The sequence below is a fragment of the Arachis hypogaea genome, chromosome 6, assembly GCF_003086295.3.
Source record: "Arachis hypogaea cultivar Tifrunner chromosome 6, arahy.Tifrunner.gnm2.J5K5, whole genome shotgun sequence".
Lineage (NCBI taxonomy): Eukaryota > Viridiplantae > Streptophyta > Magnoliopsida > Fabales > Fabaceae > Arachis > Arachis hypogaea.
In genome coordinates this window covers 113,006,940-113,141,370 of record NC_092041.1, presented here as the reverse complement: position 1 = coordinate 113,141,370, position 134,431 = coordinate 113,006,940, and the positions used below count along the sequence as shown (strand labels likewise).

Genomic DNA, 134,431 nt, shown 5'->3' with positions numbered 1-134,431 from the left:
CTAATTTCATAAACTTATCATATTAGCCATCAATTAGGACTATTAGGTGTGTATTGTGGTGTCAATTAACGTGTCACATTAACAAACTTTGACGTTATTAGCAACAAAAGTGACGAAATGACTAAAATGATTAATTTAAAATTTTTGAAGGACAAATTTGATTAAAAAAATCTTTCGAAGACTAATTTGAAGAATGAGTGATCTTTTAGGAACTAATTTGACCATTTATTCATAAAAAAAATCCTTTTCGCTCTTGATTTTTACTCTTATGAGACTGATTAGTCACTCTGACAATATTTTCTCTTTGTATCAACGAAATATGTCTACATGATATATTAAACTGTTAATTTATTCGTTAAGAGTAAACTAAGATTGATAAATTTTTTTTGTTGAGAGTCTCGTTGTCTTTTAAGGATAATGGTCTGGGTCGTTTAATTTTTTTAATATTTTTTTGTTACTTTTTTTTTTAAATATGTTAGTTAAATTTACGGTATAAAACTAAGAAATATTAGTAATTTGTAAATTGTTTTTACTTATAAACATAAATAGAAGATATATTAGTTAAATATCAAGGGCCAAAATGAGTATTTTGTTTATTGGGTCCTCTTAGTTCTTCGAAAAAATTATCAAAAACCAAAATGGACTCATAATAATAAATTTTACTAATTCTTTAATATTTTTTTAGCTGTTATAATGCTTTTTTTTATCTAAATTAATTTTTATTTGATCTATTAATTGAATTCTAGTATTACATTAGAATTGGAATTGAATAAATATAATTTATTTTTAAAATTAATTTAAAAAATAAGAAATGTATTATATTCCTAAATTATTTGTAGATTATACTCTTTAAGAATATAAAACTTGCAATAAAATAAAACAAATTAAATAGTATGCAATTTTTTTTATCGAGTTAGTCCAACTTGTAATTTGCGCCATTCTCTCAAAGTAACGAGTAACTACTAACTAGTAATTAGCCATATAAATGGATGAGTTGGGGTTGAAACTAAGTATATTTTTGTTCTTAATATTTATTTATGTTTGGTTTTAATTTTGATAGTTCTAATTTATTTAAGAAAACTAGAAAAGCAATTGAAAATTTGTTCTAACTTTTTTCTAATAGACTTAATACATTTATAAAAACTTTAAGCAGATATACATTATATTAAAAAAAATTCATAAGACACAATAAGACAAGATCATGCAGATATGGATTAAGAAAAAAAATGTGACACAATGTTTTTTTAAAAATATTAGTATACTAAAATTACTCACTAATATATTTATATATAAATATATGTATGATTTAATTTATTTTCAATATATATTTATATTTTATATGTTAGTTTCATTTTCTGTTTCATTATCATGGTATTTTAATTTTTGTCAAATAAAGATTTCTTTCTATTTTTACAAAAAGACAATATAACTATATAAAAAAAATATTATTTTAATTTCTGATCTTATTTTTTGTGAGACAATGCAATTCGTTTGTCATTTTCACCGTCTAACTCGTAACAACAAAAATATATTCTCCATGTAGATTTGTTTTTGTCAGTATTGAAATAGGATTGAAAGTCCAAGAGAAGAACAAAGTAAATATAAATAGCATAGGATAATGTAGCTCCTCTCATTCTCTTTGAGGAGTTTCACTAAATTTGAAAATGGACAATCCAAAACAAAAAAATCAAAAGTATATTCTCCATATAGATTATTAAAACTTGAAAATATTTTTGCTTCAGAGCAGCAACAATAAAATGTGGTGGTTAAGGCCATGTCCAGTAGATGCACAATATAATAATGCTTTGCACACTTTTATTTTATATTCCATAACTTTTTACTATTCATTATTGAGTTGAGATGAAATATTTGATGTGAATTCATTATTTAGTTTCTCATGTTTCTATTCATTTTACAAAACTCTCACCCCTATTTTTAGTTTTAATTTTAGTTTTATACTATCCACGTCTTTATTCTTATATTTTTATTCATAAGATGTATGTGCGAATTAAATATGTTTGCTAGTAGAATAAATAGTTAAATTTGTCTCCGAAAGATTACTCGTTTTTTAAATTGGTCTCCGAACAATTTTTTTAATAATCAAATTCGTCTTTCAAATATTTTAAATTAACCGCGTTAGTCTTTTAGTCATTTTCTTTGTTAACGGTACCAAAATTTATTAATATGACACGTTAAGTGATACTACAATACACATGTAAGAGTCTTAATTGACTATTAACATAATAAGTTTATAAAATTAGATCAAATCAAAACCTAATTGAGAGAAGAACTTGAGGTATTGGAATCTCTCAATTTGAATTTTTTTTATCTAATTTCATAAACTTATCATATTAGCCACCAATTAGGACTACTAGGTGTGTATTGTGGTATCAATCAACGTGTCACATTAACAAACTTTGACGTTATTAGCAACAAAAGTGACGAAATGACTAAAATGACTAATTTAAAATCTTTGAAGGACGAATTTGATTAAAAAAAATCTTTCAGAAACTAATTGGAAGAATGGGTGATCTTTTGGGACTAATTTGACCATTTATTCATAAAAAAATATCTTTTTCGCTCTTGATTTTTACTCTTATGAGACTGGTTAGTCACTTTGTCAATATTTTCTCTTTGTATCAACGAAATATGTCTACATGATATGTTAAACTGTTGATTTATACGTTAAGAATCAACTAAGATTAACAATTTTTTTTTGTTGAGAGTCTCGTTGTCTTTTAAAGGTAATAATCAAGATCGTTTAGCTTTTTTAATATTTTTTTGTTATTTTTTTTAAATATGTTGACTAAATGTACGGTATAAAACTAAGAAATATTAGTAATTTGTAAATTATTTTTACTTATAAACATAAATAAAAGATATATTAGTTAAATATCAAGGGCTAAACTGAGTATTTTTTTTATTGGGTCCTCGTAGTCTTTCGAAAAAATATATCAAAGACCAAAATAGACTCATAATAATAAGTTCTACTGACTCTTTAATATTTTTTTAGTTGTTATAATGCTTTTTGTTTCAAATTAATTTTTATTTGATCTATTAATTGAATTCTAGTATTACATTAGAATTAGAATTGGAATTGAATAAATATAATTTATTTTTAAAATTAATTTAAAAAATGAGAAATGTATTATATTCCTAAATTATTTATAGATTATACTCTTTAAAAATATAAAACTTGCAATAAAATAAAATAAATTAAATAGTATGCAATTTTTTTTTTTATCGAGTTTGCTCAACTTACAACTTGCGCCATTCTCTCCAAGTAACGAGTAACTAGTAATTAGCCATATAAATGGATGAGTATCGGGTTGAAACTAAGTATATTTTTGTTCTTAATATTTATTTATGTTTGGTTTTAATTTTGATAGTTCTAATTTATTTAAGAAAACTAGAAAAGCAATTGAAAATTTGTTCTAACTTTTTTTAATAGACTTAATACATTTATAAAAACTTTAAGCAGATATACATTATATTCAAAAAAATTTCATAAGACACAATAAGACACAATCATGCAGATATGGATTAAGAAAAAAAATGTGATACAATGTTTTTTTAAAAATACTAGTATACTAAAATTAGTCACTAATACATTTATGTATAAATATATGTATGATTTAATTTATTTTTAATGTGTATTTATATTTTATATGTTAGTTTCACTTTCTGTTCCTTTATCATGGTATTTTAATTTTTGTCAAATAAAGATTTCTTTCTATTTTTACAAAAAGACAATATAACTATATAAAAAATATTATTTTAGTTTCTGATCTTATTTTTTGTGAGACAATGCAATTCATTTATCATTTTCACCGTCTAACTCGTAACAACAAAAATATATTCTCCATGTAGATTTGTTTTTGTCAGTATTGAAATAGGATTGAAAGTCCAAGAGAAGAACAAAGTAAATATAAATAGCATAGAATAATGTAGCTCCTCTCATTATCTTTGAGGAGTATCACTAAATTTGAAAATGGACAATCCAAAACAAAAAAAAAATCAAAAGTATATTCCCCATATAGATTATTGAAACTTGAAAATATTTTTGCTTCAGAGCAGCAACAATAAAATGTGATAGGTTTGTTTAGATTTCACGTCTATCTAGAGACCTATATATAAGGAGGTGCTCACCCATGTGGTATCAGAGCCTCAGGTTAATAAGAGGAAGAAGAAGGTATTACTAGTAAAAGCAAGTAAGAGAGAATCATTAAACATAATCATGAATCTCACAGACTCATTAAGTTCTTCACAACCTATACATCACTCTACCTCTCTAAGCATAGACCGATTACCCTCCAGTTTAAAGAAAACTCTTGGAAATAAGATTGATCAGTTGGTAGAATTCACTCATGTTCCAGAAGACTCTCGAACCCCGGCCACTGAATACCCTCTCATAAGTCCTTACTCTTTCTACCACAGACAAAAAAAATCAACCCTCACTTCTATTCGCCATCTCATCCATAGAAACCCTTCTCCTCCTCCCAAAGAAGTCATCCAGTCCTCTAATCTCTAATAGTGTGGTTTAAAAGCCACTACTGCTGAACAATACATAACCTTAGAAATCCCACAAGAACTCATCCAAAACTACCAAAACCAAGGCTACACTCATATGCATCTAGGGGCTGTCAAGCTCATTCTTACCCTTCATGGAAGGAGATCTCTTCCGGTAACAGCCAAAGTTGCTCTTTTAGATACTACTTTCAAAGAATATCAATATGCCTTGATCGGAGCATTAGTAACAACACTCTCAAATGGAAGTGTCATTCTTACTATAGCTCCTAATTTCACTATGAGATTATCAGATCCTACGATAAGTCAAAGGCTGAAAATCCAAATACAATTGGTAGGAGTAATTCAAGACTCTAATGCTGAACAGGCCACCTTACATCACCAAGTTCTCTACAGAATCCAAGATCATGCTCTTGATCTTAATCTCCCAAACACCACTGGAGAGGCATTATTCATGTTTACAGACAGTGCTGGAGGACCTGCAATCGTAAACATTCCAAGGATGATCACTACTGAAGAACTTTCTTCTATTATTCCATTGGAATGGATTACTGATTATGAGAAAGCCTTCCCAAAAGAACAGGTTGATGTTCATACTACAGCACCTCCAACTATTACTCATAATAGTGATGGTACGGTGACGACTGTTTTCCAGAAACCTGGAATGACCAAACAAATTTCACTGCGAAGATCATCCTTCAGAAGGATCAATATGATCTCTCCTGTTCAGGTACAAACAACTCATGATCAAAATGATCCACCAGTGCACTTCTATGAGAACGGAAAATCTGTTTACGTCTCCCACATAAATGGCCACTTCATTTGGGATGTTGATCCCTCTATGTGCGATTCTGACTGCGACTGTGCTGATCAATGGAGTGACACTGATGATGAAGATTATGCTAGAAGACAGAGGAACAAGAAAAAGAAGAAGAAGTTGTTACAAGCCCCATGCTCTTTTAAAAGACCTGAGCCTCCTAATGATGCTGAATCAGCTCCAATGCTCAGAAAGAAACCAATGCTAAAAAAGACAAAAGTGTCTCGAAAAAGCTCAGTGAATTATCCTCATCAGCCAGTTGATACGATCCCGTGTATCGCCACTCTCAGATCTTATGAGGAAGAATTTCCATCTTTAGTGACCCAAACTGATGAAAAGAAAATCACTAGAAGACCTTATGTGATACCTCAAGGAATCACTCCACATGGACACCAAGCAACAACTCCTCAAGAGGAAGTGCTCAATTGGCATACAGATAATGCAGTCAGCCAAAATAAAGTACTGCTCCGGATAGATCACACTCTTGATACCCTTGTAGAAAAGACTGAGGGTCTCTCAGTATAATTAAGTTCTGTGGCAGAACAAGTGGCTGAACTCAGAGATCGACTCTCTGCACAAGCTTTTCAACTTGATCAAGAACTCAAAGCCTACATTGACAATCACTACTTTGGCCCAGAATTCCAAAAAAAGAACAGAGAATTGAATCAAGTCAAGGCTCAACTTCGACAAATTGAGATGGACAAAAGAAAAACAACTGTACCCCAAACGTTGTCCATAGACCCATTATCCATGTATGCCAAACCATATCCCTCATATTCACCTATCTTATTTCCTTCCACATATTCACCACCAGAAACCCCAGATTATGACTCCATCTTCAAATCCACCTACCATTTGGCCAGGCAAGCAAACATTAAAAGATCTATTTCTCCCCAAGGACGGCATCATTCGTCCTTGCCTAGGCCACAACAACCTCAGCCATCCCTCCAATCTAGACCTCATCCTCCTTGGAAACCAGGAAATTTTTTTAGAGACGAAACATCTTCCAATGTCCCTATGAAAGATAAGGGCATCAAAGAAGGGTCGCCTGCTCCAGGACGATCAATTTATACCCTTACTCTGGATACTCAATCACCCAGTGAAGAGATTACTGAAGAATCAGATGATGAGACTACTGAGACCAGTGAACAAGAAGATGAGGAGTCTGAAGGAGATTATGAAGTAGATCTTTCAGCAATAGCCATGGTCAACCCTGTAGAAGAAGAGGAGGAAGAGATAACTTCTGAAAGGGATGAACCAGAAACTTCAGCTAATCACGATCATATAAGCCCAATTGAAGTTAAAACTCCCAACAAATGGTTCACTTTTGATGATATCCCACCAGCAAGGTACAGAGAAAGGTTGAATGAATTTAGTGCTTGGATTCAGACCAACATGGCCAACCCAAATCTCACAAGCAGACAAGTCCTTGCAGATTTCATAAATCGGATGACTGGCAATCTCCAAGAATGGGCAACTAACCTTTCTGAGTATGAAAGACTCCAGCTCATCAATGGTACCTCTTCACAGTTTCTAGGAATAATACATCAAGAATTTCTAGGAGACATTGCAATTATCCAAAAAAGAAATTCTCAAGAATATTTTGAGATGAAGTGCTGTTCACTCAACAGAAAGGACTTGGAGAAACACTACAAGAAGATGGCTGCTAAATATTATCCTCTTGGAGGAAATAATAATCCGCCACTCAAACAAGTCTTTATAGCATCCTTGCCAGATGAGCTTCAGCCAGAAATACAGCGAATGATGATGACTCTTCGCAAAGAAGTGGACACCACAACCATTGGAGAAATATACCAGTTGGCCCTAGCCGCCTTGGACAAGTTGTGCGAACAACAACAAATGTTCAAACAACTTAACAAAAACTCAGGCAAACTCAAAGGAGCATGCAGCAAATCCCATCTGAAAATTAAGTGTAAAGAGCCAAGTATGTGTGAATGCAAGCCAAAGAAAAAGACGCATTGGCGATCACCAGCCAAGACATTTCATCAGAAAGCATTCAGAAGGAGAAGAAGCAAGCAAAAGTATTGTTACTTCAAAAGGAGGAAACCCCATACCAAGTCGAACAAATGCTTCATTTGTGGAAAACAAGGACACTTTGCTAAGTCATGTCCTCACAAGACAAAAAAGGAAATAAAAATGCTCCAGTCTTTAATGGATGCTGCCTCCATTGGTGATGAGGAAGATCTAGAGTCAGTACTTTAGGAACAAAGAAACAAAGATGATGAAACTGAATATGTTTTCCAGGACTCTGACTCAGAAGAGAATAGTTCAGAAGAAGACCTCCCACCAAAAAGGTCTATCTTTACTATATCATCCATTGCTTCCATCACTACAAGAATTCCTAAAGGATCTAGTATGCCTGAAGAAGAACTTGGATACCTTGGATCTTTAGGAGTAAAACAGATTGATGGTACTCCTCGACCTCATTTCGATTTAAAGGTCAAGACATCTATCTATGATAAGCCAATAAAGGCCGTTGCACTAATGGACACCGGATCTTGTGCTACTGTCCTGAAACCACATGTCTTACCTAAAGAAATGTGGGCACCTTTTTCCAAGAAATTTGCAGCAGCTAACAGTGAAGTCTTCACCATTAATCTCATCTCCAAAAAACCAGTTGGATTGGAGATATTTGCAGGCCAGACCACTTGGCTCAGAGTACTGGGAAGTTATCTCCCAGACAAAGATGTTTTGTTCGGGTTTGATGCTTTCTTCCGAACTCATGGGCTACATATCAAACCCACTGGTCTGAGTTACAAAGGGCAGTTTTTGCCTTTTACAGGGATACAAAGTATCCTCGAAATCCAAGAAGCTCCAGAAGAATATAAGGAGATCCAACAGCTACTCCTCAGTGCTTGCTGTGATAGTCATGATCAATTCAACCACCCTGCTCCTTTATGGAAGAATCCAGAATTTTATGTTCGACTCCCCTTCAAAAAGAATGAAGACATCAACCCTACAAAGGCCACGCATTCAGGGATGAACCCTGAAGATCTTAAATTGGCAAGAGCTGAATGTGCAGCCCTTCTTGTTCAAGGACTCATTGAACCAACCAACTCTAACTGGGCATGTCAAGCATTCTATGTTGAAAAAAGAGCCGAGCAAAATAGAGGAAAAAAGAGGCTTGTCATTGATTATAAGCCACTTAATGTCTTCTTACAAGATGATAAATTTCCTCTACCAAGAATCTCAGTTATTACACAGAGATTAAGTGGAGCAAAGATATTCAGCAAGTTTGACTTAAAAGCTGGATTTTGGCAAATTGGGCTCCATCCTGAGGATAGGTACAAAACAGCATTCTGTATACCTGAAGCCCAATACCAATGGACAGTAATGTCATTTGGACTCAAAGTAGCCCCATCTCTTTTCCAAAAGGCAATGACCAAAATCTTTGAGCCCATATTACACTCCACGCTCATCTACATTGATGATATCTTACTGTTCTCAAAAGACAGTGAAGCCCACAAAGCACTCCTGGCCCAATTTACTCAAATCATCAAAGATCAAGGAATCATGCTATCTTCAAAAAAGAGTTCTATTGCTAGGACAAAAATTGAATTCCTTGGGATGGTTTTCGAGGATGGATTTTTCCAACCAGGAGAACATATTGCCAAAGAGTTGCTCAACTTCCCAGATGAGAACATGACAGTCAAACAAGTCCAACAATTCTTGGGAATCGTCAACTACATCAGAGACTTTATCCCAGATGTGACTAAACACACCAGCCAGCTGTCAAAGCTCTTGAAAAAGAAGCCCCCCACCATGGGGACCAGAGCAAACTACAGCTATCAAAATCCTGAAGAAGATAGCACATGACCCCCCTCCTTTAAAGATTCCCAGCACAGGAAAAAGAATATTACAGACAGATGCTAGTGATGAATTCTGGGGAGCTGTGCTACTTGAAGAGATTGATGGGACGAGACACTACTGTGCGCATGCTAGCGGAAAATTCAAAGAATCTGAAAGACACTACCATGCCACTTACAAAGAGATTCTTGCTGTCAAAAGAGGGATAGAAAAATTCAATTTCCACCTCAGTTCTTATCATTTCACTGTGGAAATGGATAACACCTCTTTCCCATCAATGTTGGAAATCAAGAAAAAAATCCTGCCAGACTCTCAATTGCTAAGATGGAAGGACTGGTTCTCTCGCTATAAATTCGAGGTAAGACACATTAAAGGACACCAAAACACACTTGCAGATTTCCTATCCAGGCCAACCAAAGAACCACCCCCCAAACCAGTAGAATCACTCCCCAAACCAATCCATTACATTTGCACCATGAGCACCTACAACCCTTCATACACCATTCCATTTCCTGATTGTCCACTTCACAATAACCCATACAAAAAAAAATTGGTCCTTTTCCCTTCAAAGCAAGACCCCAGACAGTATTTCAAATAGTCTGTCTAGCCAGGCAAACTTTGTTCTACTGGCTACACCAGCTCCTTACCATAACCCAAATACATCCAAATCCGAAGTACTTTGACGTGGATACCCCTTTTTGCACTATACCAATAATCCAAGGACCTATACCAGAGGAAATGATGTGGTATATCTGGGCTCTGTCTTCCCTATATCATAATACCACTCTTCCCTGTATATCACATTATGTGTAACCGCACTGAAGCCCAGTCTCATCTAGTCAGGTTATTTGCTATGTATGCACCACTTGGGGCATGGAGGGGAATGTTATATAACATGATTGAGCAGCACCAATTATGGGATAAACCCTCCAAGACAAAGCGGAAATTCTGTTTTTTTGTCACCCTACAGAGAGATTATTTTACTAGATGTAAAGCACATACTGTGAATGCACATACCATGAACAGGGTCGATATTGTTGGATATTCTACCATATGGCCCACAGATGAAAAGACAGTCCTAAATGCCTTGGCCAAATACCTTTCTCAACTTTGGCAGCCTGGACTATATGGAGAAAAAGATGTAGTTGAAGGACTCCCATTTCAATCAGATGTTCCACCGATAACTCTCCAAGAGTTTCAGTCCAGATTTATAACTTCAGGGATAATCAACCAATTTGGACAATACTCCTTTTATACTCCAAGAGACCAGCCCAGTACGTCCACACAGGTTCCAAGCAGAAATTCTGAAGAAGATCTGAATTCTGAAGATCCAGGTGGAAGAGTGTATGCCTTACCACCAAGCCCAACTAGAATTGATGCAGGAATACCCGATGATGCTGAAGGCCCAAAATCAGACCCATATGACCCATACCTGCAAGATGCCCAAGATCCAAATGAAGGATACACTGAAGATCCGTTTCTCTACCTACAAGACCCGGATACAGATTTCAGAGCTGTCAATTTAGCTTCTGACTCATCCTTCTCAGATGGTGATGGGACCCTTCTAGAAGACTATTTCAAACCGTCTCTTTATTAGGACACTGTTGTTCCTACTATGTATAATTATGAGTGTGCTGAAATAAAGTGACCTTAGTCACATGCTTAGAAAACGCCAAAAAAGATAAGGCTTATCCTTATCCTCCAGTTGGCAATGTATGATAGGTTTGTTTAAATTTCACGTCTATCTAGAGACCTCTATATAAGGAGGTGCTCACCCCAGTTGTAATCAGATCTCAAGAAACATTGTAATATATCCACTTTTCCTATCTCTCAAAATGTTCTGAATTCTCTTTCTCTCTCTGAAAGCTTAGCTAGTGTTATTTCCTTCTTCCTCAATCCAGTGCCATAAAAGTATGCTCTGAGCTTGCCTCTTTAAGAGGATCCTGCTCATCAGAAAATGGCATGGATCAGATCCACGAAAATTTCTCATAGTGAAAAAGGGACTCAATGTTATAATGCTAAGTTTTGCTCGGACCCTTTGATCTCACTCGTTATAATAGTTGGAAAGAGTGATTGGGATAAGCAAACGATGCATTGTCTCGTTGTCATCCTGAAGTACTGGAGATCCACCCCTGTAGTATCAGAGCATCTTAGGGTGCGTTTGGAAACTCCAAAAGCTATTTTTTTTTAGTTTTTGACTTATAAAAAGTTATATTAATAGTATTTGGTACAATTTTTTAGATAAATTTTTAATTTTTCGAAAAGTTATTTAAGAGCTTTTGAAGAAATTAAAAAATGTGACTTCTCCTATTTTCAAAAGCTATTTTATCACTCCTATTTAATGCACAGCTTTAAAACAAGGACTTCTATAATAACTTTCCAAATACAAAATAACTTATTTAAAAGTTGTTATTAATAAAAATTCTTATATTTTAAACTTTTTTTTTCAAAAAAAAAATATTTAAAAAATTTAGCTAAACTAACCCTTATTCCTATCATATTTACCAAAAATTAAAAATAAATAAAATAAGTGTTCTCTACCCTTATTCTAAGAGTGTGTTTGAAAAAGATTAAGGTGAAAAAAAAATTATTTCTGTAAAAAAATAAATTTTAAATCTATTTTAAATTTAAATTCATAATTTAGAATAATTGATTGTATGAATGAAATAAATTTTATGTTCTTTACTATTTTATCCTTGTTATTTTTTTATTTGTCTTCTTTTATTTGTTTATCAAAAATAATTTTGATATTTTAATTTTTAATAAGAATAAAATTACAAATTAAACCTCTTTTGATTTGATTTAGTTTAAATATTAATATGAAAATTAAAATTCTTTTAAAAATTAAAAATTATATTTTTATTGTATTCTAAACTTAAAAAAAATAATTCGTAAGAATTCTATTTTTAAGATGGTCCAAACACACCCTAAGAAAGGTCTAATATGTTACCTGAGATTCCAAGCTAAGCATCACAGAAAGATGCTAACTTATAAATATCTCATATTATATTAATCTTCTTCCGCTACCATCTCAGACTTTACCGACCAATAAAGTCCGAGGATGATTTAATTGGTACACTTGATTTTTCTTAAGCAACAATTGGGGTGGGAAATTCGATGAGCTCTGTTTATCTAAGGCTTGTAATTTTTATTTGATACATTTTTACATTTTTTAATTTAGATATGAAAGAGAGAATAGTATAAGATGAAGTTATACAGTGTATAAATGTTTAGCGCAGGTGTAATGATTTGTGTTTAAAATATTAAAAAAATTTAGAATACACAAATTTAAATTTTTTAATTTGTATTTAAAAAATAAAAAAAATTGAAATACACAAATAAAAAGATCCAATTTATGTACCTCTTATAATTTTAAAAAATACTAAAAATTATAATATTAAAATATATTACTCATCCCATTTTTATATCTACATTTTTATTATACATTTTAATATAAAGGGTTAATAAAAAGACAAACCCGTTTTTAGCATCAAAGTGGTACCTCCAGATACCCAAAGGTCAAAAGATAAGATTGAAAAACAATTGAAAAAGAAAATACAAACACAATTGTCAATTAGTCTTTAAAAGCTTCTGTAATAATAAAAATTCTTTGACAACCAATTTTAGGTGTTTACTCTTTTTATATTTAATACTGAAAAAAAAAACAAATTATCATATCAATTCGCTTATCAGGTTTAAAATTTTGCATTAGTTAATAATGATTACTATAATAAACAAAAATATAATAAGCCAATGCAAAAGTTTTGGTTTATATTATTTTTTCAATTACAATTGAAAAATCAGTAATAATAAATTAAAATCCAGAGAAAAAATTATCTTATATTCTTATTGACTAAAAATATATCCAAAAACGAAAAAGAAAAGAGAACTAATTTTTATAACTAAATTTATCCATTCACTCCAACGATCTCATCTGCAGACTTATGGTGATTCACCTTGGCTAACCCATTCCCACGCGCCACCGCAGCCATCGACGGTGAGTGTACCGACTCCACTACCGTCGCAGCCCCCAATTCCATCTGGCAAACCCTAACAGCGCCAATCAACCTCTCCGGCAGCTCCTCCTCCTCCTGCGCCTCCACAACAAAACCCATATCGATCGTAACGCTCGTCACGCACCCCAACGCGATTCTCAAAATCGCGTTCGCAATCGCACTGCTCCCAATATCAACGTCGACTTCCAAGTAGTTACTCCCTCTGTGGTAGTTACACGTAACCGCTTTCCCTAACAAACACGCGCTGTGGTTTCCAACGGCTTTTCTAACGATCCACGGTCCCTTCACGATACGGTTCACAAGCTTAAACCGCTCGTTCCTGAACCGGTCATCTCCGTTAACGAATCGGTCCAATAACGAACCGGACCGAATCGGTTCTTCCGTTGCGAAGTAGAACACGGCACTGTGGTGGTCCTTACCGTAGGGAATTTGAAGGTTCACCGCGAAAACGAAGCTCTTGAGGGAGCGACCTAAGGTTTGTGATTTTCTGAGCGCGTGCGACACGCGATTGTCAGAGCGTGAGAGGACGTTGTCGATTCTTGTGGTGGATTTGAGCCAGTCCATGCCGGCCGGCGAGAGGAGGTAGTCACCGGCGGGGGATTTTTGTTGTTTTGTGAAGTAGTTGACGGAGCGGAGGGAGAAGACGTCGCCGGGAGGTGAGGCCCAGCCGTTGGATCCAGTGTGGAGGTCCACGTGGCGGAGTGATCCTCCGTTGATTGATTCGGAGATCCATTCCGGTGTTCTGCCGCTGTTGGTGGTCGTGTTGCCGGAGCTCCGGCGAATGTTCCTCTTTTGGCACATAATAACTGATTATTATGATTGAATCTGTTCTGTGATGCGCAACACTGTGCAGCACTGAAACGGAACGTGCTTTTATACGGAGAGTGCGGAAGGGTTGAAATGTAAAATTAAATAATTGAAATGGCGCCCTGAAATTTTTTGAATTTACGAGGGAGACCCTTTTGATTTTTGAATACGAGCCAGCTACCGAAGGCATAAAACACCCTGGCTTAGTAGTTAGCGCTTTTCTCCTTTCCCAGTCTTTATATATGTAATCATATACATGTACAAGTTGGTATAGTACATATTTTAACGAGTAAGAAATGTTTATTTCTTGACATAAAAGAAAAGAAATGCTAATTTGTTCGTTTATGGAAATACTACGCTTTAAGAATTAGAAATAAATATATAAATAAAAGTTACTGATATAACATATAAGACTTAAATTTGGTATTATTACTAGTGATTTCTAATATGATTATATTATAATATAAGATTGTTATACATTTAAGTATTTTTTTATTTAAGTTTATCTAAGTAGGTTCAATACCAATAAAAATCACTCTCACTAAAAGAGAGTAATTATACGCGCATCTTTTTCATTGAGCTTCTTTTCACGCTCGTTTACGCACGGAGCGTTTTCTTCTTTTTCGTCGTCTTTTTCTTCGCGTTCCTCTTCCTCCTCCTCATCCTTTTTCGCATTCATTCTTCTTCACGTGTTTTCTCCTTATCGTCATCCTTTTGTTGTTTTTGCTGCTATATTTTTTTTCTTTTCCTCCTTCTCTCCCTAACGAAGAAGCAATAGAAGATGAAGAGGAAGAATTTTGAATTATGCAGAACAGAAATGAACCGAAATTATATTCAAAATGAACCGAAAATTAAATTCAGAATGTAAATTCGTTTCAAAACAAGTATAGACAGAATTGAATCATGAACAAAAACACATCCAAATCCATCAAGTGATTTTGTGCATTATGTGTTTCTTCTTCTTTATTTGATTAGATGAACAAGACAAGAAAGAACATGATGAGAAGTTTTGAGTAAATTCTTCTTCTTCTTCTTCTCTTTCGTTATCGTAATCATCAACAACACCAACATTTTGAATTGAATTTGAATTTATATAATGGACAATGTTCAGTTCATATAGTATTATACATTGGTTTCGCTTTGATAATATTTTCGGTTCATTCCAGACGCAGGTGTTTCCGAATTCGAATTTATATAATGGACAAATGTTCGGTTCATTTGGTATTATACAATGGTTTCATTTTAATAATATTTTTGGTTCATTTACAGTCCAGGTGTGTTGTCGATGAATAATTTGTCCCAATAGTTGGAATGGTTTTCAAGACAAATTGAATAGAATGGAATGAAATCTAATACAATTGAATAAAGTGATAATAAATAATTTCATTCTTTTTTGCTAAAAAAAAATTCAATTATTAACAAAAATACATCAAAATTATTTAAAGAATAAAAAATTTGGTCAATACTTATTAGCAGCTTCAAGTGAATTTCAATTAACACACAAATAAATCGAAATAAATTAAGAAATGAACCGAAATTACTTAATGATGATAGCAGAGAAAATCAGAACTAATAAAGATATTCGCAAAATGTTGATATTATTGATGATGACGATAACGAAAAAGAGGAGGAGGAGGAGGAGGAGGAGGAGAAGGAGGAGGAGAAGGAGATGGAGCGTCTGATTTGAAAAGTTGTTATAACAACTTGGTTAGACTTGATTAAGTATTTTGTTTAAATATAAAGCTTTATTCTTATAATAATTATAATGATTATGCAAGTATTATTGAAACTAAAATTATATTTTTTTATAGTGTAGTAATATTTTTTTAAATAACACTTTTTAAAAAGCATTGTTTAATTATAAAATAATATTACTTTAATTTTAATAATATTTTTTAAAATACTATAATCATCCTAATTACTGTAACATACTCTTACTAAAATGACCTTTATTACTGATGGCTCTTTGAAAGTATTTCACTCACTAAAATTGTCTAGAGAAAAAATCACGCTAACTCTTGTTCTTTTTTAAAAAACCAAATAAGAATAGTTATCTTGTACTCTTCATAACTTGAAGCAATCCACCTGTGATATTTTTTTTAGAAGTATCATTTTCGGAAAAATATGTGCATGAAATTTGGCAATGAAAAGATTATAAAAATACAAAAATACTACTTATACACTAAAATCAGTCATTATATATTTATATATAAATATATATATTATTTAACTCATTTTTAATATATATTTTATATTTTAATTTATATTTTATATTAATGACTAATTTTAATGCATAGATAACTTTATTCTTAAAAGAATAAGGTATTGCAACTTGAATATATTCCGTAAACATATTTATAGAAAATGTTTAAGTACAGATATATATAGAGAAAACTTAATTATTTCAAACTGTTCTATATCTTTCGCGGTCTTAATTATGTATTAATATGATAGTGAAATGGGTTTCAACTTAATTACTTAAAATTGATGTTCAATTATAAGTGTGAAAAAAGTTTTAATTTGTGGGAAAATTTTGATAATTATATAAATAAATTTGATTATTCACATATTTGTCATAATTGTATTAAAATAATCCAATGTAAATGCAAAAAACTAAAATTTGATTATTTTAATGAAAAATTGGAGTATTTGGATGCCGGGCAATCCTATTATAAATAAAAAAAATATATGGAATGAATATGAAAAGTGGAGTATTATGTTTGATTTGATTTGGCTTACTCAATTAAATGTCTAAAATCGACAACTCACAATCTATTTTGTGCTCCATAATATTAAGTTTAGTGTAAAGCTTTTACTTTTCAAAAGTAGCTTATAAAAATTAACTTTTAAAAGATGGCTTTTTAAAAGTTGTAGTATTTATATTTGATAAATGATAAATCAAATTAAAAATAGCTTTTAATAAACATAAGCTGTTTGATAAAATAGCTTTTAAAATTTAAAAATACTATAATAGATATAAATCTAAGTATTAAATTTAAAAATTAGTTAATATATGAGGTTATATTAGACTTTTAAATTTTGAAAAACACAATCCAATTTTGAAAAGTTATATCCTCAGTGCGTTCAAAAATACCCTAATTTTTTAAAAACTACAAGTACAAGTACATAATATTTTTGATTTACCAAACATAAAATAAGGAACTTAAACATTTAAAAAGTACAAACACCTCTTAAAAAAATTTTGCCAAACCAAATCTTAGTTGCCCTCACTGCCATCGAATCAAACTGAGACAAAGGAACAGCTAAGCATATCGTCATTACAGAAAAGCCTTCTTGTTAGGGTTCTTTTCCTTTGTTTATTTTCCATAACTACTCATAATCATAATAGCAACAGATAAGAAGACTTATTTTTAACAAAACACACGTGGAACAACACAACGTAGAAAAGATGATTATGAAACGTCGGAAAGACGATTTTAAAATAGTCCAAAAATTAACGACGCTTTTAAAAATTGTGTGGAACATTTGGGACTTTTTTATAATAAAATATGGATGAGGATGATTTTGATTTTTCAGGCAAATTTTGGAGATCAAAATAGTATTTTGGATTTTTCTAATCCTGGGAGACTAAGCTAATAAACTCTCTCTCTTATGGCAAAATATATTTTATTAACTAAACTATCATTACTCAAAGTTCACTACACACCTAGTAGTATGAGTATGATTCACATTGATCTAATATATTTTCCCAAAACTATTTTTTTCACGATTTACAATATTTTAACAAAAAAATCGTACTTGGAAAGATTGATACCAATTCAATTAAACCCAACCAATATTAAATTATTAATAACTAACGAAGAGAATAAGGGAAACGAGAACAATTACATTGCATAGTATACACCCTCCTGGATTACATAATGAGATGTTATCTCTAACTTGTTCCAAATTTTTATTATAAAATATACATCCGCTAAACACATTTTAAACTTCAATGAGGCAATGAATATCACATCTAATCTAACCACAGCAAATGCAACAAGCAAGATACTCAACTTTATAATTAAGTGAATGACAAAAAAATGTCATGCAAATATCTATAATCTAGAATTAGGGCACCTAGAGCTTGCTGCCCAAGCCTAAAATTTTAAAATGCAACAATGATAAATGCTGTCAATGCAAGAAAAAATGAAAACTAAGACAACAAAATTTTGTTGTGAGAATCATATATCGAAACTAAATTCCCAGGATGTTGGTTGTGAACGAATGTTATAAAGAATGTTTCACTACAGACATTCAATTCATCAAACACCTGTATTTAAAGCCTTTCAGATGAAACTTAGTACAACAACATGCACATCACTGCAACTAACTATTTAGGCTATATTACACCTTCATTTTAACACTTTAGTACAAATAAAGATCTCATTCTCATAGCTCTATCATATTCTTGTGACATATTTGTTAAGCTAAATGATCAAGCTACCTTACACCATGCAAGAGTGCCACTGCAAACTTCCATCATTTCCTAATCTGAAACATCTACCGTAGCCCTTTATTCCTATATGGCATTGTCATTCTTTGGTACATCCTTTGATAACAAATCACAAAAAATCAAGGGAATTTCATGCTATGATTTGATTTTGATAAAATTGACACAAAAGAAAACTATACTTGCTTGGTGATTGTGTGGAAGGAAGCAACATTGACTGATGCTTTAAGTTAAACTGCTTAAAATTCAAAACAAATGTTAATCATGACATGTTAGTTATTACCATCTGCAACACAAACATGAATGCAGTGCAAAATGAAGAGAAAAAACAAATCAGAACAACACATAAAACATATGAAATGAAACCTTGTTCATAATAGCATACTGGAAACAGAACATCTACACTTGGTCAATGATCTCTTTCAAATATAAATGAACAAAACGGAACTGTTGAAACAAAAATCTAGATCAAATTGCCTTCTAGAAAGCATGGTTTCAATTCGAAACACAAGTAGGCATCATTTGATGCATGATAATTGCTTGCTCCTCTCAGAGGCAAAAGGCTTCTATTGTTGTTTAAGCAGTTAGCCAGATACAATTTGAATCATGTTACAGTGTTACACCACTGTGATGCTACAACTTTTAACAATAACATCAACTCTGGTTTCTAGTGCTGTAGTTTATTTTCGAGTTAACAATATGATCGTATTCTCGAATTGACAATATTGGCAGAAATTCCTGTTGAATTACAACGATATATTGAAAGAATAGTTTCTAGTTTAATTCTATATTTAACACAAATTATCAACACACTTTTAACTATTCCATACAATCTTCTTTAAGTGCAAAAAAAGACAAAAATTACAGAAAGGATAACAAATTAACAACTCAGTCCCTTTCTCACATGAGCTGGTCATTTTTTGAAACTTTTAACTATTTCGAAATTTTGCAACTATAAATCAGCAATTAATTAGGACTCAGGGGTGTAAGTGCAGTGTAATAATACCCCATACATAACATCACACGAACTATGTAAGTAAAAGATATAAAAATATTTAAAAAGAAAAAAAAGAACAAGCGTACACAAACATACTTTACAAATCAGGCCTTGAGAAGTTCGAAATTGCAGAATGGTGGCAAATGCAAGCAAGGTTTTGTTGATTCTCAGTGAGCCTTTCGTCTCTGGATGTCGCCGAGTTGCTGCTGCAGCTGCTGCTGCTGCTGCTGCTGTATGGGGCGGGGCTTATTCTCAGTGGCCAATCTGTAAATCCAATATACCTAAGGGGGTCACGAGAGCAAATAAGCCAAAAACAACATCACTAGGGTTTGTTCCTGTAAATAAAGAAAATGAATGTTCCAGAGATAAATTGACAAGAAAAAAAGAGAGGATAGAATTAGTACCAAGGCGAAGACGTGAGCTGCGATGAGAATAACGACTAAAAGAGGCAGTGCGTTGAGGATCCATGGATGCTCAAGCGACTTCACCATTGCGAGAGAGAGAGAGAGAGAGATTAGGATCTGGGGCCTTGATACGGTGTCGTTTTGTTGTTAGATTTGTTGAAGGTGATTTAGTCGTTTTAGTTTATCGGCAAACGGAGATCTCTCTGGAGAAGACAGGCTCTGCCACTACGGTTAACTTACTTTACTGTACAATCGTACAATTTTTTGAAAGTAGTGTTAGGAGACCAGTTAATACTGTGAGATGATATTTAATGGTGTAGGATTAATTATTTTTTTTTGATGATTAAGTACTGACCAGATTTTAACAAAAATACTAACTCTCTGGATTTTCTCATTTTTTTAAAGCAACCCCAAATATGTTCACAAGAATATTAGGGCTAACAGGTTTTCTCATTTTTTTAAAGCAACCCCAAATATGTTCACAAGAATATTAGGGCTAACAGGTTTTGTTTTTGTAGTTATGTTAGTTATTATTAATATTTTTAATAGTATAAAATTTTATTTAATAGGATAGAATTATTCATTTTTCTTTTATTGATTAAGTGTTGACCAAATTTTAATAAATATGCTGACTTTTTAGATTTTTTTATATATTTAATTAAGAATAATTTTTTACATACAAGCGTTTTTTTATACAAGTCATTCATATTAACGCGTTTCGAACTGTTCTTCTTCCTCTTCCTCCTCTTCTTCTTCTTTTCTTTCGTCTTGCCTTCTTCTTCTTCTTCTTCTTCTTCTTCTTCTTCCTCTTCCTCTTCTTCTTCTTTTCTTTCGTTTCTTACCTTCTCTTTCTCTTTCTTCTTCTTCTTGCTGCACGTTCTTCTTCCTCTTCCTCTTCTTCTTCATTTACGTGCTTTTCTCTCTATTTTCTTTCTTCGTTATTCTCGATTTCTATTGTTTTTTGACATCAAGCTCTGAAATCGTTTTTGAAGAAGAAGCAGCAGAAGATGAGGAGGAGAAAGAGAAAGAGTTCTGAATTATGCATAAGGTGTACTTCACCGAATTTTGGATGTATTTCTTAAATCCTTTAGGTGTAGTTTTGTAATCCTTTTGGTGTATTTCTATAATCGTTTGGGTGAATTCCTGTAACTGTTTGGGTGTATTTCTGTAATCCTTTGGGTATATTTCTGTAATCGTTTGAGTGTATTTCTGAAGTTCCATTATCTTCAAATTTGCCAAAAAATCGTTTTCATGGAGGAAGAAGAAGAGTCGTTCATAATGCATGGTGAGTAGCGCGCTTTGGAAATAGGAAGTGGTTGAATAACGTGCGTTTATTTACTCTTGAATGTGGGAGTGTAATACGTGTGTGTTATTGAACTTGTGCCAACTTGTAAGACTTGTAAGCCAAAAAGATTTGTATGTGTAGCAGGCATCTTTAATTAAATCCAAATTTGGCTTTAATATTTTTATTAGATTTATTTTGAAAAATCGAATCTAATTTTAAATTAATTTAAAATAAATTATGTTAAATTATATCGATCTATATATAATTAATATACAAAGTAAACCACTAAAAATATATTCTAATTATCTTTGTATTGATAAAAATGCTTTTAAATTTATTATTGATAAAAATATTTTAAATTATTTGAAAATGTGACAAAATTATAAACTTATAAATTGAAACATTTTATGTTAATGAGAAATGATGATGTGTAGAATAAATTTTTTTATGTAGCAAGTGAGATTTTAATATGAGTAAGTGAGTCAAGTCACAATTTTTTGTTAGTAGAGTATTTTTTACATATTTTTTTTATTATTTAAAAATATTTTTATTAATAACAAAATTTGAAATTATTTTTGTGGGTAGCAAAATAATTCGAATGTATTTTTGTGATTTAACCAAATATATATAACTTTATAAACTTTTTTACAACCAAAAATTAAATTTAATAATTGTTACGTAATATTTATTTTAAAATAAATTATTTTAAAATAAAAAAATTATATAATATAAAATTTTAATTAAATTATATAAATACTTTATTATTTAACTTTAGAAATGATAAGAATCTTTAAGGTATGGGCAGGAGCGAGGCTACATACATAAAAAGGGGGTAATGGCCCCTAATTTTAATTTTTTACATGTAAATTATATGTAAATTTTAGTTTAGCCCCTTCTTTAAAATTTTATTTTATTCTTATTTCATTGTGTAAAATATTTTTGACCCCTTCTAATATTTCATCTAGTTCCGCCCCTGTATGGGATCTCTGCCGGACTATTCTGAACAAGGATATGTATATAAAAAAATTTTTTTTGACAGGAATAGAAATGGAAGCAAAATTTTTACGGATATCCCAATGGATCTCAAATTTATGTGAATTACCTTAGTTGTTCTTAACGGCTTATTTCTACTATAGGTTTGTTTTAGAATAAATCTATATATACAAATTAATTAACCAAACAAGTCCAATAAGTCATTTACATTCACGCGCACAGGTTATTTTTTGTGTCCCTGTCTGCACATGTTATTCTTCTTCTTCGTCACTCCTGATACTTCGTCTTCTTCTTCTTCTTCTTCTCCTTCTTTTTTATTATTTTTCTGTTTCGTTATCGTCGTCACCAACATCACCTCCTTCTCTATCTCCTCCTCCTCCTCCTCCTTCTTTTTTCATTAGATTTTTTTTCTCCCTTCTTCTTCACCATCTTCGTCATCATGATCATCATTATTATAGTCATCGTGGTCTTCTTCTTACACATATTGTCATTATTATTGTTATCGTAGAATTTCTGTCATATTAATGCCGTTGCCTGATCCAAAATTAATTTGGATGTGTTTTTGTTGATAATTCAGTCATTTTTGTGTGATACTTTTAAACTCAGTTTGTGTGTCGTAATCATTAAAGAAAATACTTATGTGTATTTGTAGCAAAATTTCGGTGTAAAAATTAAGAAATTTATGTGTTATTGTTAAGAAATTTAAGTATATTTTTATTTTGATAATTTTTGCATAATTCAAAACTCTTCCTCTTCATCATCCTCATCTTTTGTCGCTTCTTCTTCTTCTTTTTCATCACCATCCTTTTTTTCTTATTCATCTTTTTCTTCTTGTTTTACCTTCTCAAGTTTCTTCTTGTTTTACTCTCTTAACAATAATAAAAACAAAAAAATCAAATAAAGAAGAAGAAACATATAATGCTGCAAAATTACTTGAAAGGGGATGAACCTACATTCATTCAATTAAAAAAAAGAAAGAAATAAGAAAAAAAGAAAAAAATATACATTGAAGAAAATATTTTTATGTAGTTGTAGAAAATTTTTAGTGTAGGAGTTCTGAATCTGAATTATTGTTGTGATGAATCTATTTCATTCTCGTTTTGGTGTATTTTGAAAAATTTTTGGTGTATTTTGAAAATCTTTTGGTGTATTTTGAAAAATTTTCGGCATATTTGTATTATGATAAGTTCTTATTTTACTCTCTTAATAAGAATAAAAACAAAAAAAAAATCAAATAAAGAAGAAGAAGAAGAAGAAATACAAAATGCTGCAAAATTACTTGAAAGCGAATGAACCTACATTTATTCAACTAAAAGAAAAAATAAATAAGGAAAAAAGAAAAAGAAGAAAATGCATTAAAGAAAACATTTTTGTACATTTGTAGCAAAATTTTGGTGTAGGGTTCTGAATCTGAATTATTATTGTGATGAATCTGTTCCATTTTTGTTTCAGTGTGTTTTGAAAATTTTTCGATGTATTTGTATTTTGATAAATTTTGTATAATTCAAAACTCTTCCTCTTCTTCCTCCTCATTTTTAGTTTCTGCTTCTTCTTCATTTGCTTATTTTATTTTTTTATAATTCTTCTTAAGAAGAAAAAATCAATCAAAGAAAAAAAAATACATGATGTTACAAAATAAATAGAAAGAGGAAGAGGAAAAAAATGCAGTAACAATAATAACAATAAAAATAAGGATGATGAGGATGAAACACGCAAAAAAAAAAAAGGAACGCGAAAAAAAAGGAAGAGAACACACAAAAAAAAAAAGAGAAAAAGAAGAAGGAGGAGGAGGAGGAGGAGGAAGAAGACGAGAAGAAACGTGAGATACAAACATTAAAAAATGAATACGAAGAAAAACGGCTTAATTTCACATGCGCATTATGTGAGTGAGTTTTGTTCGCTGAAAATTAACTTATTTACCAAAAAGATTTAGACAAATTCTACTATATAGATTTGTGGTGGCAGCTTGTGGTTATAACAAATGATAGAGGAGGAGATAGGATGTAAAGTTTGAAAAAAAGCTGCACAAAAAGTTGAATTTAACCATGCGAGGAGGTTATTACTAGTTTACTATTATGCCGAACTATTTTGGGATTTCATACACTTATCATATCATCATTCATATGTAGAAAATTGATATTGAAATAATAATAATAATAATAATAATTAAAAATAAGTTTAAGCAACATTTAATTGAATCTGTATATGTTATATAGAATAATTTATAATTTTTTTAGTTATATTAATTTAATTAATCATTTTAAATTAAAATAAAATTCTATAATAATAAATCAAATAATAAAATTTGATTTGTTTTATATTTATCTGAATATATAAAAAGACTTAAGTATATAACACTTATAAAAAATGATTTTTCTCTTATAGAATTACAAATTATTTATATTATTAAATATTAATTGAACACAGTTGTTATTTACCCACAAATCAGTTTGTCACTGAATGAAAGTAAATATGAGCTAGGCCTTTTAAATAATGACGTTGTTGACGAAGATGACTTAGGAAAGGCTGAATGAGTTTGTGGGGGTAAACAACGATTAAGACTTAGGAATAGGTTTAATTTACTGAATAACGAGTCAAATATTTCTCTTTTTTTTGGCTTATACTATGTGTATAACAATGTGTTCGAATAATATTTAATAATATAAACAATTTACAATTTTATAAGAGAAGAATCAATTTTTTTGCAAGTATTATATACTTGAGTCTTTTTATATATTTAGATAAATATAAAACAAATTAAATTTTATTATTTGATTTACTATTATAGAATTTTTATTTTGATTTAAAATGATTTATTAAATTAATATAACTAAAAAAAACTATAAATTATTCTATATAATACATGCAGGTTCAATTAAATGTTGTTTAAAATTATTTCTAATTATTATTATTATTATTATTAATTTTCTACATATAGATAATGATGAGTGTATGAACCCCAAAATGGTTCCCTTTAGTAGTAGACTAGTAGTTGCAGTGATGTTTTTTAATTTTTTTTTTTATTTTGGTGATTCTAGTTGCAGTAATTTTTTAGTTTGTTGGGTATTGAGTACCAATGATGTTCACTTATGAAAACTGGGCACGTAAAAAATGAAAAAAATGGAGATAACGATAAATATTTTTCCACGGCAGAAATTAAAAGTAGAAATAAAAAGAAGATTTGGGCTTGCAGATGGAGAACATACTACAGAGTAGGGTGTGTATGGGTCAGGTGAAACCGGGTTTGATGTGACTCAGACCTGACCCGACCCGAAATATATACTAGGACTATTTGTTAGATCCGAACCCAATTCTAAACTCGATAAAATTTATACACTTTCGGGTCACGATTATACCGGGTAAAAATTGGGTGAAAATCGGGCCGTTAACATTATATTACCTTGATACCTTCTTGTAAGTTAGCATGTAAAAATATCCAAATTTCCAAGACTCCAACCATTATTTGACATGGTAAAATTCATTTAGAAAAATATAATAAGAACTAACTCTTCTCTAAAATTAAAGTATAACCACAATCAATACTAATATTGCCTAATAACACCAAATAATTTAATCAATACAAATAACATAAGATTATGCATTAGTCTAAAGTCTTATGCATTTTAAACATAAAACATTAACTTATAGTCTGATATATAATGACTAATAATACAAAATATTAAGGTTTACAATACTTAAATTTCACATAACAATAGCAATCATCCATCACTAATAACACAAAATATTAATTGTGTATGATGACCGGACCACCGGACCGATTTCGAGTGACCAGAGCTATGACACGGACCCGACCCAAAATAATGACCGGGTCTACTTTTGAGACACATACCCGGCCCTAGACCCGATGAAATCACATCAAATTAGTCTCTAAAATGTTCGGAACCGGGCCGAATCTTCGGACCGGGCCGGACCATGCACACCCCTACTACAGAGAGACATCTCCCATCCCTGTCCTACCCTACTAATATAATATCTCTAACCTAATGTACTCAAAGCACAACATAAATTTTACCCGAAATTAAATTGAATAAAAATGACAGAACCAAACCAAAGAAAATATACTTTGCATTCAAATCAGGTTGACTAATTCTTTAAATGCAAACCACCAACCATCAACAAAGTTGCTTCTCATGGATTTTTCTGTGTGACTATGTGAATGACTAACAAATTACATTTTATATAGAAGCATAAAACTTTACTAATTTTCACAATTTACATATACGTAAAAAAATAAATATATACCCAAAATATTTTTAAGACATTTACGTAAAATGATTTTCTAAATAATTTAAATCTGTTAATTACTCTCGTATTTATGTGTGTTAGTGTATAATAACTATAAACTAGTTTATATTAATGGTCAATCATTTTGATGAATGAGTATAAAAGATTAATTTTATTAACTGCTTTCATTTTCTTTTCGTACATGTTTATGATAATTCTTTTCCTAACAAGATCATTCACCTTTTTATGTAGGCTTTTTTAAGCTCTAGGTGAATAAAACACATTAGTGACATACATACGTAATAATAACTGTAGCTTGAAGCACAAGGGTAAGCTATATCATCTATATTATTGACAAAGAAAATAATTTGTTGCCATCATTAATGTAGACCTTGATCAATATTTTGGCAAGTATGAACAAGTTGCTAGATATTTAGACCAAGAAAAAAAAAGTTATACGCGTCTCCAAAAAATCTGTGATGTTTTGATTTTGTCTGAAGTCATTTAATGCAAGGCTTAAAGCTAATTGGCAGATATACCATTTTTTAAAACAAGAGAAATGTTCCGTAAGTAGAGAAAATTAGGTAAAAACAGCTGTAACTTACTTTATTTAGTATTTATTAATTATTGCGACAATTAATGAATGTTAAATAAGGTAAGTTCTAACTTTTTTTTGCCTTATTCGTACATTAAAATCATCTATTAAAATTAACTATTAATGTATTTATGTATAATATATGTGTGGTTTGGTTTATTTTTAATATGTATTTATATTATATTTTATATTAATAACTGATTTTGGTGATGCCAATTAGTTATAACTCAAATGGCATAGTTTTCCCATACTCATCTAATATGTAATTCTTTCTAATATTATGCATGACTACTGATTTTGTAACATACTAGGAGTGGCAATACCATCCGAACCCGCGGGTACCCACCCCGCCCCTATCTGTTCGTGGCGGATAATTACCCGTCCTGCACCGGGACGGGTTTTTAGCGGGGCGGGGTCGGGTTTAGGTAATACCTGCCCCTACCCGCCCCGCTATATATATAATATATATCATTTTAATATATAATATGTATAATATATGTAAAATAATTAGGTAAAATAATTATGATGCCAATGAGTAATAGCTCAAATGGCATAGACTCCCCATACTCAATTAAGAGGTTGCGGGTTCGAGTCTCCTATCTTTGGTAAGAAAAAAAAAATAATTAGTAAATGATTAATAATATTGTATCATATTTAAATTTTTACTTTAATTTATGTAATATATGGGATGATGATTATATAAATTTTGAAATTTAATTTTATTTATTGAATTTTAATAATTATAGGGACGGGACGGGTACCCGCGGATTAAGGTTCAGCATTTTACTACCCGCGGATAGAAGCAGAGCGGGTTCTGTGCGAGTTGTTGTACGGCGGAGCGGGGTCGGGTAGAGAAAAAATCGGCCCTACCCGCTCCGTTGCCACCCCTAAACATACGTATTATGCAAGATTGAAAGTTGAATTTTCATTTTAAGTTTTCTTTTTTTGCCTTTAACGGTTATAGTGTAATTTCCTTGCATATGCAATGCAAGATTGCAAGGTGAATCATTGCTTTTGAGGATATAATTTATAATGAGTTAAAATTAGGTAGAAACTTCCTGAAATTGTTTTCATGTAAAGTTGATATTTTAAGATAAATATCGTTAAATAATTTAATAAATTTGACTAAATCATCTAAGGACAATTCTTAACTATTAATTTCACATAAAAATAACCATATGAGTTTTTACCTTAAAATTATATTAGAAAAATGTTCAGCAAAGATATGGCATGAGAGTAGGAATAAGATTTTTTCAGTCATTCATTCTCTGATACTTAGGGGGTAAGATTTAGCTTAGTGATAAAATAAAAATAAGGAGTTGTAAACAATTATTGAAGGTGGCTTAGAACCATTAATTAAGATGAGAAGAATTGAAGAGTGAAAAGGACATAGCGTTTGTGTTCACATGGACTTGTCGTGGAAGAAGTACTAATTCTAATTAATGAGTGAGATACTTGACCCAGTAAGAGATACTTCCATTACTTTGACTGAAGCCACTCAAATTTGACCAGAATTGAAGCTTCCTCATCCCATCTCTTGGAACTCTTATCAGTATATAAAAAGAGAGCATATGGTGTTAATTGTATCTTGAGAGAAAAATTAAAGTATTATGATGATGGTGTCCATTCGCCTACCCTTTGAAAAGAAGAGATTGATGGTGCCAAAAGGGTACTTTGCAGTGTATGTAGGAGTTGAAAAGAAGAGATTTGTGATACCACTCTCATTCTTGAATCAGCCTTCGTTTCAACAACTGCTGAGTATGGCCGAAGAAGAATTTGGCTTCACACATCCAATGGGTGGCCTCACAATTCCTTGCACTCAAGACACTTTCATTCATCTCACTTCTCTCTTACAATGAGCACAACTCTCAACTATATCTATTCTTTTATTCTTTTTTTTTGGTGACTTAAAAGAAAAAAAAAAAACAAAAACTAAGAAAGAAAAAAAAACAAGAAACTGCTTAAAAAAGGCAGTTCCGCTGAATACTACTCTCAAACTCCTTCCAAGGCAATGGAAGCTTATTCTTTTATTCTTTTAAACTTACTTGATGTATATTCACATAGTTCTTTGTAATTTCAACTATTATTGTTACGTTGTACCAACTCATGTAACGTGCAATCAAAATGCGCCGCGGCCCAATTTAAATTTCTTGTTTAAATTGCTCTTGCAATCGTAGCAAGATACAAAATTTCTAGTTAAAATTTTTTTCATATATACTTAACACACTACCACATACTAATTAAAACAAATGCAACCCAGTGCATTTGTGCAACTGAGATCAGCTCTAAGTGGTGACTTCAGAGTCATATCTGTTTTGAATCCTTCAACAGCTATATAATTTTTCATTAATTACAAACCTAGCCTTAATTTGAGCTTCATCCTTAATTTAGTTTTGGTTTCCACGTATCCCCAACTCAATAGGTCAATGACTAGTTTGTAGCTGCATACCGAAGATATGAAGACTCGAACCCGCAACCTCTTAATTGAGTATGGGAAGACTATGCCATTTGAACTATTGCTTTTTTAGCCGTTCAACTTCCTCTTTATATGCATATATACATTCATATGTATATATGTTACAAGTTCACTTTTATTCAACGGAGTAAAAAGATGAACGAGAGAGAGAAAATTTATGGAACAACTTCGACCTTGGCTAATTTCAAAATAAAAATTTCTATAAAAGTTCTAAATAAATTAAAATGTTTCTTTCATCTTTTTCTTTAATCTCATACCAATTTTTTAAAGGAATTTGAAGTAGGATTATCGCTTATTTTCTCTTTTTCTTAATAGTTTTAGTTCTGAAATAATGTACGGGAAAAAACTTGATTTTATTTCTTAATTGTTTTAATTGAAAACTAGGTAAGAAATTGATATTAGAAGTTTAAAAAAAAAAATCGAGTTTGAACCTAAAAAAAGGTAAGGGTTTGTTTAATTAAATTAACTTGTGTGAATTATATTTTGGATATATAATTTATGAATTTGATGTTTAATGATTGAAATTTATGTTAAGAGATTAATAGTCAAATTAGTCCTTGAAAGATAAGGCATTCTTCAAATTCGTCAATGAAAGATTTTTTCAATTAAATTAGTCATTCAAAGATTATAAATTAATCATATTTGTCCTTCAGTTATTCCACTCACAATTTTCGTCAATGATTAATGATGTGAAATGTTAACTAATAGCATACATGACACATAACATGTTGAATCAGACGTTGACTAAATATATTTACGAAAATCTATCAATTTAGTTACTAGATCATATTAGGAATATGATTTTTGTAATTGGAAAAAATGACTAAATTAATACATTTTCATAAATATATTTAGTCAATATCCAATTAGATATATCAGGTATTATATATATTATCAATTAACATTTTACAACATCAATCTTTGAAAAAAATTGTTAATAGAGTGACTGAAAAACAAATATGATTAATTCGCAATTTTTGAAAGACCAATTTGATTGAAAGAATATCTTATCTTTTGGAACTAATTTTACTATTGACCCTTATGTTAAGTGTTTGTTTGAAATTGATTATCTGTTGCATAAGTCTGAGAAATTAATATCTTTTTAGAATGTTTTATTCAAGTCTTAAATGCCTTTGACAGAGGTTGTAATAAATTTATCTTAATAATGTTCATGAGATAAAACTGAAGGTTAAAATAGGAAGATTGAATGATTAAAAATTAAAAAAAAATATTTTTAAAAAAAAGGGACACTAAGGAATAAAAGTTTAAAATTAAAAAAAATTAAAGTCTAAGATTTAAGATTTAGGGTTTAAAGTTTAAAATTAAGATTTTAAAGAATTAAAGTTTAAGATTTTAGGATTAAGGTTTAAAGAATTAAGAAAAACGTTTAAAGGTTTAAGGAATAAATATTAAGAGAAAGATTGAGGAATATTGAATTATTGAAATTAAAGAATTTGATTTTAAGCACGATCTCATAAGGAAGACAAAATGTAAGCTTAATTGAGATATCGTACATGAGACTTAGTGGGGACAGTGATATGTAATGCTCACTTGAGACTCGAATAATGAGATTTAGTGGGGATGACGATATATAACGCCCACTTGAGACCCGAAGGATAAGATTCAGTGGGGATGGTGATACATATTTTTCACTTGAGACTGAAAGGATGATTTCTCTATGAGGATGGCGGTACGTAACGCCAATCTTAAAAATATTGTCAGGCTACAGGCAATCAACTAACACATGAACTCATGACTTGTATAGGAATATACATGCATTATATTTATTTGCTGCATAACTTCTTTGATGATACTGCTATGTGTGTATTATGTTTGTTTGAGATTTTCTGAAATTTCATAATATGTCTGGGATGGATGATTTTGAATGTGTTTTTCTTTGGACTAAGAAGAAATGAATTGTTAATTTCAAAGAAGGTAAAACGAATATTATTGTGTGAAATTCTTACTAAGAACCCCCAAATTTTTACCCCTTTTCACCCCTTCAAATGGAGACGAGCGTAATATTTTATGAACTAGACCCTCCGTATATCTACGAAGATTCGATATTCGAGAGCTACTATGTTTTGGACACGGAATCTCGTATTCGTTTGTACGTACTCCGCAATAGACCCTTCTCACACCCTATAGATAGTCCTGAATTTGATCCGGATCAACCATACAACTTTTCTCTCTATTGACTACATCATGACAGTCATGGTCATCTGTTTCCTGGTCCACTGATTCATGCTCAACCTCAACATCAGGCGGCACCTGAGTCTGATGCAGGTGAAGGATACCTTTCAAATCCACCTCCGAATGCTGTCATACCTCTGATACCTCTGACACCACTATCCCCATCCGAGCACCTATAGGCACAGTTCGACCCACTAGGTAAAACTTTAGCAGGGTATACGCCAATGGACCTATATTGGAAGACAGGAGTAGCAATTCATCTGGTGGAGTACCTATTCCAGAGGAGTCAGAGGAAGAAGACCCAGAAGAGAATCTAGAAGAGGAGCTACCACAGTTTGGAGGTGATGTATCTATGGACGGATCGTAGAAAGGCCTATCGAATAACAATATTTGAGTTTAGTTTAGAAAACGTTAGATGATATTCTTTTTGCGATATTCTTGCTTAGTATTATTTAGTTTAATCTCTCTTTTTGTTGGTATACAGAAAAAAGTAGAAAAATCTAAGAGTACTAAACTAGTTTGGGCACCGATTAGGTGGCTTTTTGTATGGCTAGAGTCTGAAATGTTATATGTTCATATATGTATATATTTATCCTATGAGATGTATATTGACAGGGTCGTTAAATACTATACTAACGAATGAAAATATGCATATATATTTCCATTTATATTCATGTATGTATTGTTATTGACTTCTGTACGCTTGTGATGACAAATTGTTTAACAATTTTTTAAAAAAAAAAAATTACTTGTAAAATGTTAATACATTAACAACGAATTAGACTTATATAATAAATGTTAGTTAATAAATAGTAGGGTGATTCAGTAACGCTTAACTCTTTGTATGACCATAACATATTAAAAGTTGGATTGTTAAAGTGTCAGTCCGTGCATCATAGGAGGTAAAAGACTACCCGAGTGTAGCTGTGAATTTGTACTAGGTTTCGTTTTTAATTAATGAAAAAAAAAATGCATCAAGACATCAAGAGAAATTTTGTGTCTTTTTTTTTTTGACAACTAAAGAGCATATTCATTGGACAGTACAGTATTACTAGAGCCCCTGAATAGCATAACCCAAACACCAACAAATAGCCCACTAGAGAAACTACTAGAACAAAAACATAAAACAACCACAAGACCCACAAATCATAAGAAGACCAAGAAAGTCTTACCCTAAAAAAGAAGCATTGATACGCAACTATCTATCATCATAAGCTTGAAGCTTCATCGCCGACCCCTCAGATTTGTCTAGAATTCTTCCATTTCCTTCTTTATTCTAATTTAGATAATTACTTTTTACATAGTGCCAATTATGGTATATCTTACTTAATGGTTGGCAACACTACCACCACACTCTATTCAATAACTAAGGAATACTAATTCTTTTCTTCTATATATTAATCAATTGGATTGGATTTAATTTTTATATATTATTAATTCAATAACAATATTAATTCAATTGTTTCTTTATTAAAAATTTTATAAACACAGTTATTTAATTGGATGAAAATATAATTGCGAAAGTACCAATTTAACTCAATATGATCATTATTATATGAATGGATTACTGACTTACTGAGTCGGTTTCTCTTTTTCATTTTTCTTTTAATTCTTTTCTTCTTCTTTTTCTTTTTCCTTTTCTTTTTTTTATTTGTTTTTCTTTAATATGAAAAAGCAAAAGCATAGAAGCAATTTCATTTGGGTCTTCCCTTTCAGACTTGAGTTGTGATTATTTTTTTCAGATAAAGCAAAGCAATCTTTTGATAGATAGAAGCATGTTTTGTTCTTATGTTGTTACATCATAATTTATCATTTATCATCTTCCCTTACATGAACACTTTAACTACAAGTATTAATCAACATTAGAGTTTTTTTTTTCCCATTTTTTTTGGGGTCAGATTTTTTTCCCATCATCTTCATTCATTCTTTTCCGATCACATCATTCAGAGGCACCATAACAAACGCTTCAGTTTCTGCAACAACAACCACCTTAATTCTTGTCTTTTTCTGTTAGTCAATTCATTTTAACCTTTTCAAATCCATAAACGTTATGTTCCAAAGAAACCCTCCTTCTTCTTCTGCTTCTTCTTCATACACAAACCCACAACCTTGTCAGCACCTTGCTGATTACAAGTTCAAGCATGGCTTCAATGGCTACAAAGCCATTCAGAAGCTCCTTGTAACAACCCCAATTGGGAAAACCACTGTGAAGAAACCAAACACAAAAGTACCAAGATGCAGCTATGGTTACTGCAAAAATGCCTCTGAGGGAAGGTTCTATTTGTGCTTGATTTGTTCTTCATTCACTTGTTTGGATCACACCCCTTTGCACCCTCAATCTAATTCTGGTCATGATTTGTTTGTGGACATTGAAAGGGCTGAACTTTATTGTGGGGTGTGTAGTGATCAGATTTATGACCCTGATTTCGATCAAGTTGTTATGTCAACGCACTCATTTCCAAAAGGTTTTGTTGTTACTGAGAATGAGAGCATTGGCCAGAGATTGATCAAGAGGAGGAGAATGCTTCCTGAGGTTGTTTTTGGATTGGATTTGCAAAGAACAAAATTGAGGGATCTGAGGGAAAAATCATGTTATCCAATGGGTTTGAGGGGTTTGAACAATTTGGGTAGCACATGCTTCATGAATTCTGTGCTGCAGGCTTTGCTACATGCTCCTCCTTTTAGGGACTATTTCTTGAGTGGTGGACACCATTCCGAGACTTGTTCGAGAAGAACAACAATGGCTGATCGGATTTGTTTGATTTGTGATGTCAATGATATCTTTTCAGCTGTGTTTTCGGGAGATCGAAATCCGTATAGCCCTGCTCAGTTTCTATACAGGTCTGAAAGTTGTTATACATGTCACATATGTTCTTTTCCTCTTTAACCTTGTGTCGCCTTTATAAGTGGTTGAGGCAAAAAGAACTGTGATTTGGTCACAATCACAATATTGATATCTAAATATGTCTTTATTTGCAATTTAGTTTTTACTCTCAATAATAATGCACATCAATTGTCGTTATAAAAAACTTTTTTGATTAGAAAAGCTAACATCTTTTGCTTTCATTCTTAAATTACACTAGGCAAAGTGTGACTTTTAATTTCTAGTGAAGATAATTGTTGAGTGACATTTTTGAAGGATTTAATCTGTGCCTCAGCTTTATGTCTTTTGGTGCTTTTAGTTTTTAGAGTAAGCTATCAATTTAACATATGAAAGTTTGCAACATTAATCATTTGGCTCCCAAAATCCACTTAACAAACCCATGGTACCCAAAATAATGCACTCTGGTTGAAAAATTACCCTAAACTCACATAGGCACCGCTGTTAGAAGAAACAAAATCAAGATGAAATTTGCGGTGAATTTGTCAAGCAGTTTATACCTTTCAAGTATCATAATATTTCTTCACTTGTGAATGACTTAAGTTTGAAGATTTTGATTTGAGATGAATTTGTTTGATTAAGACATGAAGTGACAAAAGTAGCAAGTTCGACAGTGAAGGCATCTTTGACAAAAGCGAGCCTTTTTTTTATCACCTCTGACGAATGCTGTCAGCTCTAAACTTGATGCTTTTCATAGTAATAAGTTCGAAGTTAATGATGTGTTTATGTGAATCCTTTTGTAAAGTTTGTGGGAGCAACTTATACTCAAATTCAAAAATTTTATGATAACTTTGGTGCTCATATTCTTGTTTTCTTTCGAATGGTGAAACTTTTTGTTTTTGTTTCAAGCTGGTGGCAGCATTCAGCAAATTTAGCAAGTTATGAACAGCAAGATGCTCATGAGTTTTTCATTTCATTGTTAGACGCACTCCATGAGACTGGGGGAAAAACAAAGAATGGAAGCAGAGGTACTTTTACTGCATGTTTATGGAAACAAAGAATACAGTTCTGCACAATGTGAACTTGTGTGTTAATAACTGCAGTTATGTACATACTGATGTATTTTTGTCTGAAGAGCATGATTCATTTGTCATTGATTTTTGAAAATGAGTATGTTGGCCCTTGAGATTGCACTCTGATGGTCATTTTAGTCCCTCTATTATGAATCAACCAAGATATCACGTGCCCTGACCATTGGGCATGGGCATGTCACATGGCAATGCTAGCACATGTAACAAATCAGTGGATCTGTATATTGGAACTAAAATAATTGAGTGTGTGCAATCTCAAGTACCAAAATGCTAATTTTGAAATGTCAAGGATTAAAGTGAACTATGCTTAAAAGATAAAAAACCAGAGTGAAACTTTCCTGGTATACAGTGTGGATATATCTAAAGGTTTTCATATAAGTAGTACAGAGAAATAATAACAAAATGCAATCTTGTCTGATATCTCTGTCAGTTGTTATTTTTCGCCGAATATCACTATGTATGATTATTGTTTCTCACAGGTCATGGAGACTGCGAATGTATTGCTCATAGGGTATTTTCGGGGCTATTGAGATCAGATGTGACCTGTATGGCCTGTGGATTCACCTCAACAACCTTTGACCCTTGTATGGATATTTCCCTTGATTTGGACACTAATTTCTCTTTAGCTGAAAAGGGTAAAAAGCTGATCAAACAGAATGAGGAAGGCAGTATGTCTACGCTTTTTGGTTGTTTAGATTTGTTCACTCGACTCGAGAAGTTGGGGTCCGACCAGAAACTCTACTGCCAGAATTGTAAGGAAAGGCAGGATTCGTTGAAGCAAATGTCTATTGGCAAGCTTCCATTGGTACTTAGTCTACACGTGAAACGTTTCGAGCACTCCTTTGTTAAAAGGTCGTCAAGAAAAATAGATCAGTACCTACATTTTCCTTTTTCATTGGACATGACCCCATACTTGTCCTCCTCAATCCTCAGAGCCAGACACGGAAACAGAATTTTCACTTTTGGGGGCAATGAATCAGATATGTTTTCCAAGTATGAGATCTTTGCAGTTGTGACACATTCAGGGACGCTCGAGTCCGGTCATTATGTTTCCTTCGTGCGGTTAAGGAGGCGGTGGTACCGGTGTGACGATGCTTGGATTACCGAGGTTGATGAAGCGACAGTCAGAGCCTCGCAGTGTTATATGATTTTTTATGTGCAGAAAACACTCTACAGTAAAGCCGGCGAAGATCTTAGTCATGTGCCAAAGTCCCCTGAAAGAGATCTCTTTCTTCCTATTGTGGGGTGTTGCTAGAGAGACATTAAAGGGAGTTTCATCTTTCATGGCATCAGTTGATAGATTATAATGTGCATCTTCTGTACACTGAAGACAGCTTTATGCTCACTTGCTCATTGAAAGAACTCATTGTCTTCAGCAAGATGGATTCACAAATTCCATTGAGCATGTTAAAAATTTCAGATGATTAAAAGTATCCATGGAAGGAAATCGAATAGCTGCGTCGTGCGGAAATCTCATTTTGCAGTTTTGAAACTAAGATTAAGGAGACAGAACAGCAGAAACTCAACCCCCTTTAAATTTTTTAACAGCTATTCATGTTTTGCTTACTCAAATTCTTTGATTGCAGTTTAGTCATGTGCATTAACCAAACATACCCCAACTGGGAGACAAAGATTGAGAGAGATAGAGAAGAAGGGGGGGGGGGGGGGGCGGAGTTTATATTGATAATTAACAACATTAATGAATTGCAACAGTGATGTGCTTTGTGCTTGAACACATTGCCATTGTTTGCATCTCCCTTTTGATGTGAGTGTGCAAATTATTCAAAAAGGTAGCATCTCTTAGTGCAAATGATACAGGGCTATTGTTGAATTATATTTGCTCCAATCTGAAGCCTTGGTGGTTAGTGATTGTGCGCTGCCAAGTTGTTCTCTCTTAAACTGGTTTCTGCCATTGAGTTTATAGTTTCATATGATTATTTTCTTGTATGTAACATTTGAGTTTCAAGTCCTTGTTTTCTATTTGCACCCCCTTGTCAAATACCATTTAGGAATAATTCCTAATTGTTATTTTTCCTAATATAAAATCATGTTAAAATTTGTATTATTGAATTGTCTCGTGAAAATTGAAAGGTGTAACATATCTGTGTCTGAGGATGTATAATCCTGACTTGACAAGTCAATTGCTAGCCGCCATGGCAAACAAGAAATTGAAAAATATGCTTAACAATTTCTTATTGTTAATACACCAAATGATAATTAATAAAACATGAGTTAAAATAATAAATATTTTAATCTTGTTAATAATTTCGGATATAAATTTTAAAACCGAAAGAGTTCTTTCATTTTTATTATGAGTGAGATTAAAAAGAAGAATTGAAATATGCTCAAATCCATGTATATAAGAACTAAAAGAAAAACGGGAATGAATCCTCTCCATTTTTTTTAACAATTGAGGGAGTAAAGTATGATTTTTCATCATTAATTTTATAAGTGGGATCAAGAATAAATATGAGAGAGGGAGCAATAAAGGGTTAGAAATCACACTTTACATTGTCAATTTTTTTTAACAATTGAGAGGATCCATTCCCAAGAAAAACGTAGATTCTTGTTTTTCCTACCTTCTTGGACGGAAAAAGAAAAACCGAAAACATCTATCAATACTAATTATTTTAGGTGCACATAACAAATCAATTACAACACATATTTATATACAAATACATAATAATTTTTTGGTATGCATATAATATTTTTTATTGCTTATTTACATCATTATATCATATATGTATTCCACTTTTTCCTTGCACAATTTTCACCTTAAATAAAAATTTAAACAAAGTCAACAGAACCTTGGAAGAATTAAGATATATGACACATTTTGACAATGAAAATGATGGAGCAAAGGGAAGGAAGAAGAAAAATTCTTAATATGAGCATTATGAAATTTACTATAATTTATCTGATTCTTCAAACATGGGAATAAAAAAAAGACCTTTTTGTTTTCTTAGAAGGTTACTAGTTACTACTTGTCTTGAATCTTATTATCGTTGTCCTTTTAGTTGCTTCAATATTTCACAAAAATAGTAGCCAATGGTACCCTTTTTGGCATTTTCCTTTCAATTGATACAAGTTGCTTCATTTAGTTCAAGTTTTGTTCCTTTTCTTTACTTTTCTTTTTCAACTACCTCTTGGTCCAGCCTATTGTTTACTTTTCAAAATTCCCCATTTTTCTTTGTTTTACGTGTAAAGTGATTCAAAACTGAAATCTAGGAAAGAGGAAGGAGAAAAAAAGTTCACCTAACACTTGCTAGATTGATAGATTGATAGCTTGATATAGAAAGTTCAATTTTTATTTGAGGGTTTTGTTTAGTTTCATGTTTCAAGTTTGGTAGTTGAGTCTATAACACAAAGGGTGCGTGATAATGCAAGAGGAGGAAACTAAGGAAGAAGAACCCTTTGCTGAATCTACAGAGGAAAATGAACAATTTCACCCAACAGAGGGTATTATTTGGGATTGGGTTTGCATTCCAATCAATTGGTTTAGAATGCTTTCAAGGGAAATGCATTGGAGCTTTGTGTTTGGTGTGGTTGTTGTTTATGGAATAAGCCAAGGACTTGGTGGTTCTCTTGCTGGTGTTGGAACAAAGTATTACATGAAAGATGTTCAGAAGGTGCAGCCATCTGAGGCACAGGTTTATGCTGGAATCACATCCATTCCTTGGATTGTTAAGCCTCTTTGGGGACTTCTCACTGATGTTATCCCCATTTTCGGCTACCGGAGGCGACCTTATTTCATTTTTGCTGGTATGTAATACATTGTGCAGATCTTTTCTTGATGATGTTTTCATAACTAGATATTATGACATTGTCTGACCTTCTAGTAGGATAAAACTTAGTTGTTGCTGTTGTTGTGTGTATACATATATATTTATCTTCTTTAGTTCAGATACATAATATTAGTTATGTGTTCAGCTGAATTCACGCTTTAAATATGAAGTTTAGATTGATTGTTCACTCTAGTATAGCTTTACTTAATTACTTCTTTTGTTGTTTTTATGTTTTTCCTGAATCTTGATCATTTTAAATGAACTTAATTGAATGCTAAATGTGTGCATGTTGTGACTTTTAATCAGTGTACATAGTTGAAGCTCGGTAGTAATAGATGAGGAGAACAGTAAATTAGATTTAGATGTTATGGGAGATTGAATCTTGGTAAAGCCATTTAGTTGTGGCACTTCTCAATTCTTTTGAATAATTTGATTTCAAGGAAAGGAAGTGGATTATGATCTTCATTTTTCTTCACAGTACGATAGTGCTATTGGGGATGGCATACCTTATTTCTGAAAAGTTAATCAGATAGTATCTCATAAGTCTTAATTGGGGACACTGAAATATTGGGCAGTGGCTCAGTGTGCTTCCGAGTTCTGAACCCGATCACCAGGAATCCAACTAGTTTGGCTTGAGGAACTTTTGTTGCCTCTCCCAGAATTGGTTTGTCCCATCATTGGGGATGAGCTTGCCTACCACTCAACCAACCCATAGTTGGTTTTAACTTTATAATATATAGTATTAGTATCAGTGGATAAACTTCTTATTATAGGAACCCATTAAGGACCATTTGGTATTACTAAAGAAAAGTTTGGGAGAAAATGCTAACTAAATTACCATTCTACCACAATGTAACCCGCCTACTACAAGGAATGTTTCCAATCATCTAATTAATCATAACCACCTACCTAATTGAACCAACCCAAAGTAATATGTATTTTGTAACTGACTGAATTGATCTTAGTTATCCTAACTATACTTTAACAAACTCTGATCTTCTTTTTGAGAACAACCTGGATGGGAAGATGAAGTAGTATATGAGGAACTAAGCAGTTTAGATACATGTTCATGTGCATACATTTTCATACTCTATTTAACTACAGAAAATGAATCACAACATTCTAGTCCTGTGAGTTGCAATGATATCATTTGAAGTATTTACCTTTCTCTGGTGAAATGAATTGTTGACATATTATATCCTTAGGAGTGGTATGATGCTGCCTCTAAGTTGGAATTTTACCACTAGCCTTAGTACAAGTTAGTTTCTCTTGTGACAACTTTAGAAGGGTTTACAACCATGAAATTTGCATCATGTGATTCTATTAACATGGTGCTTTACAGATATAAATGCTTCTTGCAAGGATTGGTGAAGAGACTGAGAATTTGGTTCATTACAATACATAACAATGTGATTTTCTGCTCCTCTCTGATTGCAGGTTTCTTAGGAGTAATTGCAATGCTTTTGTTGTCCTTGCATGAAAACCTGCATCTTGTGTTGGCACTTTTGTCATTAACAGCTGGAAGTGCTGGGGCGGCAATAGCAGATGTGACGATTGACGCCTGCGTGGCGCAGAACAGTATCGCTCATCCTTTACTTGCTGCTGATATGCAGAGTTTATGTGCCTTCAGTTCTTCTGTTGGAGCACTATTAGGATTCTCCATTAGTGGTATCTTTGTTCACCTTATAGGCCCTATGGTTAGCTCTTGCAACCTTTCATTTTTTAAAAATCAAATCCACAGTTTCTTCTTGTCTTTTGTGCACTTCATGACTTGTATTGTATTATGATCTTTCTTCATAGGGAGTGTTTGGTTTGATGACTATCCCATCTGGACTTCTAATCTTGCTTGGTTTTCTACTTGACGAGCCCCATATGCATGACTTTTCCTACAGACAGGTATAACATATCTCTATGTCTAAACTTCATTGCAAAAGTAATTTTGAGTATTTATGTCGTTCCATGGATAACATGGATAATCTGATTTCCCATGTTGTGTATAGGTGAACCAAAAGTTTATTGATGCTGGCAAGGCAATGTGGTCTACTTTGAAGAGCGAAAGTGTTTGGAGGCCTTGCTTATACATGTATTTATCACTTGCACTGAGTTTGAATATCCTTGAAGGAATGTTCTATTGGTATACAGATTCAAAGGGTGGACCAGCTTTCTCTGAGGTATTGTCATGACTACTCTTCCTATATGAAAAAAGTGATGCAATATCATTTTAAAAATCGACCTAATTAGTAAATAAAGAACAAAGTAGATATAATATATGTCTTGGAATCTTACAAAGTAATCAAATCTTTTTCTATTTAGTAATTAAGAGAAAGTTAAGGATGACAGCTTAGGAGGATAAATCATTTATGATAGGAAGAATTTCCACAAACATCACTAGTATTAAGTGAGAATTGTCTCCATCACTAGTATTAACTTAATAGGATAATTGAGAGATTAGATCCTTGTGCTCATTTATAGCTTCATTCTACCTAGTTTAATTAAAGTATCTTATTCCTGATATAATTCATTGCTTCTTGCTTGCTTGCCACTAATCTTTTCCTTTCATTTCCTATGCAGGAAAGTGTTGGTTTTATATTCTCCATCAGTTCAGTGGGATCCCTTTTGGGTGCAATACTTTACCAATATGCTCTAAAGGATTATGCATTCCGAGACGTTCTCTTCTGGACTCAGTTGCTGTACGGTCTATCGGGTATGCTTGATCTGGTTCTGGTCCTGAGATGGAACCTCAACTTTGGTATACCTGACTATTTCTTTGTTGTGATAGTCGAAAGCATAGCTCAAATGACAAGTAGGCTCAAATGGATGCCTATGCTTGTGCTTAGCTCAAAGCTTTGTCCCTCAGGTATTGAAGGCACCTTCTTTGCCTTGCTTATGTCTATTGATAATGTTGGAGTTCTATCATCATCATGGGCTGGAGGATTTGTGCTCCATATATTTAAGATCACAAGAACACGGTTCGAAAACCTTTGGTTAGCTATTTTGATACGGAATGTTCTGAGACTCAGTCCTCTTTGCATGCTGTTTTTGGTGCCTAGAGCTGATCGGAATGCTCTGATTCTTCCACATGAAAGCTTAGACTCCAAGGTAGCTATTGACCACTCTTTAGAATCCAAGAATGTTGAACTAGTGTCTCTAGTAAGCAGTGTTGAAGGTAAATAGACCAAGTACTCTTACCTTCTCTCAGTTAGTTAGATTCTCGCATTAGGATACATGAAAATACCAAGCTATTGATGCTTGAAATTGTGGAGAGATTGTGGCATGAGATTGACAAAAGGTTAAAATGTCTCTGTTGTTCGAGTTTAATTATTTTTAAATATTTTTCTGTCATATAACTTGTGCCACAGATTTATAACCAAATTAACAAAAGCAATTTAAGTTTCACGTGAAATATTTTATTTCTGCTTAGAAAATAGACAATATTGTATAGCCACTTGAAAATTTCATCCTTAAATCAAAGGGACTTGCTATAAAACATAGCTCTCACTAACCCATAAAACTTGCTTTACCAAATTGATTAATTAAATTTCTTTTACATAAAACTAACGTCCATCATTGACAAGGCTATTTGTGATGGGTGATGATTGAGAAGAATTTCTAAAATTCTCCATGGTTGGTTGAAGAGGATGATCATGCATATCATGTGGAAGTGCAGGTAGCGGCGATTCAAGCTGAAGAACCTTGATCACTTGTGCTGCTTTCGGCCTTTCCTTGGCATTCGGGTTGGTACACCATAGTCCTACTATAAGCAAGCATGTCATTTGAAGTTCATCAAAATTCTTGTTCAATCCTTCATCAGCAACATTCAGAATATTCCCTTCCACATAGAGTTGCCATACCCACTTTACTAGAGGAATATGATATTCTCCATCTTGGTAAGTCTTCCTTCCACATGCAATTTCCAAAGCTACAATCCCAAAACTATATATGTCTGATTCTTTGCTAGCCCTTCCTCCATTGAGATATTCTGGTGCCAAGTACCCATATGTCCCTACAACTCCTGTCCTTTGAGTCTTCAATCTTGGGTCTACCAATTTTGCCATGCCAAAATCACAAAGCTTGGTGCTAAAATCTGTGTCCAATAGAATGTTAGCAGACTTAATATCTCTATGAAGAACACATTGTTCTGCATCTTCATGAAGATAATGAAGTGCCGTGGCCACACCTAAAGCTATCTTATACCTTGCATCCCAAGGCAAAGCTCTTCTATTTCCAAAGAGATGAGTGTCTAGGCTTCCATTAGGCATGTACTCAAAAACTAGGAAGAACTCTTGTTTGTTGTGGCACCACCCTATGAATTGCACCAAGTTTCTGTGTATAAGACGGCTTATTATCTTCACTTCATTGATGAATATTTTCTCGCCTCCTTGAATATCAGCGAAAATCCTCTTAACTGCGACCGCACGTCCTGAGTGACTTAGAAAACCTTTGTAAACTTGACTTGATCCTCCACTTCCAAGCTTTCTATCATTTGAGAACTCATTGGTAGCTTGAGCTAATTCCTTGTACTCGAATCTTCTAGGTAGTGATGCTTCGTCCAAGTCATTGGCGACTACTTTGTATCTGCTGTTGCCATCATCATGTAGAAGCTTGGCAATTCTTTTCTTGATAAGACAAACACATACCATAAGCACCAAGACAATTATTGAGCAAGTCATTGCAACAATTTCTATGATCCTTTTTTGCCTCTTCTTTCTGTTTACCTCAGAATCGGTGGAATCCAAAGTTGAGTTGAATTCCCAAGAATGAATGTTGTGTTGTGTTTTCGAGCGGCGGCCAGTTGCAGCTGAGAATCCAACTGTCACATACTCTGGTAGGATTTCAGAGAGGTCAATCTCACAAGACAGAGTATGGGTGCTAGCTCCATCGAAAGACCAAGACACAAGAAGGTTTTTGGTAGAAGAATTATAGGTAATTAAAGCATGACCTTGTTTCCCATTGTTTCCTTCAATATCAAACTTAGTATAATTGATGGATTTGAGGGAATTTTTGTTGATCCCAACATGTTGCTCTAGATCTAGAGGATCATAATCTTTATTTTGGTATGTGTCAAATTCCACCATAAACATTTGATTTTGGGGTATGCCAAAATGTGTGGAAAGGTTGAATAGTCCAAAATTGCCACCGGCTGAGTTGGGTGGAGTTGTGAAACTCAAAGGAGCCATGTGGAAGGCAAAGCCATCAGCAAGTACACTACTATTGGATTCTGATCCGTGAATAGTGAATGTAAAAGAGGTTGTGAAGTCTGTGAGAACCTTAGTGGATGAATCCCAAAGGTGGAAAGGCTGGCCATAAATGGTTCTTCCAGTTCGATAGAAGTCATAACTGGTGAGCTCTATGAACCCGTTGTTGGCAACTTTAGCATCACCTTCATATGCCATATCTTTTCTTGCATTCTCAACAGAACTGAAATTTATTATATTGAAATGTAATGGGTCAACATTTGAAGGGAAAATGGTAAGAAGAAGCAGAAGCAGAGAAGAAACCATTGTGCAGTTATGTAAGTGGAAACAGACTAAAGTAGCTAACATGTTTGATCATAATTTGGAAACAGTGTTGATCTGTAATATCCATAAGCAATGGATGATTTATAAGCTTTTGGGTAAGGAAATGCAAAAAATAGAAAAGCAGATACAAAGCATCCAAGTGGAAGATTAATATGCTAATAAGCCAAAACTAGATGCCAACAAGGTTGAGACAAAAATGCTTTCATGGGGAAGACTTTAAGATAGTCAATGATAAATCCCAAATATATTATTAATCATTGATGTGTCCTTTTTTTCTCCTTTAGATTAACACAGGTCAACAGAATATGGAGTATGTAATAGAGAAAAGATTAAAGTTTCAGTGTTTAAAGGTTCGATAACCTTTGGTTAGCTATTTTGATTCGGAATATTCTGAGACTCAGTCTGCTTTGCTTGCTGTTTTTGCTGCCTAGAGCTGATCCGAATGGTCTGATTCATCCAAGGGAAAGCTTAGACTCCAAGGTAGCTATTGATCACTCTCTAGAATCCAAGAATGTTGAATTAGTGTCTCTAGTAAGCAGTGTTGAAGGTAAATAGACCGAGCACTCTTACCTTCTCTTAGTTAGTTAGATTCTCACATTAGGATACATGAAAATACCAAGCTATTGATGCTTGAAATTGTGGAGAGATTGTGGTATGAAATTGACAAAAGGTTAAAACGTCTCTGTTATTGGAGTTTTTAATTATTTTTAAATATTTTTTTATCATATAACTTGTGCCACGGATTTATAACCACATTAGCAAAAGCAATTTCATTTTCAAGTGAAATATCTTATCTCGTCTTAGAAAAATAGACAATATTGTATAGCCACTTGAAAACTAGCTGCACCAAATTGATTAATTCAATTTCTTTTACATGAAACTAACGTCCATCATTGACAAGGCTATTTGTGATGGGTGATGATTGAGAAGAATTTCTAAAATTCTCCATGGTTGGTCGAAGGCGATGATCATGCATATCATGTGGAAGTGCAGGTAGTGGTGATTCAAGCTGAAGAACCTTGATCACTTGTGCTGCTTTTGGCCTTTCCTTGTCATTTGGGTTGGTACACCATAGTCCCACTATAAGCAAGCATGTCATTTGAAGTTCATCAAAATTCTTGTTCAATCCTTCATCAGCAACATTCAGAATATTCCCTTCCACATAGAGTTGCCATACCCACTTTACTAGAGGAATATGATATTCTCCATCTTGGTAAGTCTTCCTTCCACATGCAATTTCCAAAGCTACAATCCCAAAACTATATATATCTGATTCTTTGCTAGCCCTTCCTCCATTGAGATATTCTGGTGCCAAGTACCCATATGTCCCTACAACTCCTGTCCTTTGAGTCTTCAATGTCGGGTCTACTAACTTCGCCATCCCAAAGTCGCCAAGCTTAGTGCTGAAATCTGTGTCCAACAAAACATTAGCTGACTTAATATCTCTATGCAGTACACATTGTTCTGCATCCTCATGAAGGTAATGAAGTGCTGTGGCAATGCCTAGTGCCATCTTGTACCTTACATCCCAAGCCAAAGTTCTTCTACTGCCAAAGAGGTGCGTATCGAGGCTTCCATTAGGCATGTACTCGAAAACTAATAAGAACTCTTGTTGCTCATGACACCACCCTATGAATTGTACCAGATTTCTATGTATAAGGCGACTTATAATCTTCACCTCATTGATGAATATTTTCTCAGAGTTTTGAAAGTCAGCGAAAATCTTTTTCACAGCGACAAAACGTCCTAAATCTTTTAGGAATCCTTTGTAAACTTCACCAGAGCCTCCTCTTCCAAGCCTTTTATCTTTTGAGAAACCATCAGTGGCTGCAGCTAATTCTCTGTAATCAAATCTTCTAGGTATAGATGCTTTGCCAAGATCTGAAGTCACCAATGTGCCTCCAAGATCATCATCTCGAACTTGCTTGGTTCTTCTCTTCTTGATGATTATGGTCAACCAATAGACACTACCTATCACCAGCACTAAAAAAATTGAAGCAGCTACTGCAACTATAACCATTTTTTGCTTCTTCTTCTTCTTCTTTTTGTTTACCTCAGAATCCATGGACTCCAAAGTTGACATGAAATTCCAAGAATGAATAACATTTCGCTCAAACTCTAAAGGGCCAGTTGCAGCTGAAAATCCAACCGTCACATACTCTGGTAAGATTCCCCTAAGGTCAATCTCATAGGACAATGTGTTGGTGCTAGTAGCATTGAAAAACCAAGACACATTAAGGATCTTGGTGGAAGAATTATAAGTAATCAAAGCATGAGTTTTCTTGCCAATGTTGTCTTCAAAATCATACCAAGCATAGGTTAAGGATTTGAGAGAGTTGCTGTTGATCCCAACATGACGTTCACCGGGATCATACTCAGGATTTATAAATGTGTCAAATTCCACCATAAAAACATGATTTTGTACTACACCATATTGTGTTGTTGAGTTGAAGAGTCCAAGAGCGCCACCATATGAGTTGGGTGGAATTTGGTAGCCAAGAGGTGCCATGTAGAAGGCAAAGCCGTCGGCGGTTTTGTTAGTTGGCTGAGAAATGGTGAATGAGAAAGCGGTTGAGAAGTCGGTGAGAGCCTTGGTTGATGAGTCCCAAAGGTGCAAAGGTTCGTTATAGACTGCGTGTCCAACTCGATTGATGTCATTTATGTTCAGCTCTATGGACCCTTCAAAAGGTATGGCATCACCTTCATATGATACCATATTGTCCTTTTCATTGAAGCTATCTATATTAAAGTGTAGTGAGTGAACTATTGAAGGGGAAAGGGTGAAAAGAAGAAGAAAAACAATGTTATGGGAGTGGAAACAGACTAAAGTAGCTAACATGTTTGATCATAACCTGGAAACAGGGTTGATCTGTAATATCCATATGCATTGGCTGATTTATAAGCTTATTGGTAAGGAAATGCAAAAATTAGAAAAGCAGGTACAGCATCCAAGTGGAAGATTAATAAGCTAATAAGCCAAAAACTAGATGCCAACAAGGTTGTTACAAAAATGTTTTCATGGGAAAGACTTTAAGGTAGTCAATGATAAATCTCCATTATTATATTATTAATCATTGATGTGTCCCTTTTTTTTTTCCTTATATAAACACAGGTCAACCAAAATATAGAGTATGCAATCGAGAAAAAGGTTATAGTGTCACTGTTATTGGAGTTTTTATTTATTTATTATATTTAAATATAAGTTGTACCACCGATTTATATTAACCAAAGCAATTTCATTTCAAGTGAAATATCTTATCTCTGCTTAGACACTAACGTCCATCAATAACAAGGCTATTGCTGATGGATGATGATTGAAAAGAAGTTCTAAACTTCACCATGGTTGGTTGAAGAGGATGATCATGCATATCATGTTGAAGCTCAGGTAGCGGCGATTCAAGTTGAAGAACCTTGATCACTTGTGCTGCTTTCGGCCTTTCCTTGTCATTCGGGTTGGTACACCATAGTCCCACAATTAGCAAGCATGTCATTTGAAGTTCATCAAAATTATTGTTCAATCCTTCATCAGCAACATTCAGAATATTCCCTTCCACATAGAGTTGCCATACCCACTTCACTAGAGGAATATGATATTCTCCATCTTGGTAAGTCTTCCTTCCACATGCAATTTCCAAAGCTACAATCCCAAAACTATATATGTCTGATTCTTTGCTAGCCCTTCCTCCATTGAGATATTCTGGTGCCAAGTACCCATATGTCCCTACAACTCCTGTCCTTTGAGTCTTCAATCTTGGGTCTACCAATTTTGCCATGCCAAAATCACAAAGCTTGGTGCTAAAATCTGTGTCCAATAGAATGTTAGCAGACTTAATATCTCTATGAAGCACACATTGTTCTGCATCTTCATGAAGATAATGAAGCGCCGTGGCCACACCTAAAGCTATCTTGTACCTTGCATCCCAAGGCAGAGCTCTTCTTGTTCCAAAGAGATAAGTGTCTAGGCTTCCATTAGGCATGTACTCGAAAACTAGGAAGAACTCTTGTTTGTTGTGGCACCACCCTATGAATTGCACCAAGTTTCTGTGTATAAGACGGCTTATTATCTTCACTTCATTGATGAATATTTTCTCACCTCCTTGAATATCAGCGAAAATCCTCTTCACTGCGACTGCACGTCCTGAGTGACTTAGAAAACCTTTGTAAACTTGACTTGATCCTCCACTTCCAAGCTTTCTATCATTTGAGAACTCATTGGTGGCTTGAACTAGTTCCTTGTACTTGAATCTTCTAGGTAGTGATGCTTCGTCCAAGTCATTGGCGACTGATACTTGATCATCATGTAGAAGCTTGGCAATTCTTTTCTTGATAAGACAAACACATACCATAAGCACCAATACAATTATTGAGCAAGTCAGTGCAACAATTTCTATGATCCTTTTTTGCCTCTTCTTTCTGTTTACCTCAGAATCGGTGGAATCCAAAGTTGAATTGAATTCCCAAGAATGAATGTTGTGTTGTGTGTTCGAGCGGTGGCCAGTTGCAGCTGAGAATCCAACTGTCACATACTCTGGTAGGATTTTGGAGAGGTCAATCTCACAAGACAGAGTATGAGTGCTAGCTCCATTGAAAGACCAAGACACAACAAGGTTCTTGGTAGAAGAATTATAGGTAATTAAAGCATGACCTTGTTTCCCAATGTTTCCTTCAATATCAAACTTAGTATACTTGATGGATTTGACAGAATTTTCGTTGATCCCAACATGGTGCTCTAGCTCTAGAGGATCATAATCTTTATTTTGGAATGTGTCAAATTCCACCATAAACATTTGATTTTGGGGTATGCCAAAATGTGTGGAAAGGTTGAATAGTCCAAAATTGCCACCAGCTGAGTTGGGTGGAGTTGTGAAATTCAAAGGAGCCATGTGGAAGGCAAATCCATCAGCAAGTACATTATAATCACTGCTATTGGATTCTGGTCCTTGAATAGTGAATCTAAAGGAGGTTGTGAAGTCTGTGAGAATCTTAGAGGATGAATCCCAAAGGTGCAAAGGCTGGCTGTAAACGGCTCGGCCGGTTCGATAGTAGTCATACCTGTTGAGCTCTATGAACCCGTTGGCAACTTTGGCATCACCTTCATATGCCATATCTTTGCTTGCACTCTCAACATCACTGAAATCTGTTATATTGAAATGTAATGGGTGAACATTTGAAGGGAAAAGGGTAAGAAGAAGCAAAAGCAGAGAAGAAACCATTGTGCAATCAATAATATTGAAGAGTGGAAACAGGCTTTGTGGATAACATGGCAGATTAGAACTTTAAAACATGGTGGATCATTCATTGATGTACATTGTAACAATCACAAGATGCAATTAACAATTATATCAAAATCAACCACTCATATAGAATATATATTGAAAATAAGTTAAACGAAACGTATATTTATATATGAATACTTTATGATTGGTTTTTTTTACGTGCATGTAGCACTTTTGTGAAACTAAAGCCAAAGTTTAAAACAAGAAGTGGATATAATACTTTCTAACATAGTGAAGCAAATCGATGAAAACTAAGGTTGACTAATAATTAATGATTGGTCTCATTTTTCTTTTTATTTTATGGTACATAATAAAAGATTAATCACAACGAACCAACAAAGTTGCGATTGGACTTAGGCTGTTTTCCCTTTTATAGAAATTGTCATCCCTTTTAATTTGACACATTATTCTGCATAAATAACCAAAGCACAACCTTACCTTGTTTTGCAATGTTGCCTTCAATAACAAACAACATATTTGATTGACATGAGGGAGTTGATGATCCCAACATGTTTAGATATACCATATGTTATGAGTATCGCAGGATCAACACCTAAAAAAAAAAATCTTATAAGACTTTGGACTCTTCTATCATATAAACTAGTTTTTACGGTGATAATTCTCCTAAAGTCTGCCCATTACACTATACTCTTGGTTTTTTTTTGGTGACTAAATAGAAAAAAAAAAAAAAAAAGAGACAACCAAATTAATTGGCTAGGGTCATATCTAAATCTATTAGATGTTGAAGCTCACTCCATGGTTGGCTCCAATTCGAGTGAATGTCCGCGACAGAAGCAGCTGCTTTAGCCATACAATCTGCAACACTATTTGCAATCCTCTGAATTAAAAGAATAGAGACTCTCCAATTCCAATTCATAACCTCCTGTATATGCTTTGCCAAATCCCATTCTGGAATATCCTTACCAAGCATTCTTTGGTTTACCAAGAAAAGAGCTTCTAAACAGTCTGTTTCACAAATAACCTCACGAAATCCACTCTCCCAAGCAAGAAGTAAGCCTCTCCAAATTGCATACAATTCAGCAAAAAGAACACTGCACACTTCGACTTTCCCAGTGCAACCTTTCAACCAACATCCATCAGGATTACGAATGATACAACCAAAACCAGCATAGCCAGAAGGAGGAAACCAACTAGCATCACAATTCAATTTAACAGAATAAACTGGAGGTGGAACCCAATGCAAACAAAGTGAAGGAGGAGACAGAGATTGATGCATAGCAAAAATAGTGTGAAACTCCCTTACTGAACTACGAATCAAACTCACCACTTTACTAGCACTCCATGAATCATCTATATTAAATAAGTCATGATTCCTGCTTCTCCAAATCCACCAGATGGTCGAAAAGAAAAGAAAAATATTTTCACTCCTTGCACCTCTATAGAGCCAATCATGTAAATTCGAGTTATCTGAATACAGGCCTAAAAGGTTGCAGACCTCCTTGGCACTAGGGCACTCCCGAAGACAATGAAGAATTTATTCAGAACCATTCTGACATCGATGATAGGTGCTAGATAAAGCTAAACCACGACCCAAACGAAACTCTGTCGTAGGAATAGCATTATGAAGACTGAGCCAAATCAAGAACTTGTACTTCTCAGGAATATGCAGTTGCCATACCCACAACCAATTATCATGCTCATTCCAGTCAAACTTTCTTTTGGCTAGCCAACTGTACCCACTCCTAGCTGAGTAAAGTCTAGAAGATGCCACACCCCACGACCAACCCGAACTCTCTCCAGCATTCAAATCCGGATTATAAGCATTCAAACGTTGTTTGACATCTTCTAGAATGATAGAGAAAATATCATGGAGATTCCATTGACCATCTTTCCAAACGTCTCTAATAGTTAAATCAGAGTCAGATATATGTACAAAAGGGACATCTTGAGCAATTGGACCCTCAATACTCCAATTGTCAAACCAAAAAGATTGATCAAGTGACCCAACGCACCAAGAGAAGGCATCCTTAAGAGCACCAAAAGCCTTTGAGATACTCTTCCAAACATGAGAAGCATTGCAAGGGACAGGGCCATCTAAAACTCCCTCATTCCTCATATACTTCGCCCTCAATAGAGCAACCCAAGGCTTGTCCTGACAATAAAAAAGTTGCCACACCAATTTACCAAGTAAAGATATATTAACACACGCAGGATCTCTAACACTCAGGCCACCAAATTTTTTTGGAGTGATCACGGTCCTCCAATTAACAAGAGAAAGACCTTTACCATCAACTTGACCCTTCCAAAGGAACTGTCTCATCATAGATTCACTTTCATGCCAGATGCCTTGCAAAAAATGTTAAGAGAATGCATGACCATTTGGACCTGACTCTTTGTAGCCTGACAGAAGAGTAAGAGATCATCTGCAAACATCAAATGAGAAAATTTTGGGCCATCCCTAGTGACAGAAACTGGTTTCCACACACCCTCGACCACCTTATGAGATATATAGCAAGCAAGTCTTTCCATATAAAGCACAAATAAGTAAGGAGACATTGGATCGCCCTGTCTAAGCCCCCTTCTAGGAGCAAAACTATCCAATCTATTCCCATTCCACATAATAGAAAGAGATGATGCACGGACACAAGTCATAATCAAATTAACAGTGATGATAGGAAAACTAAAAGCAATGAGAGTACTCTCCAAAAACCTCCAATCCACCCTATCATAAGCTTTTTCAAGATCAATTTTAAAAGCAAGAGTACCTTTCTTGGATTTTGTGTGCTTCATAAAATTTAGAATTTCTTGGGCCACAATAATATTATCAGGAGCACCACGACCCGGAATAAAACCTCCTTGTAAAGGACTAACAATATCTGGAAGAAAAGGCCGAAGTCGGTTAGTCAATACTTTTGTGATAATTTTATAAACAACATTACATAAGCTAATAGGCCTGAAATCCTTCATAAAGGTAGGGTTATCAATTTTAGGAATAAGCACAATCAGAGTTTTCATGATGCTAGGATTTAAGAACTCTCCCAAAAAAGCGCTCCGGACAATATTCCAAATCTCAGTGCCTACTATCTCCCAATATTCTTTAAAAAAATAAGCTTGAAAGCCATCTGGACCAGGAGCCTTAAAAGGGCTCATACTAAATACTGCTGACTTGACTTCCGCAAAAGAGACAGGGTCAATTAACCTAGCACAAGCCTCAGTACTTAGTGTGGGCATCGGAACATCCCCTAAACAATCAACATCAACCTCTTCTGTTGTACCAAAGAGATTCTTGTAAAAAGAGAGAGCTTCTTCCTGGAGAATATCTGGATCAGTAGACCAAGACCCATCTCTAACATATAATCCATGTACTCTATTATGATTTCTACGTACCAAAGTCTGAAGATGAAAGAATTTAGTGTTTCTATCCCCATACTTGACCCACTGCTCTCTAGATTTCTGGTACCAAAAAAGTTCCTCTTGCAACAAAAGCCTATTGTAATCTTCCCTCAGTTCAACTTCTTTAATTTTCAGAGATAACACATCGGTAACCTCCAAACGCCGTTGAATCTGATCAATCTGATATTCCAAAAAAAGTTCCAGCTTATTTTTTCGCACAAAAATATTTCAAAAAATCTTTGAGTTGAAGTCCAAAGAAGCCTGTTGAACCATCTTAAGCCTTTCGGTAACGCCTCCAAACTCTTGATTCCAAGCCTTACTAATAACATGTTTATAAGAAGGATGTGTTGCCCACGCAGCTTGAAACCTAAAAGGACGTGAACCTTTCACTCTGGGACTACCATGACAACGAACTAAAATAGGACAATGATCAGAATGAAGCCTGCTAAGAATTTCAGAATAACCCTCAGGAAACATTGTCATCCACGCCTCATTAACTATAGCTCTATCCAACCTTTTAGCCAAGTCCCTGCCAGCCTGAACTGCTCTATACCAAGTATATCTCCTACCAGTCACTTTAAGATCAAAGAGCTCACAGTCATCTAGAGTAGTAGCTAATAGACTAGCTTTGTGAGAAGAAAAATAAGCACCTGTACTCTCATCTGGTGCCACAATCTCATTAAAATCACCAACGGCCATCCATGGTCTATTATGGCCTGAATTAATAGAACGCAAATGATCCCAAAGCATACATCTTTTTTCGAATTGAGGACTCCCATATACTGCACTACAAAGCCAAACTAAGTTACCCACACTCACTTTTACTGTGATACATTGGTCAATTTGATCAATAACCACACAAGAAGCATTAGCAATAGAAGATAGAAACCAAATGCCACCCCTGTGTCCTACTGCTTCCTCAATACCAACACAATGAAAACCCAACTTATCCCAAAAATTCTTCAAATTATTAAACATGGTATGAGTCTCAAAGAGAAAGAAGAAAGATGGTTTATATATTCTCACCAAATTTTTGCAATGCACACGGGCCATCTTGTTAGACGCACCCCTCACATTCCAGGCTATGATATTGAAACTATCCATAATAACAGCAAAAAGAGAGCTCCAATAACAAACCCGAGACTCAACATGATGTCCCTGTCTTCGACGATCCTGCCTTTAATGGACTCTCAAGTTGCAGCCCAATTTTCTCCGTCGAAACTTGCACCATACCCGCCGTCGATGCTCCATCCTTATCTACTGGTGAATTCTGCAAAGAGTTTGGGCGAGGACGCTTTCGCACAGTGCCATTTGTTGTCTCACCTTGCTGCTGATGATGAACATTGTGCCGGGTCCCCGAAGAAGCCACACTAACCGGTTTTCCAATATTGATGCCCCTGCTTAATTTTACTTTGGATCTAGTTGCATGTGTTGTACGTTGGTGATTAGGCCTTGTCCAAGTATTGGTAGCCTTGTTAGGAGTCTTCTTTACTTTTGGTTGGACCTGATGGGTGCTAAGAGAAGGCTTTTGACCCATTTTATACTTTCCTTTCCTAATCACTTGAGTCCAACCTTCCAAATCCTCATGTTGTGCATGGTCTACATGAACAGCATGCAAATCACTCTCCACCAAATCCGGGACAGTAACATTTACAGTCTCATCTCCAAGATTCTTGCCAAAATGAAAACTTTCCTTTTCCACATGTACTGGATTTTTTGAATTTGAGCTTTCTGGCTGCTTTGCTACATCGCTGATCACCTTGGCATTAGTTCCTCCTCCTGCATTGCTGTCAGTCTTGCACACCTTCATATCATGACCAAACTTGAGACAGGAGCCACAAATAAGGTGAAGACTTTCATATTCAACCTCATATTCAACACCTTCAACAAGAATCTTCTTAGTCACTGGCAATCCTAAATCTATCTGAACACAGGCTCGAGCATATCGTCCTCTTTCAGCTAATTTTGTTGCCAAATCAACCTTAACGGGAATGCCAACTGCAGCTGCAACACGGAGCATTGCATCTTCTTGGTAGCACCAAATTGGTAATCCGGAAATTCTAATCCACACTAAAGTTGCTCCAAAACAGTTTTCACTTGATCTAAACTCTTGATCCCAAGGCTTCACAGCCACATAATTTCCCTCGATCATCCACGGACCTCCTAAGAGAACCTTTTCTCGCTCCTCAGCTACATCAAACTTCACAAGAAAGTAGTCAAATCCCACGTCCAATAAATCAAAACCTCCCTTAATCCTCCATACCTTCGGAGTTTATGAGACAATGCAGTGTAGCTATAATGTTTACCTAGCACCTTAATCACTATAGCATCATTATAAGGTTCTGCCAAGCAATTCTTAGCTTCTTGGGTAAACGTGACACTCGGTGGCAAGAGATCTCCTTGCTTCCCAGAAACTACCGCAATGTTATCTCCCGATAAAGTTTCAACAAGTGAAAAAGCTTTAGCAATCTTGGAACCCACAACTTTGTCCCTGAAAGAAACCTTCAAAGGCTTAGAAACCTCTCCCGAAATATGATCCTCCTTTTCCCCTGATGCAATCCCTCCCCCGCTCTCCCCCTTATCTCTTCCGCCGATATTACCGGCTGCCTCACCGTGTTTCACCCTCAAAGTCTCTTCCCCGCTTACTCCACCGCTCATCTTCGATTTTCAAAATTGTACAGAGTACACTATATTCTTGGTTTAGGAATGTGTTAATATATATTTTATATTTAGAACCGTGTTGCATAATCATATCCAATTTATCTATCTATCTTTTTATAATTTATAAAAATTGATACCAATCTTATATATAATGAATTTTAGCCATTTTGCTTTTTCTAATGATGTCACATCTCTCATATAAATTATTAAAAATTGTTTTAAGTAAGTTTAAATTTAGCATAATATTTTTTTATTAAGTACATTTTTTTTGGTGACTTTATTATTAAGTACATTTAAATATATCATCATGATTATAAAGTTAATTTATAATTTTATATTATATTTTTTGTTTTTATTTGACTTCATTTTTTTAACTTTTTCTTTTCATTATTTACAAACAATGAAAGCAACAAAAATATAGATTTGTATAATTCTAATATAAAAAATTTATATTTCTTTTTTAAAAAATAAATGAATTTAGATTCTTAAAAACAATAATCTATAATCTAATTTATATTATATTTTTGTTGAATAATTATATAAAATTATATATAAATTATTAAATAAATATTTTATAAAATATTTTTATTATAAAATACTTTAAATTTAATATTAGTATGCATAATTGCATATTATCTAATCAATCTCTAAATAATAATATTAGAATTATATAATATAATATAATTAATTTATCTTTTCGCACTATATACACGGTCTCATTCAAGAATAAATTAAGCTTAATTGAGATAATAAACTAATCTAAAACAGCACTACTTTGCTACAACGAGAAGTTCTTTAATTTATATTGGTGATTTTGCATCTTTTAGTTTGAGGAGGGGGTACAAATTAAACTAATAAGCGAGGAATATCCTAAGTCTAAAATCATATTTCATATAATAATATCAGGCGAGATTTTAAGTCTCTATAAAAATCTGGCCTGGTCTGCAAAAACTTGTGATTCCAAATAAAAACTAAGAGATGAGAGAGAGAGATATGGCTAAGAGCATTGTGAGAAATGCAATTGTAATAATGTTGATAACTGAAATGGTTATTTGTTCAGTTAATGCGAAATTTGATAATACAATTCCTGAAGAAGAAAGAAGTTGGAGTCCATATTATTATATTGCATTTGATGCGAAGGAGTGTATAAGCAAGTGCTGGAGTCAGTATCCCTATATATCAAGGAAGTTAAGGGAATGCCTTACTTATTGCTATGATCAGGTCGGTGGCACTGACTAATAGTACCTATTAATGGTAAGCATCTAACTTCTTTTTTTTGTTTAAAAAGTAAAAAGTAAAAACCAATTTAATGCTTTAATTTAGTTAGTAAAAGATACTGATATCAGTAATATGAGTCAAGTTTTTTTTAAGAATTTCAAAACATTAATTTCTAAAAAATAATTTTAAATTGATTTGTCAAGTGCTATGATGCACGGACACTGACACGGATACGGGACACGACGATACGTACATTTTAAAATCTTATAAGATATGGGGACACATACATATAAAATATAAAAAGTATTTTTTTAGATAAATCGTAATGATATTTTAATATTTTATTGATATTAAAATATAAATTAATTTTTTAATAATTTTTAATGCCTTATTTTAATTATATCAAGTATTTAAAAAATATCTTTTTATTTTAATAAATAATAATATATACTATATCTAAATTTATTTCAACAATATATATTAAAAATAAGACTGGACACGCTCACACGTGATAGTATTTAGGTGTGTCCAAGTATGTTCGAATTTTTTTTATTTTTTATTAAGACACAATTGGACACAGCAACGTGTCGGACGAATGTCGGTGAGCATTATGTCCGAAATGTGTCCGACACACAAATACAGTAACTCAGCGAAGTGTCCGTGCTTCATAGTTCAAGTGACAGATCTGAGCTTCTGTAATCAGTGGATGCTTTTGCCAGATTTGCCAAGAAAAACAAAATACTAAGAAACAAGGGAGTGACATGTGGTGACATCAATAATGTTGACAGATGTATGGCATTAGGAGTGGAACTTGCACACAAGCTAGCTTGCTTTCTTTCTGTTGTGGACATTTAAATAATTCAATGGAAACCAATTTAAGTCGCTAACAATTTTGGGTGTGTTTGGTAACCACGTTTGAAGGAAAAAAGCACGTTAGAGCTTCTTGAAAGTTTCATTTTTTTGTTGGCTAATTTTTTTTCTACAAACGCAGAAGTGATTTTGTTCATAAAATCACGTTTACAAGAAGCAATAATTTCTAGCTTCTCCGTTGCACTAACGTGCTTTTAGCCAATACCTTCAATATTTATTTTTCTTTTACCAACTTTATCCTTTATACATGTTATTGCATTATTTATAAAATTCTTATTATTTCTCTTTATATGAACTCTTTTTTATTATTTATTATTTATATTTTTTATTGATTTTTTTATTTGATATTATATATTTTTATAGTTATAATTTTTGTATATTATATTTATTATTATTTTTTTATAATAGAATTTATGGATTCTATTAGGTAAAATAAATTAAATAAAAAAATTAATCATAAATAATAATAATAGTTAAAAATTATAATGTACTAAAAAAGAGTACTAAGAGTATTAAAAATATACTATATAAAACATATAAGAAAAAAGTATAAAAAAAAATAAATATGTATAAAAAATAATATTATAATTTAATGTCATGTCCTTTTAAGTAATTATCTATCTAAAAGTGATTTTAACTAATATTATCCAAACAATATTTATTTTATCAAAATCAATTTTGGTAAAGAATTGCCAAACATAAATCATGTTGACACAAACTTACTTCTATCCAAAATCAATTCTATAAAATCACTTTTGTTCAAACTCCAGTTTGACCAACTACAACTGGAGTTCTTATTATCTTTTATTTTACTTAACATCTCTAATAAAAAATTTTAATCAGATAAATTCATATTCACTGCTATTTAAGATGAACAGAAATTTTTTTACAATCGTGATTCATGAGTTGTAAGAGAGTGATATCTGTAAAAAATTTCGATAATCATTAATCAAATTAGTAAAATATGATTTTAATCGAGTATTTTATAACCTAATTATATTTCTAAAAAAGAATACATTTGAATTGATGGATGGATGAAATTGAAGTGTGTAAAAATACTGTGAAGATGAAATTGTTGAGGAGAAAATATGAGTAAATTACTAAACAATAAATTAAGATTTACTTCATGAATAAATAGGAAAATTCTGGGTCTTTTCGGAAATGAAAAGTGGTTATAATGGATGACTGACCTAATGACTATCTCTTAGTTGACCCTTAAATAATATAATATAAAAAAGTTTAAAAACAATAATTTTATTAAAATTTAATCGGTATTTAATTAATAAAAAAAATAAATAATTTTATATTATTAAATATAATTTTATACCATTAAAAATATTAATAATGACTAATTAATGACTATAAATCATAAACTTTATTGGACAAAATTCTTATGTTTTACAAGTGAATCTGACTCTAAGGTGGTTGTTAGAGACCAATCTCCTAAAAGGATAGTTTCTTTAATTAAATTCATTTTCTTCCTAATTAGATGCTCAAGACTGGGGTCAGTGTATCGTGTATGTGTATATGTGTGAGGGTCATGATTAAGATTAATTTTAAATAATAGTTGGTAGCCGGGGCTAGAGTAGTAATTATCTTAATGTGGGGTCATCAAATAGTATAATTTGTAACGCCTTTTGCAACTTGGAATAGAAAACAATGAAAAAGTTAGATAATTATCTATTCAATGATGAAAAAATATATGGAACCAAAAAGTGATCAGCCAAAAAATAAACAAAATTGTTTAATTAGAATCACTTTTTGAATAATATATTTAAAAATTACTCCTGAAATCACGGAGCACAAACGAAAACCTGATTTTTTATAGAGCCCAAACACATTTTAATTGGTTTTTGGCTGATATGCTTTTGGTTACCTAGTTATTCTCTTCAATGATTTGTCAAGTTGTCAAATGGTGTCACATAAATTAAGGGGAATAATGTGAGCCATAAAGTACACGTACATATGAACAAAGACTCAGTTGACCATTAGATAATGCTAGACCAAGAAATTATACATATAGACTATGTTTAGATATTATACCTAAGATAAAAATATAAAAACAAAAATATAAAGACAAAAAAACAGATACTATTTTTAATTTTTTTTATATTTTTGTATCATATTTTAAAAAATAGATAAAAATTTATTAAATTTTTTTGTTTTGTATTTAAAAAGTTAGATACAATTAACTAAATACATAATAAAAAGATATTATATACTTTATTTTTTTTTAAATTAAAATATTTTTTCGATCAAATCTGATCTTATAATAAAAGAAAATTCTCTTTGTGTTCTTTTGATTTTTTTTAATCAAATTCTAACTAATTTAATATTTATCTTCTTTACTTCACATTTATATTCTTTTTTTATCTTTTTAACTCTTCATTTTTTTACTCTATTTTCATACTTTTCTTTCATTTTCTTTTTCATTCTTACTTCTCCATTTATGGTAAAAAAAAAAAAAAGAAATGACACTAAATTAGACAATCTTCATATTTTTTTTTATCTTTTTCATTTTTGCTTTTTCAGTTACTGACATCAATAAACATGATAGGGAGACAAATTTCAGGGACACAAAACCAAAGTAACACAAAAGAAAAAGAAAAAAAAAGAAATAATAGCACTAAATTGAATAAGCTTCTTTTTTAGACAAATTTCAGGGACACAAAACCAAGGTAACACAAAAGAAGAAGAAAAAAAAAAAGAAATAATTGCACTAAATTGAATAAGCTTCTTTTTTTTTTTAATTGATTGCGCAACTGCAAAATGAAAAAGAAAATAAAACTATAATTTTGATAAAGGAAGAACAAGTTCTAGTATTTGTAAAATATATTAAAAATAAAATAAAAAATTTATTAAAATAGTCTCCAAATTTTATATTTTTATATATTTTAAGTGGAAGCTGATATAAAATTTAACTAAGAGATATATATATATATAAATGTATATTTTATTCATGTCTTTTAAATCAAACATATTATAAAATATGGTATTATTTTTGGTTTCTGTAGTGCATCCAAACACGACCATAAAAAAGTGTTAGGCGCTCTCATAACAAGTTAGTTAGTGAGCCATTTTGTGACGAAGGATTAATTATTTTTTATATTAGTATTATAGGTTAATTATTATAATTAATTTAAATTTTAAAAATATTAATAAAATAAAAAATAATTTTAAATTAATAACATAAAATATTATATATATACTAAAAATTAATTATTAAATTAAATATTTAATTTATTTTTAATTAATATTTTATATTTTAATATGTATTTTAATCAAGTGGTTAGACAATATAAAATAGAGTAAAAATAAAAATATTTATTTACTCTCAAATCACACAAAACATTTTTCAGAGAACTTGCTCTCTCTTGGCTTGAAAATTGAACTCAATGTCTCAATTACTTACATCATAAAAACAAAAAATTAAAGAAATAGCTACCTTGTACAAAACCTTATAAACAGTTTATTCTTACACTCGAAACAACTGAGATTTCATAACAAAAATGATTTCTAACCAACCATGTAGTGATGGTTACCGTCCACCGTAAACAAGACTAGTAGTAATGTCCGGCGGCGATTCAAGGGAGTAATGTGGTGGTTGTTGCAGAATGTTTGAATGTTGTGGAAGAACATTATTATAACGAATATCTTTAGGAATCTCTGGTATTGGAGCTTCAAGCCGAAGAACCTTAATAACTTGTGCTGCCTTTGGCCTCTGTTTAACATCAGGGTGTGTACACCATAACCCCACAGTAAGCAAACTCATCATTTCATTTACATTAAAATCCTTACACAACCTCTCATCAGCACCACTCATAAGGTTCCCATCAACATAAAGTTGCCATATCCAATTTGTTATTGGCACATGAAACTCTCCATCCCTGAAAGTCCTTCTCCCACTTGCAATCTCCAATGCCACAACTCCAAAGCTATACATATCTGACTCCTTACTCGCCCTCCCTCCATTGATGTATTCCGGAGCCAAGTACCCATAGGTTCCCACAACCCCTGTTCTCTGAGTCCTCAATCTTGGATCCACCAATTTCGCCATGCCGAAGTCGCCCAGCTTCGTGTTAAAATCGTTGTCTAACAACACATTCGCTGACTTAATATCTCTGTGAAGAACGCATTGCTCTGCGTCTTCATGGAGATAATGAAGCGCGGTCGCGACTCCAATCGCGGCCTTGTACCTCAGATTCCATGCCAGAGTCTTCTTGTTTCCGAAAAGGTGTGTGTCGAGGCTTCCGTTCGGCATGAACTCGAAAACAAGAAGCAATTCACCTTCCTCGTGGCACCAACCTATGAATTGCACCAAGTTTTTGTGGATCAAACGGCTTATGATCCTTACTTCGTTGTGGAAAACTCTCTCCGAGTTTTCGAAGTCGGCGAAGATCCTCTTCACGGCAACAACTCTTCCAAGATAGCTCAAGACGCCTTTGTAGACTTCTCCTGACCCTCCTTGTCCCAGCCTCTTGTCTTCGGCGAAACCGTTGGTGGCCGCAACCAATTCTTTGTAGTCGAATCTCCTTGGGATAGTTGCTCTGTCGAGGTCAAACTCGACAGGGAACTGTCCAGGGTATTCGCCACCACCTTCCTCATTAGTCCTCCTCCTTTTCTTGATGATCAAGAGACCAACAACCACCACCACAGTCAATAAAACAACCGTAACAACCACCGGGACAACCACCACAACAATGTTCAGCTTCTTGTTTTGAACCTTCCCCATTTCTCCACCCAAAGTTGAATGAAACTGCCATGAATAGATAACGTTTCGCTCGGTGGATAACCCGGTCGAGGACGAAAACCCGAAATTCACCCACTCTGGAAGAGCTTGCATGAGGTCAATGTTGTAAGACAGAGAATTCGAATTTGAAGTGGAAGCAGTCGCAATAGTTTTATTGCGACTGCTTCCACCGAACGACCAGGACAATGCGAGTGTCTTGGTCGAAGCTTCGTAAGAAATCAAAGCGAAACACTTGACACCAAGATTCTTGTCAACATCAAACTTGGCAGTAGCAAGGGAAGTAAGAGAGTTATCATCAATCCCCACATGCTGAAATGGTGGGTCAATGGAGCCAATAAATGTGTCAAACTCAACCGCCACAACATGGTTTTGTGGTTGGTTGACGAGATTGGTTGTTTGATTGAAGAGAGCAAAAGTTCCACCAGCTGAATTTGGTGGGATTTGGTAGCCAAGAGGTGCCAAATAGAACACAAAACCGTCACCGATCTTTGTGTCATTCACTGCATCAATGGTGAATGTGAAGCTTGTGGAGAAACTTGTGAGAATTTTGGTGGCTGAATCCCAAAGGTGAAGGGGTTGGCCGTAGATGGCACGGCCAACCCTGAAGTCATAGATGACTTTGTTGAGGTCGATGGATCCATTGCTGGATCTTGCATCACCTTCGTATGCCATTTGGCTTGCACTAGCAGGGTCATCGAAGTTGGTTATGTTGAAGGATAATGGATGAACCAAAATTGGAAGGGAAGAGAGGGTGATTAGAAGAAGTAGATGCAGAATAGAAGGAACAAGATTATTGAAGAACTGATGAGAAGAAGATAGAGAAGCCATTGAAATTGAAATTTTAGAAGCAGCCGTAGCAATCATTCATGTGTGTTATATGCTTGGCATTATACTCTTTTTTTTTTCTTTCTTTTTTCTTTTAAAATAATGATTGATAATTTGTTTATCTATGATGACTTGATGAGACTGTTAGTTAAGGGTTTATATGATTGATACCAAATGTTCGACCCATGCGTGCACGTTAAAATTAATCGCTTAAAGTTAGTTATCAGTATAAAATATACTAAAAATAAATTTAACTACATATGTATTTATATATAAATATATTAATAGTTAATTTTAATATACGAATAATATTTTTTTAAAAAATATTAAGACGACTAATACTTTTTTTTACTTTGAATATTTTATTTTTATATTATTAAAATTTAGTATTTAATTTAGAATTTAGAATTTTTTATTTGATTTTTACAATATTTTTTAATTTGATAAGTCAAAAACTATTTCACTGTAAATCTAAATTTCATTTAAAAATTTGTTATAGATTAATAAATTGCTACTTACATAAAATAAAATTTAAATTCTCAAACACTTATTTAAACGAATTACTGAGCTATCCTATTAATTTCCACATTGCATAAATTGAAATTTTAGATTATTAATAAGGTTAATTCTTTATACATATAGTGACATAGAAAGATAGAGACGATGTTAGGTGCCTTGGATTTCGGCTGTTATATGCATGCATCTATAGCGATTACTTAATTGGACTAGTTGACCAATTGATAAGCTTGCCTTTTTTGTGCCTACTGTGCTTTTCGCTAGAGGACTGCTACAAAACGAAAACCAAAAAACAGAATTGTTATCTATATTTTCTTCTGTTTTCTTAAGAGGATGATCGATTAGAAAAACATATATTATTTATTCATAAAAATATATTTACCAGGACATTTGTCCAAAATTATGAAACTGTATGTAAGAGTAGTAGATGATAATAAAAATTATTAAATAATTAATATTTTTTATTCATCTTATATTAAAATTCAATAATAATATTAATGAATTTTCTATTATTTCACTAAAAATATTGATCCCTAATAAATTATAAAACAGAAGATATATACTGTGCCATCAAAATTAGTATAATTTGGAGTGAGAGAATGAAATGGATTATGTAAGATGGAGAGGAAGGTCAAAGTTATCCATGAAATAAACTTCTATTAAACATACAATTAGGGGAGAATTGACTTGTTTTTATATTATATTACACGTTTTAAAACATTTCAATTTATATATGTATGCCATCAACTACTGTCATATAATTTTTGTTCAACCAAAGTGCATGAGAAATGGACCAGTACTACTCAAGTGAAAAATAATTGTATGTTTCTATCATTATATATGACAATAGTTATTTTAGTTGGATTTAATATGTATTTAATTTTTATAATTTTTAAATTTGATCAATATTTATTATTATTGCATACTTATTTGATTATTTACTATATATATATATATATATATAGTGTTACTAAGATATTTTACTTTTAGTTCTATTACTTCAATAGTTATATAAAAAATGAAATAAAATTTAACGAACCATTATATGAAATAACTTATACTAATAATAATGGGTTACAATTAATTTAGCTAAAAATAACAAAACACATTAAAATAATAAATATTATTACGTGATAATTTTTCCAACTCAGTACGCTGGTTCCAAGAGCAACGGTCCCCTATATATTTAATCACATGCCTTCAAAATCTGTGTGCAAGAAACCATCCTTAAAGCGGTGCAACTTTTTATTGAAATTTGAGTGGGATATGTTTTCCCTTTTTTCTTCCGAATTTTGAAAGTTCCAGGAAAGTGCTATATATAAAAAAAAAACATAGGTATATAAAAGTGATATTGATTTTAGAAAATTTTTTTAAATAATATTTGAACTCTATTATTTTGGTATGGTTTTTATTTAATATATATTAATTTAATCCCTTATTTTAAAATAATTAGATTAAGTTAGGTATTCATATAATCATATATAAAAAGTATCTTATATATTAATTATATCATATCGCTACTGATGGGGTTAAGCATGCAACTGTTGACGAAGACCAAAACAAATTCCTAGTGCAAGTTGGTACTTATTAAATAATAAAATGTTTACTAGACCCTGATTCCTTGTAAAGTAACTCATCTCACCGGATACAAGTTGCTCGGATAGCACCAAAAGTTAACTAATATATAGTACTTTTAGATTCATCATAATTTTGCAGGTATGCTTTGTCATATAATAATTTAAATTATAACTTTCATTTATACAAAGATATTAAAATTAACAAACCTTACTCATTATTCTTATGAATATCTTTTTTTTTCTTTTATTAGTCACTTTGGCTAAAATTGTAATGTTAGAAAACTCAAAATTAATAGTAATGCAATAATAAGTTTTTAGGGTAAAGTATATTTTTTATCTCTGGAGTTTGACAAAAGTTTCAAAAATATTTTTAAGTTTTATTTTGTTTCAATTTTGTCTCAAAAGTTTTTTATTTGAATCAAATATACCCCTGACGGCTAATTTTCAAAAAATTTAAGACCGATTCAACAATAATTTCATAGGAACAACCCTCAACACAAGAAAATCAAGCATAAGTTTTATGCATTATTGTTAGATTGATCTTAAATTTTTTGAAAATTTAGCCGTCAAGGGTATACTACTTGATGCAAATCGAAAGCTTTTAGAACGAAATTAAAACAAAATACAACTTAGAGATATTTTTTAAACTGTTATCAAATTTCAGGAACAAAAAATATACTTTACCGTAAGTTTTAAATTAAAAGTTTGTATCAAAAAATTAAAAGTTTTAAATTTCTAAAGTACTTATTATATAAAAAATGTAAATTTAAAAAAATTAACATAAGTAATAATTTTAACCAGTATTTTTAGAATATTTGTTTGTAAAATTCATAAATAAATTACATAAACCGAGTTCAAATATTTTGTACTTTTAATAAAAATATAGGATTTCTATTATTAAAAATATAATTATTTTAAGTAGTCAGAAAACTATAACTACGACTCCATCAGCATGGCATGACAGCATTTCTTTTTTTTTTTTTTAAATAAAATAAAATAAGATCCAGATGGCTCAAAATCAAGAGCATTGCAAAGAAAACAAATTCACCTACTACAAACTCAATTCGATGGTACATATGATGGTATATTTACAATTAATTATTGATTATTTCTTATTATATTTTCTGTTGAAAGTCCAGGAGAGTCAAAGGGAGGATGGACACTAGCTCCCAACTTTATCAGCAAATAGGAGGAGAAATTAAAGCATACAGCATGTGCCCTTTGGCGGGTTGGATATTAAGACACAAAGTAAGATATTCATGTGATAATGTTTGTTTTAGATTTAGAAAAAAAAAAAAAAAGACATTGTATATAAAAAGTAGAGTGAATACCCGTCCGGTTCCTGACAATTATCTCGAAAGGACAACGAGACTCCAAAAAAAAAAAAACACTCAATCCGACCCCTGATAATTTTTTTTTGGGACTGATTAACTCCTGTGCCAAAAAAATAACATTGATTTTTTTTTGCACAGGACCTCGTTGTCCTTTCGAGGTAATTGTCAGAAGCCGGGTTGTGTGTTTTTTTTTGTCAGGACTGGGTTGGAGTTCTACTCTTCTACTTTAGCCCATGACAACAATAAAGAAATATCGTGGCCCACAAATTCAGCCAAACAGAATACAAAAATTCAATTTTAATTTTAGTCTTTATTATCTTATCTTTATCTTATCTTTAATTGTTCTTATCTTATCTTTATTTGCTTTTATCTTTCATAGGACAATGCTCTATATATATTTAGTTTTACCCTCATAATTTACAATACACTTCAGTGCAATTCAATCAATCAACAATCAATAGAAGTTATTTTCTTTGCTTTTCCTATTCTTTCACAATTTTATCATGGTATCAGAGCCTGGTATCCTCCTTGAGGAAGATATATAAGTTATCATTTTTTCGGTGAGAAATCACTATGCTGGGACCTCATTGTCTTTTGAGATAATTGTCAGGGACTGATTTGGATTTTTCTCTAAAAAGTAAGATATTGAGCTCTAATTAATTAACTAGGGTTTGGCCATTTAAGAATGTGATTAATGGTTCTATTTGTTATAACAAAAATATTATTTGTATATTAAAATTAATTACTAAAATTAATTATTAATGTATTTATATATATATACATGTGTAATTTAATTTATTTTTAATATATATTTATTTTTTAATATATATTTATATCGATAATTAATTTTAATGATTAATTTTAAAGTAGACGTAACATTATTGTCGACATAATAGCTAGCATCGTGAAACTCTAATTCATAACAAGTTTATGAATACCAATAAGAACTCTAATTAATTAGCATTTGGCCTTTAAGAATGTGATCAATGGAAGCTCTAATTAATTACAAGATTAGTTGATTAATCAGATTAATGAACCACGGGATTAGCAACCTATTATATGATGACTTCATGACTTCATGTAGTTATTTTTTTTTTACAATATTTTTTTATTCAGAATTAATTTGTCACAAATTTATTATAAGACAAAATTTAATTTTTTAATATTTATTTAAACAAACTAATAAATTAACCACGCTAATCTAACTTAATTTTTGCACGTAGTTACTTGTCATCGATCTTTGGCCAAGGTGGTTGGCTACATTTATGTAGCAATCAATATGCATAACAAAAGTCTATTTAATTGAGGCAAATGCCCCTAGCTTCTTTCAAAAACGCTTTGCACTAGAGAGGAAAAAAAAAAATACATATCAATTCTTTTGTGCCACAAGGTAACAACTATGACCAAGTATTATGTTGACCAAAAATATGAATATGCCAACACATGTTTTAGTGTTAGGTTTTGATACACAAACTTTTAAGAGACAGGAGTACATAAATGAACACAAATACATAAAAATTTATTTATATATCATCTTAAAGTTGAGATACTAAGACATAGATATGAGACAAATTTTTTTCACATTTATCTCTTACTAAATTTTGAAATTCTAAATTTATCCAATCTCTCTTTTTTCCTAACTTCTTTTTCATTTATGCAACACGCTTTCCGTAGGAATTAAGGAGCATTCAAAAATAAATCAAAATTTTACGTGAAATTAAATAATTATTATATAATTATAATTTTCGAAGAATTGAAGAGTCAATCAAACGTAGCTAATAAACTATTATAGAACAACATTAATTTGCTACAATGAGACATTTTATTTTATTTATATCGGTGACTTGCATCTTTTAGTTTAAGGAAAAAAATACAAACTAAGTAATAAGGAATATTCTAATTCTAAAAAAAAAAATATAATTCTAAAATTATTACATATAATAATACCAAGGAACGATTTTAAGCCTATATAAAAGCTCGTCATGTAATTGTAAGTAAAAAATAAGAGAGACAAATGGGTACGAACATTATGATAAGTGTATACGTAATATTAATAATTGGAATAATTATTTGTTGTGTAAATGCTAAATTTCTTAACACTATTCCTAAGAGAGGTTGGAGTGATTATTATGCTGAATCTAGTGTGCAAGAGTGTGCCGAATTATGTTGGAGTCGGTATCAAAATAACCCGAAGGAATTGAGGGAGTGCCTTCGTCTTTGTTAATTGGTTGTGGAAAGATTCGACGTGAATTGGAATTTAAATAATAATTCTCCAATGAATAGAAAGAAATTCAAGTACTTTTTTATCAAATTGAGAGAAGTGATTCCATATCATTGCTGATTTTAGGTGTTCTAATGTTTTTATATGTTTATAGTTTATCATAGTCTTTACCTTTTTTGTCATGTGCTTCAAGTATATCTATCCTTGGATTTCAATTATTTAATTATATTTTATCTAAAAGTATACTAGCTATATATTTAAGCTAAAATAATCAATTTTAGCAATTATATTTCTTAAAATTTTGCCATTATTATTATAGATCGGAAACAATTCACAGTGTTGATGATCATTCGTTTGATGCTTATTATAGCTATTAATGTTACGTTGTTGTTTAAGATCCTCACTTTATTGTGATTTGGAAAAGTCTAGGGGGCAGCAACTTTATTAAATTCTGGTCAGTATGTAACCAGCAAAGAAAAGTGAGCTGGATGAAATCTCACATCAATCTCACACCATTAAAATCATTATTAATTGCTATTTAATGGTTACAAATAACAAAAGTTGCTGTCCCCTAACATTTCTCTCATAATTTTTCCATGATTTAATTTTGAGAATCGAATTAGTTCAACTAGGTTAAATTGGCTATTAAACCGATTTAGTTAAGGTAAAAAATGGATTGACAGCAAATTAATTTAAAAGATAAAAAAAATTAATTAAGAATTGATTAATCAATCAAACTGGTCTGATTTTTCTACGGTCAATTAATTTAAATAATAAAACTTAAAATAGTTCATTTTAAAAAAAATATATATTTTATATATAAATATATTATTTTATTATATCTTATTTAATTCTGGTTGAATTTCGATTAAATTTTTAAATTTCTAAAACTCTAACTCTAACTCTACGAGAATTTAACTGACTGGTGGTGATTTATGTGGTCTTCAAAACCTTAGATTTTTTTAAATAGATAAATATTGTTGGGATAAACATGAAATGAATGCCCATTTATCAATTGGGCGGTTAATAATCTTTCCCATGCAAAGATTTATTTTCAAGGAAGAAATTTGAAGACCAACCTTTAATGAAGGTTGATTTTGTACTACTATAAATAAGGCATCATAGCCTTTACGTATAACACACAATAATACAAAATAAAACATTCCTCTTTCCTCTTTTACTATAATATTTTTCTTATACACTAATAACAATTCTCTCTCTTTATTTACACTGACTTTTCTTCTCTCTTTCTTTCATACGTTACTACATATATTATTTATATATATATAAATCATCTCTTTTATATTAAAATAGTAATTGTGGTGAATATTACTAGAGTTATTTAATTATATTTCATATTTATATTTGTTACCTCTTTTTTATTTATTTAGTTATTTTACAACACGTTATCAGCACGAGACTCTGATCAAATTTTTAGGAAGACTAAGGTAACAATTTTTCATTATGTCGAAGCTCTCTCATCTTGAATTCAATGCTCTTGATATATCTGGAAACAATTATTTATCATGGATACTAGATGCTGAAATCCATCTTGATTCAATGGATCTTGGAGATACCATTAAGGCTGAAAATAATGCATCCCAGAAGGATAAAGCTAAAGCCATGATTTTTCTCCGTCGTCATCTTGACGAAGGATTGAAAAATGAATATCTTACATTAAAAGATCCTGCAGATCTTTGGAAAGACCTTGAAGAAAGGTACAATCATCAGAAAACGATGATACTTCCTCAAGCCCGGTATGAATGGACGCATTTGCGTTTACAAGATTTTAAATCTATAAATGAATATAATTCTGCAATGTTTCGAATCACCTCACGAATGAAATTGTGTGGGGAAAAAATAACTGATCATGATATGTTGGAGAAAACTTTCTCAACCTTCCATGCCTCGAATGTGCTCCTGCAGCAGCAGTATCGAGAGAAAGGGTTTAAAAAATATTCTGAGTTAATTTCTTGCCTTCTTGTTGCCGAACGCAACAATGAATTGTTACTAAAAAATCATGAAGCGCGCCCAGCTGGCGCCGCCCCATTTCCTGAAGTAAATGCGGCAAATCATTACCCCAGAATAGGTAAATGGCAAGCTTTTAATAACAAGAAAAATTATGGAAGGAAAAAGAATTATGTTCAAAAGAGAGGATCTCACCAGAAGTGGGACAAAGAAAAGAATATCGGGCAGAATAAATCAACCGAGGAGAAGTGTTTCCGCTGTGGTGGAAAGGGCCATTGGTCACGTACCTGTCGTACCCCAAGGCACCTAGTCGATCTTTACCAGGCATCTTTGAAAAAGAACGACAAAGGAAAGGAAACAAATTTTGTTTCAAATGATGCTGAGAACTCCACCACTCATTATGATGTATCTGATTTCTTTGAGGATCCTGAAGGAAATATTGGTCATTTGATCAATGATGGAATAGTTTAACATGTGGGATTGTGAAGTATATATGTAAATAAATAATGTAAAGAACTTATTGTTAAGTTTTATTTTCTATGTATTTAAGTTTCAAATGTGATGTACATAAATAATGAAATATTAATATGAATTTTAAAATTATTAAATGTGTCAAATTTTAAAATAAAATTTCAGTATATGACATTATTTTATGTACAGTGTTTCTTAGAAAAATAATTCTGATCAAGTATTCAATTTAACTGTGCATACTACTCATTTAATTATTATTTGTTTTTGAAGAGAATGGCAAGGATATGTAATGAAGATGTATGCCTTGCGGATAGTGCAAGTTCACACACTATTCTCAAAAGTGATATATATTTTACCCATCTTGTGCCAAAAGAGGAATATGTTAACACTATTATTGGCTCAGGCAATGTGATAGAAGGCTCCGGAAGAGCTATAATTTTGTTTCCTGGAGGAACAAAATTTATAATAAATAATGCACTATTATCTACCAAGTCTCTGAGGAACTTGTTGAGTTTCAAAGATATTCGCCGAAATGGATATCATGTTGAGACGATGAATGAGGGAAATCATGAGTATTTATGTATAACAACTCATGATTCAAATAAGAAAGTTATATTAGAAAAATTACCTTCTCTTTCATCTGGGTTGTATTATACTAAGATTAGTGCAATTGAATCACATGCCACTGTAAACCAGAAGTTTACTAGCCCAAATAAATTCATAACTTGGCACGACCGTTTGGGTCATCCGGGAACAACCATGATGAGAAGAATTGTTGAAAACTCTCATGGACATTCACTAAAGAACCAGAAGATTCTTAAAACTAGTGAATTTTGTTGCGCTGCATGTTCTCAGGGAAAGTTAATTTTAAAGCCATCACCAGTAAAGATTGGATTTGAGTCCCCTAAATTCCTAGAAAGGATTCAAGGTGATATATGTGGACCTATTCATCCACCATGTGGACCTTTTAGATATTTTATGGTCCTAATAGACGCATCTTCAAGATGGTCACATGTGTGCTTATTATCTTCTCGCAACCTGGCGTTTGCAAGATTACTGGCTCAAATTATTCGATTAAAAGCACAATTTCCAGAAAATCCAATTAAAGCAATTCGTCTTGATAATGCTGGTGAATTTACTTCCCAAGCTTTTGATGCTTATTGTATGGCTAATGGAATAAGTGTTGAACATCCAGTAGCTTATGTTCACACACAAAATGGGTTAGCAGAATCACTTATTAAGCGCCTCCAATTAATTGCTAGACCCTTGCTTATGAGAACAAATCTCCCAACCTCGGTTTGGGGGCATGCTATTTTACATGCCGCAGCACTTATTCGTTTGAGGCCAACGAGTTATCATCAATTCTCTCCTATACAATTAGCTTTTGGCCAGCAGCCAAATGTTTCCCATTTAAGAATATTTGGGTGTGCGATATATGTTCCCATTGCACCACCTAATCGCACCAAAATGGGACCCCAAAGAAAATTGGGGATATATGTTGGATATGATTCTCCCTCTATAGTGAGGTATCTTGAGATACAAACTGGTGATGTGTTTAAAGCCCGGTTTGCGGATTGTCATTTTGATGAATCAAAATTTCCAACATTAGGGGGAGAGAATAAGCTTCCTGAAAAGGAACTTAATTGGAATGCATCATCGTTGATGCATTTAGATCCTCGATCAGGGCAATGTGAACTAGAAGTTCAAAAGATTATACATTTGCAAAGAATAGCAAATGAATTGCCTGATGCATTTTCCGATACAAAGAGGATAACCAAATCTTACATACCAGCGGAAAATGCCTCAATTCGAATTGACGTCCCAGTAGGACAAGTAGCCACTGAAGCAAATTCACGCCAGAAGCGTGGCAGGGCGGAAAATGCCCCAATTCGAATTGATGTCCCAGTAGGGCAAATAGCCACGGAAGCAAATACACGCCAGAAGCGTGGCAGGCCTGTCGGTTCCAAAGACAAAAATCCTCGAAAGAGAAAAGAGGTAAATAATATTCCTGTTGAAAAAGACATAGTAAAGACACCGGCAGTTGTCCAAAATTCTGATATAACGCCAGAAGACGTTCAGGTACCTGAAAATTGTGAAAATGACGAGATCTCGATAAATTATGTCTTTACAGGAGAGAAATGGGACCGAAATAAGACAATTGTCAATGAAATATTTGCATATAATGTGGCATTAGATATCATGCATGAAAGTAAGGATCTTGAGCCAAGATCAGTTGAAGAATGTCGACAAAGAAATGATTGGCCAAAATGGGAAGCAGCCATGAAGGCTGAATTAGACTCACTTGCAAAACGTGAAGTCTTTGGACCTGTAGTCCGTACACCTGAAGATGTAAAACCTGTTGGATATAAGTGGGTATTTGTGAGAAAACGAAATGAGAAAAATGAAGTTGTGCGCTATAAAGCCCGACTTGTGGCACAAGGTTTTTCACAAAGGCCCGGTATAGATTATGAAGAAACGTATTCCCCTGTAGTGGATGCGATAACATTGCGTTATTTGGTCAGTTTATCTGCATATCATAAACTGCATATGCATTTAATGGATGTGGTAACAGCCTATTTATACGGCTCATTAGATCGTGATATCTATATGAAAGTCCCTGAAGGACTAAAGATATCTAAACCATCCAATGAATATTCGCAAGGGTTATACTCAGTCAAATTGCAAAGATCTTTATATGGTCTAAAGCAATCTGGACGAATGTGGTATAATCGTCTTACTGAGTATCTGGCCAAAAACGGATTCAAGAATGATGATATCTGCCCGTGTGTTTTCATAAAGAAATCTGCATCCGGATTCATTATAATTGCTATGTACGTTGATGATTTAAATATCATTGGGACTCCTGAAGAGATTCCAACAATTATAAAAATTCTAAAAGAAGAGTTTGAGATGAAAGATCTTGGAAGAACTAAATTTTGTCTCGGCCTGCAGATTGAGCATATAAAAAGTGGGATCTTTATTCATCAAACAACATACACAGAAAAGATCTTGAAAAGATTTTATATGGATAAGTCACATCCATTAAGTACCCCAATGATCGTAAGATCTTTGGATGTAAAAAAGGATCAATTCCGTCCTAAAGAAGAAAATGAAGATATCCTTGGTCCTGAAGTACCATATCTTAGTGCCATTGGAGCGCTAATGTATCTTGCTAATAATACGCGACCCGATATATTATTTGCTGTGAATTTACTAGCAAGATATAGTTCCTCTCCAACCAGAAGACATTGGAGTGGAATCAAACAAATCTTTCGATATCTTCATGGGACGGTTGATATGGGATTGTTTTATCCCTATGGATCCAAGTCACAACTAGTTGGCTATGCAGATGCCGGATACCTGTCTGATCCACATAAAGGGAGGTCTCAAACAGGATACCTATTCACATATGGTGGTACAGCTATATCATGGAGGTCCACGAAACAGACGATAGCAGCAACCTCCTCTAATCATGCTGAAATACTGGCGATTCATGAAGCTAGTCGCGAGTGTTTTTGGCTGAGGAGTCTGATTCAATATATTCTGTCATCATGTGGACTAATTGATCATAAGATAGCTCCAACTGTCCTGTTTGAAGATAATACAGCATGCATTGCTCAACTTAAGGGTGGATACATCAAAGGCGATAGAACAAAGCATATTTCTCCCAAATTCTTCTTCACTCATGATCTTCAAAATCAAGGGACAATTGATGTGCAACAGATCCGCTCAAGTGACAATCTGGCAGATTTATTCACAAAATCACTCCCAAAATCCTCCTTTGAAAGATTGGTACATGAGATTGGAATGCGCCGATTTCGAGACATTAAATGATGTCGGCAAGAGGGGGAGACTGTACTCTTTTTCCCTTGGTCAGGTTTTTTTTCCCATTGGGTTTTTCTTGACAAGGTTTTTAATGAGGCAGTCCCCATCACTAAAGGATATTGTACTCTTTTTCCTTCACTAAGGTTTTTTCCCATTGAGTTTTATTTAGTAAGGTTTTAACGAGGCATAATCCTTAATGGGCATTCAAGGGGGAGTGTTGGGATAAACATGAAATGAATGCCCATTTATCAATTGGGCGGTTAATAATCTTTCCCATGCAAAGATTTATTTTCAAGGAAGAAATTTGAAGACCAACCTTTAATGAAGGTTGATTTTGTACTACTATAAATAAGGCATCATAGCCTTTACGTATAACACACAATAATACAAAATAAAGCATTCCTCTTTCCTCTTTTACTATAATATTTTTCTTATACACTAATAACAATTCTCTCTCTTTATTTACACTGACTTTTCTTCTCTCTTTCTTTCATACGTTACTACATATATTATTTATATATATATATAAATCATCTCTTTTATATTAAAATAGTAATTGTGGTGAATATTACTAGAGTTATTTAATTATATTTCATATTTATATTTGTTACCTCTTTTTTATTTATTTAGTTATTTTACAACAAATATCAATTTATTTGGTTTTTGTTGATAATTTAAAAATAATTAGTATTTTTTATTTGTATCTCTGAATGGTCCTTTGAACTAATTTTTTCTTAATTATTGTATTGTGCTACAATTTTAATGATTAAAATATAAAAAAAGAAAAAGAAAAATTGAAATGCAACATTTTATGTATGCAAGTATGCATTAATGTAACCTCTAACCAACACTGGCACCTCTTGAAGACAACTCTGATCTTACCTTGTAAAAGATGCTGCCCTCATTTATGTGAACCATTGTTGCACACTGCAAATCCCAAGAACCATCCACTTTCATTCGATGAAACACTGCACAAATGGCATATCTGGTTGCACCATACACCCATGCAAATTAAACTCTCTCTCTCTCACTGTAATATACTTCTACCTATATACACTGTATACAGACTCATACTAATAACAACATTTTTTGTTGAAAGGAAACTTTAGTTTGGTGGGTTTCGGAAAAAATGGAGATAGAGAGGGTTGGCAGTTCTTCAGTTTGGAGGAAGAGTAGTTTTGATAACAAAGAAGAAGATGATGAAGAAGCTCTTAAATGGGATGCTATTCAAAAGCTTCCCTCAATCGCGCGACTGAGGAAAGGTTTGCTGGCCACCCCGGACGGGGTGACCAGCCAAGTCGATGTGAAGAAACTTGGAGTGCAAGAAAGGAGGTATTTGCTTGAAAGGCTTGTGAAGATTGCTGAAGAGGACAATGAGAAGTTCTTGTTGAAGCTTAGGAATCGTATTGATAGGTATATAATTTCTTTTTTATGTTTTGTTATCTTAAGATTAAAATGTTATTTTATCATATTAAAAATAAGTGTTAAAATTATTTGAGTGAAATCTTCTTTAAACATGGCCTATACTTGCATTTAAAATGTATGTTGTCATATTGATATGAGTATTTTAGTTCTATCGTTCCTTTTTATATCTCTATTTTTATTTCTATCTAGCTATCTCATTGTTTAAAAAAAAACAAAACTATTTATTTTGGTGTCTATATCTTTAACTACATTTTAATTTTGAGACATTAATCAAATACTATAATAGAGAAGAACACCAGAGACACAACATTGATAATACTTTTGCTGGTTTTTTTAAAATGAGTCACACTTTAATCCATTTTACAAAAATGCCTTTCTACAATTGTATACTAGAGATCATTTATGATTCGTTTATTCAAATTATAATAATAATATAAAATATATATTTTATTAATTTAGTAAACCTATTTCTATTGTTTTAAATATTTTACCGCATGAAATAAAATATTTAATTTAATATTTATATATGTATCATTAAGAACAATAAAAAATTAAAAATAAATACAATTACTTATTTCATTAATAAATACATATTTTATATTTTATAATTTGAATTTAACAAAACATTATCACTAATTAATTTGCATATATATAATTACTGTTAAAAAGTACTTTTATAATTTATTCTTATAAGAGAAAAAAATATGATTTAAACATTTTTTAAAAGACAAAAAAAAGTGTTTTCTCTAAATATTTTTTTTTTTGGATGACATTATTTTTCAGGGTTAAAGTTCAAATCCCTACAATTGAAGTTCGGTTTGAGAACTTGAAGGTGAAAGCAGAAGTTCAAGTAGCAAGCAGAGCTTTACCAACCTTCACCAACTTCATTTTTAATATAGTGGAAGTAATTATAAGTGATATAATCATCATTTTTAAATTGATGTTGACTACTCTAGCTAATCTAATACTCCATTTAATTTGTTCTTCTTGTTGTTTTTTTTTTTTAATTTATTTTGGCTGTTCTTTTAAAGGGACTGTTAAACTCATTTCATATGCTTGGCAAAAGGCAACGAATAAATATTCTTCAGGATGTTAGTGGTATAATAAAGCCTGCCAGGTAATCATGCATATACTATTCGACTATGTTAGGTGTACATTAAAATTAACTATTAAAGTCAGTTATTAGTATAAAATACATGTTAAAATATAAATACACTGAAAATAAATTAAATCACGTATGTATTTATACACAAAGATATTAGTGGCTGATTTTAGTATACGAATTATATTTTTGTATATTATTATTATTATTATTATTATAATTCACAATGGCCATTAAAAATTTTGGATTGACATTTTTACCCTCTATAGGTTGACATTGCTTTTGGGACCTCCAAGTTCGGGCAAAACTACACTCCTCTTGGCCTTGGCGGGAAAACTTAATTCAAAACTAAAGGTCAATATTTAGTTAAATAATGAAAGAAATCTCTTAAATTTGTTTAACAATATGTTGATATATATTAAACTACTCTTCTACTCTAGCCCATGACAACAATAAAGAAGTATCGTGGCCCACAAATTCAGCCCAACAAAATACAAAAATTCAATTTTAATTTTAGTCTTTATTATCTTATCTTTATCTTATCTTTAATTGTTCTTATCTTATCTTTATTTGCTTGTATCTTTCATAGGACAATACTCTATATATATTTAGTTTTACCCTCATAATTTACAATACACTTCAGTACAATTCAATCAATCAACAATCAATAAAATTTCTTCATCTTTTCTTTTCTTATTCTTTCACAATTTTATCAATATATTCTATGGCATTATTTATTTATTTATTTATTTTAATATATTCTTCTGTGTGGGAAATTATTGTTATAATGCAAAAAACTAATATTTCTTATAATTAAATTATATTAATTGTTGGTCATCAGGTTGATGGAAAGGTGACCTATAATGGTCATGGGATGCATGAATTTGTGCCAGAGAGAACTTCTGCTTATGTTGGTCAAAATGATGTTCATACCGGAGAAATGACTGTTAGAGAAACATTGACCTTTTCAGCAAGATGCCAAGGAATTGGGACACGCTATGGTTAGAATTTAAAGGGAGCATTTAATTTTGAGTAATCCTACATAACCGTCAAATATTATCATTTTTTTGCCATCAATAATTTATACATAAAAAAATATATAGTTTGCACCTATATTTATCAGAGTTTTACGCACATGATAACATAATGAATAGATGAAGTACATAATTAATTTGTTATTTCAGTTAGTTGCAGCTCTTTGAGAGTTAGTTACGTGGCAGTTAAGTAGTTAAGAGATATTTATCAGTGAGCCTGAACTCACACTTTCTTCAATAATAGATATGATTCTCATTAATTATATAAAAAAATATTTATATTCTATTATATAATCATAAATTGATGGATTTGAATCCACTGCAGATTTGCTAGCAGAGGTGTGTAGAAGAGAGATAGAAGAAAACATTAAACCTGATCCAGATATCGATGTTTATATGAAAGTAAGAATAGTACTGAAACTATACTAACTAATACACCTATTATTTTTAAGCTTCAAATAATTCACATTTATTACTGTAAATGTTTGAACTTGAATGTGTCTTTCTGTATCTTATGATTCTCAGGCCAGAGCAGCTGGAGGCCACAAAGCGAATATTATAACAGATTACATTCTAAGGGTAAAATAATATTCATACACTCAACGCATAATTATGTCATTACAATTAAGAATATAACAGATTTGATCTTCTTGATTCTTCAGGTTTTGGGACTTGAGATCTGTGCAGATACTTTTGTGGGGAATGCAATGTTAAGAGGTATCTCTGGTGGACAAAGAAAACGTGTTACAACAGGTAACAATTTTTACTGTCTAATAATCTTTACTTTAATTTCTATATTGTTATGTAATGTGACAAGCATTTGTTATCTAATTAAAATAACTCACACGGTTGAAAAATATATAGCGGAGATGCTGGTTGGTTCAGCCAGAGCTCTTTTCATGGATGAAATATCAACGGGTTTGGATAGCTCAACAACATTCCAAATTGTGAATTCACTAAAGCAATATGTCCAACTTATGAAAGGAACTGCTCTGATCTCACTCTTGCAGCCACCACCAGAGACTTTCAATCTTTTTGATGACATTATTTTGCTCTCTGATGGACATATAGTTTATCAGGGCCCTTGTCAAAATGTCCTTGAATTTTTTGCTTTCAAGGGTTTTAAATGTCCTGAAAGAAAAGGTGTAGCAGACTTTTTACAAGAAGTAAGTACAATTTGGATCCAATATTTATAGTTTTATGGATTTAGAAATTGAGTTTCTATTGATTTGTCCATAAACCCTTCATAAATAACTAGGATTCAGACAACTAACTTGGGTTGGTCCAGTGATTAACTAATTCGTCTGCTTAATTGAGATTCGCTGCAAATTAGTCCTTGGCAAAAACTAGGATTGAGACGTTGAACACATTTTGGTCTAAATGATTTTGAACTGTTTTCATAATAATATCTTTATAGATAAACCAAAATCACATAGATCTAAATAAAACTATAAAACGAGTGAGATTCACTTTATTGATGTAAATAAATGAATCTTTTGCCATTAGTTTTAGACCTATTTATTTATGTTTAGTTTTGGTCATTTACTAGGACTTTGATGAATAAAAATGATATTCAATCTTTGATTGCACAATTTTTTGTTTTTATGTTAATATTATAGGTGACATCAATGAAAGATCAAGAACAATATTGGGCACACAAAGACCAAACATATAGATTTGTGACAGCCAAAGAGTTTGCAGAGGAATTTCGGTCATTTCACATTGGTAGAAGCCTTGGTGAAGAACTTGCTACTGAATTTGACAAGTCTAAAAGCCACCCTGCTGCTTTGGCAAAACACAAGTATGGAGTGGCAAAATGGGAACTCTTAAAAGCTTGCTTATCAAGAGAATATTTACTCATGAAACGCAATTCCTTTACCTATATCTTCAAATTTTGCCAAGTATGTCTTAACATTATTATTCGAGTTTTATAATTAAGTTTCAAATCCATTACTAATTAATGTTTCCTCCTCCTTCTAAAGGTGGCTATGATGGCCCTTGTTGCCATGACAGTTTTCCTTCGAACCGAAATGCACCGAGATTCAATGACTGATGGAGGGATTTATGCTGGTGCATTGTTCTATGGCCTTTTTGTGGTCATGTTTAATGGATGTTCTGAAGTTACAATGGTAGTTCAGAGGCTTCCAGTATTTTACAAGCAAAAAAACTTTCTCTTTTATCCAGCATGGGCTTATGGTCTTCCTCAATGGATTCTAAGAATCCCCATAACAGTTATAGAAGTGCTTCTTTGGGTACTACTCACTTACTTTGTCATTGGTTTTGATCCTCACCTTGGAAGGTAAAACAACTACATATATAATTTCAACATGACACAAGAGTTCAATTTTGATGCACCGAAAGTGAATACAGCCGTCTAATCACATCCGTTCAACTCTGCTGTCTTATGCAGAATGTTAAGGCAATGGCTAATTCTAGCATTAGCCAACCAAATGGCTTCAGGGTTGTTCAGATTAACTGCAGCAGTTGGTAGAGAAATTATTATGGCTTCCACTATTGGAGCATTTACATTAACCCTTGTTTTTGCCATGAGTGGCTTTATCTTGTCCAAAGGTAACATATAATTATATAAAGAGTAAAATATCGTTTTTGTCCCCAACGTTTTAGGTAAATCCTAAAGTTGTCCCTAACGTTTCAATCGTCCTATTTAAGTTCCTAACGTTTCAAAATTGACTCAATGTTGTCCTGCCGTTAGGGATCCGTTAACAGAATTGACGGCGGGACAAAATTGAGACGATTTTGAAACGTTAGGGACTTAAATAGGACGAAAACGTTGGGGACAAAAACGATACATAAAAATAAATTTTAATTTAATTTTATCCTTCAATAATATCAATTTTTTACTATACATAATATTCAATTATTTTTTAATCACATCTAAGTAAATTACACTTAATCATATTACTTTCATTCTAAATAAATTATTTTTTTTATAATTTTACTCTTAAAGATTTTTAGTTATCATAAAATGTTTGTAGTATAACTAGTATATAAACTTGCAGAAAAAAAAAATAATAATATATACAATTATTTTTTAATCACATCTAAGTAAATTACACTTAATTACATTACTTTCATTTTAAATAAATTTATTTTTTTAAAATTTTAAAGAATTTTGATACATTAGAGAGATAAAAGGTATAATTTATATTTTATTGTATATATATTATTTTTTTTTCTGCAAGTTTATATACTAGTTATTCTACAAACATTTTATGATAACTAAAAATCTTTAAGAGTAAAATTATAAAAAAATAATTTATTTAGAATGAAAGTAATATGATTAAGTGTAATTTACTTAGATGTGATTAAAAAATAATTGAATACTATGTATAGTAAAAAATTGATATTATTGAAGGATAAAATTAAAATTTATTTCTATGTATCATTTTTGTCCTCAACGTTTTCATTCTATTTAAGTCCCTAACGTTTCAAAATCGTCTCAATTTTGTCCCGCCGTCAATTCTGTTAACGGATCCCTAACGGCAGGACAACATTGAGTCAATTTTGAAACATTAGGGACTTAAATAGAACGATTGAAACGTTAGGGACAACTTTGGGACTTACTCCAAACGTTAGGGACAAAAACGATACTTTACTCTTATATAAATTTTGTAATGTTTCTCTTACCTTCGTTCTAATCTTAATTATATTAAGCTAACAATGTTTTTCTATTTTGTTTGCCTTATAGACAACATAAGAAAAGGTTGGCTATGGGGATATTGGGTGTCACCTATGGTGTATGCACAAAATGCCTTAATGAACAACGAGTTCTTAGGGAAGAGTTGGAGACATGTAACATTTTTTTATATATTACCATATTAATATGTTAACTACTTAATTTTGTGCTAATCAATCTAATGTTTTGCTATGTTTTTAATGACAGGTTTTACCTAACTCAACAGAATCATTAGGAGTTCAAGTTTTGAAATCTCGCGGATTCTTTACTGAATCAAACTGGTATTGGATAGGTGCTGGAGCATTAGTTGGATTCACATTATTGTTCAATTTTTCTTTCATCCTTGCTCTCACTTACTTGAACCGTAAGTTTTCTTAATTCATCTTGAGACTTGAATGTTCAATATATAAAATGAGATCTTATATATAGTATGTGTTAATGTAACAAATTGATTATATATAGCACTTGAAGCAAGTCACACTGCTAAGTCAGAGGATAAATCTCTGAAAGAGGAGAATGGTGGAAGCACCTCTGTTCAATCTTTATATAATCGGAAAAGAGGAATGGTTCTCCCTTTTGAACCACATTTCATCACCTTTGATGAAGTAACATATGCTGTTGACATGCCACAGGTATTGTAGAAACAGAATAAGCAATGCTAAAGAAGTTAATAATGTTTTTACATCTCTAAGAATCTGTAAAATTCTTAGGAATCACACACCTTAGTTTATTGTTAAGTTGAAAGATTAAGTCCTTGAAATGAACTTGTAGGAAATGAGGAAACATGGTGTTGTTGAGGAAAAGTTGGTTCTTTTGAAGGGTGTTAGTGGAGCTTTTAGGCCACATGTTCTCACTGCTCTAATGGGTATCACCGGTGCCGGAAAAACAACTTTGATGGACGTACTTGCCGGTCGAAAAACAGGGGGATATATTGGAGGGAACATCACAATTTCTGGATATCCTAAGAAGCAAGAAACATTTGCAAGAATCTCCGGATATTGTGAACAAAATGATATCCACTCTCCTCATGTTACTGTCTATGAATCTTTGTTCTATTCGGCCTGGCTCCGGTTGTCTTCCGAAATCAACATTGAAACAAGAAAGGTTTGAATATTTTATCAGTTTCTGAATATATAAATTGTTACTATTAGAGATATAACTATTTATGTGCGGACCTTCTTCTATCAGCTTAAATTTTTGGGAGAAATGGTTTCATGACAGTTAGATTTTGCAGATGTTTATTGATGAAGTGATGGAGCTTGTGGAGTTGAACTCGCTAAGGAATGCAATAGTTGGATTGCCAGGTGTTAATGGTTTGTCGACTGAACAACGCAAAAGGTTAACTATCGCGGTCGAATTAGTGGCTAATCCTTCAATCATATTCATGGATGAACCAACTTCTGGGCTTGATGCAAGGGCTGCTGCTATTGTTATGAGAGCAGTTAGGAACATAGTGGACACTGGCAGAACAATTGTTTGCACCATCCATCAACCTAGCATTGATATATTTGAATCTTTTGATGAGGTAATAAAATTGTTACATATTTAAGTTTGTTAATTACTTTAATTAATCAACTTGTTTCTAATTGTTATTTGAATGAAATGCAGCTTTTTCTAATGAAGCGAGGAGGAGAAGAGATATATGTTGGGCCACTTGGCCATAATTCTTCTGATTTAATTCATTACTTTGAGGTAAAACCTTAGAGAAAATTTGGTGAATATAATTGATTCATGTCTTGACACTTTATAAAAGTGAGTATCTATTATACTGATTGGACTTATTTACCAAAACACTTTTCTCACAAAAGGGAATTCAAGGTGTTAATGCAATCAATGATGGCTATAATCCAGCAACATGGATGTTGGAAGTCACAAGTTCAGCAAAAGAAATGGAATTGGGAATTGATTTTGCTCAACTGTACAAGAATTCAGACTTGTACAGGTATTTTTCATGTGTAAATTGTTTTATATAGTCATGCAATAACATCTATCCTTTTAGATGATCATTTACGCAGTTAATAAAAATAGTAGTTACTTTTGATTATGTGGCATTAGGTGATTGAATGCACGTGTAAAATTATTTTACACAGTGCATCAAAATTAAATTCGTAAGTGATATACATATGTTCTTAGATTTTATTATTCCTTGTGTGATGTGTTTTAGGAGAAACAAGGTCTTTATCAGAGAACTAAGTACTCCAAAACCATGTTCCAAGGAGCTTTATTTTCCTTCAAAGTATTCAAGGAGCTTCTTTACTCAATGCATGGCTTGCTTATGGAAACAACATTGGTCATATTGGCGCAATCCTCTATACACTGCCATAAGATTTCTCTTAACAACAACACTCGCCTTGGTACTTGGAAGCATGTTTTGGAAACTTGGCTCCAAAATGTATGATATCATGCTATACTATGCTATATATACACTAAAAGTTAATTACAAATCAGTCACTCCTATCGAATACATGGTAGAAAACAAAATACATAGTGACTGATTTGGTAATTGATTTTTGGCGTATAAATAACATTTTTTATTAGCTTATTATGAAAGTTCTAAAACTAAAATAAGTTTACATATGAATGAATTGCAGTGAGAAGCACCAAGATCTATTTAATTCCATGGGGTTGATGTATGTTGCTGTGATGCTTATTGGCAACAAGAATGCTACTTCCGTACTACCGGTGGTGACCGTAGAAAGAACTGTATTTTACAGAGAACAAGCCGCCGGAATGTATTCCCCTTTGGCATATGCTTTTGCTCAGGCAAGCATTTTCCAATTTGCTCGCACATCAAAATTAGCCACTAAATCAACTACTACTATTGATTAACTAATTTTTTGCATAGTTATACTGTTTAACTAACAAGTGACTAATATTTTTTTGTATTTTTTATTTTTTTTAAGCAGGCTTTAATTGAAATCCCTCATGTTCTCTTACAGTCTATAGCATATGGAGTAATAGTTTATGCAATGATTGGTTATGAATGGACCGTGGCTAAATTCTTTTGGTACTTGTTCTTCATGTTCTTCACTTTCCTATATTTTACCTACTATGGAATGATGATGGCAGCCACAGCCCCAAATCCACACATTGCTTCAATAGTTGGAAGTGCAACATATTCTATGTGGAATCTTTTCTCTGGCTTTCTGATTCCACGTACAGTAAGTAGTGTTATTATTATTAGTTAATCGTTAATGACTAACTTACATTAATGGAGTTAAATCTCAATTTAATCTCTGAAATTTGGCCTGATACTCAGAATGATCCTCACAATTTCTTTGTCCCCAATTAGAACTCCAAATTTGCAATCGTGGCTCCGCCTTGTCCCTGCGATTATCTCCGTCACAATTGTATGACATGGTGGATACTATTTAAACAATGACGCATTGTTTTCGTATCCAAACCTTTTGGAAACCACGTAGTGTAAGGGTTTTATTGATGTTTTGCAACTTATGATTGTCGAAAAAGAGTTTTAACTCACAAAAAATTGAAATGACATGGTTTCCAAAGATTTTGGACGCGAACCAATGCGTCATCGTTTAAGTAGTGTCCACCGTGTCATGCAATTACCTCAGATCAGCATTTTAGTACCGAAGATGATCGTAGGAGCAAGTTGGAACCACGATTACAAATTTGGGGGTTCTAATTCGGGCCAACGAAATTGTGAGGGTCATTCTGAACATCGAATTAAATTTTTGGGGTCAAATTGAGATTTAACTCTACATTAATGCAGTTGCATGTTTTTTTTCAATCCCTTTGTTATTGTATTTGTTTGAAATTTTCAAAAAGTTGTGAAATGGAATAATAGTTTCTATATATGCATGTATATATCTTTAAATACTTAAATCAATATAGTTTTGTCATTAAAGTAAAATTATATGAGTTTAATTTTAAAGTACTAACGATGTAAAAAATTTTACACGATTTTTCAGTTATCAACTTCATAAATTTATATGACTTTTTAGATTGTGAATTTAAAATTAATCACTTTTGCTAATATGACAATTTACAACCGTTCAAATTAAATTCACAGTAAATAGCATCAAAAAGATAAGATTACTAAAATGATCATTGTTCTATCATTGACTTTCTCTTCTTTTTTTTCTTTCTTTGTGATATTGTAACAGCGGATACCAATATGGTGGAGATGGTACAATTTGATAAATCCGGTAGCTTGGAGTTTGTATGGGTTGGTGGCTTCACAATATGGAGATATAGAAGAAAATACTGAGTTTAATGGAATACATGTTCCGGTGAAAGACTTCTTAAAAAATTACTATGGTTTTAGGCATGAATTTTTGGGAGTGGTTGCAACCATTGTTATTGGATTCGCACTAGTTTTTGCAGTGATTTTTGCCGTATTTATCAAGATGTTTAATTACCAAGCAAGATAAGAGTTTTACTCAAATTCAACTGTTGTATGATGTTGCCCATAGACTATTTGCATATAATAAAGAGCAATGCTAAAATATTATCATTTCTATCTAATATTTTTTCACTAATAATTTGTACTTATATTTACAGAAATTTATACATAAAAAATATATAATTTGTATTTATATTTGAAGAGTGTTAGCGAGCAGCAACTTTTGTGATTTGTAGCCATCAAATAGCCATCAATAATAATTTTAATGGTGTGAGATTGGTATGAGATTTCATCTAATGGTTCACTTTTCTTTACTGATTACATATTGGCCAAAATTTAAAAAAGTTGTTATCCCTAGACTTTTCCTTTATATTTATTAGAGTTTGCATCTATATTATCAGAATTTGCACAGTATATATGTTCGATAAACAGTTGATGACCCTCAATGACCCTCAATGTAAGGAGAAATGCAGAGAATATATCAAAATATTATTCCAATTCCAAAACTAAAACTCAAAATTTAAAACATCAACCAAATATGATTATCCCATCTTAAAACGAAAGCTACACATGAAATACACAAGTATCATTGCTTTTCTTGAGAATAAATCCTTTTATTTTGAAGACTATTAATCCTTCTATTAACACACAACACAAAACATGAATGAGTGTAGCATCTAATTTTCTCCATCCCATAGAAGATCAGCAAGATCGAATCCAGCTGGACCGTTCTTCACTTTGCGCTCCTGTTTGATTTGATTAATCTTTTGGTAATCATTATTTGTAAGTGAAAAATTAAATATTTCTAAATTTTGTTTCATTCTCTCTTTGTTGTAGCTCTTCACTGCGAAAGTTACACCTTGTTCATACAACCATCTAAGACTTACCTATAATCAATTTAAATACATTAACAAAGAGTTATTAATTATAATCAAAATAAAAAATATGGACAACTTAAATTGGATTTTCTATTTGTTTTCTTTTACCTGAGCAATAGATTTTCCATGAACATGTGCAATGTCCTTGAGCAATTCACTCTCCATAACATCATTACTACCCCAGCTGGTTCCTCCGGCTCCCAAAGGAGAATATGCAGTTACCATAATACCCTTCGCTTTGCAATATTCTCTTAGATTCTTTTGCTGCCAGGAAAGATTCAACTCCACCTGTTTTTGTGTGATTGGTGTGGTACAATATTTAATTTAGTGATCCAAGGAATAAAATTAATGTTTATGTGTACAATTAATATAAAAAAAAAAAATCTTACTTGATTAACCGCGGGAGGAATAGTAGCAAAAGAAAGAAGATCTTCAAGTTTCTTTGTAGAGAAGTTGCTAACTCCAATTGATTTTGTGAGGCCTAAGTTGTGGCATTGCTCCATTGAAGCCCAGACGCCCTTCAAATCAAATGGCACCAATTCATCTTCTTTATGATAGAATTTCCTTACTTCAGGCTTTGCACTCATTGGGAAGTGGACTAAGTAAAGGTCCAAATATTCTAATCCAAGATTCCTGCATCATGCATAACCAAAAAGTTTATTATTATTCATCAATCGTAGGTTAGGTGACCATTTACAAAAAGTTGTATGAAGATAATAGATAAGAATGAGTATTAAATAATTCGAACTGGTTGACTAAATCGATATTTAATGATTATTAAATATTATTTCTATATGAATATATTTTTATGTGAGTATACAACTCTCAACATATATATACTTTTACCCAAATAAAAAAGAAAAGAAAAGATAACACAACTGGGTGATAAATAAAAATGTTATGTATACATTAAAATTAGTAATTAAAATTATTATATATATAATTGTGTATTTTTTATTTTAACATACATTTTATACTATTAATTAATGTTAGTAGTTTATTTTAGTATACAACTACAAAAATTATTAAAGAAAATTGTGCATATCAATTTAAATTTGAAAAATATTGGTATGAAACTCTCTCAATATAAAAACTTGATTTCATTATGCGTTAATTTGTTTCATTGATTAAAAAGACAATTTAACGTATTAGACGAATAAAATGAAAGTATAATTGTATATATTGAAACAAGGTGAATAAAGAGTTGTATGATCTTACTGAAGTGATTTTTGTAGAGCAGGGAGAACAAGGTGAGGATGATTATCAGATAACCATAACTTGGAAGTAATAAAAAGTTGATCCCTAGAGCTTATGAGACCAAGTTTAAGAGCTTCAGCAATGGCTTCTCCCAGAGCCTGCTCGGACCCATAACAAGAAGCAGTGTCAAAGTGCCTGTAACCGAGCTTGATGGCCTCAATGGCCGCCGCTTTGACGGTGTCGCCGTCGTTTGTTTCGGAAGCAGTTCCGAAGCCGATCACCGGCATGCTGAATGAAGATTGTAGGACAACATTAGGGACTGCTAGTTTTGTTGTTGAAGACATTATATTATAATGTCACAAAATAAATGTATGTAGTTGATGGTTGCTAATAATACGTTTAATATGAGTATGCAATGTGGGGGAGGTGCTAATAATAAGTGCGAAGATGCCTTTATTATATAGTCAAATGAAGCCGCCTCAAGGTAAAAAAATATGGTATTTCATTACATGTATGTTACGTATATGCATGCATCATCAGCACATCCTTTTTGGTTTTGCGTGGTTATCTTCTTTAGGAGAATTACTAATATTATTTGTCAAAGTTGTTCAAAATTTGATCAAATAATAAGCTAAGGAGGCTCAAATGAGCAAAGATCAAATTAAAATTTGTTCTTTGGTTGTGAATGGACGAAGTTAGAATTTGTGTATTCACATAAATATGGTTGGTAGTTTGGTTACATTTAAATTTATTATGAATGCAACTTGTGTGTTTTATGCATCAAGTTAAAATTTGTGTATTCACATGCATATGTGGTGAATATTTTTGCCAATTTATTCACATTAGTTGCATATATATAAAGGCTACAAGTTTGGTGCCTCATAGTGTGCAATTTCACTATGTAAGACAATGGAGTTAGAGAGTTATGGACGTGAATTAGGAAATTCCACCATTAAGAATACTTTGGTTAGAGTTTTAGAGATTCTTCTTCTACATCTATTTTGTATAATAAACCTATTTATTCTTGTTTATTCATATACACTAATACACCATTTTATTTATTTTGAGTATATTTGAGATTTAATATTTTTTTGTGACAAAAATAAACTAAACAAAGAAAAACAAAACAAACAAACTGCTTAAACAGAGAGACAGCGCCGTTTAAGACTATTCTTAAACTCCTCTCAAGGTGAAGGAAGCTCCACATAATAAAGTTGTAACTTCATCGCCATTTTTACCATAGTATCTGCTATCGTGCATGATTTGAGATTTGATTTAGTTGAGTATTTAGTCATCACTTTATTATTTTATTAAAAATTTTAGTTTAGACAAAGTTATTATTTATTTCTGTTTTATTTCATAATGAAAATTTTATGAATTCACTCCAATTATCCTTATCCTTGGCGAAACTGAAGAAATAATTGAGGTTTGAAGACTAAAATTTCAAGAAATGTACTTAGCATAAAAAATGTCCAACTTGTCACTGAGCTATTGTGCTTCTTAATATTATATATGTAAATTATAATATTATATATATATATATATATATATATATATATATATATATATATATATATATCTTTGAATAGTTTATTTTTATTTAATTTTTTTAATTTTAGTTATAAACTCACTCATTCTTAAATTAATTATATTTTTATTTAACAATAAGAATAAATTCATTTATTTTTTTCTTTTCATAATTATATAATATCTATTAATATTATTTTTTAATAAATATTTGTAATATATAATAATATAATAGTTATAAACTAATTAATAAATTATTAAAATTTGAAAGTAATAATTATTTTAATATAAAAACAAAAAAATATTTATGATAAAATAAAATTAACAAAATACTTATTGTTCATGTTCTAATTATTTTAGAATAGCTAGATATTTTTAAAATATTAGTGAAAATATATATTTTAAATTTTTTACTATTTTTTATTTTTTATTTATATAGGACCGAGTCAATCGATTCAACTAATAACCTATCGGTTGAACTAATAATCCAATGACCTAATAATCTGATCGATTCAATTATCGGTTCAGTTCTGACAACTATGTTTAGGATTGCCTCCAACTTCAAACCATACAATGTAAAAATTTAGAATTGAACAAAATTAACATTAAAAAAATAAAAAAGAAAAAATTCTTTTGCGTTTAATATTTTTATGTAATGTGATAACTTATATGGCACACAAAGCATGGATATTAGTTGTTTAAATTATTTAGATGGTGCAGTTGAGGTTTAGCTTAGATAATAATCTATGTGCTTCTTAGTACTCTGCATTTGGGTTTGAATTTGGGTGAATGCACCAAATATTAAAAAAGAATCCTTTAGTATTGTGTAAATGGATGTATTGTGAAACCAAAGATTAGAGGTTCTCTAATCTATCTGACAAATAAATAAATAAATATTTAGATAGGTATATCTCTAATTTAAGTCTTAAAATAGTAGCTACTTCCATATCCTCATTGGATACTTCTTCTCTATTGGTCCACAGCTTCCATTGTGTCCTTTGTGATCTTCTAAATTAAGATCCACATTAATTCCCCTTTATATTGGAAACATCCTTCTCCATAGTTCCGGATCAATCCATCTCCATTTATTAATTGCATCAAGTAAATTAACCATGTTAACAGTATAATTGTTTATACAAAATTAGTTTTTAATTATTTTTTAATGCATGAAAGATAACAAATGTGATTTGTTTATTTTTATATTATTTAATTCTTTGAATTTGTTTGATCGGTGATATTTATATCTTTTCTATTTTTTTTATTATATGCCTATTTCAATGCATCTTTAAAGTTAAAAAAAAGTTATAAATTAATACAAAATTATGGTCCAATTTGATTTATAGTATATTTGTGTAAATATATGGCCCAATTACAAAGTGAAAACACTACCGTAATTATCACCAATAGATTATTATTTTGAATAAAAGAAATTGTCAAATTTTATTTAATCACAAATATTGCAATAGTTAATTATATGTTACAATTACTATTGTAATAGTAACTAAGATTACCTTCTTATTCTGTTTGCAGTTCAGTTTTTTAGTCCCAAATTAAGTGTTTAATTTCATTTTATAGTATTCTGTTTGTAAGCAAGACCCTCATTTGTTCTAAACTTCTGTATACTGTGGTGTTTATAATAGAACATATTAACAATCCAACAGAACTCTAGAATAGAATAGTCATGGAACGCTATCGCTATGTGTATACTATAACCAATAAGAAACTAACTTTTAAGTTGTGATATGACATATGATTAGCTTAAACATTCAAAAAAAAAATTTCAACTATTCTAAGAATACTGATATTCTTAAAATACTTGGAATACTTGAAACGCTTCCTAAACTGGGTTTCATGAAATTCATTTCTCCTCAAGCCATTAAGTTGATAAACCCATATACATTTTCAAGGCAAATTATTCATGAGGATGTGGGATATGAACTCACAAAATTCTCTTCCATATACCCAATCATGCCAGTAAGCAACTCAATTATGATTTATGAATAGTAAAGGAAGGAGATTTTTCGAAAAAGGACAAGTTTTAACTACACATACAAAATTAAACCATGCCTACAACAATCATTGTTTTCAGGAAAATTTTAGCAGCACCGTTTACTGATATTAAAATTACATACCAAAGGCAAGTGCCATTTTTCATGTTAAACAACATAGAAGATCAGAGCATAGAGTATAGATCACACGAAAGACCGGTTCTGTCCTTATTTTTATCATCAATGTGCCAACTTCCTCAAATGTTGAAGGGTTTTTTGTTTGATCCACTGTCGATCATGCGGCAAGTAAGCATGAATTGAACTATCATAACTGCAAGGAAAAACCAGGTAACAAATCGTATTAGTCACTTCCACAGTAAGATGCTCAAACAAAGACTAATGAACCATAATAACAAAAGAGGTAGGTACTATCGAGAGCGTTTTACGTTTCCCAATGTATTCCTCGCCTTTAGTCCTAGAGAGACTAATTCTTTTGAGCTTAGTCGGTTTTATTTTCTCTCCCAACTAGTGTTCTCTTCAAAAGTAGAACCCAGGTTCTCTCGAACACTGACAAGGTGTTTTTTTTTTTTAAAAGGCCATATATTTCATCAGCAAGAAAGCATCAGAATTAAGAAAAACTATCCAGTTAAGGCTCAAAAGTCAAAATTGCTCCAAATGTCTCAGATCACAATTTTAGTCAAGAGTCATAGATCTATGTTTTTCATGTCATGCGGAAAAGAACACTCAACTTCTAGTTCAGCATCAATCTACCATTTACCTCTAAATTTCTCTACTCTGTTTTTCATTTTATTTTATTTATATGCTCTATATAATTTTTCATTTAACTTTTGCAAATCATAATATAGAGACATAGTTATGCTTTGTCACTGAATCAAAGCACTTGTATGATGCAAATGATTTGAGAGAGAGAAAGATATACACTAGAGCACTCATGTCTGCAAGTCCATCTATGAAGTTGTAGAGATCAGCAATATCATAAGAGAGATTTCTGATGGCTGGGTTTAACTCCTTCAGTTTTCTTTCATACAGTGCACATATGCCTGTATAGATAGAGTAAAAACCTCTAATTAATGCTAGGAAGTTAATCCACAATAGGCAAAAACATCAAGAAAGATTTTCATAATAAGAAACTATATCAACGGCAAACTTTGATTATCTACTAATAACCATTTTAATTTGCTTTATTACCATTTTTCTGCAGCGACAGAATTATGTGCATGTATGCGTGTCATGGTAGTTAGTATTGCCTGAATCGCCATACAAGACTCATGATTCAATGCAACTCTAAGATTCAGCAACACAAATTGTAAACTGAATCCTTTATGCTCTATTTCATGCTCTGAATAGCAAGAATCATGAGCAAATATTGTTTGCAATATGGATCATATTCTGTGATTTGTGTCCAGGTTAGTTAAGTCATGCTCAACCCAGTTCTTTAAAAAAATAATAACAATAACTCCCTTATTATCGTCACTGTGACTTATGAATTCTCTTCTTTTCTGTTCTTTATGTAGCATAGCTTTCCAATCTCTCAATATGTCTAAAGAGGAAAAGTCCTTTGAAAGAACCATGAGCTTTGCATCACATAGTCTTAAACTTGTAAATATATATATGCTCATTGATTTAAAAGATATTTTAAGTTATTGCCTATTTATAATTATTGACCATGAGATCCCTGAACTCATGATAAAATTCAGTTCATGATTTGCAAACTAAGTTTTAAATTTATTATATATTGGATAAGTAATAGACATTCATTGAAATAGCTCAAAAAGTTTGTTTCAATGAATACACATAAATAAGACGTGACAGCCAGTGTTTCTTATGAGATACACATAAAGATCTGAAATTCTAAATGACTAAGTTATACCAGCGTGCATAATTTATCAATCTGACTATGATTTACCTGCGAAAGAAAGCATCATTACAACTAGAAAGTAGGATTAGGGCTCTTCAAATTGTTAGGAAACCCTTCTAAACAAACCAAAGAATATAATTCTTCAAATTCATTGCATCTAAATATAATGAGTTCAATCTGAAGATTCCGATCGTTCTTCATTCAATCTTTACAGTTTCACTAGCAGAAGTTCACGTCACTACTATGTCATCAAACCTAGACTGATTATATACTGCCGCTAAACTAGAAGGTGCCCAATGCATCAATCAATGTACAAGGCTAGCTAACATTCTAAAGGCTTTGTTTACTTTCATAAAATTATTTCCAGAATTTCTTGCTTTCAATATTAATTATATACCTGCCACCTTATTTTTATAGCATTTCCTATTTAAAGAAATTTATAAAGGAAATACAAAATTATACATGGGTTTCTAATTAACTGTAAGGTTTAAACCCTAAATCCTTAATATCAATTGTAAACCCTCACATTATTTGTTTCCTGCTTATATGATTTTGTAAATGTAAAAAAAAAAAAAAAACACTAAAACATGTCCTAATTCCTAAGTTTCAACTTACTAACTATCAAGACTAAACCCGAAACCCTTAAAATTAATTACGAAATACGAATCTGTCACCTAAGTTGTTTCCTGTTTATAGGATTTTGTAAAGGAAATATAAAACCAAGCAAGCCCTAAGCTTCTAACTGTCAGGACTCCGCGACCATGACAAACTTGTTCATGCATTGCAATGAAATACAGAATGAAACACAACACAAAAACACTCCCCCCCCCCCAAAAAAAAACCCAACCCACCCCAGATTGTAGTGGCGGGAACATACCATCACAGCAACACAAAGGCTGTGCTTATCACTATGTTCTTATCACTTTTCAGTTTTATGATATTCCAATTGTTAAAGCAGAACCAAAAGCAGCCAAAGTGAGGTTCAATCAATTGAAAATGAAAAATACCAACAACCATAAACAATTAATTAGAACAAAAAAGAAGTCATAAAAACTAGTACAGCTACTACAAGAACATGGTTGAAAGAGTTAAATACCATCCATGGCCTGAGCCACTGATTCAAAATCCATGAAAGTTCTAGTTGCTCTGTTCGGAGAGGTCTGCATTAGAATAATCGTGTGGCGATTAGCCTGTAGAAAAACAAACAACAAAAAAATAAGAACCAAAAGTGAGTTAGTAGTAATAAGTGATGGAAACAGGAACTAAAGACAAGAAGGAATAACCCTAATTTTTGTTAGTTGAGAAAGGAAATTTGGGAGCAGTGAAGAATAAACGGTGTTTTTAAAGAAAATATGCGAGAGTGGGAAGAAAGTTTTTTTACCATCTAAGAAGAAGAAGAAGCAGCAGCTAAGGTAGTGGCGGCGGTAGCGGTGAAGGAGAAGGAAGAAAGTGGTTGCAGTGTCGTTTGCTGTTGTGGGACGTTGAAACGACGCCGAAGTAGGTAGCAGGGCACGGCACGCGTAGACGACGCAGACTCGAAAGTCGAAACTTTTTGTTTTTGGAGGTTCGGAAATGAAATGAGGGACACGAAGACGCTCCGGAAATGTCAGGTGAATACAAAATTGTTTAGTTTTGCTCCACGTAACTTTCTTTTTTTCGTTTTGGTCCCTGCAAAGGTTGAAATATTGCCATGTTGGATTGGAAACGCACGCTCTCAATTTTTTATTTTACTTTTAAAAGGATAAAATGTAAATTTTTATTAGTAAAACTACAAGTACAATTAACTTTAGGGTAATGCTACTGTGCTGAAAGAAAAAATTTTCTTTATGTGCTGAAGAGGCGTGGCACTAATGCATAAGTGACGCGTGTTAGCATTGTTTCTATATTGATAGACAACTTCTGTGTCAAAGCAGAGTGGTAGATGTCAACATCATAAATATTAATTACATTAGATTAATTGTTAAAGATGTTAATCACATTAGATTAATTTGCTTTTAACAATAGTCACCAAAAAAATTCAAAGTCACCAAAAAAAATTTGCTTTTAACAATGATAATTTATTTGTTGGGCTTTATTAGTTTTATAAAGGTTCAGCTTTAATTTTTTGTGTGAATATTATCTAGTAGTTAAAAATTGGTCCATAAAATAAATAATAATAATAATAATAATAATAATAATAATAATAATAATAATAATAATAACAAAAAAGAGTTAGGATATTACCACCCACATCTTTCTTTTTTTTGCCGAAATTTATATATATATATATATATATATATATATATATATATATAATAATAAAAAATAAAGATATTTTTAATTTTAAAAAAAATCAAAATTAATTACTAATATTATTTTTATTATATTTTTTATTTTTGAGTTTATATTTTTTTTATAAAATTAGTAGATGAAAGTCTATTGAATAATTAAAATTTGTGCCGAAAAATTTTGGTTTTGTTAAATTAGATGAAACGTATTAAAAAAATATATATTTAACAAAACCAAAATATTCCAGAAAAAAATTTACTTGTTCAATAGATTTTCATCTAATTTTACAAAAAAATATAAACTCAAAAATAACATTATTTATTATTTTTGAATAATTTTTTTTTAAGCATGTAGGGACGAATTTAAAAGAGAACAAGCATAATTTTTTTGAACAAAGTTAACAATTTTAAGTATTTAAAGTTATTATATATTATATAATTTTACTTAAAAAATAGAGTAAGTAATTATCTTAGATAAATAATTAAACTCAAAAGCAAGTAATAATCCTTAAATTGAGATAAACATTATTTTCAATCATTTTTCGATTGAATGAATTTCCAAAATTTTTAAAATTTAAAATTTTTTTCTTTTTTTAAATATTTTTTCTCTTAATTTTCACACTTATTATCATATAAAAATACTTTAATATTTATAAGAGCTAAAAAAATCTTTACATATTATAGTACATGCATGAAAGTAAATTATTTTAAACTTTATTTATTTTTCTCAAGATATTAAAATTATAACATATTAAGTAATTTCATTAAAATAATTATATTTTATATATTTTATTTAAAAATATGTTTTAAATGCATATAACAAAGTTATTAAAATAATTTATTTATATTATTTTATAGCATATTTATTTATAATATGAAACATAAAAATATAACTTACTACTACAATAATACTTAACAAAGTAAACTAATAAAAAAATAGATAATTTTTTATATTTTATTGAATCCAAAATAAAAAAATTATAAAAACTAAGATAAAAAATTTTATAATTAACAAACACTTATTAGTATCTTTTAATTAAAAAATATTAATTATAATTATATATATTACTAAATATATAATATTATATTTAATTATATAATATTTTAATTTTTAATTTATCTTTTACTAAACTCTTGGATTCCTCTTTGTTTTGAAGGTAAAAATATATTTATTATTATATAAGTTAAATATGAGAATATGTATAACAAAAGTATAGTTTAAATAAAAATTAAATTATTATTATTATTATTATTATTATTATTATTTTTAATTTGAAAGGATATTATTGTTGTTATTATTTTTGTTTTAATTTACTATTTTATGGATCAATTTTTAACTGCTAGATAATATTCACAAAAAATTAAAGCTGAACCTTTACAGAACCAATAAAGCCCAACAAATAAATTATCATTGTTAAAAACAAATTAATCTAATGTAATTAACATCTTTAACAATTAATCTAATGTAATTAACATTTATGATGTTGACATTTATTCACTCTGCTTTGCACAGAAATTATCTACCAATATATATAGAAGCAATGCTAACACGCGTCACTTTTGCATTAGTGCCACGCCTCTTCAGCACATGAGGAAAATTTTTTCTTTCAGCACAGTAGCATTACCCTTAATTTTATATAAAGTTAAAAGTTGAAAGTCATTAAATATATTGATAGATTTGATTAAATTATATCTAACGACTCTCAGTTATTAATTTCATATAAAATTAAGTGTACATGAATTTTTACCTTTTTTATTATATATTTTGTAAATAGAACAAAGAAAAAATATAAAAAAAATTAAAAAATTAGAAATTACATTATATTTTTTCAATTAAAAAATATAGAATTTATTTTTATTTATTGACTAATGATATATTCTTAAATAGAGTGCATATTAGCAAAAAATTAGTTATTAACCTGTTAAACTGTAAAATACGTTAGACAATTAAAAAAATATTTTAATTAAAATATTTACTTTAAGAAAGAAATTATAATGTATGCTAACATTATAATTAAAAGTATAATTTTACATCAATAAAAATAACTTATTTTTAAATTTATTACTTTAAAAGTCATTAACATATATAAATTTAATTAGATAATTTTATAAAATTCATTATGTTATGTTGTTAATGCATCAAAAAAAAAATTTTTTTTTCTAAAAAGTTTTCATGCCTATTAAAACATTTTATATACTACACATACATAACAATTGGGTTGTGAAATTTTTAACTAGGGTAGTGAAAGTTAATTTCTAAATATAAAAATAAAAAATATTTTAATATTTTAATTGTAGGAATAATGCATTAAATCTAAAAATATATGACTAGATGAATATATAGAAAGTACAACTAGAGCAAATTATTGTGGTAAAATAATGTAATAAGAAAGGACATTAATTACATAAAAAATATTAATTAAATTAAGTGAATTTTACTTACTGTAAATCTAGGAAGCCAGTATTTTTATTAAAATTTGGCCAACACTTAATTAATAAAAAAAAATAATCTCATACCATTAAAAATACTAATAATAATTAATTAATGGCTATAAATCACAAAACCTGTTGTCGTTAACAGTACTCTTTTACTTATATATTACATAAGAATTATGATAGGTGTACCTCAAACTGCCGTAATTAAATTGATAGTGTCTCCTCTTATAAAGTGGGTGAAAAAAATATATATTTGCATAATCATTGTAACAAATAAAAATGTTACTATCTAGCTATACTTCATTTTTTACATTGGTGGGGACAAGTTCTAAGGTTTCTTCATCCACATTGCCATCACTACTCACATTCTCTCCGGAAAGTTCAGAAGGGAGCAACCCCTCAGATTGACCTTTCTTAGGTACAAGGAAAACAAAAGCTAGTGTCCCAAATCTAAGCAAGTCTCTTATAAACACAGCGAACCATAGGTTAGTGAAATCAGTCCTAGAGACATTAACCGCATGAAGAAGCAACCCTCCACCCCATTTGGAAATTAACCCACCAATGCTATCAATGCACATTAACAATGCAAAAAATGTGCCTTCAATTCCCAAAGGGCACAATTGTGTGCTTAGAACCAACATGGGCATCCACTTAATTTTGCCTGTGATTCTTGTGCATGATTCTTCTATGATCACAAAGATGTAATCAGGGATTCCAACTTTTAGGTTCCAACGGAGGATGAAGAATAGGTCTATTACCCCAGAAATCGTATATAGGAGTTGTGCATAGAATATTAAGGTTCTAAATGGGTAGTCTTTTAGAGCCTTGTGGTAGATCATGACACCAAGTATTGAAGCAAATGCACCTACTGCATATATCTCTCCAACAAACTCCTGCATATAAAACAATCTTGTAAGAAAATAGTATTATCTTGCAGAAAATTGCTTTTCCTGTGCTATCAAGTTAATTTACATCTTTCATGATTATTGATTATTATAATTATTGAAGCTTAAATTTTTTATAATTAGAAATAATAGTTACTCCCAAAAATAAGAAAAGGAAAACAGTCGTAATATGTGCACATATATAATGAGATACAATGTTAAATGGAATGTGAGTTTAATTTAAATAAAATTTATATTCTATTTAATGGTAAATAAAGTGCAAATCGGAATAACATTTGATATAATGGTAACCTTAGAGAATGCAGGGCCGGCTTTTGGATCAGTATACCAGTAAAAATGTCCCTCATGAGTGGTTACACTAAGAGCCAAGGAGAGAAAAATGTAGAGAGAAGGCTTCCATACTTGAGGGTGTCTCATTGTTTTGTACATAATTCTAATTTTTGTTCCTACTCCCTCCACTGCCTGCAAAAATGTCTTATTAAGTTATTAGTAAGATCATCTGGCTAGCAAATTAAACATACAATACTAACGGGATTTAGGATGTAATAGATGTCACATTGACATTTTCATTTTTATATCAGTCTATTTCATAAAGAAAAATCTTTTTTTTATAATTGGGTATTTTTGTAGCATTTTTAAATATTAAGAGAATATTTTATCGTTAACAAAAGTAAAGATTATTTTGTCTGGCATTCTAGTAATTTGGAGATTGGGGGAGGGAGGGTGTTAATAGTTTACCCTAACAAACAAAACTAGGATAAAACACCTTCATAGACCAAAGGGAGATGGATTTTACGTGAATCTCCAAATCAAAATTTGTTACGTGCATGTCACAGAGCATATTTTTATATAAATCGAATTGATGCAACTCGATCTAGGCATACAAGTAATAAATCAAATTGATCAAATTTGAATTACTAACTATAAGGGTAAAATCGAATTGATATGATTCGATTTAGCATGCATATATACAATTTGAAGCGGTTAAATTCGATTTAAGGAAAAGTCTAGGGGCCAGCAATTTTATTGAATTTTGGCCAGCATGTAACCAGCAGAGAAAAGTGAGTCATTAGATGAAATCTCACACCATTAAATTATCATTGATGACTATTTGATGGCTACCAATCACAAAAGTTGCTGGTCCCCTAGCATTACTCTTCGATTTATGTGCAAAATGCACGAATGAAATTCAATTTACTGTATTTTGAATTTTTGATACACTAACAATTATATTTATATGGAGTTAATGTTAAATCGAATTCAATTAGTTCGATAACGCGAGTCTATGAAAAAAATGCATTTTATAAAGTTTAAAAAAATTTTATTATGTATAGATTAGTAATGAATACATTACAAATTTTTATGGTACTCATCATAACAATTTTAAATTAAATATTTTTATAAAATTTTAAAAAATGTTATCATGAATACTATAAAAATTTGTAATGTACTCATTACTAATTTATACTATAATAAAAAATTTTAAAATTTATAAAATGCAATTTTTTTTCATAGAGTCGCATTATCGAACTAATTGAATTTGATGAGTGCTAGGGACTAGCACTTTTGTTAAATTCTGACCAACACTTAACCATCAAAAGGAAATTAAATGATTCTACACTATTAGATGCAATCACACACTACTAAAAACATCATTGATAACTAATTGATGGCTAAAAACCCTAAAATTTACTGGCTCCTAGACTTTCTCGAATTTGATTTAGCATTGACTCTATATAAATATAAGGCTGCATCTACGGTGCCTGTGGCTATGGTGGCAAGTAGAGTGTTCTTTAGTGTGGTTAAGTTGTCTTGGCAAGATTAAGCACGGTCAAATTTTGTTGTTTTACCGTAGAGATACGATAGCTATTAGGTGATATGCCAAGGTTAGAAATGTCAAATCATGCGACCTGTGCATAACAGATAGCAAAAGCAACGCCGGATCGCAGTTTCTTCATCAACCAGATGAGCATCTCTACGAAGACATTCAGCAAGGACAAAGACCGCAAGAGAGGACGGAGGATTTCAGTGGTAACAGCAGCCGACATAGCACACGTAGTAATGGAAATCCATGAAGCGCCTATGTCGAAGCACGTTCGGCGGGAGGGAGTCAAGTCACCATGGATGCACACCAATGGTCTGCTCCCACGTAAAGATCCGTTAAGAGGAAGCTAGAGATCAAAATGTGTTACAGTATTGGAGGGTTATCGTTTGGATACCGGGTCGGGGTGTTCAGGTTATGATTGGTTTCTAGTCTGGGTCGGATTTTGGCCAAAGCCTTGTCCAAAAAAAAAAGTGTTGCAGGTAGCCATGGTTAAACGGTTGAGGGTGTCACGTCCAAAAAAAAAAAAAAAAAAAAAAAACGGTTGAGGGTGTAACAGTAAGTTGTATAAGATTTCTATTTCTTTTTAATTTTTCTAACATAAATTTGTATTATTTAAAAATTTATCAACCACCAAATATTTACCGTCCCTGCTTAGTGTTCGTGATTAACAATATAGAAGTTAAAGAAAAGAAAATCCTTTTTGTTTACGTGTAAAGAAATAATTGTAGCAACTAGCATAGACATCATAGCCACAGCAAATTTGTGGCCACCACAGATCGCACCTAGATATAATTGTTGATTTGTTGGGTATTAAAATACAGGATTCGATTTATGCAATTAGTACATTTTTGCACATAAATCGAATTTGATAGGATCAATTTATCTTAAAGCAAATTTACATCATGTTAAATTAAATTGTCAATTTGATTTACTCTTATTGCTAGTAATTCAAATTTAATCAATTCGATTTACTATTTATACGCCTAAATCGAATTACATCAATTCAATTTATATAAAAATATATTCTGAAATATGCACGTAACGAATTTTGATTTAGAAAATTTACGTAAAATCCATGTCTTTTTGGTTTATGGAGGTGTTTTACCTAAAAAACTATGAAATTTGACTGATGCACATTTTAAATTAAACGCACGGCAACTTCCGGTCCAATTAATTCTAATTAATTATTAAGAGATGATTTAATGATATATATATTAAATTATTTTTTTTTTAGAGATATTAGTTAAAATATTATTCATCTTTTACGAATTACTTATGTATATATATTTTTTAAAAGTTAAATTGTCAATATCATAATTTTTTAGGTTCTATTGAAGAATAAAAAATAATAAAAATAACAGAATTTGATTTTTTATTTTTATTTTTTATTTTAAAATAAAAATATTAAAACTAAAAATAAAAAATGAAAACTAAGCCAATCCTAAACATGTGCATCCTACTCTTGATAATCTCTCTCAGCATATAACACGAAAAAGGAGAGGCCTCCTTCACAGCAAAGGTATATTATGGTCTAAGCTCCTTAAATTAAATTTCAGAAAAATGTAAAGGAAATTAAATTTTATTGGAGAAAATTTAGACATAAAACAAATAAAAATATGGTATCTAACGCAACTGGACCTTTTGTGATCTATCAATTATAACAACCAGAACGTTAATTATTTTAGAGAAAACGATAAATAGATTTTTAGTCTTTTATCTTAAAAAGTAAATAAGTTATTGATTAATTAAAAAATACAAAAATATATTTTTTTAAAATATGAACGTCTAAATCTTTTTAAAAAATTTAAATATTTTGTATTTTAAAAAATAAAATATATTTTTTATATTTTAACCACTACATGTGTTTGCGAATAAAAAATTGAAAAAGCTATTTGTGCTCTTCTCGTATTTGTGCCATCATGAATTAACAATTTTAGGACAAAGCAAGCTAAATTTTTGGGAGGTCGAAAGGAGAAAACGTGGTCAAACCTGCTTCTTTTCATTATGCAAGGCATCTGTTCTGCGTTCATAAATCACGAATCCCAGCAAAATTGTTAAAGCTGGAGGAACCGCCACAATACCCAGTGATCCCTACAATATATACACAAGTAGAAGATATAGGGAAATGCTAATTATACAATTTTTTAAAAAAAGCAACAACCAATAATAGTATTAATTTAATTCCGATAAAAAATAATTATTTTTTTATATTTATTGTGTAAATTATAAATAGTTAAAAAAACAAATATAATTGTTAGATAATTCATATGAAAAATTAAATCTAATTACATTTTAAAAAAATTAATTGCCCTCATATGAAAAACAAAAACAGACTCCATAAAAATCAATCAGGACTTTTTAATTGTAATTATTAGTTGTTCCCTTTTTAACTTTATAATTAACATTATCCTACCAAATATTCATTCGTTAGGGTATGTTCATACAAATACAAAATATTTAGATCTAGCTTCGTTCATTTGTCAAAATCGATGGCTCCTTTGGCGAAACAGTCAAACAGGTGCCAATAATGGTTTTTGGCAATTGAAGATGATCAATAGTTTTTGTATCTGCATTTTGGTTACACTTCTTAGCTTGTAACATATTTAACCCCCAAAGAGCGATCATACCAGCACTAATGCACTGGATCCTATCAGAACTCCGCAGTTAAGCGTGCTTGAGCGGAAACCGGTACAAGTGTGAAATTGTGAATCTAACAATATCTGTGAGGATGAGTGACCGAGAGATTGAAAGGGGGGGAAACACAAGTGGGGGTGGGATACGGGGCTCCTATTCACGATTGAAGGATCCGAGAATCTGGAATAGAGAGGAATATCATCGGTTGGAGAAGGATTCTTTTTCTGTGTTTGTGGATAATCTGCCGGAGGATGTATCCAGGAGAGAGTTGTTCCAGCTATTCTGTTGGACGGGGAGGATTAACGATGTCTATCTCAGCAGGAAACAAAAGGGTGCAATGCTGTACCTATTTGCCTTTGTTCGATATACAACAAAAGGGGGTGCTCTGAAGGCTATAGCAGAGATGAACCAATTCAGGCTACGTGGTAGAATTATTTCTGTGAGGGAAGCCAAGTATCGTAGGAATTGGCAGGCGGGGGACAAACAGGTGAATGTGGCATCTCGACGGATAGCGGAACGGAGGCCAGGGTTTATTCCTAAGCCTCATGAGGAGGTTGTTAATCCTGTGGCAGAAGAAACACAAGAAGGTGGCAGACTGCATGTTCAGCAGAGCAATGGATGCAAGAAAAGGGTCGAAATACCTATTGAAGCAGAGAATATGAACTGGTTGGTAAGGAGCTTAGTGGGCTATACACTGAAGCCTATGGCACTCCGGTCTTTGACTAGAGTCATCCGTACCAACTGGCATCATGTAGAGGACGTGAGGGAGATCGGGGAGACTAAAGTGTTAGTAACGTTCGACACTGTGGAGCATGCTGATGAGGCGTATACCTTTAAATTGGATACTATGCTGCAAGTTTTTCATCGGATCCGGCGATGGGATGAGTCGGAACGATGTGTGTCTCGTAAAGTGTGGTTGGAATGTTATGGAATGCCTCTTCATGTCTGGTCACTAGAATCATTTAAAGCGGTAGGAAGATTATGGGGAGAAGTTCTTCACTATGATGTTCCAGAAGGAGAAGGGGTTTCTTTTAGGGTGGGAAAATTTCAAGTTGTTACTGGCGAAATGGATGACATTAGGGAGTAGGTCAATATTGCTATTGGGAATAAGGAGTTTACTGTGTTTGTTAAAGAGGTGAGGTTGGAGGCTGTTGGGACTAAGGGTTTGTTGGAGAGGATAACAGACCAGGGTGAGAGGGACGATGACGGTTACTGTGAAAATAGACAGGCAAAGACGGTGGTGCATTGGGATCCGGCGGCAGACCTGATAACCGGTAGTTTGCCGGAGGGAGACTGTGGGAAGGATAGAATAGTAATTCCGGAGGTGTTATTCAATGATGTGAACGTTAAGTTTTCGAATTTCAAAAATCTTGGTGATGCAACGGATTCAGTGAGTTGTACACAGAATCAAGGTAAGGCAGTTACGGAGGGATCTGGTAGTGATGAGGAAGATTCTGAGAAAACGGTTACACAGGGGATGTATACTGAGGAAGGAAGGGAGCCGGGAGTGAATGTTATACCAAACGGGTCATTTAGTTTGGGCCAGCTATTATCAAAAGAAAAGGTGTGCTGCATAGGAGAGCATGAGTTGGGCCTAAGTCATCTAAACCCAATAACTATGAAGCAGGGATGTGGGCCATGCGGTATTCAGGATGTGGGATTGGATTTGGGGAACGCAATTGGGCCTGGGATAGGCTGGCTAGTGGCAAACCGGGTCACTGGAACCCTAACCCATGTGCAGCGAGAGCGGGCAGGGGTTGATGGGAGGAGTGCGATTGAGTCTCTGGCTCCGATTGGGCGTGAAATCCGAGTACCGGTGCTCACCTGTGGGAGAAATGGAGAAGACGACGCAGGGGCAAGGAAGATGAGTCCGGCTCTGACGCTTGCCGTATCGGGCGAAGCTGTAGCTGAGCTCCACGGCGTAACAGTACAGGGGTCGGGTGGGGGCATGGTTGGTGGTTGCGGGACGGTGACAGGGGCAGGGAAGAGCGCGGTCGATGCAGAAGCAGGGGCTATTCATGGAGGTTCTGCTGCAGGGGCCCTGCCGCTGGCTGTATCCCGCGAAGCTGTGGCTGAGCTCCATGGCGGAACATTCCAGGGGTCGGGTGGGGGCATGGCTGGTGGTTGCGGGACGGTGACAGGGGTGGGGAAGAGTGCAGTCGTTGCAGAAGTAAGGGCTCATTATGAAGATTCTGATGCAGAGGCCCTGACGCTGGCTGTATCGCGCGTCGCGGAGGTTGAGATACACGACGTAACAGCTCAGGGGTCGGGTGAGGGCATGGATGGTGGTTGCGGGACGGTGATAAGGGCGGGGAAGCGAGCGATCGAAGCAGGGGCAGGGGCTCTTCATGAAGGTTCTGCTGCAGGGAGTGAGTCGATGCACGGGGACCGGTTGGGGGTGTCTGAGAAGTTCTTGGAGACAACTCGTGAAGCAAAAATGGGTATACATGGGCTGAATATTGATGAGGGGGAAATTGGGAATGGGGTGGTCATGGAAGCAGATGAAGGAAAGTCCAGAGAGAGAGAGGACGACATAATTTTTAAGGAAGCACAACTCAAGGAATCGGAGGTTACATGGAATCTGGCAGTGGAATCAAGCGTTGAGTTATATGATGAAGATGTGGATATTATGAGTATTTTACAAGCTGAGAATGCAAAGATAGCGGAGAAACGGAAGTTGGCGAAACAAAAAGAAAAGGCAAGAAGGAGTCGTCCAAAGAACAAATGTAAGGTGAGAAATAATTTGGTTAAATGATTGTGAGTTGTTGGAATATTAGGGGTTTGGGGGGAGACGGAAAACTGAGCATGTTAAAAACATTAAAGAAGAAATATAATGTGAACATGTTAGGCTTAATTGAAACAAAAAAGGAGGTTATTTTGAAATATGATGTTGCCAGGATATGGGGAAGTAGTACTGTAGGATGGGAGTTTGTGGAATCTGTTGGGGCAGCTGGTGGGCTTCTGTTGATGTGGGATGATATGATGTTTCAAAAAAGTAATTGTTATAAAGGGGAGAGGTGGTTGTGCGTTGAAGGTGTGTTAACAAAAAATAACTTCCAGTGTGCCTATTGTTTGGTGTACGGGGCACATGGGAGGGAAGAAAAGCGGGTGGTATGGGAGGAATTGAGTTATATTGCGGGTTTGTGCCAGGTTCCTTTCTGTTTGTTGGGAGACTTTAATGAGATTTTACAAGTGGAGGATCGCAAAAGGGGGATGAGTTTGTCAGTCTCGGCGGAAGAGTTTAAAAGTTGGGTTCAAGACATGCAGCTAGTGGATTTACCCCTTACTGATAGGAAGTACACATGGTTCAGGGGTCAGTCTTGTAGCAGAATAGATAGGGTGATGGTTAGTATTGAATGAGTGGAAGAATTCTCTGACATTAGGCTGAGAGGTGGTCCAAGGGGCTTGTCCGATCATTGCCCGTTAATTGTGGATGATACACGGGTAAGAGAGGGTCCTCGACCGTTTAGGAGTTTGGATTCCTGGTTTACACATGAGGGTTTTCTACTGACAGTAAAGAATGAATGGCGAAAATTGGGAGGTACTCCGTTCCTTGGTAAACTGAAGGCCTTGACGACACCTTTGAGACAATGGCATAAGGATAATTTTGGTGATATGGATAATAGGATTATGAAGTTTGAGGATGAGATAAGGAAACTGGATGATCAGGTTAGTGAAGGAATCTATGATAATACAACGGAGGCTAGACGGAAGGCGTTGGTGAGATTTTGTGGAAAGTGGTACGTTAGGAAGGAAATCCATTGGAAGCAGTTGTCTCGGTCCAAACATGTTAGGGATATGGACAGGAATACCCGGTATTTTCACAACATTGCCTCAGCTAGGAGGCGAAATAACAGGATTGATACTCTGATGATCCATGGGAGACTTGTAAGGAATCAAGTAAGGATAAAGCATGCAATAAGGGGTTTCTACAAGGAGTTGTATCGGCAGGAGCCTGCTCCTAGGATTGGTGTACGGGATGGGTTGTTGAAGCAAATTGGTAGGGATGAGGCAGACGCCTTGGAGGTCATCCCTTCTGTGGAGGAAATCAGGAAGGCAGTTTGGGATTGTGAGTCTTCTAAGGCCCCGGGTAGTGATGGGTATAACATGAATTTCATTAAGAATTGCTGGGAAGAGATTGGTCAGGAGTTCACGGAGGCAGTCATGGATTTCTTCCAAAGGGCTAAGCTACCTACAGATGTAAATCTAACTTGGGTGACGCTAGCCCCAAAGTTTGTGGGGGCTAAAGAGATTAAGGATTTCCGTCCGATTAGCTTAGTGGGATGTGTGTATAAGGTGGTTTCAAATGTGTTAGTGAGAAGAATGAGAGCGGTTATGCCAGGTTTGGTGGGTGAGACTCAGACTGCATTTGTGAAAGGCAGAAAGATTCACGACGGTGCCCTCATCGCCTGTGAGACGGTCCATTGGCTGAAGTCACGAAGAAAGAAAGCGGCAATTATAAAGTTGGATTTTCATAAAGCTTATGATAGAGTCAGATGGAGCTTCGTGGATATAGTGTTAGAGAAAATGGGTTTTGGACAGCGTTGGAGGTTGTGGGTCAAGGAGTGTCTTACTACGGCCACTATGTTTGTACTGGTAAATGTGTCGCCATCCAAGCCGTTTAAAATGGAGCGAGGTCTCCGACAAGGGGATCCCCTCTCTCCATTTCTGTTTGTGCTAGTAGTGGATGTGTTGCATCGGATGCTGGGAGAAGCTATCAGGAATGGCCGCATTGATCCGCTGCTAGTTGGGGGAAAGAATATCGCATTGTCGCATTTACAATTTGCGGATGATACGATATTGTTTTGTCCCCCGGTGACAGAGACGATTGTGAACTACAAGAGACTGCTGCAGTGTTTTGAGTTGATGTCGGGGTTGAGCATCAATTTTGATAAATCAAATCTGATATCGGTGAATTGTGAGCAGGAGTGGATAGATCATGCGTGTGGTATATTGGGGTGCCAGCAAGCAGTATTACCAGTTAGGTATCTCGGAATTTCCTTGGGAGCAAATCCGCATATGGTGAAGACTTGGAAACCGGTAATAGATAAGGTGGAAGAGAAACTCAGCCTGTGGAAAGCAAAAGTATTAAACAAAGCGGGTAAGCTCGTGCTCATTAAATCAGTGCTAAATAGCCTTCCAATATATTACCTTAGTCTGTACAAAATGCCAAAGGTGGTTGCGGATAAGCTGATATCCTTGCAAAGGAGATTTATGTGGTGTAAGGGGGATGGTAAGGAGGGTATCCCGTTAGTTAAGTGGGAACTGGTTCAGGCGCCGAAAAAAGTTGGGGGCTTGGGGATTGGGGATGCAGTAATTCGAAACACAGCACTCCTGTTTAAGTGGTGGTGGAGATTCTCAAAGGAGGAGTGCCCCTTGTGGAAAAAGATTGTCTGCTCGTGTAACAACCTGAACCCGGATATAATGCTAGTAAATCAGCAGCTACCGGTTAAAGGAGGGCCTTGGAAAGACATTTGCCATTTGAATATTATAGAGCAGCGAATAAAAGACAAAATGCTGACTGGCATGGCGATGGAGGTAGGTAATGGAAGGAGCACTATGTTTTGGGAGGATAACTGGTTGCACGGTGGACCCTTGAAACTGGCGTTTCCAAGACTCTATTCTATTTCAAACCAACAAGGAGCTATGATAGGGAATTGTGGGTTTTGGAATGGACTTGAGTGGATATGGAATTTCCAGTGGAGAAGGGAGTTGTTTCAATGGGAGATGGATCTTCTTGGCCAGTTTCATGAGAGGTTAATGCCGGTGAAGTTGGCAGCTGATGCAGAGGATAAGCTGGTATGGAAGTTTGAGAGTAAAGGGGTATTTTCTACCAGATCTGTTGTACAGATACTTCAATCCGAGACTCTGTCAGATGAGATAACGAGCTACAGCTTTACAAGTTCAGTCTGGCGAGGAGTGGTGCCTTCGAGAATTGAGCTATTTGGATGGTTCGTGCTGGTTGGTCGAGTGAATACCAAAGAGAGATTGAGTAGGCTAGGTGTTATTATGCCCAATGATAATATCTGTGTTCTTTGTAAGAAGGAGATAGAATCGGTCAAACATTTGTTTCTTCTATGTGACCTCACATGGCAGGTGTGGTGCAGTTGGCTGAGGAGATTTGGGGAGGATTGGGCTATTCCTGGTACCATTAGGGAACTGTTTGAGAGTTGGACTGGTAGGCATAAGCAAAAACAGGAGCAGAAAAGGTGGCTTATTGGGTTTTTCACTGTGATCTGGAATGTCTGGGTGGAACGTAATGCGAGGATATTCAATAATAAAGAAGCAGGTGTTGACATAGTAATAAAGCGGACATTTCTGAGCTACGAAGAATGGACTGATAGTGATCCTTTTGATAGTTGACAGGAATTGTATAATTCTATGTAGCACTTGTTATTAAAGTTCATTGTTCCACTATTCTGTGTTGAGCTTATTTTGTTTAAAAAAAAAAAAGGTGCCAATAATGGTATTTAAAATATTTATTTTGTCAAATTCAAATGACTTTTTAGTATTTTCTAATAAATAAAATTTGATAAGTTTTACTTTACCTGAGGTCCAAGATGATGAACAAAAAAACCACTAGAAACGAAGCCAACGAGAGCACCAAAAGAAGAACAAAACGAACACAAACTCTGCAAATCAGGCGCCAGAGATCTCACTTCAATGCTATTCCTCGCGATACATGCGTCAATCGTGACCTCAGCAATCGCCATTGACGCTGAAACCCCTACGAAGCAAGCCAGCGCCGCTCCCGCCGCCATCTCCCCTTTCGCCGCCAGCACCATCCCCGAAACCGTACCGATCACTCCAGCGCCGATGAAGTATGGTCGCCGCCGGTATCCTCTGATCGGAAAAGCATCGGTGAGGATTCCCCATAGGGGTTTGAATACCTGTTATGAATACGACGGAAAATAATTATAGAATATTTTATTGGCGTAGAATCTAGAATTTTATACAATCGTTCGTAGGACAGTACCCATGGGATGAAGTAGATTCCGGCGAAGATTTGGACGAGTGAGGGTTGGAGCTTCTGGATGTCTTTCCAGTAGTAGTCGGCGGCGACGCGGAAGAAGGAGCCGGTGAAGCCTTGTTGGAGGCCGTGGATGAGGAAGATTCCGAGGATGAAGGTTGGGTTTAGCTGGGTTGAGAGGTTTTGGAGCCATTGAAATGGTTGAGTTATGGTTTGAAGGATAACGGTTTTGTTATGTTTGGGTTTTGTTGTGAAGAAATGGGTGTTGGGAGGAGGAGGGTCATTGTTTTGGCTTTGCTCATGGTTTGTTTGAGTAGTAATTGATGACATGGTTTGGTTTTAGGAGTGGGAGTCTGAGAGTCAATGTTTATGTTATTGCTTTGCTTGCTTGCTTATATTGAAGGTTGATTGGGACTTTGAGACTTCCGAGTGTGTTTCAGTCAAAGTCTCCGGATCTGGTTATATAGTATTTGCATTTATATTATTTGTTTGCCAAAATAGTAATTTGTAGAGTTTTCAATAAGGGAGATCTTGTCTGGTGAAATTTCTTTGTTTATTGTCTAATTATTTTATTTTATTTTTTAGGGGTATCCACAGCCAATACAAATATACAATAGCTCGCCATACCATCACACTATCATGCTTTTGATTTGAAATCCCAACATTATTTTAATTGAAAGACCAAGTAATGAAGCACCAAACCATTTTTCTTTTTTCTCTTTTCAAATGGATTAGACAATTCTTAATTCTATGTATTACAATATCACAAATTCACCCAAGAGTTTTTATTCACTACTTCGTCTCGTCAAATTTTAAAACATGAGTGCAGCACATTAAATTTTAAAAGACGCCGTGATTTACCACTTCAACTAAAGTTCCAAGCTTCCAGTTGCATTGTTTTTGTCTAATTGTTTGATGATATTGCAAGGGCTGCTATGCCTTGCCTTGTTTCTTCTTTGGGCTCAGGCCCTCTTTCCACACTAAAAAGATAGCATTTTTGTTGTATGTCCGAAAAAAATTGACTTAATTTATGGGATTGGTACATTTGTGGCTAAATCATGTATAATCCATTAGGATTAAAATAAAAAAAAAAAACCCATGAAATGATTTTAAAAAATTTGAAACTTTTTATTCCCATACTGATCTCATATTTACCTCCTAATCAAGAGATAACAAGATCAGTAAAAGTTCTCATACCAAAGATTTCTTTCGAGGAAAAATAAAAGAAGCAAATCTATACCCATTTCTATTACCAGTTTATTTATTTTCATTTGCTAGTAACATGTAACTTGACTTCTCTATATTGGTAATCACATTAGTAAAGTCAACAAAACTAAAATTTGATTGATAATAATAGAAATTATTCATCGTCTGTAACATGAGAGTATTGCTCGGCTCTTGCTCCTACGTGTACTCATCCTGTGTCTCTTGATTCCAACTCATGCAGCAAGTAACCTCTGGATATCCTTCTGAAGAATGTTAAAAAAAAAAAAGGGGTAAGCCTTTTTCTAAGAGCTTTTAGTATAATAATAGCACATGTTTGTGACATCCTTAAACATGTTTGCACGAATATATGGAGAAAAGTTTCTTTGGACTGCAAATAAATCTCAAAATACTGTGCCTATAAGAGAAGATATCCAAGGTGGTGGAACTTTGGGTCCGATGAGTAACAGTGTCTATGCCTCACTTGGCATTCTAGTATTTCATCAGAAGTTGTCGCGACAATTATTTACATATCGACATGTCAACCAAAATATAAAAAGCAAGAGTGGTAGACATCAAAATTATGAAAGGGATGAGAGCATTCTAATTCTTTGAACTTTAACACAGAGAAAAGTGAAAATTGATCCCTAAACTTTATTGATATTGAGTTGCACATTCAAAAAACTTCCCGGGTCGATTTGCACATGACCTAATGTTCGGGGTATAATATAGTTATTTTGACTAAAATTCACACTCAAAAGTTTAATGGTTCAACTTTACTTATAAATTGTAGGGCCTAAAGTGCACATAGCCTGTATTCTAAGGGGGTAAGTGCCATTTTCGCCTTTCCCTTGATGAAATCTAATCCAATTTACAAGAATCCGTTCATTCACAATATTCCTGGGTCAAAGTTCTGCACATTCTTCCTCTCTTATCCTGATATCACACTGATATCTGTCTTAAGGTTTGAATAATACACACTATTAGTATTACTTGCCTAATTTAGTGTGGTTTCTATGAAAACAACCATCATGTATGATTAGCCAAGAACTCAAGATTCCTCATTTCAAGTACCAAGCCTTTTTAAGAACTGACAAAATTACGCGTTGGTAAAAGAGGATATTGTCATCATTTGCGGATATGAGCTCATAGTAAGCATCACTAAAATGATGCTATAAGCTATGAACTTCACAGCTAACTATGGTCTCTAACGTCTCTGCTATTGGTCATTAGCATCAATTAAGGAGCACTTTCTGCTGAACACTTCTTCAAAATAGAAACATTGTATGAATGGCTCTCAGTCTTCATTAAAAGACCATCGCTCTTAGTAAAATAACACATTTCCAAGGAATTGTTTATCTTTAACAAACCCAACATAGAAGAAAAAGTGAGCTAGAACCAAATTTCTCCACTGATATGACAAAACCAAACCCAACAGTAATAGATCATATCTCTAAATTAAAATTCGGTACTTCATGGGTAGAATGAAATAGATAATCTCCTCCAGTACGTTTATCCTAAGTTTGAAGATAGTATGTGGAGATTATTATAACACTTAAGTTACAGGAAATGCCACGCGGATGAAATTCAAACTTTAGGATCTGGTAGTGAAGTCTTCCGCATTAAAGTTTCAACTCTGAATTTTAGTGCTAGATATCCCAATTATTTAATGAACATCAAGAACCCTAACCTTTGATCTTACGTACCTTATTAATTAACAAATTCAACATCATTGTAACAACTACAAACTGAATCTCGAGGACCAGGGGAGTGCTTAACATACCTCAATTTGGAAAGGTGAGGTAGTTGGCGGATATCTTTCAACAACTTTACCATTTTTATCAACCAAGAACTTCTCGAAGTTCCACTTGATAAGATCACCTAGAAAGCCTCCAGCATTTGATTTCAGAAACTGGTAAACTGGAACCGTAAATGGTCCATTCACATCAACCTGTTGTACAAAACTTTACTAGGTTGCTTATTCAAATTTAACCGTACTACTGAACGGAGAAAAACAATACCAAACCTTATCGAAAATGGGAAATTCTGCTTTAAATCGAGTGCAAGCAAACTGCTTAATTTCTTGGTTAGATCCAGGCTCCTGCATACCAAACTGATTGCAGGGGAATGCTAGAACCTCCAAACCTGGAAAGAAACTCCATAAGTGGTGTTGATGAGAAAATATATTACTTTTCAAGTACAGTTTAGAGCTGTGTGCAAGAGAAACAATAAGACTTCGATGATGCATAAAGTTGGATTTTAACTTTTTAAGTCACTTTTCAATCTCCTACCTGGAAATTTCATATTCTATTTTTAAAAAAAAAATTAAAGGAAACCACAAAAGTTCTTCAAATATGAAGAGATCAAAGATGCATCCAAGGCCAAATTTACCCATTTTCTACCCATACTAAGTTAGTAATTTTCAATCTCTTACGCCACCTATATTAATAAGTAGCTTAAGATGCACTTGGTATAGATAAGGAAGAATGTAATACATCCCACTTCACTTGGTCATACCTGGCAACAATGTAAGATAAATAATTTGTAAATCTTGTGTTTCTTTCTCTTTTGTGGTCTTAACCACTATCCGCAAATGGTTCTTAAAATATTCCATGGAGTCCTTATTATAGACACATATAGAGGACTACAGCACTTCTATTCTAATTATTTACAATGTTACAACCTCACCCCCCAAAACCGCACCCCACTGTAAATAAAAAATTCCAAAAAGGCAAAGCAGAATGATTTGCAAAGGAACTAGATTTTTTCAGAACAAAAAAATTGCACTGTAGAAACATCAAGTTGAAGTGCAGGGAGCATGACCATTTGATTTGTCATGCTCACCAAGCAAATAACTATCCTCTATGGCTCTATGCATAACATACCTTTATTTTTATATTTCTCATATAAGCGTGCCAGTTCCGAGTAGTTCGATGATGTCAAACCACTGTCATTCAAAGTAATGTTATTCAGTTTAATCAGAACTGTCCAGAAATCATAATTTCAGCTATGGATTTGATATTCATGTTCACATTGAGTAAGATATGGCAAGGAAGAAGCATCCATCAAAAGAGGAAAAATTAGGCCATAGCACAATTAAGATTTGTAGACTAAGGTATCAGTTCGGTATTTCCTACAAACAAATGTGCCTAACAATATGCCTAACACCCTAATAAGGAAAGTTAGTATCTTTAATATCTCTTTAATTTATTGATTATAGACCCCAAAAAAGTCCAATTTTCTTTGTTACACTCGTTTATAAGTAAGGTAAAGCATTTTTCACTAAGGTTAATAACTAGATATGTTTGATGACAGTCCATAGTCCATACCATCTTGAAGCAACATTGACAATCAAGAGAACCTTGCCCTTAAACTTGCTAAGAGGAACATCCTTTTTATCAATATCCTGCACCATGACCATGAAAAACATCCTGTGAGAGAGAGAGAGAGAGAGAACACTAGTAGGATGAGCTAATAGCCTGACACTAGTAAGATAGAATGACAGATTGGTGCTGAACATACCTAAACTTTCATATACCGGAGAAAAAGCTAAAATACTTTTGTCCTAGAGGAAAATATCCAAATTTTTATCCATTGACAATTGGGGCAGTGAAGAGAGAGTCAAAGATACAACTTTCTTATCTTGTTTTATCTTATCTCGGTCTAAGTGTTTCTATATTTTCTTTCTAAAAGCACTTACCAAACAAATTCTAAATGCATCTTAAGAAATTCTTCTAACAAATAACAATTCCTGGCACCCTCCAAGTTAAGCCATCCATATTACTTCCCGCACCAAATTCAAATTCCACAAGTACATAGCTAAAATATAAGATTAACCCCCAAAATCCTTTTCTTATTAACAAAATAGAAAAAAGCACTTTATAATAATCAAATGAAGAGTATGAAGGAATGGAACTTGATACCTTGACTGTAAAATCATATATGGTTTTCTCAGTGGCTGCTCTTGCATTAACTGAAAAAGATCGAGGCTTTACTACAAACCCAGGAAGATTGGATGAGTTCAAAGAAAACCCATTTTGAAAAAACGCTGACTTGGAGGAACCAAAGGAGGAGGGTTTGATAAAGGGAATAGATGGCGAAGAAAAAGAAGAATTTGAATTTGCTGTTCTAGCTTGAGTAGTAGTGAAGAAGGTGGTGGCAGAGAAAGCCATAGAAGAAGCCATTTTTGCAGAGAATTGATGAAGTTGAATAGTTAGTTGTTATTGGTGAGTGTGGGTTTTGATGCGAATGGAAATGAATTTGTGAGTGTGAGACTTGGGGCATTCTCAGTCACTATTATGTTATAGGTTACTTGTGGCTACACGTGAACAACACAAACCCTCTTCTATAATTTATTTTTTGGATTTGGATAATGATTAATGACTAAGGAGAGTAAATTAGTGTGCCTCTGACCATTGTGGCAATTTTTTTATATTTCTTAATTTTACATGTGAGGATTAAATATTCCTATGGAAGGATGGGTTTAACCGTTTAAGTAAGAAAAAATATGCTTATTTAAAGTAAAATCATTTTAGAGGGAAAGTGTCGAATCAAAAGCCAACTGGAAAGTGGAAAGTGGAAAGTAGAAAGTAGAAATTGGAAAGTCTTTGCATTAATGAATAATCAGGGAAGTGTCACAATGGGAATTTGTATACTATATACATATATAACCTAACCAATTTGGATTAGTCAAATGGTCAACTCACTCGTCCGTTTAAATAAATATCGAAGATTTGAATCTCGTCTTATATATATAGTAACTCATTGGCTAGCGACAAATTTTTAAATAGAACTCTAATCCGTGACAAATTAGTCTTTAACTTGTCGAACTGAAAGATACCGTAGACAACCAAAATATAAGTATAAAACATAAATTATAATATTATTTTATTAATATTAAAATACAAACTAACATTTTTAAGTATTTTTAATATTTTATAATGATAGTATTTAAAATATTTTTTTAATAAATAATAATATATATAATTTTTAAATTTATTTTAAAAATATTAGTTAAAAATAAAATTGAATATACTGACTCATATTTAAATGTGCTCAAACTAAAAATATTTTTTTTATGTTTTTAAGACATATTTTGACATAAAAAAACACACGTCAAACAAATATTATGTCTAAAATGTGTCCGACATATAGACATAATAACTTAGTAAAATTTAGTCTTCAACCTGTCGGGTTGGGGGATACCGTTTGGGTAAACCAAAAAAAAAAAAAAAACTTAGTAAAATTTGTTCCTATGTTCTACTTCCTATACAGGTCTAACAATTTTAAGTTTGGGCTTTTGTTGGTTGTAGTGTTGTCTTCTGTTCCTGTATTGGAACTGATCTCCTCTCTTGGTGTTGTATCTTGGTAGTTGTTGGTATCGTTTTACTTGTTGCCGAGACTCTCTAACTGTACTGACGAACCTTGCGAGTTTTTAATTATAAAAAAAATGGGAAGTCAAACTGGACTTTTTTGTACGACTTGGCCCAATAAATTAGAAGTGTCTTTTCCTCTCTTGAATGGATCAACCGGATTAAAGGAAGTAGATCGAGTCCCCTAGAATTGTGGTCCATTGGCTCCACCCGACTTAAAAGATCCTTCTGCTTCGGTTATGATCGTCTAGATAATAACCAATACAGTCCCGTTTCAATACCCAACAAAAATAATAATAATAAAACCAATCCAAATTTGCATAACTTTTTACACAATGGAAGTATAATCACCAACGATTATCCAAAAAGATTTGTTACTAATGACTATTAGTCATTATTCCATTCTATAAATATTTTAATATTTTATATATTTTTCATTCAATTTTTATACACATCTTACTTAAACTCTTACTAATCTATGTATTAGAGTCTTTTATATGTGCTTCACTGTCATTCAAAAAGTGAACATGAGTTTTTTCATTGGTGTTTGAATCATCTCCAAGCCATGCCTAGCCGTTTCAGGTAACCTTACTATTAGTGTCCATATTCATAGTTTGATATAGAATACTTTATGGAAAATCAATGGAGAGGATCAACATTTTTTTACTCATGAAGGCATACTTGGGATAGTGTTTGTCCATCACACTAAAATTATTATTAATCTTCACAAAATATTTATAATGAGAACAATCAGGATGACTTGTAGATTAGGTGTTGGTGGTATTAGGTAGCTTTTGATTTGAGAGACATAGACACGATGATACATGTTCATTGTTTATTTGCTGAGATATGGATTTTTAGCAAACACGATGGTACATGTTCATTGTTTATTTGTTGAGATACGAATTTTTAGCAGACATAGATAGACACGCAAGTACACAAATATACAAAATTTGTATACTAAACCAAGGGACAGAACCCAAATTTTTAGACATAAACACATTTTTTTTCTTTTTATTTTCAATTATGTCCTTTACAGATCTTCTTTCTCCTTCTTTCATTTTTCACGTTTTACCTCTCTCTGCATCAGATCTTCTTCCTTTTTCTCCCGCACACCCAAACTACCATCTTCACCTTTCTCCTCCCTTTCTCCAACCAAAGAACCATTGCCTCTCTTCCTTCCCTCCTTCCTTTTTTTTTTTTTTCATTGTTCTTCTTTTCTATTCCATCACTGCCGTTGCCTTTTGCTATGATTGCCTTCAGATCCATTTTCACGTTATTTCTAGATTCGCTGTTCTTCTTCTCCCTCTTCAAGTCCATCACTCCCACTTCTCTCCTACCGCCTCTCCACTGCCATATCTCTCATACTCTTTTTTTTTTTGTCCATTTTTTTCAGATTTATTTTAATTTTTTTATTAAAAAAATTGTTGAATTGATTATTAGATAGAATTTTTACTTCCATTGATAGTTGAATTTATTGTTAAAATTATTGAAATTTTTTGTTATTTATTTTTTAGGGTTGATAAAAAGTTTGGTAATAATAATGGTGAAGGTAGATGATGAAGATATTATAGACTTTTTAATAATTTATGTGTCTTGTGTATTTATGTCTTTTTTATTTATGTCTCAATATCTATGTTTTTTGGTATAAACTAACCAAACACAGTTTTATTATTTTATTTATTTGTCTTCATACGAGGAAATAGTGATTGACAAAGATTATTCTAACCCAATTCAACTCTTCTATTCCCTCTTTTAATATGACTAAATCCAATCCATGAACAACTCTAATTTTTGCCTTTGAAAACTAAATAAAAATTACGTTTCGAAAAAAGAAAACACAAATACAAAAACCTTCTTCCAAACGGACACAACAACATCCACCTTCACATTTGATTACTAAATAAAGAAAACTCACATATAATACCATCTAAGTACAACCTTATTATTTCAATACTTGACCAGCTATGCATGTTCTAAGGAGTACGGGTGTTTATCGTGCGATTTGGATCAGTTTTGAGTTAAAAATTTATCTAATTTGAACACCAATTTTATTTGTAGTGTGGTTTAGATTTGATGATATTTAAAAAAAATCCGACCCAATTTAAAGCAGTTTGAATTGGATTGGATTTGCGATTTTGTAAATTAAAAAAAATTAAATATATATAACAAATCTCAATATCAAATTTTAAATAACTAACAATGACATAATAAGTCTCAACAATATCTTGAAAAACCAATAATAACATAACAATAGAAATAAAATTATAAATTAGTTAAAATAAATAAATAAATCATATTTTGAATATAAAATATTTATTAAATAATAATAATACATGAATAATATAAAAATCTATAACAAATTGAATATATTATAAGTAAAATTATAAATACAATAATAAAATAATAATATTATAGCGTATTGTGCGGTTTGGATTGATTTGGATCGATTTTGAGAAGTAGATTCGAAATCCGATTCAATCAATGCGGTTTACAAAAAATATAATCCAATCAAATTTAAATTAATACAATTTTAATCAATTTTTAGTTTAAATTAAATTAGATGAGCGGTTTAATTTTAAATTGGTTTGGATTTGAACATCCCTATTTAGGAGTTCAGAAAAGATGGCAATGATAAGTACATATAATAGATGTAATACAACATATGTATGTAAAATTATCTGTGCCCGCATTCATATATAGGTAGAGCTAAACACATTATGCATAAAATAAAGAAAAAAACTAGCTACTTTGTAGTAGTGAAATTGTTCAATAGAACTTGATGAAGCACCTTCTCTAGATTCTGAAATGAGGATCCATCCGGGGCAGAAGCAGCATCCTTGGCTAATTTCTTCCATTGCAAAGCCTTTTGTCTCATATCTTGACCCTTCTCTCCATCCATTGACTCCCTCACAAGGCTCTCAATTTTCTCCCTGCTAACATATTCTATCTCCAACCCATTTCCCCACTCCTTATTACAAAACCTACAATTGGTTTGTTGCTCAGCAAAGAAGGGCCAACATATCATGGGCACACCACCACACACACTTTCCAATGTTGAGTTCCAACCACTATGTGTCAAAAACACCCCAATTGAAGGGTGAGCCAAAACTTGTTCTTGGGGACACCAATTTGATAACATGCCTCTAATTTTTGTCACTTCCAAAAATTCAGGAGGTAACACAGCATTTTCACCAGCCACAAGATCTGGCCTAATTACCCAAAAGAATTTTTTGTTGCTATTGGCAAGTCCCCAAGCAAACTCTATTAAGTTTTCATTGGTCATAGTTGTGATGCTACCAAAGTTCACATACACAACTGAATTGGGCTCTTGTTTGTCTAGCCATTCAAGACACTCTAGATCCTCTTTCCAAAGGTTGGATGAAATTTTGTTTAAGTGCTCGTTGTTGAAGTGGTTCAGTTGAAAATTCAAGGGACCAATGGGATAAATAGGAGGCATGTTATCAATGGAAGAACATGCTTCCAAAACATCATGCTCCAAAGCATCAAATGTGTTCATTACTATTGCTGAAGCTTTGTGAGCTCGTGCACACTCTCCTATGAAGAAATCAAGCATAATATCTTTTAGGTCTGTGGTTCTGAGGAAGCTGGGCATATCCCTCAATCGAATTTCTTTAATTCCTGGCACCCAATCTAGGGTAGTCTCCAAATATCCATTTGTGACATAGCTCATATCTGCATGTCAATCGACTCATATATGCTATATTCTAATAATTACTTTGCTTAGGCAAGATTAACTATTTTAAAAGTGAAATTGAAAAGTATTTTTAAAGCGAAAAATATCTCTAAAATTGCAAAATTATATAACTAATTTCAAATTATTTTAAATACTTTTATCCTGAAAAATAAAATTAATTTAAGTAATTTAATAAATTAATCTGTCTTATGTCACGAATTCGGACCATCAAAATATTTAATAAAATAATATAAAATTCATGAGATCAGATACGTCTAATATCGATATATCACAAATTTAATAAAAAATACATATAATTTTTTATTTTTTAACGAATTTGTGAAGGATTAGCGAATAAATTGTTTTCCTTATTAATTAATGATTTGAAATTAATAAGAGAATCATCTAAGGTGCCATTGAAAATTAAATTAAAAGTTTAATAATGATTAAATCAAATATAATAAAATAATATATTTATATATAAAATATATAATTAAAAAACATTAATTTTTTATTAATTATTTTAAAGCGGTTAATTGCTGAAAAATAAAATTGGTTCGACCAACTAGTCAATTTTTCAGTATTTGACCGATTTGCTGGCAATCAAATTTTACTTTGAATAGACAACCAAATAGTCAGTTTCAATTATTCCACTCAAACTGGCTTATTCCACTCAAACTGGCTGATTCGGTTCGTTCTCCAAAACCATAGAAATATCGATCATTAAATGATAGTTAATTAGTCCAAATTATTATTTGCAACAAATTAACAATAATTTCGAGATTATTTTTATGGTGGCCAAATTTCGGTAGGGTTGATACAATGGTACTAGGAAGTAGGAAGGAGTGGATGAGAATACAAATTAATCAAATAACAACATAAAGTATTTATTTGAATGTTATTAAATTGATAAAAATAAATTTATTTAAAATAAAAGTAATGTGATTAAGTGTAATTTATTTAGATGTAATTAAAAAATAATTATATACTATGTATAATAAAAAATTAATATTATTGAAAGATAAAATTAAATTAAAATTTATTTTTATGTATCATTTTTGTCTCTAACGTTTCGTCCTATTTAAGTCCCTAACGTTTTAAAATCGTCTTAATTTTGTCCCGCCGTCAATTTTGTTAATGGATCCCTAACGGCAGGATAGGACGATTGAAACGTTAGGTACAACTTTAGGTCTTACCTCAAACGTTGGGGATAAAAACGATATTTTACTCTAAAAATAAAAGCATTAAAAAATATAAAAAATATATTTTTTTTAAGAAACTACCATTTATATAATTTTTTAAAAGATTTTAAAAAAATAATAATTTTCACATAATAAATAAATAAAAAATATTTTTATATTATTATACCCAAACATAATTGATAGACAAAAAGATATTTTAACATAAAATTATTTTTATTTTTTATAAAATCTTTTAAAAAAAGATAACTCGAAAAATATCTTTTTTCTAGAAAATCACCCAAATGAATTTATTGTGCTTTTTTGGACACCATTAAATTAATAAAAAAATATCTTTTTTTTTTTTATTTTTTAGTGTGTCTAATAAATTTCTAGTAATAAAAGTAAAAGTACTAAAAAAATTTAAAAAAAATTTTAAAAATTATATTTTGTATTTTTTTAAAAATATATTTTTCACGTAATAATAAACAAAAAATTATTTTTATATTATTATGTCTAAATATAATTAATAAATATAAATATTTTTTTATATAAAATATCAAACATAAAATTATTTTTATTTTTTATAAAATTAAAAAAAATTTAGAAGTTCAACCAAATACTGTTAAAGAAATGAAATGATGAATAATTTACCTTTGAGTGGTATTAAGCCTTTTTGAACAAGTTTATGATAGTGCATATAGCACACAAATCCACAAGCACTTGCAGTCCAAAACATCACCAAAGGGATGCCAAATTCTTCAGCAGCATCAGCACTGAAACTCATGATGCTATCAGACACTATGCAAGTTACAGGAGGAACACCGCCATCACAATTGAGCTTGGAAATGAGCTTCTTGAAGTGCGGAGAGCAAGTCCTTCTTGTGGACTCACATAGAGAAGGCACGTCCTGAGTGACGTCAGCATGGTCGTCAGGGTCCTGAGGAAGGCCGTCCGGGATGGTTTCGAATCGGAACGAGGGAAGGCCTTTGAGCGATTCGGGTCCTCTTGATCTGAGAAGGCGTCTGTGATTGTATTCAGTGTTAACAAAAGTTATGTGGAAGCCTTTGTTGTGAAGAAGCTTTGCTAGCTTTAGCATTGGAGTTATGTGGCCTTGTGCTGGGTATGCTATGCACACAGCATGAGGCTTCTCATCAATTCTGCTCAAAGAACTCATTTTCTTATTTAATTTGTTTTGTCAAAGAATGTAATGAGTTTGTAATGGCTGGCTGAATTTCTTGTTCTCCTAGCACCAGATTTTATAAGGGGAAGAACAGTGTTACTTACAGAGTTTGTGTTCATTGTCAAATAATAAATTAGGTTTGAAAGTCCAATTTTTTTTTTTGGTTAAGTTCGGTGGGTAGTTAGTCTGTTTAGTCAAATCTGAGATTTAAATCTTGTCTTCTGCATGTAATATTCACTCATTTAAATCTGTGAACTATATGACTAAAGGAATTTGATTGACTAATATTTTTGTTTGGAGCAATGTTAGGGGACAGCAACTTTTGTGATTAGTAGCCATCAAATAGCCATTAATAATGATTTAATGGTGTGAGATTGGTGTGAAATTTCATCTAATGGCTCACCTTTCTCTGCTGGTTACATGCTGGCCAAAATTCAATAAAATTGCTGGCCCTAGACTTTTCCTTTTGTTTATTATATTTGAGTTAATTTTAATTGCACTTGCAAATCTTAAAAGCTCTAATTAATAACTTCAGTCATTTAATAATTACACTAGTTTTAAGAGACTTTTTTCACAAAGACTTTGAGGGTTTGGCTTCGTAATGGTGTACTGTAATTAGGAGTGGCAAGTGGGGAAGTCCGTTCTGTTTCGCCAAAAGTCTGTTCTTTTATAATGGTGTACTGTAATTAGGGGTGGCAAGAGGGGAAATCCGTCCTGTTCTGTCAGAAGCCTGCTCTTTGGTGGGCTGGTCCGTCCCGCCCCACCTAGTTAGGCAGTCCTAGAATCCCACCCTGTTCTACCTAACTGCGGGTTGGCAGGTTAAACCCGCCAAAACTCTTTTTTTTTTTTTTTACTATTAACTACTAAATAATATATATAATTTCACAACCATATTAATAAGTTTATAATTTCTAAAGACATAAACAAATTATATTTTTTATTTTCACAAACATTAAAGTCTTTGTAATTATAAATATCTAATAAACATAATTATAAACTAAATTTTCATCCAAAACATAATTATAAATATTGTCTCCAAAACAAAATAAACATAATCCAAAATATAATTACAAATATTGTCTCCAAAGCAACATAAACATGATCCAACACACTCAATTTTAATCTTCATACTCTTGTAAGTTGGGTTGGAGAAAGTTGAATTTTGGCAAAAAAAATTACAAAAATACTCCCTTGCCAAAAAAAACTACGCTCGATAGGGAAGCCCGCCCCGCCAAAGCCCGCAGTTTAAGCAGTGCGGGTTAGGCGGGCTTTTGCTCTTTGGCGGTCCCAATTTTTCAACTTGTCCGGCCTTTTTTAGCAAGTTACGCGACTGGCCCGACTGATTTAAATTAAGCCCGTTTGCCTTCCTATGCATCATTTTAAAATAAAAAAATTAAAAAATTATTAGAATTTATTATTTTTAGATATTAATTAATTTTTAATATTTAAAAATATAAAATAAAATATATTATTAAATTAAAAAACCAAATAAATCAAACTAAATAAATTAAATTAATAACTAAATAATAATAAAAAATAATAAATTTTAATAATTTCCTATCATTCCTCTAAAATTATAGGTGCGACTTGAGAGTCATACATACATTTGTGCCTTAGGAGAGTGAGGAATAGTAGATTTAAAATACACACACCTAACTAAAATTAATTATAAACCCCTAATCGGCCTAAGAGCATCCTTTTTTTAGGACACGTCGATCTAACAAAAACGTACTTCGAATTATATTTATGTAGAATAATTTTTTGTATTTATATTTTTTTAAATTTATTTTTTAAATAATATAAATAAATAAAATTAACATATATTTAAAATATATTATTTATCTTTAATTTTTATATTTTTTAGACTATTATTAACTTAATTATCAGCCTCTCTTAAAGGTACACCTCATTTCCATTGAGATATTAATCAAGAGTAAAAAAATCCATTATAATTTTATGTCTCGAGGAGGTAATGATCAAATCAGTACTCGAAATATTCAAATGCTGATATTTTAGTATCTGACTATTGTTATTGACAAAATAGTACCTAAATGACTTAAAAAATTGCCAAGCGTGTCCTCGTACTTGCCGGACCACAGCTCTGGCAAGGACGATACTGAGCTGGACACTGATTTTTGCTGACAAGATAGGTTTTATTTGAGTTGAAATTTGTAATTAAATAAGTTATTAGCCTAGCTGAAAATAAACCTAATTAAAATTGATTTTGTCCCAAATCAAATGGATTTGTCCTAAGCCCTAATTAGCAACCGCTGTTACTAGTTACTGACTTACTGTGACTTAGTGTTTCACTACGAGAAAAACTGAAAGGTCACGTAGAGAAGGAGAGACGTTGCTCTGGAAGCTTGGCACGAAGAAGAACGAAACGATGTGAGAGACATTGTCGAATCCGGAGCTTCAAGTGTAAGGCTTTGCAAGTGGCATCATCGCGTCTCCATTCTTCGCTAGGAACAACCCTTCGAAGAGGTAGGTTCTGCTTCATTCCATTGTTTCGTTTACGTTGTCTTTTTGGACAACCTTATGATCATTTTGATTGTTTTACTAGTGGGTCGTTTTTGTTGTTTGTTTTCTGTGCTTGTAACTTCTTGTTTATTCATTGTATCTTTCCTCTACTATTTTTTAGATGGATCATCTAGTTACGTTTGTGTATCATCACATGGGTTCCTTGAAAAGGAGTGGAGACAGTAATGTGATATACGACGGGAGTTTAGTAACTGAGATACACAGGGTGAATGTGGAGACATGCAATTTATTTTTTATTGAGGAGTTATTTCTAGACTTGGGTTACCCTGGATATAATGAAGTGTATTGGCTAGAACCTGGTTTAGACTTAGCTAAGGGTCTTAGAATGCTTAGGACGGATGCTGAAGTGATGAGGATGTGTGAGAGTGCGATGAAGAATGACAACACTGTCCATCTTTATTTTGATCACCCTATTGATGCCAATCCTGAAATTATTGATGAAGATACGGTGTCTGATGGTAGTAGTGAGAGTGTGGTTGAAATTAATCCACCTGGTCAGACTAATGAGAAGGATAATGAAGTTGTGAATGAGGCCACTGGTGAGGTTAATGAGTTGAATAAGGCTTTGAGTGTTGTTGTGAACGAGACTGTGAACGAAGTTGTGACTGATGCTACTGTTGATGTTAACGAGTTGAACAAAAGTGAGAGTGGTATTATGAATGAGGATGTGAATGATAGGGATGGGGATAAAGACACTGAAGGAGCATCAGCTCCAGAGAAGGGTGTTAAGAAGGTTAGAAAGAGGCATCCAAGACCACCACTAAGTGGTTTATCCCAAGAAAGAAGAGTTGCTGAAACTGGACAACCTGAGGGTGATCATCGAGAAGCTGAAACAGTAAATGAATCCACACATGAGATTAATGCTGATGATGCCAATGAAGGTGCTAATTTTGGAACTCCAATTTTGGATGACTTGCGGCCAGAAGAAGCAGTTACAGAAAATGCTGCAGGTAAACTTTATGTTTCTGTTTTGTTAGAGCATATATGAATAAACATTGCATCATTGCTTACCTATCTTAACTGATTTTGTAATAATAATGTTACACAAATAAATGAAAGGACAAATACAAGGAGAAATCACCCACAGCCTCAACCGTCTGGGCAGAGAATAATACCTGGAAACGATGATGGAGCACCAAGGGTAGAGGTGCCTAACCCGAATAGAGAAAATGAAGACAGTGGACCTGAGATGTATCAATACGAGTATGAAGAACTATGTAGCCCTCCTGGATTTAATGATGAAGAGGAACTTGTATTTCCTCAACATAACCCCAATACACCATATGAAAAAATTATTCTGGAGTTGAACATGAAGTTCAAGAACATGGACCATTTCAAAGTAGTAGTGCAGAAGTACAACATACAAATTGGGAGATATGTATTCTATCTTAGGAATGAGAAGAAGAGGTGCAGGGTAATTTACTATGATCCCGACTGCCCTTGGTTGTGTTACTGTGCCAGGATCAACTATCCTGCCTCATTTTAGATTAAGATATTTGTAGACGAACATACGTGTCCGAGAAATGCTGATTTACTTTATTCATGGTCTTTATGCAAGGCTGGACATAATAGTAGAATTTGCCCTGAGAGACCAACTGGAACAGCAGCTGAAGAGCAAGACATTGATGAGGAAGAAGCTAGAGAGCAAGAAGCTAACTGAGAGGAGACCATGGAGGCTGCACATGCTGCACATGTTGCAGATGAGGAGGACCTCACTCAAAACCATCCACAAAGTCAGCCTGATCAGGTAAACAATGCAAATTAGCCTACCTTGTTGTTTTCAATGTGTTGGATCTGAACCTACAAAAGCTTTTTTTAACTAATGGCCAAATTGATCCAGAACACTGCCAACGATGAAAACACTACAACAAATGCTATACTCCCTAATGCAGACACCATACTTGCAGCATTCACCTTGGTTAGACTAGCAACTAGCTCAGAACTAGTACCTCTAGTGACCACAAGACTAACAAGACCAACACCAACAATGAGAGACAGACCTACTTTTGTAAGGGACAACCTAGTTCTACCAAGAAGAAGAGACAGCACCACTTGAAGAGAACTGACAGCCACCTCAACAACACCTCCAACTCTCACACAAAATGCAGCAGCTACACCACCATCTCCTGCTCAACCTAGGGTTGTCAGGCTTGCTGCTCGGTCTAAATTTCAAATTTTAGCCTTACCATCCAGTGCTGCAGTCCCATGTAATAGGTCTGAGTCAATGCCACAAGGTCCAACAGTTAGGCCCACTCTTCAAGCCCAACTTTCAATTCTATTTAGGCCACTAACTGTGACTAGGAAAATCATGGCAGCAATAAGCTCAGCCACACAGAGCAGGTTCACAGGCTTCATGCCTACTCCATTCTTGAAGAGGAAAAAGTCATCTGGACCACTACCATCAAAGCCATCCACAAATGACAAGAAGTGATATGAGAATCTTGGATTTTCAGTTTGTTGTTAGCTCCATTTTGGACCTGAATTAGTTATTATGCACCTAAGTGTCATTATGGCATGTAAGTGCTAACCAAGTTTTTTATAGTTTGTTAGTGTCATTTTGGGTCTGTAGTAGTTACTATGAACATAAATGTTATTATGACATCTTAGTGCTATCCTAATTTTTTGTGGCTTGCTAGTGTTATTTTGGGTCTGAAGTATGTTACTCTGAAAAGTTATGGATTATAATTTCATGTTATGCTACTGGTGTTTTATTCAGCTTTTGTTGCTACATCTATTTTTAAATGCTTACCTATCTTCTAAAAGCTTGCTCACATCACAACAACAACAACTCAGTCACAGAACAAGAATAACATAGCATCCATTAAATCATCTCAATTACAAAGAGGATAACATTACAAAGGAATAAAGTGTCATTGTTAAACTCTTAAATTGTCCACTGTCTACCTACTTAGCCAAATAAAACATACTCAAAGTCAGATTTAACCAATCAATATACAAATAAAAATCAGGAACAATTCAACCCTCTTCAGATGATCATTCATGTCATTCACCCCAGATAGCACCATCATCATTCTATCAATTTCCAGGCCATCCCCACACTCGACATTGATTCTGCTTTTCTTTTTTGGTTCTGATTTGCCCACCATGTTACTATTCTCCGAAGAAACTTCTCCTTCCACACATCGCTCTTGTATTCATCCAACCATTGAAAATACCCACAACGCATTTGTTTGTTCTAGCACAACACAAAAATTTAATGGCTCGGAGAACGATTGAAAACTAAAATTGAATAAGCAGAGACGACAAATCAAAGAGGGCTATTGCATTACTTCGTCACACATCCATCAACATTCCAAACTTATCTTCTACATAGACAGCGTAGAAACCATCTAACAGAGTTGCTACTTGTCTTCGAGTTCAACGGAACCACTGGAAGGGGACAAAAGCAACGGCCGTCATAGGTTTTGTTCACAATACATGAACCACCATCCACGTCAAAAGCTTACATCGATGACTGCTTTCTCACGGTTGCAGTTTTTCCACGAGTCCTAACTGTATGCATCTTCCAATTTTGGTTCCTGTACTACGCGTGAACGAAGAGAGCAATTTTAGGACTTAGGACAAATCTATTTGATTTGGGACAAAATCAATTTCAATTAGGTTTATTTCAACTAGGCTAATAACTTATTTAATTACAAATTTCAATTCAAATAAAACATATCTTGTCAGCAAAAACCGGTATCCAACTCAGCATCGTCTTCATCGAAGGTGTGGTCCGGTAAACACAAGAACATACTTAACAATTTTTTAAATAATTTAAATACTATTTTATCAATAACAATAATAAAATGCTAAAATATCAACGTTTGAATCTTTGAAGTACTAATTTGACATTAGTTTTATGTCTCGGTCTTATAAATCTGTATTCCAAGTTTCCAACACTACGACAGGTAATTCTAATTTCTAACTTTGAAGCATATAACATGTCAAATGTAAAGATGCAAAATTATTATTAAAAAAATATATATTTTACAATGATATGTCCCACCCATAAATAAAATAATAACAAGCATGTTAAGCATGTGCATTAATATAATAGTAAAAATCATGAGATGGATGTACTATACATATATGTGTTCTTGATTGTTGAGGGTGACAAACGAGTGAATAATTAGCTAGTGTGTCAGTGCAAGTGAGGGTACAATACAAAATTATTGGAAACATTTCAAGTGTATTGGGAGTCAGTTATTTTAATCGTTAATCTGAATTATAAAAAATATATATAATATATATTAATTAAAATCAATGGTTAAAATAACTAGTGTATCAATACTCTCTGGTACACTTGAAATGTTTCCAAAACTATAAAAGTGTGTGAGGGAACGAATAAGAGAGTACAGTAAAAATATGCGTAGGCACTTTTATACACACAAAAAAGTGTTATAATTTTTTTATTATAATTAAAAGTTTGTATTTTTTATATAGATAAAAGAGTAATATAATTTTCTTTTTATATATAATTGAAAACTTGTAATTTTTTTATTTAGTCATAATATTTCTAAAATTATCTAAAGATTAAATTATTGTGTTTAGTTTCGTTTTTTTATCTTTAAATTTTAGTTACGTTAATTTGTTCCAAATCGAGTTAATTATATATATAAGATATTAAAATCAAGAAGATAATATTCAATTTGCTCTCTTAACTTGCATGCAAATTTTAATTTAATTTTTAAAGTTTTAACCGTCTTTATTTAATTCCCAAACTTTGCAAACATGATTCATGTTAGTCTTTGAAATAATTTTCAATGTATAGACATTAATAGAACACTGTCCTGGACAGAAAAATACTACGTTAGACTTTGTAAAATGATGTTTTGGTTTTAACACTCAAATAACCCAAAAAAATATTATAAGTGATGTTTATTGAAAAATTACCTAACAAAACAAGTGATACGATGATGTCTTTGAACTATTTAAATACCAAAACTAAAACAGTATCATTTTATATGTTTTAGTGTAGCATCTAATTGTCTATATCAATGCTTCATTAATATTTTTGTACTAAAAAATTAAAAATCATTTCAAAAAATAAGGTAAGACACGTTCATAAAACTTAAAGACTAAATTGAAATTAGTGTGCAAGTTTATAGATTAAATTAAATATTAAATCTAAAATCTAAGTTAATAAAATATACTAATCCGAGACTTTTTCCTCTTTTGAGAATTTGTTGGGGGTGTTGATTCTCCTTTTATTCTTTAATTTTTCTCCCAACCTGCTATGCCCGTAACCACTGCCTCCATTTCTCTTTTTGAACAGCATTTGCTGCCATTGGAGTCAAATTAGACTACTCAATGAATGTATCACACAAATTTATATAGGAACTTGCTACAGTATAGAAACTCATATATACATATAGAAAACACGTGTTGCATAATCATTCGTTGTCCAATGATTTTAATATGCTTGTTTTACATATGACAGATGCAAATTTGTGGGAGACAAAAGCTTAAAGTCTATTAGTATTAGGAGGTAGTCAGAAGTTGCAGTGAATTAATTAAAAAGGTTGCAGTAGATTAGTAATTAATTAATTTATTTATTAAATGGTATAAACAGCATAATAAATTCATTGTTTTTATTGCGAATCGTGGGTCAAAATTGGTTTTGGGACTATGGGTGTATATTATGCTTTTAGTTTTATTTTGTTGGGTTAAGTTTATTGTGATTTATATTTGTTTTTGTTGCATTGTACTACTTGGGCAAAAAATTTATGGGCTTTTTGGTGGATTATTGAGAAACATGTCCTAAGATAAAATAAGTCTTTGTTTGTCTAATCATGAGATTATGAGCCCAATGAAATAAACTAGGATATAAAGAGCTGTAGCAATCTGACCCAAAAAAAAAAAAACGATTGTAGTTACAAGACCAAAACAAAATAGATGTAACTAGGGTGCATGTTGGGTAATTTCTTTAGAAATAGATGAAAATTGAATGTAAAAAATTTGATTAGCCGAGATAAAATATACGTAACATAAAAAATATTTTTATAATTATATTTATTATTATAAATATAATAAATTTTTAAATAATGTCAGAAATAAATTATAACACTAAAATAATCATTTAGATAACACTATATAAGTTAAATAATTATTTAAACAATAGCATGCTAATAAAGCAACGGTACAAAATCAAAATTAAATACAATTTTAAAATTAATTCATGAAAAAAAGTAAGAAGCCACTGATAAAAATAGTGGTGAAATCATATACACACAACACAATACTGTGTCTTTGAATATAATTTGTTCTTTGATTTTGTGGTAAAATTAAAGTTTAAGTACGATTTTGGTCTCTAAGATTTTGGTCGAAATTTTTTTCGTCCTCAACCTTTTTTTACATACAAAATAGCCTCTAAGATTTTGTCTTGGTTTTAAAATCGTCCATGAAGTTTGACTTAGTTTTAAATTTTTAGCGGTGGAAGCAGAGACAAAGGTGGATCGTGAACAGCTGCTTGTTCTTCTTCCCTTCTCCCTTGGCAGAGGCAGAAACACGCTTCTTCTCCTAATTTTTTTATTATTTTATTAACTTTTTGGTTATGGGTAATTTGATCCAAATTTTAAAATTTAAGTAAAAAGAACAATTTTGTATACCAAAAAAGGTTGGGAACAGAAAACATTTTCGACCTATATCTTAGGAAAAAAATTATACTTAATCCTAAAATTAATCGCACGAATAAGGAAAGAAGAAATGTATAATAAAGACATGAAATTTAATTTTCTCCACATATATGAAACAACTCTCACTTCAGTAGGGTTTAGTGAATAAAGGGTGAAAGGATATTGATAATTGTGTAGGGTTTAGAGTTAAGGAGGTAGGAGATATGGTGATTAGGGTATAGTATATTTTATGATTTAGGGTTTGGTATCTTAGGAGTTAGGGTTTAAAGTTTGTTTATGTCGTGAGTATAGGATAGGGTTTAGGATTTAAGGTTCATAGTTTAGGGTGTAGGATTTTAGTGTTTAGAGTTTAAGGTTTATGATTTTAGGGTTAGGAGTTAAGGTTTAGGGTTTAGGATTTTTGTTTAGGGTGTAAAAATTGAAATTTAGGGTATAGAGTATAGAGTTTAGGTTATGAAGTTTTATGGTGTATGATTTTACTATTTAGGATTTAGATATTTATAAAGCTATTCTAACTGAGAATTTAATAATGGTAAAAATACATGTACAATTATATTAATAGAAACTGATTGTGGACAAGTGTTACGCAATCAGGGATGGATTCAAGTTTATGGGTGTGAGGGCAAGTGCCCCTAGTGAAATTTAATTTTTTTTTAACTAATACATAGTAACAAAATTTATTTGCTCCCACTGTATAATTAAATTTGACTCAGTATGATTAAACTTCACTCATCAACTTCAATTATGTAGAAACAAATGATAATTCAATAT

At 32.5% G+C, this 134,431-nt stretch overlaps 14 protein-coding genes and 1 long non-coding RNA gene across 16 annotated transcripts; 4 read left to right on the top strand and 11 right to left on the bottom strand.

The window, feature by feature from the left end:
* Window positions 1-12,915: 12,915 nt before the first annotated feature.
* LOC112755828 (protein ENHANCED DISEASE RESISTANCE 2-like) lies at window positions 12,916-14,381 on the bottom strand. Its single transcript, XM_025804123.3, has one exon. It carries the CDS (start codon window positions 13,987-13,989, stop codon window positions 13,081-13,083), a length of 909 nt encoding a protein of 302 aa, XP_025659908.1. The 5' UTR covers window positions 13,990-14,381; the 3' UTR covers window positions 12,916-13,080.
* An 18,191-nt stretch (window positions 14,382-32,572) lies between these two features.
* Window positions 32,573-37,500, top strand: LOC112755825 (ubiquitin C-terminal hydrolase 22). The gene is made up of 3 exons (XM_025804122.3): window positions 32,573-34,477; window positions 35,367-35,485; window positions 36,028-37,500. The coding sequence occupies exons 1-3, from the start codon at window positions 33,687-33,689 to the stop codon at window positions 36,801-36,803; spliced, it is 1,686 nt and encodes a 561-aa protein (XP_025659907.1). The 5' UTR covers window positions 32,573-33,686; the 3' UTR covers window positions 36,804-37,500.
* A 975-nt stretch (window positions 37,501-38,475) lies between these two features.
* LOC112755824 (probable folate-biopterin transporter 2) lies at window positions 38,476-42,736 on the top strand. The gene is made up of 5 exons (XM_025804121.3): window positions 38,476-39,310; window positions 40,771-41,030; window positions 41,134-41,229; window positions 41,334-41,504; window positions 41,905-42,736. The coding sequence occupies exons 1-5, from the start codon at window positions 38,929-38,931 to the stop codon at window positions 42,505-42,507; spliced, it is 1,512 nt and encodes a 503-aa protein (XP_025659906.1). The 5' UTR covers window positions 38,476-38,928; the 3' UTR covers window positions 42,508-42,736.
* LOC112755821 (L-type lectin-domain containing receptor kinase IX.1-like) lies at window positions 42,263-44,876 on the bottom strand. Its single transcript, XM_025804118.3, has one exon. It carries the CDS (start codon window positions 44,874-44,876, stop codon window positions 42,888-42,890), a length of 1,989 nt encoding a protein of 662 aa, XP_025659903.1. The 3' UTR covers window positions 42,263-42,887.
* LOC112755822 (L-type lectin-domain containing receptor kinase IX.1-like) lies at window positions 44,276-47,691 on the bottom strand. Its single transcript, XM_025804119.3, has one exon. The coding sequence runs from the start codon at window positions 47,689-47,691 to the stop codon at window positions 45,733-45,735; it is 1,959 nt and encodes a 652-aa protein (XP_025659904.1). The 3' UTR covers window positions 44,276-45,732.
* A 433-nt stretch (window positions 47,692-48,124) lies between these two features.
* LOC112755823 (L-type lectin-domain containing receptor kinase IX.1-like) lies at window positions 48,125-50,816 on the bottom strand. The gene has a single exon (XM_025804120.3). It carries the CDS (start codon window positions 50,063-50,065, stop codon window positions 48,125-48,127), a length of 1,941 nt encoding a protein of 646 aa, XP_025659905.1. The 5' UTR covers window positions 50,066-50,816.
* An 807-nt stretch (window positions 50,817-51,623) lies between these two features.
* On the bottom strand, window positions 51,624-54,586 carry LOC114925532 (uncharacterized). Its single transcript, XM_029293917.1, has 5 exons — window positions 54,509-54,586; window positions 54,292-54,427; window positions 53,753-54,198; window positions 53,256-53,662; window positions 51,624-51,717 (listed from the first exon to the last, which is right to left on the bottom strand). The coding sequence occupies exons 1-5, from the start codon at window positions 54,584-54,586 to the stop codon at window positions 51,624-51,626; spliced, it is 1,161 nt and encodes a 386-aa protein (XP_029149750.1).
* A 2,379-nt stretch (window positions 54,587-56,965) lies between these two features.
* Window positions 56,966-58,520, top strand: LOC112754213 (uncharacterized). The gene is made up of 2 exons (XR_003178426.2): window positions 56,966-57,397; window positions 57,942-58,520. It is a non-coding gene; the product is annotated as an uncharacterized lncRNA (long non-coding RNA).
* Window positions 58,521-61,535: 3,015 nt separating this feature from the next.
* Window positions 61,536-64,034, bottom strand: LOC112755820 (L-type lectin-domain containing receptor kinase IX.1). The gene has a single exon (XM_025804117.3). It carries the CDS (start codon window positions 63,843-63,845, stop codon window positions 61,770-61,772), a length of 2,076 nt encoding a protein of 691 aa, XP_025659902.1. The 5' UTR covers window positions 63,846-64,034; the 3' UTR covers window positions 61,536-61,769.
* Window positions 64,035-76,742: 12,708 nt separating this feature from the next.
* LOC112755814 (pleiotropic drug resistance protein 1) lies at window positions 76,743-87,453 on the top strand. The gene is made up of 23 exons (XM_025804109.3): window positions 76,743-77,131; window positions 77,927-78,047; window positions 78,175-78,260; window positions 78,515-78,599; window positions 79,087-79,246; window positions 79,605-79,681; window positions 79,805-79,858; window positions 79,942-80,032; window positions 80,144-80,445; window positions 80,899-81,180; window positions 81,262-81,578; window positions 81,690-81,850; window positions 82,989-83,092; window positions 83,184-83,340; window positions 83,439-83,608; window positions 83,748-84,080; window positions 84,211-84,501; window positions 84,585-84,668; window positions 84,785-84,918; window positions 85,141-85,368; window positions 85,568-85,739; window positions 85,883-86,137; window positions 87,104-87,453. Exons 1-23 carry the CDS (start codon window positions 76,848-76,850, stop codon window positions 87,368-87,370), a joined length of 4,215 nt encoding a protein of 1,404 aa, XP_025659894.1. The 5' UTR covers window positions 76,743-76,847; the 3' UTR covers window positions 87,371-87,453.
* Window positions 87,454-87,810: 357 nt separating this feature from the next.
* LOC112755817 (NAD(P)H-dependent 6'-deoxychalcone synthase) lies at window positions 87,811-89,847 on the bottom strand. Its single transcript, XM_025804113.3, has 4 exons — window positions 89,439-89,847; window positions 88,610-88,853; window positions 88,329-88,508; window positions 87,811-88,229 (listed from the first exon to the last, which is right to left on the bottom strand). Exons 1-4 carry the CDS (start codon window positions 89,759-89,761, stop codon window positions 88,020-88,022), a joined length of 957 nt encoding a protein of 318 aa, XP_025659898.1. The 5' UTR covers window positions 89,762-89,847; the 3' UTR covers window positions 87,811-88,019.
* Window positions 89,848-92,961: 3,114 nt separating this feature from the next.
* LOC112755819 (enhancer of rudimentary homolog) lies at window positions 92,962-96,521 on the bottom strand. Its single transcript, XM_025804116.2, has 4 exons — window positions 96,193-96,521; window positions 95,908-96,001; window positions 93,873-93,993; window positions 92,962-93,263 (listed from the first exon to the last, which is right to left on the bottom strand). Exons 1-4 carry the CDS (start codon window positions 96,193-96,195, stop codon window positions 93,173-93,175), a joined length of 309 nt encoding a protein of 102 aa, XP_025659901.1. The 5' UTR covers window positions 96,196-96,521; the 3' UTR covers window positions 92,962-93,172.
* Window positions 96,522-99,597: 3,076 nt separating this feature from the next.
* LOC112755815 (probable folate-biopterin transporter 6) lies at window positions 99,598-112,939 on the bottom strand. 2 transcript variants are annotated; one of them, XM_025804110.2, is made up of 5 exons: window positions 111,855-112,939; window positions 111,427-111,768; window positions 104,234-104,335; window positions 100,711-100,893; window positions 99,598-100,407 (listed from the first exon to the last, which is right to left on the bottom strand). In XM_025804110.2, exons 1-5 carry the CDS (start codon window positions 112,176-112,178, stop codon window positions 99,808-99,810), a joined length of 1,551 nt encoding a protein of 516 aa, XP_025659895.1. In that variant the 5' UTR covers window positions 112,179-112,939; the 3' UTR covers window positions 99,598-99,807. The 2 variants fall into 2 exon arrangements, with proteins under 2 accessions (XP_025659895.1, XP_025659896.1); XM_025804111.3 differs by having other exon boundaries at window positions 100,711-100,881.
* A 129-nt stretch (window positions 112,940-113,068) lies between these two features.
* On the bottom strand, window positions 113,069-117,366 carry LOC112755818 (phospholipid hydroperoxide glutathione peroxidase, chloroplastic). Its single transcript, XM_025804114.3, has 6 exons — window positions 116,975-117,366; window positions 116,381-116,457; window positions 115,937-115,998; window positions 115,078-115,196; window positions 114,835-115,002; window positions 113,069-113,317 (listed from the first exon to the last, which is right to left on the bottom strand). Exons 1-6 carry the CDS (start codon window positions 117,233-117,235, stop codon window positions 113,288-113,290), a joined length of 717 nt encoding a protein of 238 aa, XP_025659899.1. The 5' UTR covers window positions 117,236-117,366; the 3' UTR covers window positions 113,069-113,287.
* Window positions 117,367-121,093: 3,727 nt separating this feature from the next.
* On the bottom strand, window positions 121,094-124,583 carry LOC112755813 (7-deoxyloganetin glucosyltransferase). The gene is made up of 2 exons (XM_025804108.3): window positions 123,953-124,583; window positions 121,094-122,119 (listed from the first exon to the last, which is right to left on the bottom strand). Exons 1-2 carry the CDS (start codon window positions 124,473-124,475, stop codon window positions 121,170-121,172), a joined length of 1,473 nt encoding a protein of 490 aa, XP_025659893.1. The 5' UTR covers window positions 124,476-124,583; the 3' UTR covers window positions 121,094-121,169.
* Window positions 124,584-134,431: the final 9,848 nt, after the last annotated feature.

Bases quoted from the DNA above. Each gene is read 5' to 3' on its own strand.
- LOC112755820 (XM_025804117.3), bottom strand. From the start codon at position 63,845: ATGATTGCTACGGCTGCTTCTAAAATTTCAATTTCAATGGCTTCTCTA.
- LOC112755822 (XM_025804119.3), bottom strand. From the start codon at position 47,691: ATGTTAGCTACTTTAGTCTGTTTCCACTCCCATAACATTGTTTTTCTT.
- LOC112755821 (XM_025804118.3), bottom strand. From the start codon at position 44,876: ATGTTAGCTACTTTAGTCTGTTTCCACTTACATAACTGCACAATGGTT.
- LOC112755823 (XM_025804120.3), bottom strand. From the start codon at position 50,065: ATGGTTTCTTCTCTGCTTTTGCTTCTTCTTACCCTTTTCCCTTCAAAT.
- LOC112755815 (XM_025804110.2), bottom strand. From the start codon at position 112,178: ATGTCATCAATTACTACTCAAACAAACCATGAGCAAAGCCAAAACAAT. The intron at 104,336-111,426 runs GTAAAGTAAAAC...TATATATTGTAG, and splicing joins TTCATCATCTTGGACCTCAG to GGATCACTGGGTATTGTGGC. The intron at 100,408-100,710 runs GTTACCATTATA...TTTTATATGCAG, and splicing joins CCGGCCCTGCATTCTCTAAG to GAGTTTGTTGGAGAGATATA.
- LOC112755824 (XM_025804121.3), top strand. From the start codon at position 38,929: ATGCAAGAGGAGGAAACTAAGGAAGAAGAACCCTTTGCTGAATCTACA. The intron at 39,311-40,770 runs GTATGTAATACA...CTCTGATTGCAG, and splicing joins ACCTTATTTCATTTTTGCTG to GTTTCTTAGGAGTAATTGCA. The intron at 41,031-41,133 runs GTTAGCTCTTGC...CTTTCTTCATAG, and splicing joins TTCACCTTATAGGCCCTATG to GGAGTGTTTGGTTTGATGAC.
- LOC112755828 (XM_025804123.3), bottom strand. From the start codon at position 13,989: ATGTGCCAAAAGAGGAACATTCGCCGGAGCTCCGGCAACACGACCACC.
- LOC112755813 (XM_025804108.3), bottom strand. From the start codon at position 124,475: ATGAGTTCTTTGAGCAGAATTGATGAGAAGCCTCATGCTGTGTGCATA. The intron at 122,120-123,952 runs GTAAATTATTCA...ATTGACATGCAG, and splicing joins AGGCTTAATACCACTCAAAG to ATATGAGCTATGTCACAAAT.
- LOC112755817 (XM_025804113.3), bottom strand. From the start codon at position 89,761: ATGTCTTCAACAACAAAACTAGCAGTCCCTAATGTTGTCCTACAATCT. The intron at 88,854-89,438 runs GTAAGATCATAC...TGCATGATGCAG, and splicing joins GCTCTACAAAAATCACTTCA to GAATCTTGGATTAGAATATT. The intron at 88,230-88,328 runs GTAAAAGAAAAC...AATTGATTATAG, and splicing joins ATGGAAAATCTATTGCTCAG to GTAAGTCTTAGATGGTTGTA.
- LOC112755818 (XM_025804114.3), bottom strand. From the start codon at position 117,235: ATGGCTTCTTCTATGGCTTTCTCTGCCACCACCTTCTTCACTACTACT. The intron at 116,458-116,974 runs GTATCAAGTTCC...GTCATGGTGCAG, and splicing joins TATATGATTTTACAGTCAAG to GATATTGATAAAAAGGATGT. The intron at 113,318-114,834 runs GTATGTTAAGCA...AACATTCTTCAG, and splicing joins CCTCACCTTTCCAAATTGAG to AAGGATATCCAGAGGTTACT.
- LOC112755825 (XM_025804122.3), top strand. From the start codon at position 33,687: ATGTTCCAAAGAAACCCTCCTTCTTCTTCTGCTTCTTCTTCATACACA. The intron at 34,478-35,366 runs GTCTGAAAGTTG...TTTTGTTTCAAG, and splicing joins CCTGCTCAGTTTCTATACAG to CTGGTGGCAGCATTCAGCAA. The intron at 35,486-36,027 runs GTACTTTTACTG...TGTTTCTCACAG, and splicing joins AACAAAGAATGGAAGCAGAG to GTCATGGAGACTGCGAATGT.
- LOC112755814 (XM_025804109.3), top strand. From the start codon at position 76,848: ATGGAGATAGAGAGGGTTGGCAGTTCTTCAGTTTGGAGGAAGAGTAGT. The intron at 83,341-83,438 runs GTAAGTTTTCTT...GATTATATATAG, and splicing joins TGCTCTCACTTACTTGAACC to CACTTGAAGCAAGTCACACT. The intron at 86,138-87,103 runs GTAAGTAGTGTT...ATATTGTAACAG, and splicing joins GCTTTCTGATTCCACGTACA to CGGATACCAATATGGTGGAG.
- LOC114925532 (XM_029293917.1), bottom strand. From the start codon at position 54,586: ATGGATAGTTTCAATATCATAGCCTGGAATGTGAGGGGTGCGTCTAAC. The intron at 53,663-53,752 runs GTTCAACAGGCT...TTGGAATATCAG, and splicing joins TTACCGAAAGGCTTAAGATG to ATTGATCAGATTCAACGGCG. The intron at 51,718-53,255 runs GTCAGCAGTATT...GATTTGGCTCAG, and splicing joins GTCTCTTTTGCGGAAGTCAA to TCTTCATAATGCTATTCCTA.
- LOC112755819 (XM_025804116.2), bottom strand. The intron at 93,994-95,907 runs GTATTTAACTCT...CTATCTATACAG, and splicing joins AGTGGCTCAGGCCATGGATG to GCATATGTGCACTGTATGAA. The intron at 93,264-93,872 runs GTATATCTTTCT...TTTTCCTTGCAG, and splicing joins GCAGACATGAGTGCTCTAGT to TTATGATAGTTCAATTCATG.